Here is a 137,341-nt window from a genome sequence, read left to right as displayed (position 1 = left end):
CACCGGGGAGAAGCCCTACCGCTGCGGGGAGTGCGGCAAGCGCTTCAGCGTCTCCTCCAACCTCATCCGCCACCGGCGCACCCACACCGGCGAGAAGCCCCACGGCTGCCCCGACTGCGGCGAGGGGTTTCGCCACAAATCCCAGCTCCGCCGGCACCAGAAGCTCCACGCCGCCTGATGGGGACCCTGGCGCATGGGGACAAGGAGCGGTGGTGCTACCGGTCCCGCTGCCCGCCCGGGATGGGGACCACAAGGGATGGGATGGGGGTTGGGGACGCGTGGCACCCACGCGCCCAGCCCCGGTGCACCCAAAATCCCCGGGACTGGCCTCAAAAGCCAGGCTGGGGAGGCGCAGCGGGGCCGCGACCCGGATCAATAAAAGGTCCCGGTGCCGAATTGCTCGCCCACCGTTGTCCCCAGGCGCCCCGGGCAGCGCGGGCTGGGTTTTGGGGCCCCCACCGCTGCTACCCCACTTTGCACGGCCCCTGCCACCATAACGCTAAATAGGACCCTAAGAAACACGGGCATTGCCAGTTTCTCCCACCAAAATACTCCCAACAGAAGCCTTTGGGTACACCTGAACTCCCTTTGGGAGCCTTTACGCAACCCCACACACAACAGGACTCTGCGCTTTCTCTCTTTCCAAGCAATCCTAAACGTAACACTAAACCTTACCCTAATTAGGACCCTATAAACACTTATGTTTCCAGTTTCTCCCATCAAAAAGGGCTCCCAATGGAAGCCTTTGGGTACACCTGAACTCCCTTGGGGAGCCTTTATGCAACCGCACTCACAATAGGACTCTGCGCTTTGTCTCTTTCCAAACAACCCTAAACGTATCACTAAAACTAACCCTAACTGGGACCCTAAAAAAACACGTATGGCGCCAGTTTCTGCCATCAAAAAACGCTCCCAACAGAACTCTTTGGGTAGACCTGAACTCTTTGGGAGCCTTTACGCGACCCCACGCACGACAGGACTCTGCACTTTTTCCAAACAACCCTAAACGTAACACGTAACCTAACAGTAAACCTAACCCTAATTAGGACCCTAAAAATACGTCGCCAGTTTCTCCCAGTGAAGGGAGAAGGGCAGCGGCCCAGCCTGGCTGGGCGTTACGCACTGGGTTCCCCGGATCTTTCTCCTTGAGGCACTGATGGCCTTAGCTGAGGCCTTCCTGTCCTGTACGTGACGGTGTCTGCGTGCCACCGAAGCACGGCACGTGTGGGGTGGTTGTGTGCAGGCGTCTGTGGGGCTGCGCCAACCCTGTGCTGGGGATCAGGTGTCCACGCCTGCACGCACACCAGACCCGTGAGCAGACCACTAGAGCGTGTGTGCATCCCTGGGTGTCCCTGGGGGGGAGAGGGTCTTGTTCGTGCGCTGCAGGCTCCCAACCTCTTCAGCACCCCGTTACTATGCCCTGTATCTCAGCCTATCACAGAATCACAGAATTACAACATTTTAGGGGGTGGAAGGGACCTCGAGAGCTCATCGGGTCCAACCCCCCCCTGCCAAAGCAGGTTCCCTACAGCAGGGCCAGCAGGTGCCTTGGCCTTGGGCATTTTCTCATTTGCAGTTTGGGAACTAGGGCAGGAGAGGGCCAGGTACAGGCGCTGAGCTCCACCTGAGCCCACGGTCATTTTGGGGGGGGATTGTTCCAGGGGTGCTCCTTCCTGGTATGGGGGTGAGGGCAGGCAGGGGGAGCATTTGGGAGTTCAGACACTGGGAGGAGATATCAGAGGAGCCCAGGAGCTTCAGGTGCCGGGAATTCAAGGCGTCTATCCACCTCCACCACCGCTGCCTTTGACCACCTGTTTCCTTCTGCTGCAGCTCTGGCTCCTGACGGTGCCACCAAGGAGGTTGGACCGGGCCGGGTCGCAGCCCCCCAGCACCCTGAAATGCCTGGGGGATGCCCTGCTCCCAGCCCTGACACTTCTTGTGCATGGTGCAGGAAAAGCTTCAAATATCAGCACCACATGAAGCAGCAAGAGTACATCCACAGCGTCCCACTGCCTCCCTTACCCACCACCTATCACCCCCGTACCTCCTGCCAACACCCAGACCCCATCCATTGCATGAGCCTCCCAGCCCCCGATGACCCTCTGGATCTGCCCCCAAGGCAGGGGCTGGTGTCCCCCCAAGGTTCCTCCAGGAGCCAGCTGTGCCCCCTAGGGTCCTGTGCGCCGTGAGTGCTTCCCTTCTGCCCCATCTTACCTGAGCCCTTGGGACCCTGCCCACCCTCCAACCTCCTGCAGACCCTGGGCATACCAGATCCGGTGGGCACTGCCACGGGGAACTGGGAGCAGCTGGTACAACCAGTGAGTAAAGGGGCTGGGACACTGGGAGAACACTGGGAGGCCGTAGAGGCAGCAGGTGGCAGCACTGGGTGCTTGAGGGCACGCTGAAGGGTGCTGAGACCCTGGGGACCGAGGGCCTTGGCAGGGCACGGTGCCAGCCACTGTGCCCCCCGACCTGTGTCCTACAGGCAGGGGGCTTGGAGGTGCCGGTGGTGGCTGCAGTAGGGCACGGATGGGCGCTTCCTCTGTGAGCTCTGCCCCAAGGGTTTCTTTCTGCAAGGGCAGCTCCCTGCTGCAACGCTGCTACAAGCACAACCCGTAGCAGGACACGGGTGCACTGGCAGGGCTGGGGGCTGCAAGTGCAGGGAGGCAGCGGGGAGGCAGCGGGCAGTAGCAAGGAGTATGGGGGTCAGCCTGGGCTGAGGGAAGGGGGACAAAGCCACGGAGCTGGGGTTTCCCAGCAGCAGGGCAGAACCAGGAGGCTACCCAGGCACCAGCATGCTTCCCTCGCTCCCCAGCAGCAGGCCAGCACCCACGCTGCTGCCCGCTCTGTGCCAAAGCCTTCGATTCCGGAACAAGCAACACCTGGCCGAGTACCAACAGCTGTGCACCAGCAAGCAGCCCTTCTGCTGCAGGCACTGCTGGAAACGCTTCTCCCACTCTGGTACCTACCTGCAACGCAAGCACTGCCACTCGGCGTGCTGCAGGCCCCCCGGCCCCCCAGGCACCTCCCAGAGGAACACATCAGGCACAGCCCGATCCTGCCCTGGCGGTAACTGAGCCACCAGAGCCGGGGCACTCTCCCGGTGGGTCTGATGGTGACAGATACGTTTTTAATGAACGGTGGAAATAAATCAATGTTGGAACAACCTTGGGGAGGCATACGGGGCATGGCAGAGTGCGGCAGGAGGGGAAGTTTGGGGCTGCCATATTCCCTAGAGCATGAAGAGGGGGCTCCAGGAGTCTTCTCTGGGAAAGGAACGGGAAGAGGGTAGCTCCTGGTGCTGCAGGCCCCCAACCCCGATCAGAGCAGGAGGCCCTGGCAGTCCCAGGGAAGACGCCTGCTTACCGCAGAGTCCATGGTGCACAGGGCAGGAAGGGGCAATGGCAGCTGAGATACCCGTGCCCAGTATGGGGGGGGGGGATCAGGCTCAAGGAGGGGTGGGGAAGATGCGGTCAAAGTGTGCCAGCAGCAGCTCCACGGCCTGGTTCTGCTGGGACATGCCCACGGCCAGGCTGCCTGGCTCCCGCTCCGGACGCAGCAGCGTCGGCCCGAACACGATGCCGATGTTCTGGCATGTCATGCGGTTGACGTCTGCCTGCCCCATCACCCTGGGAATGCACAAGATTCAGGGGGAGGGGAGAGGTGTCTCATGCAACCCATCTAGCTCCCCCATTCTCCCTTTGTTGTCCCCGGGGGCTTGTACCCCAGGGCTCCATCGCTCTGACGGTGTGCCCTAACCCCTCATCCCACCCCATGTACCAGGACCACCCCATCCCTCCCCAGACAAGCAGGTCAGCCCCTCTCAAGGCTGATCCTCGTAATGCAAACCCCCAGCTACCCCATACCCTGAACCCCTGTGGGGCATCCCCAAGCCCACCCCCAGCCCGGCAGCAGGCCCCCTTACCGGCAGAGGTGAGCCACGAGGTAGCGCAGGGTGGCATAGTTGTGGGGGGGCATGCTCTGCACCAGCTCAGCCACCCGCTGCACCTGCTCCTGGGGGTCCGGCAGCTCTGGGGGAGCCACAGGGGTCAGACACCACGGCCCCCCAGCTCCCACAGCCTGGGGACCCTGTGGGGAGACACTTACTGACGGCTTCAATGAAGGGGTTGAAGAGCCCGTAAGGCACTAGGGGTTCGGGTAGCTCCCGGAGGAAGAGCTTGAGGGCACCGGTCACCACGTGGATGTCGCTCCACTCAGGGTCCGCCAGGCTGAGCCGCTCCTCTGGGGGAAACGGGGGGGCTCAGCCTGCACCTGGGCCACCACGGCCCCGGCACCACCAGGGCAACCTCTGCACAGCCACCCCAGCTCACCTTGGCACAGCTGCTCGGGGAAGACATAGCGCCCATCCGAGGTCACAGCTCGTTCTGCAGAGATGAAAGGGTATTTGGGGCGGGGGGGGGACAGGGGCGGACAGTCCCCTTCCCCCTGTCTCTGTGTATGTACCCCAGCACAGCCCCCTTGCCCATCTCCCCATCTGGTGCCCCCTCATCCCCTCACCCTGGTCCACGGCAAACCGCAGCTTCTGGATCACAGAGAGGTTCCCGTTGATCCGGTAAATCCCATCAACGTCAAGGCCTGGGGACAAGGACGGGGTGAGACACGGTAGGTGGCTCTGCGATGGGCGGGAGGGCCGTGCCCCCTGGGGTACCGACCTCTCTCCTCAACAGCCTCCACGCAGAGCCGGACGAAGCGGGGCACTGTGGCGTTCTCCCGCTGGCACAGGGCTTCCAGGCGGCACCCGAACACCTGGTCTGGGAGAAGGCAGTGCTGGGGCAAACTGGGAGCGGAGGGAATGGGACCTGGGGACTGGGGCCAGGAGGGGAAGCAGGGAACTGGGAGATGGGGGACTGCCAGCAAGGGCAGGGAGGGACGCCAGGAATGGGACAAGTCTCTGGGGCCAGAAAGTGGCACTGGGATGGGAGAGACTGAGTCCAATTGAGCAATGGGACTGATGGGGGCACAGGGACTTGGCGTGGGGATGGGGACACTGGGACCAACTGGGGACCAGCACCCAAATCTCACTCTTACGCTCAGGCACCCTCCTCTCCCGCTTTTGAGTGCAAGGGGAGTATGTGGAAGGGTATGGGGGGTCCCAAGGGTGCAGTGGGATTTAGGGGAGGTCCCAGAGTTGGAGAGCCCCACCTCGAATGAGCCCCTTCTCCTGCAGGCTCTGGAGAGGGGGCCGTTTGATGATGAAGCGCCTCAGCTTGCTCTTCACCCGTTTCTTCTCTGAGGTGTCAGGAGCGGGGGGGGCACCTGGAGGCAGAGCAGGCCCAGGGGGGTCACCGCAGCCCCGAGCCCCGAAGCCTGCCACTCTCAATCCCCAGCCCTACCTGGGGACCTAGTCCCCTCGGTGACCCACGGCGCCTCATCCTCGTCCCCACTGAGCTCCGCCAGGTCCCTGCTGGGTACATGGCGCAGCCACCCCAAAGGCACGTCCATGGGGTTCTCCAGGTCCTGGTGGTGATGGGAACGCTCAGCAGCGCAGGCAGAACTGTGGGCAACCACCGGGCGGCCCCTGTCCCCCAGGCACTCACCAGCCGGTGGATTACCTCCCGTATGGCCCGGGCCCACTCCTGGATCGTGGCCTCGTGGTCTGACTGCAGCAGGAACTCGTTACCTGTCACTGTGCGGAGCTGGGGGAGGCAGCAGGACATGGGAGGGGGGCAAGGAAGCCAGGGGAACCCAGACACTCCTCCCTCCCACCCTGCCCTTAATAGGGGCTCCTGAGGTGCCCCTAACCCAACTGGGGCTCTCCATGGCCCCTGGTGAAGTGGCAACCCAACCCGTGTCCCATTCTGGGGTCCGTGTATCTGCCGGGCTGCATCTTTTAGGGGTCCCCTTGTCCGCGGACCGACAGGGCATCGCTGCAACGCCTGCATGCTTTTGGAGAGCCTGCTGCTTTCAGGGTCCCGCTCCACTCACGTGGATGACGTTCTTCTTGCTGGAGAGGTGGCGGGCCCAGTCCAGCGCAGCCCCTCGCAAGTCCACGCTGCTCTCAGGGCGGCTGCTGGCAGGGCACTGCGGGGCGCTGGGTGTCAGCGGGTACCCTGCCCCCTGGTGTCTCCGTAGCCCCCCCCCCCCCGCTGTCCCCACTGTCCCCCCGTGCCTCCCATTGCCTTGGCAGCCCCCCATCTCCCAAGTCCCAGCTCCTCCGTGCCCCCAACTCACCCAGGTGGCGGGTGCCGGGCCCTTGGGCTCCTTGTAGAAGACGAGGCTGTTCCTGGCCAGCACCACCCAGGAGACCCCCCAGCTCTTCCTGGGGGCAGTGGGTGAGGGGCACCTCACCAGGGCTGGGGGCTGGCTTGGTGCCCCCTACCCCGGTAGAGGGTCTCTCCATGGGCCTCCGGCGCTCTTTGACCACTCTTGCCCCAGATTTCCCCCTCCCTCCCCCCCCCCCCCCCCCCCATCCTGGCACAGCCAAAACCACCTTTTTGTGCCCAGGACATCGCGTGTCTGAAGCTGTAGAGGCCAGACACAGCCCCCCCCTCCCCAGGTACAGCACAGCCCCTCCATAAACTCCCCACCCCAACTAGCGCAGTCCCTGTCTGTCCAAATGGGGATCCCCCTCTCCCCCCAAATCCGGCATGGACCCACAGACTGACATCGCCCCCTTGTCTTAATACGGACCTTTACAAGGCTGCACGGTCCCTTCTGCTTTCCTGGAGGACCCCTCTGCCCTGGAAAAGCCCCCCCAGTGCCCTGACACCTCCCCTTGAACAACGGGGACCCCCCCCTGCCCTGTGGCGAACCCCAGCTTAACGCAGCCCCCTGCACCATGAGCTCCCCCACCCGCCCCAGGCCCCCTGGGGACAGCCCCTTCCACCAGGACCCTCTGCCCCCATTCCTGGCACAGCCCCCCCGCACCAGGACCACCACCACCCGCCATCCTGGGGCAACATCCTGCCTACCCCAGCCCTCACCTGAGCTTCCTGCCCCCCTCGGCGATCTTGGTCCTGTTGAGCTGCCCAGCCTTCTGCACCTCCTGCGGGAACACGGTCAGCGCTGCCCCCGCTCCCCCCGCCCCTCCCGGTTACCCCAGGGTAACTCACGGTGGGTAAGTCAAGGCTGCGGGGCGGGGGCTTGGCGGGGGCCCGGGGGGGCAGCGAGGTGTCCGCGCAATCCTCCTGGCTGTGCTGGGAGAGGGGCTGGCCACGGATCACCTGCGGGGGAGATGGCGAGAGGGGCACGGTCCAGGACACCTGCCAGGCCCCCGGCGCCGCCCCTGTCACCCATGCACGCTGCCTCAACCCCCTCCCGCCCAGCCCAGTGCCCCCCATCCTCCTCCGTTCCCCTGCCACCCCCCCCTCCCCGTGGTGCCTCATCCCCGTGCCCCCTCCCCGTGGCTCACGGTGCCGCCGCCGTCCGGGGGGCTCTGGTGTGCCGGGCTCTTGGGGCGCTCCGCAGCAGGGCTCTGGTCCTGGGCACGACGGAGGGGACGCGAGTCAGCCTCGGGGAATGGCGTGGCTGGAGACCCGCGGCAATTAACGCTAGCGCTAATTGCCAGCGGCCCGGTGGGGCCGTGCCAGGGACACGGGTGGGCACGGAGAGGGACCGGGGAGGGCACCAGGAGAGGCGCGGGGGGCAGTGGTGGGGCCACACGGAAAGGGTGGGTGTGAAGGTATTTGTAGGATGATGGGCGAGCATCGGGGGGTCACAGGGACCACTGTGGGGGGGAGACGGAAGAGGACGGGTGGGCATCGGTGAGGGCACAGAGGGCACTGGGAAGGATGCTGGTGGGGAAATGGAGCACACAGGGGTGCACGGAGGGGTAGGGGCGCGTAGACCCAGCCAGCCGGGGTGCCGGCCCCCATGCCCACCGCCTCGCGGTGCCGCCGGGGGGGTTTCCAGGAGGTCATGCCCGTCTGGGGGTTGTAGAAGAAGCAGCGGCCAGTGCTGGGGTCCTGGTGACGCTCCCAGGCCCCCAAAACCTGGAGGGGGGGCCCGGCTGGCACGGGGGGCTCTCCCTGGCCCCCCGCCCGCTGCAGCTCCTCGAAGTTGCAGTAGATCGCGGGGGTCACCATGCCAGCTCCAGGTCGGGGGATCTGTGCGGGACAGACCCTCGCGTTGACGCCGCCCCGTGCCGTGCCTCAGCCCCCTGCCCCGGGGGCTCAACCCCTGCCCCCCGACCCCCTGCGGCACCCCCAGCCGCAGGCGGCACCCCCAGCGGCACCCCCTCCCGTTGCCCTTCCGCCGTGCCCCCAGCCCCGTGCCGTGCCCCCCAACCTGCGCCGTGCCCAGCGCAGATCAGGGTTGTGCAATCGCCTCCCCACAGACATTTATCCTGCCCCCCCCCCCGGCATCTGTGCCCTCTCCCCCCCCCCCACGATGTTCCCCCCCCCAGACCTGGTGCCTCACACCCACCTGTTGCCCGCAGCAGCGCAGCCCCGGCCCCCGAGCCCTGCTGCGGGCAGCACAGGGCCCCCCCCGACCCCCCCCACCCCCCCCCGCTGCACTTCCTCCGCTGCCCCCACCGAGATGAGGAAGCGGTGGCAGCGGGGGCGGGGTTGGAGGGTGCTGGGGTGCCGGGGGGGGGGGGTGCATAGGGTGCGGTCCAGGAGAGCGAGGTTCTGGGTGCAGGGAGGCGATGCAGGGGTGCAGGGTGTGGAAGGTGGGTGCACGGATTTTTTTTGGGGGGGGGGTTAGGAACAGGGGCACAGGCAGGGCCGTAGGTGCTCCGAGAGGGACAGGGCTGGGGGCTGCCCTCTGAGGGCCACCTCACCCCCACTTACCCCAGTGCCCTGGGCCAGCAGCTCCTGCTGGGACTGGGACTGTGGCAGGGGCGGGGGGGCAGGCAGGGGCCCCCCCGCCAGCTGGCTGGTGCTGACGCTGCGGCCCACGGGGCGCATGGGCACGCTGGCCTCCTGGGGAGGGGCGGGGGGGGGTCCACACAGGTTCTCCACTGAGTGGTACTGAGACAGCAGGCCTGGAGGAAGAGAGTGGGGTACCCACCAACCCGAAAGGATGCTCCAGTCGGGGGGGGGGCAGAGTCCCCAGCCCCACGGCCCTTGTTTCCCCCGGTGCTGTATCCCCCCGTCCTCTGCTCCCAGCGTCCCCTTATCTTATGCCCCTAATGCCCCCACTCCCCTTATCTTATGCCCCTAATTCCCCCAGCCCTTTGCTCCCAAACCCGGTGCTCCACGGCTCCGCTCTCCCAGCATCCTGCCCCCCCCCACCTCACTCACCTGCGTACGCAGGCAGGCTCGGGGGCTGCACGCTCCATCTCCCGATGTCGCCGGCGTCCAGCTCGGCCACGTAGGTGGCAGGGACGAAGAAGGGCCGAGCCCAGCGGGGCTCACTGGCCCGCCTCACCTGCCACCAGTCCTCGTTGGCCTTGCGGAGCAGCAGGAATTGCTCACCTGCAGCCATGGCCACGTGCCGCCCGTCCTCGGCACGGTACGTGTAGTCGTAGAGGGCGCGGAGCACCACGGCCGGCTCAGCGCGCCGCCACCGCCGCCCCTCCAGCCGCCACCTCCCTGCCAGCATCGTCGCCCCGCTCAGGACGCCGGAGCCCTGGCCATCTGCAGGGCACAACGCCGCGGGTCAGGGCAGGTGTCCCCCGTGGCCCCATAGCCGGCGCGGCTCCGGGCAGCGGCGCAACGGGGCTCAAGCAGCGCCGCGGGGCAGCAGCAGGGACCCCACCTGCAGGGCCTGGACTCTCCAGGCAACACCGTGCCCCAAGGCCGGGCCGTGCCCAGCCACCACGGCAATGGCACCCGTGCCTCCCGTTGAGGCTGTGCCCCACCGTCATGGGTTTCTCCCCCGGCCACAGCAGTGCCCCATGAGCAGCGCGGGGCCCGTGTTCTGCCCCGGTTCCTGATGCCAAGGGAGCCGGCGTCTGCCCTTGGGCTGTGGGGGGCTGAGGGGAAGCGAGGGGGCTGGGGGCGCGGGCTTGGCTGGCGCCCGGGGACCTGACGGAAACGCAGCAGTTTCTGTAGCAGGAAGCAGCGAGGCTGCGGCTTCCTTGCACCACACGCTATGGGGTTGGGGGGCAGTGCCGGGGGGGGGGGGGGGGGTTGGTCTCGGCCCCGGGTTCCCAAGTGCCCATCCCACGGTCCCACATCCCCGCAGCTCCCCGTCCCCCGCTCCTCATCCCGCAGCCCTGCGGCGTCACGGCCCCCGGCCCTCATCCCTCTCGCCGCACGCTTTCCCAGTTCCCCCGGCCCCCCCCATCCCGAGGACCCTCCAGCCCCACGGCCCGTGGTTCCGGACCCCCAGCGCCACGGCTCCGCGGCACCCAGCCCTGCTGGGGGGCACACTCACCATCTTCGGGGCGCTGCCACGGAGCCAGCGGGGGGGACCCGACGCCGGGGCAGAGAGGTGCTGGGGGCTGACGGGGGGGTGGGGGGGTGCAGGCAGAGGAGCCTGCGGGTGTCCTGCCAGCCGCTCCCCCAGCCTAACACCCGCGGCCCCGCTCGACCCCAAGCGCCTTTCGGCTCTGGCTACCCGTTAAAGGAGAGGGGGCGACACCCGTGGGGCCGAACCCCGGGGAAAGCAGCCCCGGGGTGCTCGCACCGCCCCGGCGGCAAAGCAGCCCTGTTCCGGGGGAGGACCCCAGCCCGATCCCCGCCGCCCGCCCCCGCTTCCCTTCGCCCTCTCCGCCCGCCGGTTGCTGCTGCGCGGGGGACGTCCCGGGGACCGGGAGCGGGCGGCGTGAAGCCGGGCTGCGTTTGCACCGAGCTCCCGGTGCGGCACGGAGGCGCCCCCGGTGCCTGCCCCCCCGGGACCTGCACCTGCCGGGGAGGCGGCGGCGATGACACGGGGCGTGCGGCAAGGCGGGGCGGGACGGGACGGGACGGGTGGGACGGGAGGGGACGGGGCTGAACGGGACGGGACGGGACGGGTGGGACGGGACGGGACTGGACGGGACGGGACCGGACGGGCTGGGACCGGACGGAACGGGACGGGACTGGATGGGACTGGACGGGACGGGACGGGACGGGGCGGGACCGGACGGGGCACTCGGACGCCTGCGGGACGTTCTCGGTCCGAGGGCAGGGCGCCGGCTGCGCTCCCGGGGACGCGCCCGGTGCTCGCGGCTGCCCCGAGCGGGGGGGGGGGAAGCGGCCCCCGGTCCCGCAGCGCCTCTCCGTGACGTCACCGCCCCGTGCCGCGGCGGCAGCGGAGCCGCAGCGGCCCCGCTCGGTTGCCATGGCAACGCCGGCCGGCCGGCCCCGCCGCCACCGCGAGGAGGAGGCTCTCGCGAGAGCTTGGGCCTCTCGGCGCGGGGCATTATGGGAGTTGTAGTTCCACGCGGACGCGACGCGCCATTCCGGCGGGACCCCCCCGCGCGGAGCATTGTGGGAGTTGTAGTTCTACGCGACCCGAAGGCCCCATTCCGAAAGCTCCCGCGCAGAGCATTGTGGGAGTCGTAGTTCCCCGCGAACCGGACGCCCCGCGCCGGAAGCCGTTGCTCGCGGCCCTCCCCGGTTGCATCAGCGGCGATGCGGCTGCAGGTGGCGGCGGGCGGCCCCGCGGCGCTGAAGGTGGTGGCGGCCGCTCAGTGCGCCGCCGCCCCGGTGCGGCTCTGCTGGAGCGCCCCGGCAGGTGAGGCCGCCGCTGGGGAGGGGGGGGGAACCCGCGGCACCGGGCGGGGGGGGGGGGGGGACCCGCGGCACCGGGAGGCCGCGCCGTGCCCCCCCCTCCGCCCCCCTGACGGGCCCGCCCGTCCCGCAGAGCAGCCCCTGTCGCCGCTGTGCTCCCCGTGGGTGCCCGCCCTGCAGCTGGACAGCGGCGCCGTGCTCTTCTCCCCCAACGCCATCTGCCAGTGAGTACCGGCGGGGTGCGGGGCTGCAGCGGGGCCGCGGGACGCCGAGCGGGGCCGGAGCTCTGCCCCTGCCCTGCCCTCCCCTCCCGCAGGTACTTCTTCCTGGCCGGCGGACAGGAGCCGACCGACCTCACCAACCAGTGGCTGGAGTGGGAGGCCACGGAGCTGCAGGTGGGCGTCCGAGGCGCTGCTGGGCCGCCGGGGCGGGGGTCTGGCTCGTGGCCTCGGCCTGCCTGACCCCCGTTCCGCCGTCCGCTCCCAGCCGGTGGTGGCGGCGGCCTTGTACGCGCAGCTGGTGCACGGCAAGAAGGGGCTGGAGGCGGCGGGGGCCCTGGGGAAGCTGCTGGCTTACATCGAGCAGAGCTTGTCCGGGAGAGGCACCGCTTACCTTGCCGGGGTAAGTGGGACCCCCCAGCATGGGAGAATCCTGCCCTCTGGGGGGGGGGGGATTCGGGGACAGCCCTTTTCCCTGGGGAGCTGTGCTCCCCTCCTGTCTTCCCTGAGGCAGAGCCCAGAGCCCGGGCTGGGGCTGTCTCAGGGCTTGACGCTGCTTTTCTGGGCCAGGATACCAAGTCGGTGGCTGACGTGGTTGTGTGGGGAGCCCTGTTCCCTGTGCTCCAGGATGAGGCCAGCTTGTCAAGTAAGAGGGAAACAAGTGTGTCAGGAGGGGCATATTTCCTGTGTCCCCACAACCGTGAGAACCACCTACTGTCTCCTCCCCAAGACGAGCTGCAGGCGCTGAGAACCTGGTTCCAGAGCATGACGCTCTCAGAGGCCTGCAGGAAAGCTGCTGACTCTGTGCTGATGCCCGAGAGGCTCCTGGAGTTCAAGTCCTACCTGCAGAAGCAGCCTCCGCCTTGCCTGGCCATGGAGAGAGCCACCAGTAATGAGCCTGAGGTACAGCCCTGGCCCCCTTGCTCAGCCACGGCACAGGAACACGTTTCCCCTCGGGCTGATGGCAATAGTCCCGCAGACCCCCCCCCGGGACCCGCTGCCCCCTCGCTCATCAGCTGTTTTCCCCCACAGGAGGAAGAAGCTTCTGAGCGGGCCCTGACGGAGGAGGAAATCACAGCTGCTGCAGATGCCTGGGCCCGTGGTGCTGCGGCACTGCCCAAGCCCTGGCATCCGCAGAAACCCGTGTGAGTCCCAAACCGACGCAAGGCTCGGGCTGTTGCGGACGTCTGGGCGATCTTGAAGGGGGTCGCAGGCTGGTGCCGCGTCGCTCTGAGGTGAGCTGGCCTCGTTGCCCTTTGTGTTTGCGTTAACTGCTCCTGCCCGTGCCAGGTTGCCTGTGGAGGGCATGAGAAACGTCCTGATCACCAGCGCCCTGCCCTACGTGAACAACGTGCCTCACCTCGGTAACATCATCGGCTGCGTCCTCAGCGCCGACACCTTCGCCAGGTGAGGTGCCGGCCGCTGGAAGCTCCCTGCTGCCAGAGGTTCCTCGGGGGCGGGGGAGGTGGAAGGGGGCAGCCGTGCCGCCCCCCAGCACCTGCACGGGTGTCAGGGGCCTCCGCCCGCAGGTACTGTCGCCTGCGGAACTGGAACACGCTGTACGTGTGCGGCACGGACGAGTACGGCACGGCCACTGAGACTAAGGCAGTGGAAGAGGGGCTGACTCCTCGGGAGATCTGTGACAAGTACAACGCCATCCACGCTGACATCTACCGCTGGTTCCACATCTCCTTCGACTACTTTGGCCGCACCACCACACCTCACCAGACCGCGTGAGCTGCTGCACCGCCCAGGGCTTCACAGGGGAGGGGTGGTGTTGGTGCTGTGGGTGGTGGGGGAACCCCGGCGTGGCCAGCTGAGGGTGTTCTAGGGCTCTCTGGTGTTTCCTGGCTGCTTGCAACTGCTCTGTTCCTTTTCCTCTGCTTTCCCAGGATTGCCCAGGACATCTTTCAGCGCCTGCTGGCCCGCGGTTTCCTGCTGCAAGACACCGTGGAGCAGCTGCAGTGTGAGGGCTGCCAGCGATTCCTGGCTGACCGCTTTGTGGAGGGCATCTGCCCCTTCTGCAGCTACGAGGAGGCCCGGGGGGACCAGTGTGATAAATGTGGCAAGCTCATCAATGCTGTGGAACTGAAGGTGGGATGGGATCCCTCTGGGAGGCCCGTTGCTTTGCCTGGGACCCCAGCCTTGTCCCGGGCTCTATCCAAGCTGTGTTTCTCTGTTTCTCTTCCCAACAGAAGCCCCAGTGCAAGCTTTGCAGGGGCGTCCCCGTGGTAAAGCCCACCCAGCACCTCTTCCTAGACCTTCCCAAGGTAGGCTTCCCTCACTGGGGGGACTGGGGAGGGGACAGAACACCCCCGGGCACCGCTTCCCATCCCGGTGTGCTGCCAACAGCTGGAGGAGCAGCTGGAACCGTGGCTGGAGCGCTCCTGGACCACCGGGGACTGGACAGCCAACGCTCGCTACATCACTCGCTCCTGGATCCGGGATGGGCTCAAGCCCCGCTGTATCACCCGTGACCTGAAGTGGGGCACGCCCGTGCCTCTCGATGGCTTCCGTGACAAGGTGGGTGGCTCCTGAGCAGCCGGTTAGCCAGCCTGGGCCTCAGCCTGCCCTGCCTTGGGCGTTCCTTGCTCAGGTATCGCTTCCCCCCCTCCCCGCCAGGTGTTCTACGTGTGGTTCGATGCTCCCATCGGCTACTTGTCCATCACGGCCAACTACACGGACCAGTGGGAGAGGTGGTGGAAGAACCCCCAGCAGGTAAAGAGCTGGGGCAGCCGCAGGGTCGGGGTCCACGGGGATCTGCTCACGTCCCCTTCCCCTGCTTCGCAGGTTGAGCTGTACAACTTCATGGCCAAGGACAACGTCCCCTTCCACAGCGTCATATTTCCGTGCTCGCTCCTGGGTGCTGACGACAACTACACCCTGGTGAACCACCTCATCGCTACAGGTACCGGGGGGGGGTTCTCCGGGGATTTGGGGGGGGGTCTCTGCTTTCCCTCAGCCCCGGGAACGGTCCGCTCAGCCCCACACGGGCACAAAACCGCATTTCCCTGCTTTGCCTTGGAAAACCCGCCCTGAGCAGAGCGTGGGGGCTACGACTACATTGCCGTGCCCTCTGTGTCGCGGGACTGTTCCCTGCCTGGGTCCCACGGTGGTGCCCCTCCTGCCCCCCCCCAGAGTACCTGAACTACGAGGACGGGAAGTTCTCCAAGAGCAGAGGCGTGGGGGTGTTCGGGGACATGGCCAAGGACACGGGCATCCCGGCGGACATCTGGCGCTTCTACCTGCTGTACCTGCGGCCTGAGGGGCAGGACAGCGCCTTCTCCTGGAGCGACCTCATGCTCAAGAACAACTCGGAGCTGCTGAACAACCTGGGGAACTTCATCAACAGGTGAGGCAGGGTGGGAAGGGGGGGGGGGAGCATCTCTGGCTCCAGCCTCTGCTCACGCCTGCCCCTCCCTCCCCAGAGCTGGAATGTTTGTGTGCAAGTTCTTCGGTGGCATTGTCCCCGACATGGTCCTGACAGCCGATGACAAGAGGCTCCTGGCTCGTGTCACCCTGGAGCTGCGCCAGTACCACCAGCTGCTGGAGAAAGTCCGGTGCGTAGCTGAAACCCCAGGGCTGGGGAGTTCAGGGACGTGGGGGTGAAGTTCTGACCTGGAGCAGCCGCTCGGCCCTTCTCTGCCCCCCCCCCCCAGCATTCGCGATGCCCTGCGATGCATCCTCAGCATCTCTCGCCACGGCAATCAGTACATCCAGGTGAACGAGCCCTGGAAGAGGATCAAGGGCAACGAGGAAGACAGGTAGGAAGAGTTCAGGAGCACGGGGGGGCCACGGCCTGGGAGCTGGCGCTGATGGAGGGGTTTTCTGCCCGGCAGGCAGCGCGCGGGCACGGTGACCGGTGTGGCGGTGAACATGGCCTCCCTGCTGGCTGTCATGGTGCAGCCCTACATGCCCAGCGTCAGCGTGGCCATCCAGGGGCAGCTCTGCATCCCCCCGGAGTGCTTCGTCCTGAGCCCCATCTTCACCTGCACCTTGCCCCCCGGGCACCGTGTGGGCACGGTAGGCGGAAGGCTGTGGGACAGGGGATGGGTGGGGTGGGGGTAAGCCAGAGCCCCGCAGGGCCTAAGCCCTCTTTTCCCCTGGTTCTAGGTGAGTCCCCTTTTCCAGAAGCTGGAGAACGACCAGATCGAAGCCCTCCGCAAGCGATTTGGGGGAGGGCAGGTGAGTGGGGGCCGTAACGCTCCTCCGACTCGGGCAGCTCCTAGTTGCTCCATCTCTCCTGTTTCTTTCCTCACTGTCTCTCCTTTCCCAGCCCGAAGACCTCAATGTAGTACGTCAGGTAACTCCCTGGTACTGCCACGGGGGTGCTGCTGGGACCCCCCTCCCCAGCATGCAGGGGGTGCATGGGATGCATAGCTCTGCTCCTGGACCCTACACCCCCCCCGTTCTGTCTTTCCACAGGCTAAGCCAACCCCTCCAGCCTCAGACCCTGTTCCAGCTCCAGCCTCTGGGAGTGTTGTGGCTCCAGCTGACCCCCAGCTGATCCAGGAGCTGACAGAGCAGGTAGCCAAGCAGGTGAGCGCGTGGGAGCTGCCCCCTCTCAACCCCTTCCCCTCTCCCTGGCCTCAGAACCTCACCCCTGGCCTTCCCCAGGGCAACCACGTGCGGCAGCTGAAGGCCAACAAGGCAGAGAAGGCACAGGTTGACAGTGAGGTGGCCAAACTGCTGGAACTGAAGAAACAGCTGGCACTAGCAGAGGGCAAAAGTCCCGAAATCCTCGTACCAAAGGGGAAACGGAAGAAATAGCACGTAGCTTCGCTGTGCCGTGGGACAGCTACAGCCCTGGAACTGCAAAGACCAGACTGAACTGTGCTGACGGTTACACGTGTGTAATAAAATGCAAAGAACTGTACAACGTCTGGAAGCTATGCATTCCCCCGTGGCATCAGTCTGTGCCAGTTGGGCAGCGCCCTTCCAGTTCATGGCTGCCCCCCAAGTCCGTTGGGGACAGCAGAGTCCTGCGCCTGGTGCCAACGAGGCCGTGTCAGCGTCTAAGTCCGGCGGAGATTCACTATGCGATTAATGAGCGCTGTCCGTGTGTTCTCCACCTCGGCACTGAGCCGCCGGATCTCTTCCCGGAGCTGCTCGTTGCGGGCTGTCAGCTCCAGCACCCGCTGCTCATTGCTCTGCTCCCGGTTCTTGGCCAGCGCCTTGTTTGCTGTTACGCCACTGCCCCTCTTCCTCTTCGCCTTGTGCCCCACCTGTTTGTCCTCGGTGCCCAGCTGGGTGGGGGAGCTGCTGCAGAAAGCATGGTCCGGCGGCTGCACTGCCTCCGTGCCTGCCGCGCTGTGTGGTCCCAGCAGCTCCTGCAGCTCTGCAGTCAGGGCAGCATCCAGCTCACAGCTCTCTGGAACGCTGCCAGTCCCCTCTGGGCCCCACAGCGGGGCCGTCTCTGATGGCCCTTCCTACAGGGAAGGAAAAAGGAGCCAGTCCAGGATGACAGACGCCCCCCGGCACACCTCTCCCTGCAGAGCATCCCCAGCCCCTCCGCTCACCTGTTCAGCCCCCCAAGGTGCTGGGAGGCCCGGGGGCTCCGCTGCTGCCAGCACCTCCTGCAGGTCCTGGTACCAGGCCTCGAGCTCCCAGCCGGGCAGGCCACCAGCGGACCCTGCCACAGGCAGCCCCTCAGCTGCCATCGTCACCTGCAGGCCACCCTGGGGCTGCGGGGAGAGGGGGATAAGTGCAGTCAGGACCCCCGGCTCCACGATACTGCTCCCGGGGGCGGCGCTGCTCTCCCAGCCCCCTGCGCGCAGGGGGAGGCCCCCCCTCCTTACCTGCTCTCAGGTGTGGTGATCCACCAGGATGCACTTTCTCCGTGACGCCTGAGGAGCGAGAGAGGCTGGATCAGACGCGCGTCGTGCCCCCCCCCCCCCCCCCCCCCAACTCCCACGGCTCCGCGGGCAAGCTCGGAGCCCCCCGCCCACCCCCGCTCCCCGGGGGACGGCACGGAGCCCTGCTGCGGGGAGGATCCCGGGGGCGGGCGGCCCCCACCCCCCGCGGGGCTCCCGTACCCGCAGCCGGGCCCCCTGACGAGCGGGCTCCCTCCCGCCGCCTCGGCCCGGGGGCAGGGCCTAGGCCTAGGCCCCGGCCCACCGCCCCCTCGCAGCCCCACGGCCGCCGGTGGCTCGGGACCGGACCGCACGGGACCGGGCCGCACCGCGGGGCTCCCCCGCACCTTCCCCCCCGCACCTTCCTGCGCGGCCCCGGCTCCCCGCGGCTCCGTCCCGCGCGCTGCCCCCGTCTCATCCTCATCCGCATCTTCCCCGCTCCAGCTGTGCCGCCGCCCGGCCCCCGCCGCTCCTTTTAAGCCCTCGCATGACGCAACGCTTGCGTCAGCCGCGCCCAATGGGCGCCCGCGGCGGCGGGACGGGCGGGAAGGGCGAGCCAATGGGAGCGGGAGGGGTGCAGGCGCGCGGCCCCGCCTCGCGGGCGGGAGCGGCCCCCTCGCCGCGTCACGCGCCCCGGGGTGGGTCACGTGGCTGGGTGATGCAAGGGCTGGAAACAGGGCCCGCTCTGCCCCGCCCCGCCTTAAAGGGCCCGCAGCGAGGCCGTGCCCGGCGCCGTGCGCATGCGCAGAGGCGGGGCCGGCGCTGCTCGGCCATTTCCTGAGGGGGCCGGGGTCGGGGCCCGCTCCGGTACCGGGCGGCAACGCCGGGACAGGGGGCGGGCGGCTCGGCCCGGGCTCCCTGCCGTCGCTGCTGGTGCAGGGGGTGGCTTATTCAGGGGGACGGGGAGCTCGGTGCGCCCAGCCTGTGATTTTGCCCCACGTCAGCCCTAAGCTGCAGCCAGGGGCTCGTTTTGTCCCGTGCCCCCGGCCTCGTTCCCTGCCTCCGGTGTCACAGGCGGCAGTGGTGCATCCCGAGAGGCCTCTGCCTGCTCCCACTGAGGCCAGGGATAGAAGGATGGGGGGCTGTTTAATCACGGTAATGATTTCTAAATAAAACGATCGTTATTATTGAAGCCAGGAAGGGAAGAACGGGGGCTCGCTTCATCGCATTAAAATAGGTGTTGCTGAGTGTCTTTGCTTACTGCTCTGCAAATGAACTGAAACGAGGAGCCTCAGGGCCCCCCACGGAGGATGTTTCCTGAAAAAAATGGGGAACATGTCTCAAAAAAACAACAAAAAACCTCCAAACCTGTCTCAAAAGACCGACCTTGCGGTTCGGACAAGAGCCATGGAGCAGCTGAGTCTGTACAAAGGCAGGGGGTCGGCTAGTGGTGATGAAGAAGAGCCACCAACCTTCATCCCCACGACCCCCCGACGACCACCACCAGAAGGCACTGCGCGCGGGGATAGGTTATGCATATGTATAGGCATATTGGGAAACTTCATGCCTATGTAACTCTTTACTGTCTATAACGCAAGCAAGTTGCCGCGTTGGGGTGCGCATGCCTTTGGGAGCTGTCCCGCATGTGCCTGGTGCTGAAATAAACCACATACCTACTTTATAATTCATTTGCTTTGAGTTGTGGAGTTCTTCCACGAATCAGTGTCATAAGCAGCAATTTTCTATCCAGAGAGGCCTCTGTCTGCTCTCACCTGCTCCAGATCATGCTTACTGCCTGCAGCACTTGCTTGGCACCAACACAGGCAGAGAGCTAGGAGCAGGGCTGAGCGTGAGGGAGAGGCCAAGCCCTGCAGCTGCTGCTTGCAGCTCATCTCTTACTCTCAGGAGCACCGGGAACGGATGGGAACACCTCACTAAGGTGGCCTTGTCCCACGCCAGCGCACACAGCCTGGTCAGAGACGTGACAGATGCAGGAGGGGTTCTGAGAGCAAGCCCATTCCCCAGTATCCCAAGCACGGGGAGAGGAGAGCCGCATGAAGGGAGAGCCAGTGTTGGGCTGGGGCATGAGCCCCCTGTCAGGCTCTTTCTCACCTGCATCTTGTCATAAGTCTTGGCAAAGACTTATGCAAGTCTTTGTCCGAGTCTTTTCAAAATGAGGGGGGTGTAGCTGCTTCTCCCTCAGGCGGTGGTGGCTTCTCCCATTCTCTTGCTTGTCAGAGGCATTCTGGGGTGATGTGGAGCTCCACAAGTGGAAGCGGCTCGGGCACCTGCTTCACAGAGTGCCTGTGGGATGGATGAGCTGTAACTGATGAGAACAGCCCCAAAGGCCTCCAGCCGTGGCCTGCTCCCCTGTACTGCGTCTGGCTGGGATAGAGTTAATATTCTTAATAGCAGCTTGTAAGGTGCTGTGTTTTAGAGCTGTGGCCAAAACGATGCTGGTAGTGCGCTGAAGTTGTTCGCTTTTGCTGACCAGTGTTTGCACAGCATCGAGGCCTTCTCTAGTTCTTTTACACCTATTTTTACACCTATTTACACTATATTTGTCTATTACACCCGCCCCTCGAGTGAATGGCCGTGGGGTGAGCCAGAGGTTGGGAGGAGACATAACCAGGCAGAGCAACCGTACTAACCAACAAGACGTTCCACGCCATGTAATGTCATGCTCAGCAATAAAAGGGTAAAAGAGGGGGTTTAGAGAGTTATGCAACACATCCTTTCCAGGATTGGTCCCATCACTGGGGATCGGTCATTTTAGAATAGAATGGAATAGAATAGCTCGAGTCGGAAGGGATCGTCAAAGATCATCCAGTCCAACAGCTGAACCACTCCAGAGTTAACTAAAAGTTAAAGCTTATTATTGAGGGCATCATCCAAATGCCTCTCGAACACTGACAGGCATGGGGAGTTACCACCTCACCAGGAAGCCTGTGCCAGTGTTTGACCACCCTCATGGTAAGGCAGTTTTTCCTCAGGTACCGTCTGAACCTCTCCTTGCGCAGCTTTGTGCCATTCCCGTGCATCCTTTCATCGGTTACCAGGGAGAAGAGATCGACACCTGCCTCTGCATTTCTCCTCCTCGGGAAGTTGTAGAAAGCAATGAGGTGGCCTCTTTGCCTTCTCTTCTCCAGCCTAGACAACCCAGGTGACCTCAGCCTGTCCTCACAGGACGTGGCTTCCAGCCCTTTTGCCAGCTTTGTTGCCCTGCTCCGGACACTTTCAAGGACGTCCACATCCCTTTTGTGTTGTGGAGCCCAGAAGTGCACACAATACTCAAGGTGAGGCTGCACACGTACTAAATACAGCAAGAAAATTAATTATTAATTAATTAATTAAGATAATTAAATGCAGCAAGACAATTAACGGCTGGCTTTACTGGGTTGAATGCACTCCAGAATGCATTTTGCCCTCGTGGCTGCCAGGACTTGGCTGCTGGCTCACGCTGAGCCTGCTGTGGAGCTGCACCTCCAGAGCCCTTTCTGCTGAGCTGCTCTCTCCAGCCACTCGTCTCCCAGCCTGTGCTTGCATCCAGCATTACGCTGTCCCAGGGGCAGCACCTGGCATCTTCCGTTGTTGAACTTCATGCCGTTACTAATCTCCCAGTGTGCCAATCTGTCTAGATCCTTCTGCAAAGCCTCTCAGCCCTCCACGGAGTCAACGGTGCCTCCCAGTTTAGTGTCATTGGCAAACTTGCTGAGGACCCATTCCTCTCCTGCACCTAGATCTTTGATAAACATGTTGAAGGTAATTGGCCCCAGAACTGAGCCCTGGGGAAGACCGCTAGAGACTGGCCACCAGCCAGATGTAGACGCACTCACTAAGAAACTTGAGGTTGCGCGCCAAGAAACGTTTCCCGCATCGGGACAAGAGGTTCCCAGCAGGCCCAACAGACCTCTCATTCGTACAGCAAGCCAGCGTGTATGAGTTGTGCGCTCAGTAGTGCCCAGATAATGATGGGGTGTGCCAGGCCCCTGTGTGCACTGCACCCTGTAAGGCTGGGCTGACTTGTGGTCACACTGAGGTCTGTTTGATGCCCTCTGCTAGCCCCACACACTGGTAAGCTGCCAAGCAGCCATTCAGCAGGCATATTTGGCTTTGCTCCATCACTGTTTTCAGCAATAAATCTATTGCTGCTTCTCTCTTAGGAGTGAAGCGCATCATTCCTTTTGCGACACATGGACGAGCACAGATTTCTGAGCTGGGATTCAGTGCTGCTGCCCACTGGGACATGGCTGTCACTGCTCTGGGGCTGGTGCCAGAAGTGAGTTGTGGAGGGACGCTTCCCAGCCCTCCATTAGCACCCAGGGGTGGGTCACTGCCCCCCATACCTGGATTTACCCCACTAAATGCCCTGGTTCAAAGCGCGAGGAGCTGTGAGGACCAGTTCAGTCCTGACTTGTTCCTACCATCTTCTTTAAACCCTTCCCTAGACCCTATGCCATGCTGGGAACAGCAGCCCCCGCTCAGGATTGGGGTGAGGGGCTGCTCACCCCATACATATCCACTGCTCGGGATAGCAGGCAGGTGAGGAAGCTGCCATCAGCGCACCCCAGGACCCTCCCGGATTGCTGATGTCTTGCGGTGTTATCCCTCCAGCAGACAGATGGTGCTTGAAGTCCCCTGGGAGGACGGGGCCCTGCAAACGTGAAGTTTCTCCTACCTATCTGTAGAGGGACTCAGTACTTGTTTTTTTCCTGGTCAGTTCCCTTTCTTGCACAGGCACAGAGGAACTGGGCAGAGCAGCCTCGGTTTTATTTAGAGGAGATGTCAGTGGGGCAGCACGCCCTCACTGACCAGAGACAGGGTCTCTTCAAGGAAGTGTGCCAGGTCAGTGAAGATGTCTTCTGGCAGCACATGAAGCAGCAGGTGGTAGAAGAACTCCCGGTCGTAATAGGAGGCGTAGAGCACCGCGACACCCAGCATGAAAGTGACGGCCAGCTCCACGCACAGGAAGATCAGGCAGAATGTCCTGTGGGGCAGAAAAAGAGCTGGAAAAAGGGCAGGCTGGACGCATCCCGCACCCATGCCAGAGGGGGCTGTTCTGGGAGCCCCACAGGCTGCCCCTCCAGGCATTTCTCATTGCTCATTCGGACAGGCTTGGACGTGAGCCTCCACAAGCCCAGGAAGACACCTCGGCATTGGGCAAACACGCCGCAGCAGGCGTCCTGGCCATCCCAGTCGCTGCAGGGGAACCTGGGTGGGCACAGGGCACCTGAGGGGACACTCACCACAGCCAGGAAAAGGCACCTCTTCTCCTCGCCAGTTCCTCCGTCTTCTGTAGGTCAACACAAGGTAGGGACACTTGTCAGGCCCCACCGCACAGTCCGGTTCAGTACCCCACAGTAAATGCCAGTAACACACAGTACCCCAGTAAATGCCCTGGTTCAAAGCGCGTCCGTGCTGGCATCTCCTTCGGGCTGCGGGACACGAGCAGGGCCCAGCTGGGCTGTTTGAAATGCATCTTTTACTGTGCCTACAAGCCCTCCAAGCACCCCCGGTGTAGCTCCAGCTCCGCCTGTTCCATTCAGTCCAGGGCCTTTGCTGGAGAGCTGCAACTGCAGGGGAAACATCTCCCCTTGGCCTCCCATGGGGCAGGCTGTAGCGTGAGTGTGGGGGGGATGAGGACGACCTGAATGCATGGGGACACCCCAGGCTGGCAGAGCTGATTTCTGCTTGTGCTGTTTATTATTACTGGGATGGAACAGAAGAGGTGTTTTTAGAAACAGAATCCTAGAAGGCTTTGGGTTGGAGGGGACCTTAATGACCACTGACCTTAAGGACACCCCCTCCCAGTGCCCCCCCCCAGCACGCCCCACAGCACAGAACCTTCCAGAGCGCCCCCCCCCACCCAGCCCGGCCCTGCCTCAGCTCTGCCTCCCGCCTGAGGGTGGTGAAGGCTCTGCACCCCCACAAAGGGAGGAAGGCTTGTAGCTCCCAGGTCTTCCATTTTCCCCTTTGTAGAATGGGGGCTATGTTTCCTCTCCTCCAGTCAGTGGGAACTACTTAAACAGACTTCCACAGCCTCTCCTGTATGATGGCCAGTGGCTTAGCAAGTCCACCGGTTCCCTCAGGCCCCGTGGACGTAGCTCACTGGGAAACTACTGGTGGGGACATGGGAGTTGAAATAGTGAGGGGAAAGGGGGACATATGGGAGTGGGGGCACAGGCGAGTGAAAATGGGGGGCACGCTGGGGGGCACGGGGGATTCTCAGGGAGCCTGTTGGTTGTGCTCCCAGATGGCTGCACGACGGCGGTGCTGTAGCGCAGGTTTGCGCTTTTGTTCCAAAGGGCAAAGTGACAGCGGAGCCCAGCAGAGCCTTCTCTTTGAGGCCCCTGAAGCTCTCCTGCAGGCAGCCAGGAGGGGACAGCTCACTCGAGGCCACACCTGAGGAGAAACAAGGTGCTTGTGGCAGAGCCGGGTGAACGATGGCGGCAGCAGGCACGGTGGGCCTGCAGCAGGCTTCCAGAAGCAGCAATGGTGTGAAATGCGTCACAGCTGGCACAGACCGCTGCCCCGAGCACACCTGGGCCGTTGGTCCAAAGGGGAAAGTGGGTTCTGAAAGAGCCGGGCCTTTCCAAGCAGCTCGTAGCAGGGAGCAGAAGCTTCACAAGTTACAGGCTGAGCAGCCTTTCCACAGCCCCCTGACGACTTTTTCAGTGGGGATCCAGCCACCCCTCTAGACCCTGCCTGGTCATACCATCCCCACCACGGTGGGTATGGTGTTCTGGGTCTGCCTGGGATGGACTCAACCTTCCCCACAGCAGCCCATGCAGCACTATGCTCTGTACTTCTGGCTAGAACTGACTTGATATTGCACCAATGTGTTTTGTCTACTGCTGAGCCGTGCTGGCACAGCATCAGGACTCCCACAGCGCCCTCCCTCTGCCACCCCCCAGCCCCAAATCCAGTCGGCTGGCTGTGGGCAAGAGGTGGGGAGGGGGCATTGCCAGGGCAGCTGACCCAAAAAGACCAAAGGGATAGTCCATACGGCAACGTCACGCTCAGCAATAAAAGCTGTGGAAGGGGAGGGAGAAGGGGGGGAGACACAGGGGACACAGATTCCTTGGTCAAGATCTTTATTTATTCCTCCGATTCCTCCGTTTCTTCCTTCCTCTCCTGCTGCAAGATCTCAGTTCATCATCGCTATCCTGCAGGAGATCACGTAGCTCTGGAGGCACAGTTGTCACCAGGTCATCATCTGAAACTTCTTCTACCAAATTAGAGGGGACAAATCCTCTCGTGCCATCCGTCAGCTCTCCCACAAACCAGCCGTCTTCATCCATGTCTCCATAGACATAGACGTATTCTCCCGCAGTCAGAGGAAGCTCTGCTTCGGGGTGCTCATTAGGACCCTCGAAAGGATCGTAGCTGTATCGAGCTAAAAATTTTCGAAGTTTTAGCGATTCTTCTTCCGAGGACTGCAGGATGAAGGACACATGCTCTGCTCCTGCTTCTTCGTTCCCATGCACAGGGCCCTGGTCTGAAAGAAGGCGGCACCCAGGACTGTTGTGTGCGGCATCTGATGTCGAGGTGCTTGTGTGGGATGCCGGGACCTTGGTTGCCTCCTCAGAAACATCAGAGCTGTCTTCGCGGTTGCAAAGGTCATGGGACTGCTCTGCATAGGCCTGTGCTGTGGGAGAAGATGTCACCTGTGGTAGTCCTGAACCGACACGGTTGGATTCTTTTCTTTTTTCTTGCTCAAGTTGCTGAGAGAGCAGCTCCCATTGTTGACTTTGGTGCTGATTCTGTTTCTCTAATTCTCTCAGCTGCGCTTGAGACGCTTGCGTGTCTTCCTCATGTGTCCTTCTTTGCTCTGCCCAAGCCCTCTGCAAATGCTCAACTTCCTCTTTCTTCTTCTGCAGCAGTCGCCTTGTTTCCTCGAGGTCGTTCTCCTGTTGTTGCCTTCGTCCTGCCAGTTGTCTCATGGCTTTCAGTTCACAACCCAGATCTTGCAGTCGTGTTTGAAGACGTTTGGCCTCTCCGATGGCAGAATTTCGCTGCTCTGTCACTTGCACGAGTTTCCCCTTCAGAGCAGCGTTGTCAGATCGAACCTCGTCTATCCGCTCCTTCTGCCCACGGAGCTGAGAATTTTCTTCTGCGCGCCTGGCATTTTCATTTGTCATCTCTCTCAGACGCACTTTCAGCTCCTCGTACCTTTGCTGCAGTCTTGAGCGTTCCTGATCCAGGTTCCTGTGAGGCCTAAGTTTTGTCCCAGCCTCGGTTTCCGATTCCCCTCTCTGCTGCTGGTCGACCTGCTCTGTCTTTGCAGCAGTCTTTCCAGATTTCAGGTCGGTCTCTTTCAGTTGCCTGGTGTTTTCTTTCAGGTGCTTGGTAAGGAGGCCTAGCATACTAGTCTTCTGCTGGAGCCTCTCCACCTCCTCCCCCAGTTCCAGAGCGCTTTCCTTCCCCAGAAGGCGGGTCTCCTCTTGAAGGACACCGCATTGCCTCTGCAGGTCCTCCAGGGCATGCTGCAGATGAGCTTTCTCCTGCAGCAGCTGGCTGTCTCCACTGCCAGGTGGGCAGGCCTCTTGTTGCGCTGCCACCTGAACACCCACGTCTGTGACCGCCCGCCCGCAGCTCTTCCCTTCTCCCTGGAGGTGAGCTTTTAAGCTGGAGTGGGTTGTCTGCTGCCCTCCTCCCCCAGCAGCACCAGATGCACCGGGGCTCTTCGAAGAGCAGGTCCCGGTGGTCCCTGCGCCCAGGCGAGTCTGCAGGCGGTGCCAGGCCGCAGCCCTGTCTTCGCTGTGGGAGGCAGACGGCCTCCCCTCAGCCTGCTCCAGGATGTACTGCTGGAAGAGCCTTCTCTGCAGTTCCAGTTCATTTTGGAGGCTTACGATGCGGGCGGTCTGCTTGCTGTCCTTCCGCCAGTGGAGCTGCCTGTGGACCTCCTGCAGCTTGCTGCGGGCCTCGCTGCTGCTGCTGCAGCCGTGCCTCACCAGCTCCTCGGCCAGCTCCTGCTGCAGGTCCCGCGCCTGGCGGACGGCGTCGTCCCGCTGCTCTTGGAGCAACTCCTGTGCCTGGCGCCACTCGGCCTCCTTCTCACGCAGCAGCTGACGGATCTCTGTTGCCCGCTGCTTCTGGCTCAGCTCCCACAGCCGCTGCAGCTCCCGTGCCCGTTGCTGCTCCCATCTGGAGCGTAGCTTCTCAGCCAGAAGCTGCCGCTCCTGCTCTGCCATCTTCTTTATCTGGCGGGTTTCATCAGCAAAGCGGCGGTGCAGCTCCTGCGAGTGGAGACGCTCGGCCTCCAGCTGGGCCCGCAGCGCCTCCAGCTCCTGCCTGTGCTCCTCCTGCTGCACAGGCCTGCTGGGGGGTCGCGCTGGGCCCCGACGGGATGAGGGGTGACTGTGCGCCACGGGCCCCTGGCCCACACCACCCCGGATCATGGCTTAAGGATTCAGAACGATGAACGTTCACCAAACGCTGCCAGCAATAGCCACCAGCGATCGCACGGCCTGGGCCTCTGAGGGACAGCAGCCTCTGAGCCCTCAGCAGACACCGGCTCCCAGCACCGCGCAGCAGCAGAGGTCGCCTCTGCCACTGGCCCGGCCTGGGCGAGCGCGGCCTTATATAGTGTCCGGGTGATGACGTCATAGAGGAGGGATGACGTCATATGACCTCGTTAACAACCCTTGTAGGGGTTGTTAACCCTCGTTAACAACCCATGCTAATGGCTGTGTAATGCTGTATGTCATCACTACCACGCTTCCCCCACTAAAGGACAGACGTGGCCCAGACCCGTAAGCTGTGCCCGTGCCTGAGGCCTCACAGACACATTCTCGTTGCGCACCTGCGCGGGGGCTCCGTCTGCACTCGTTAACAACCCTTCACCTCCCTCCTCTGCACCCCTTGCGCTGAGGCTGTCGGGGTGTGTCCGGGCGGGCACGCACCATATAAGGTCATATGACGTCATCCCTCCTCTATGACGCCATCACCCGGACACTATATAAGGCCGCGCTCGCCCAGGCCGGGCCAGTGGCAGAGGCGACCTCTGCTGCTGCGCGGTGCTGGGAGCCGGTGTCTGCTGAGGGCTCAGAGGCTGCTGTCCCTCAGAGGCCCAGGCCGCGCGATCGCTGGTGGCTATTGCTGGCAGCGTTTGGTGAACGTTCATCGTTCTGAATCCTTAAGCCATGATCCGGGGTGGTGTGGGCCAGGGGCCCGTGGCGCACAGTCACCCCTCATCCCGTCGGGGCCCAGCGCGACCCCCCAGCAGGCCTGTGCAGCAGGAGGAGCACAGGCAGGAGCTGGAGGCGCTGCGGGCCCAGCTGGAGGCCGAGCGTCTCCACTCGCAGGAGCTGCACCGCCGCTTTGCTGATGAAACCCGCCAGATAAAGAAGATGGCAGAGCAGGAGCGGCAGCTTCTGGCTGAGAAGCTACGCTCCAGATGGGAGCAGCAACGGGCACGGGAGCTGCAGCGGCTGTGGGAGCTGAGCCAGAAGCAGCGGGCAACAGAGATCCGTCAGCTGCTGCGTGAGAAGGAGGCCGAGTGGCGCCAGGCACAGGAGTTGCTCCAAGAGCAGCGGGACGACGCCGTCCGCCAGGCGCGGGACCTGCAGCAGGAGCTGGCCGAGGAGCTGGTGAGGCACGGCTGCAGCAGCAGCAGCGAGGCCCGCAGCAAGCTGCAGGAGGTCCACAGGCAGCTCCACTGGCGGAAGGACAGCAAGCAGACCGCCCGCATCGTAAGCCTCCAAAATGAACTGGAACTGCAGAGAAGGCTCTTCCAGCAGTACATCCTGGAGCAGGCTGAGGGGAGGCCGTCTGCCTCCCACAGCGAAGACAGGGCTGCGGCCTGGCACCGCCTGCAGACTCGCCTGGGCGCAGGGACCACCGGGACCTGCTCTTCGAAGAGCCCCGGTGCATCTGGTGCTGCTGGGGGAGGAGGGCAGCAGACAACCCACTCCAGCTTAAAAGCTCACCTCCAGGGAGAAGGGAAGAGCTGCGGGCGGGCGGTCACAGACGTGGGTGTTCAGGTGGCAGCGCAACAAGAGGCCTGCCCACCTGGCAGTGGAGACAGCCAGCTGCTGCAGGAGAAAGCTCATCTGCAGCATGCCCTGGAGGACCTGCAGAGGCAATGCGGTGTCCTTCAAGAGGAGACCCGCCTTCTGGGGAAGGAAAGCGCTCTGGAACTGGGGGAGGAGGTGGAGAGGCTCCAGCAGAAGACTAGTATGCTAGGCCTCCTTACCAAGCACCTGAAAGAAAACACCAGGCAACTGAAAGAGACCGACCTGAAATCTGGAAAGACTGCTGCAAAGACAGAGCAGGTCGACCAGCAGCAGAGAGGGGAATCGGAAACCGAGGCTGGGAAAAAACTTAGGCCTCACAGGAACCTGGATCAGGAACGCTCAAGACTGCAGCAAAGGTACGAGGAGCTGAAAGTGCGTCTGAGAGAGATGACAAATGAAAATGCCAGGCGCGCAGAAGAAAATTCTCAGCTCCGTGGGCAGAAGGAGCGGATAGACGAGGTTCGATCTGACAACGCTGCTCTGAAGGGGAAACTCGTGCAAGTGACAGAGCAGCGAAATTCTGCCATCGGAGAGGCCAAACGTCTTCAAACACGACTGCAAGATCTGGGTTGTGAACTGAAAGCCATGAGACAACTGGCAGGACGAAGGCAACAACAGGAGAACGACCTCGAGGAAACAAGGCGACTGCTGCAGAAGAAGAAAGAGGAAGTTGAGCATTTGCAGAGGGCTTGGGCAGAGCAAAGAAGGACACATGAGGAAGACACGCAAGCGTCTCAAGCGCAGCTGAGAGAATTAGAGAAACAGAATCAGCACCAAAGTCAACAATGGGAGCTGCTCTCTCAGCAACTTGAGCAAGAAAAAAGAAAAGAATCCAACCGTGTCGGTTCAGGACTACCACAGGTGACATCTTCTCCCACAGCACAGGCCTATGCAGAGCAGTCCCATGACCTTTGCAACCGCGAAGACAGCTCTGATGTTTCTGAGGAGGCAACCAAGGTCCCGGCATCCCACACAAGCACCTCGACATCAGATGCCGCACACAACAGTCCTGGGTGCCGCCTTCTTTCAGACCAGGGCCCTGTGCATGGGAACGAAGAAGCAGGAGCAGAGCATGTGTCCTTCATCCTGCAGTCCTCGGAAGAAGAATCGCTAAAACTTCGAAAATTTTTAGCTCGATACAGCTACGATCCTTTCGAGGGTCCTAATGAGCACCCCGAAGCAGAGCTTCCTCTGACTGCGGGAGAATACGTCTATGTCTATGGAGACATGGATGAAGACGGCTGGTTTGTGGGAGAGCTGACGGATGGCACGAGAGGATTTGTCCCCTCTAATTTGGTAGAAGAAGTTTCAGACGATGACCTGGTGACAACTGTGCCTCCAGAGCTACGTGATCTCCTGCAGGATAGCGATGATGAACTGAGATCTTGCAGCAGGAGAGGAAGGAAGAAACGGAGGAATCGGAGGAATAAATAAAGATCTTGACCAAGGAATCTGTGTCCCCTGTGTCTCCCCCCCTTCTCCCTCCCCTTCCACAGCTTTTATTGCTGAGCGTGACGTTGCCGTATGGACTATCCCTTTGGTCTTTTTGGGTCAGCTGCCCTGGCAATGCCCCCTCCCCACCTCTTGCCCACAGCCAGCCGACTGGATTTGGGGCTGGGGGGTGGCAGAGGGAGGGCGCTGTGGGAGTCCTGATGCTGTGCCAGCACGGCTCAGCAGTAGACAAAACACATTGGTGCAATATCAAGTCAGTTCTAGCCAGAAGTACAGAGCATAGTGCTGCATGGGCTGCTGTGGGGAAGGTTGAGTCCATCCCAGGCAGACCCAGAACACCATACCCACCGTGGTGGGGATGGTATGACCAGGCAGGGTCTAGAGGGGTGGCTGGATCCCCACTGAAAAAGTCGTCAGGGGGCTGTGGAAAGGCTGCTCAGCCTGTAACTTGTGAAGCTTCTGCTCCCTGCTACGAGCTGCTTGGAAAGGCCCGGCTCTTTCAGAACCCACTTTCCCCTTTGGACCAACGGCCCAGGTGTGCTCGGGGCAGCGGTCTGTGCCAGCTGTGACGCATTTCACACCATTGCTGCTTCTGGAAGCCTGCTGCAGGCCCACCGTGCCTGCTGCCGCCATCGTTCACCCGGCTCTGCCACAAGCACCTTGTTTCTCCTCAGGTGTGGCCTCGAGTGAGCTGTCCCCTCCTGGCTGCCTGCAGGAGAGCTTCAGGGGCCTCAAAGAGAAGGCTCTGCTGGGCTCCGCTGTCACTTTGCCCTTTGGAACAAAAGCGCAAACCTGCGCTACAGCACCGCCGTCGTGCAGCCATCTGGGAGCACAACCAACAGGCTCCCTGAGAATCCCCCGTGCCCCCCAGCGTGCCCCCCATTTTCACTCGCCTGTGCCCCCGCTCCCATATGTCCCCCTTTCCCCTCACTATTTCAACTCCCATGTCCCCACCAGTAGTTTCCCAGTGAGCTACGTCCACGGGGCCTGAGGGAACCGGTGGACTTGCTAAGCCACTGGCCATCATACAGGAGAGGCTGTGGAAGTCTGTTTAAGTAGTTCCCACTGACTGGAGGAGAGGAAACATAGCCCCCATTCTACAAAGGGGAAAATGGAAGACCTGGGAGCTACAAGCCTTCCTCCCTTTGTGGGGGTGCACAGCCTTCACCACCCTCAGGCGGGGGGCAGAGCTGAGGCAGGGCCGGGCTGGGTGGGGGGGGCGCTCGGAAAGGTTCTGTGCTGTGGGGCGTGCTGGGGGGGGGCACTGGGAGGGGGTGTCCTTAAGGTCAGTGGTCATTAAGGTCCCCTCCAACCCAAAGCATTCTAGGATTCTGTTTCTAAAAACACCTCTTCTGTTCCATCCCAGTAATAATAAACAGCACAAGCAGAAATCAGCTCTGCCAGCCTGGGGTGTCCCCATGCATTCAGGTCGTCCTCATCCCCCCCACACTCACGCTACAGCCTGCCCCATGGGAGGCCAAGGGGAGATGTTTCCCCTGCACTTGCAGCTCTCCAGCAAAGGCCCTGGACTGAATGGAACAGGCGGTGCTGGAGCTACACCGGGGGTGCTTGGAGGGCTTGTAGGCACAGTAAAAGATGCATTTCAAACAGCCCAGCTGGGCCCTGCTCGTGTCCCGCAGCCCGAAGGAGATGCCAGCACGGACGCGCTTTGAACCAGGGCATTTACTGGGGTACTGTGTGTTACTGGCATTTACTGTGGGGTACTGAACCGGACTGTGCGGTGGGGCCTGACAAGTGTCCCTACCTTGTGTTGACCTACAGAAGACGGAGGAACTGGCGAGGAGAAGAGGTGCCTTTTCCTGGCTGTGGTGAGTGTCCCCTCAGGTGCCCTGTGCCCACCCAGGTTCCCCTGCAGCGACTGGGATGGCCAGGACGCCTGCTGCGGCGTGTTTGCCCAATGCCGAGGTGTCTTCCTGGGCTTGTGGAGGCTCACGTCCAAGCCTGTCCGAATGAGCAATGAGAAATGCCTGGAGGGGCAGCCTGTGGGGCTCCCAGAACAGCCCCCTCTGGCATGGGTGCGGGATGCGTCCAGCCTGCCCTTTTTCCAGCTCTTTTTCTGCCCCACAGGACATTCTGCCTGATCTTCCTGTGCGTGGAGCTGGCCGTCACTTTCATGCTCGGTGTCGCGGTGCTCTACGCCTCCTATTACGACCGGGAGTTCTTCCACCTGCTGCTTCATGTGCTGCCAGAAGACATCTTCACTGACCTGGCACACTTCCTTGAAGAGACCCTGTCTCTGGTCAGTGAGGGCGTGCTGCCCCACTGACATCTCCTCTAAATAAAACCGAGGCTGCTCTGCTCAGTTCCTCTGTGCCTGTGCAAGAAAGGGAACTGACCAGGAAAAAAACAAGTACTGAGTCCCTCTACAGATAGGTAGGAGAAACTTCACGTTTGCAGGGCCCCGGGGGACTTCAAGCACCATCTGTCTGCTGGAGGGATAACACCGCAAGACATCAGCAATCCGGGAGGGTCCTGGGGTGCGCTGATGGCAGCTTCCTCACCTGCCTGCTATCCCGAGCAGTGGATATGTATGGGGTGAGCAGCCCCTCACCCCAATGCTGAGCGGGGGCTGCTGTTCCCAGCATGGCATAGAGTCTAGGGAAGGGTTTAAAGAAGATGGTAGGAACAAGTCAGGACTGAACTGGTCCTCACAGCTCCTCGCGTTTTGAACCAGGGCATTTACTGGGGTAAATCCAGGTATGGGGGGCCGTGACCCACCCCTGGGTGCTAATGGAGGGCTGGGAAGCGTCCCTCCACAACTCACTTCTGGCACCAGCCCCAGAGCAGTGACAGCCATGTCCCAGTGGGCAGCAGCACTGAATCCCAGCTCAGAAATCTGTGCTCGTCCATGTGTCGCAAAAGGAATGATGCGCTTCACTCCTAAGAGAGAAGCAGCAATAGATTTATTGCTGAAAACAGTGATGGAGCAAAGCCAAATATGCCTGCTGAATGGCTGCTTGGCAGCTTACCAGTGTGTGGGGCTAGCAGAGGGCATCAAACAGACCTCAGTGTGACCACAAGTCAGCCCAGCCTTACAGGGTGCAGTGCACACAGGGGCCTGGCACACCCCATCATTATCTGGGCACTACTGAGCGCACAACTCATACACGCTGGCCTGCTGTACGAATGAGAGGTCTGTTGGGCCTGCTGGGAACCTCTTGTCCCGATGCGGGAAACGTTTCTTGGCGTGCAACCTCAAGTTTCTTAGCGAGTGGGGCTACATCTGGCTGGTGGCCAGTCACTAGCGGTCTTCCCCAGGGCTCAGTTCTGGGGCCAATTACCTTCAACATGTTTATCAAAGATCTAGGTGCAGGAGAGGAATGGGTCCTCAGCAAGTTTGCCAATGACACTAAACTGGGAGGCACCGTTGACTCCGTGGAGGGCTGAGAGGCTTTGCAGAAGGATCTAGACAGATTGGCACACTGGGAGATTAGTAACGGCATGAAGTTCAACAACGGAAGATGCCAGGTGCTGCACCTGGGACAGCGTAATGCTGGATGCAAGCACAGGCTGGGAGACGAGTGGCTGGAGAGAGCAGCTCAGCAGAACGGGCTCTGGAGGTGCAGCTCCACAGCAGGCTCAGCGTGAGCCAGCAGCCAAGTCCTGGCAGCCACGAGGGCAAAATGCATTCTGGAGTGCATTCAACCCAGTAAAGCCAGCCGTTAATTGTCTTGCTGCATTTAATTATCTTAATTAATTAATTAATAATTAATTTTCTTGCTGTATTTAGTACGTGTGCAGCCTCACCTTGAGTATTGTGTGCACTTCTGGGCTCCACAACACAAAAGGGATGTGGACGTCCTTGAAAGTGTCCGGAGCAGGGCAACAAAGCTGGCAAAAGGGCTGGAAGCCACGTCCTGTGAGGACAGGCTGAGGTCACCTGGCTTGTCTAGGCTGGAGAAGAGAAGGCAAAGAGGCCACCTCATTGCTTTCTACAACTTCCCGAGGAGGAGAAATGCAGAGGCAGGTGTCGATCTCTTCTCCCTGGTAACCGATGAAAGGATGCACGGGAATGGCACAAAGCTGCGCAAGGAGAGGTTCAGACGGTACCTGAGGAAAAACTGCCTTACCATGAGGGTGGTCAAACACTGGCACAGGCTTCCTGGTGAGGTGGTAACTCCCCATGCCTGTCAGTGTTCGAGAGGCATTTGGATGATGCCCTCAATAATAAGCTTTAACTTTTAGTTAACTCTGGAGTGGTTCAGCTGTTGGACTGGATGATCTTTGACGATCCCTTCCGACTCGAGCTATTCTATTCCATTCTATTCTAAAATGACCGATCCCCAGTGATGGGACCAATCCTGGAAAGGATGTGTTGCATAACTCTCTAAACCCCCTCTTTTACCCTTTTATTGCTGAGCATGACATTACATGGCGTGGAACGTCTTGTTGGTTAGTACGGTTGCTCTGCCTGGTTATGTCTCCTCCCAACCTCTGGCTCACCCCACGGCCATTCACTCGAGGGGCGGGTGTAATAGACAAATATAGTGTAAATAGGTGTAAAAATAGGTGTAAAAGAACTAGAGAAGGCCTCGATGCTGTGCAAACACTGGTCAGCAAAAGCGAACAACTTCAGCGCACTACCAGCATCGTTTTGGCCACAGCTCTAAAACACAGCACCTTACAAGCTGCTATTAAGAATATTAACTCTATCCCAGCCAGACGCAGTACAGGGGAGCAGGCCACGGCTGGAGGCCTTTGGGGCTGTTCTCATCAGTTACAGCTCATCCATCCCACAGGCACTCTGTGAAGCAGGTGCCCGAGCCGCTTCCTCTTGTGGAGCTCCACATCACCCCAGAATGCCTCTGACAAGCAAGAGAATGGGAGAAGCCACCACCGCCTGAGGGAGAAGCAGCTACACCCCCCTCATTTTGAAAAGACTCGGACAAAGACTTGCATAAGTCTTTGCCAAGACTTATGACAAGATGCAGGTGAGAAAGAGCCTGACAGGGGGCTCATGCCCCAGCCCAACACTGGCTCTCCCTTCATGCGGCTCTCCTCTCCCCGTGCTTGGGATACTGGGGAATGGGCTTGCTCTCAGAACCCCTCCTGCATCTGTCACGTCTCTGACCAGGCTGTGTGCGCTGGCGTGGGACAAGGCCACCTTAGTGAGGTGTTCCCATCCGTTCCCGGTGCTCCTGAGAGTAAGAGATGAGCTGCAAGCAGCAGCTGCAGGGCTTGGCCTCTCCCTCACGCTCAGCCCTGCTCCTAGCTCTCTGCCTGTGTTGGTGCCAAGCAAGTGCTGCAGGCAGTAAGCATGATCTGGAGCAGGTGAGAGCAGACAGAGGCCTCTCTGGATAGAAAATTGCTGCTTATGACACTGATTCGTGGAAGAACTCCACAACTCAAAGCAAATGAATTATAAAGTAGGTATGTGGTTTATTTCAGCACCAGGCACATGCGGGACAGCTCCCAAAGGCATGCGCACCCCAACGCGGCAACTTGCTTGCGTTATAGACAGTAAAGAGTTACATAGGCATGAAGTTTCCCAATATGCCTATACATATGCATAACCTATCCCCGCGCGCAGTGCCTTCTGGTGGTGGTCGTCGGGGGGTCGTGGGGATGAAGGTTGGTGGCTCTTCTTCATCACCACTAGCCGACCCCCTGCCTTTGTACAGACTCAGCTGCTCCATGGCTCTTGTCCAAACCGCAAGGTCGGTCTTTTGAGACAGGTTTGGGTTTTTTTTGTTGTTTTTTTGAGACATGTTCACCTCATTGCTTTCTACAACTTCCCGAGGAGGACAAATGCAGAGGCAGGTGTCGATCTCTTCTCCACACTCACACACTACAGCCTGCCCTGGGGGGGCACACTACAGCCGGCACTGGGGGGGGGTGTCCTTAAGGTCAGTGGTCATTAAGGTCCCCTCCAACCCAAAGCATTCTAGGATTCTGTTTCTAAAAACACCTCTTCTGTTCCATCCCAGTAATAATAAACAGCACAAGCAGAAATCAGCTCTGCCAGCCTGGGGTGTCCCCATGCATTCAGGTCGTCCTCATCCCCCCGACACTCACGCTACAGCCTGCCCCATGGGAGGCCAAGGGGAGATGTTTCCCCTGCAGTTGCAGCTCTCCAGCAAAGGCCCTGGACTGAATGGAACAGGCGGTGCTGGAGCTACACCAGGGGTGCTTGGAGGGCTTGTAGGCACAGTAAAAGATGCATTTCAAACAGCCCAGCTGGGCCCTGCTCGTGTCCCGCAGCCCGAAGGAGATGCCAGCACGGACGCGCTTTGAACCAGGGCATTTACTGGGGTAAATCCAGGTATGGGGGGCAGTGACCCACCCCTGGGTGCTGTTGACCACTGGTCAATATGCAGATCCCTGAGGAATGCCACTCGTTACTGGTTTCTGCCTGGACACTGAGCCTCTGACCGCTACTCTTTGAGTGCAACCATCTCGCCAATTCCTTACCCACCGAGTTGTCCGTCCATCCGATCCATGTCTCTCCAGTTTAGAGATCATGGGGGACAGTGCAAGTGCTTTGCACGAGTCCAGGTAGATGATGTCCGTTGCTCTTTCCCTACCCACCAATGCTGCAACCCCATCATAGAAGGGCACCAGATTTGTCAGGCATGATCTGCCCCGAGTGAAGCCGTGTTGTCTGTCACCAATCGCCTCCTTATTTTCTATAGCCCTCAGCAACAACTTCTCAGGTACGACGGACAGTGGGTGGTGAAGGCTGTGCACCCCCACAAAGGGAGGAAGGCTTGTAGCTCCCAGGTCTTCCATTTTCCCCTTTTTAGAATGGGGGCTATGTTTCCTCTCCTCCAGTCAGTGGGAACTACTTAAACAGACTTCCACAGCCTCTCCTGTATGATGGCCAGTGGCTTAGCAAGTCCACCGGTTCCCTCAGGCCCCGTGGACGTAGCTCACTGGGAAACTACTGGTGGGGACATGGGAGTTGAAATAGTGAGGGGAAAGGGGGACATATGGGAGCGGGGGCACAGGCGAGTGAAAATGGGGGGCACGCTGGGGGGCACGGGGGATTCTCAGGGAGCCTGTTGGTTGTGCTCCCAGATGGCTGCACGACGGCGGTGCTGTAGCGCAGGTTTGCGCTTTTGTTCCAAAGGGCAAAGTGACAGCGGAGCCCAGCAGAGCCTTCTCTTTGAGGCCCCTGAAGCTCTCCTGCAGGCAGCCAGGAGGGGACAGCTCACTCGAGGCCACACCTGAGGAGAAACAAGGTGCTTGTGGCAGAGCCGGGTGAACGATGGCGGCAGCAGGCACGGTGGGCCTGCAGCAGGCTTCCAGAAGCAGCAATGGTGTGAAATGCGTCACAGCTGGCACAGACCGCTGCCCCGAGCACACCTGGGCCGTTGGTCCAAAGGGGAAAGTGGGTTCTGAAAGAGCCGGGCCTTTCCAAGCAGCTCGTAGCAGGGAGCAGAAGCTTCACAAGTTACAGGCTGAGCAGCCTTTCCACAGCCCCCTGACGACTTTTTCAGTGGGGATCCAGCCACCCCTCTAGACCCTGCCTGGTCATACCATCCCCACCACGGTGGGTATGGTGTTCTGGGTCTGCCTGGGATGGACTCAACCTTCCCCACAGCAGCCCATGCAGCACTATGCTCTGTACTTCTGGCTAGAACTGACTTGATATTGCACCAATGTGTTTTGTCTACTGCTGAGCCGTGCTGGCACAGCATCAGGACTCCCACAGCGCCCTCCCTCTGCCACCCCCCAGCCCCAAATCCAGTCGGCTGGCTGTGGGCAAGAGGTGGGGAGGGGGCATTGCCAGGGCAGCTGACCCAAAAAGACCAAAGGGATAGTCCATACGGCAACGTCACGCTCAGCAATAAAAGCTGTGGAAGGGGAGGGAGAAGGGGGGGAGACACAGGGGACACAGATTCCTTGGTCAAGATCTTTATTTATTCCTCCGATTCCTCCGTTTCTTCCTTCCTCTCCTGCTGCAAGATCTCAGTTCATCATCGCTATCCTGCAGGAGATCACGTAGCTCTGGAGGCACAGTTGTCACCAGGTCATCGTCTGAAACTTCTTCTACCAAATTAGAGGGGACAAATCCTCTCGTGCCATCCGTCAGCTCTCCCACAAACCAGCCGTCTTCATCCATGTCTCCATAGACATAGACGTATTCTCCCGCAGTCAGAGGAAGCTCTGCTTCGGGGTGCTCATTAGGACCCTCGAAAGGATCGTAGCTGTATCGAGCTAAAAATTTTCGAAGTTTTAGCGATTCTTCTCCCGAGGACTGCAGGATGAAGGACACATGCTCTGCTCCTGATTCTTCGTTCCCATGCACAGGGCCCTGGTCTGAAAGAAGGCGGCACCCAGGACTGTTGTGTGCGGCATCTGATGTCGAGGTGCTTGTGTGGGATGCCGGGACCTTGGTTGCCTCCTCAGAAACATCAGAGCTGTCTTCGCGGTTGCAAAGGTCATGGGACTGCTCTGCATAGGCCTGTGCTGTGGGAGAAGATGTCACCTGTGGTAGTCCTGAACCGACACGGTTGGATTCTTTTCTTTTTTCTTCCTCAAGTTGCTGAGAGAGCAGCTCCCATTGTTGACTTTGGTGCTGATTCTGTTTCTCTAATTCTCTCAGCTGCACTTGAGACGCTTGCGTGTCTTCCTCATGTGTCCTTCTTTGCTCTGCCCAAGCCCTCTGCAAATGCTCAACTTCCTCTTTCTTCTTCTGCAGCAGTCGCCTTGTTTCCTCGAGGTCGTTCTCCTGTTGTTGCCTTCGTCCTGCCAGTTGTCTCATGGCTTTCAGTTCACAACCCAGATCTTGCAGTCGTGTTTGAAGACGTTTGGCCTCTCCGATGGCAGAATTTCGCTGCTCTGTCACTTGCACGAGTTTCCCCTTCAGAGCAGCGTTGTCAGATCGAACCTCGTCTATCCGCTCCTTCTGCCCACGGAGCTGAGAATTTTCTTCTGCGCGCCTGGCATTTTCATTTGTCATCTCTCTCAGACGCACTTTCAGCTCCTCGTACCTTTGCTGCAGTCTTGAGCGTTCCTGATCCAGGTTCCTGTGAGGCCTAAGTTTTTTCCCAGCCTCGGTTTCCGATTCCCCTCTCTGCTGCTGGTCGACCTGCTCTGTCTTTGCAGCAGTCTTTCCAGATTTCAGGTCGGTCTCTTTCAGTTGCCTGGTGTTTTCTTTCAGGTGCTTGGTAAGGAGGCCTAGCATACTAGTCTTCTGCTGGAGCCTCTCCACCTCCTCCCCCAGTTCCAGAGCGCTTTCCTTCCCCAGAAGGCGGGTCTCCTCTTGAAGGACACCGCATTGCCTCTGCAGGTCCTCCAGGGCATGCTGCAGATGAGCTTTCTCCTGCAGCAGCTGGCTGTCTCCACTGCCAGGTGGGCAGGCCTCTTGTTGCGCTGCCACCTGAACACCCACGTCTGTGACCGCCCGCCCGCAGCTCTTCCCTTCTCCCTGGAGGTGAGCTTTTAAGCTGGAGTGGGTTGTCTGCTGCCCTCCTCCCCCAGCAGCACCAGATGCACCGGGGCTCTTCGAAGAGCAGGTCCCGGTGGTCCCTGCGCCCAGGCGAGTCTGCAGGCGGTGCCAGGCCGCAGCCCTGTCTTCGCTGTGGGAGGCAGACGGCCTCCCCTCAGCCTGCTCCAGGATGTACTGCTGGAAGAGCCTTCTCTGCAGTTCCAGTTCATTTTGGAGGCTTACGATGCGGGCGGTCTGCTTGCTGTCCTTCCGCCAGTGGAGCTGCCTGTGGACCTCCTGCAGCTTGCTGCGGGCCTCGCTGCTGCTGCTGCAGCCGTGCCTCACCAGCTCCTCGGCCAGCTCCTGCTGCAGGTCCCGCGCCTGGCGGACGGCGTCGTCCCGCTGCTCTTGGAGCAACTCCTGTGCCTGGCGCCACTCGGCCTCCTTCTCACGCAGCAGCTGACGGATCTCTGTTGCCCGCTGCTTCTGGCTCAGCTCCCACAGCCGCTGCAGCTCCCGTGCCCGTTGCTGCTCCCATCTGGAGCGTAGCTTCTCAGCCAGAAGCTGCCGCTCCTGCTCTGCCATCTTCTTTATCTGGCGGGTTTCATCAGCAAAGCGGCGGTGCAGCTCCTGCGAGTGGAGACGCTCGGCCTCCAGCTGGGCCCGCAGCGCCTCCAGCTCCTGCCTGTGCTCCTCCTGCTGCACAGGCCTGCTGGGGGGTCGCGCTGGGCCCCGACGGGATGAGGGGTGACTGTGCGCCACGGGCCCCTGGCCCACACCACCCCGGATCATGGCTTAAGGGATGAGAACGATGAACGTTCACCAAACGCTGCCAGCAATAGCCACCAGCGATCGCGCGGCCTGGGCCTCTGAGGGACAGCAGCCTCTGAGCCCTCAGCAGACACCGGCTCCCAGCACCGCGCAGCAGCAGAGGTCGCCTCTGCCACTGGCCCGGCCTGGGCGAGCGCGGCCTTATATAGTGTCCGGGTGATGACGTCATAGAGGAGGGATGACGTCATATGACCTCGTTAACAACCCTTCTAGGGGTTGTTAACCCTCGTTAACAACCCCATGCTAATGGCTGTGTAATGCTGTATGTCATCACTACCACGCTTCCCCCACTAAAGGACAGACGTGTGCCCAGACCCGTAAGCTGTGCCCGTGCCTGAGGCCTCACAGACACATTCTCGTTGCGCACCTGCGCGGGGGCTCCGTCTGCACTCGTTAACAACCCTTCACCTCCCTCCTCTGCACCCTTGCGCTGAGGCTGTCGGGGTGTGTCCGGGCGGGCACGCACCATATAAGGTCATATGACGTCATCCCTCCTCTATGACGCCATCACCCGGACACTATATAAGGCCGCGCTCGCCCAGGCCGGGCCAGTGGCAGAGGCGACCTCTGCTGCTGCGCGGTGCTGGGAGCCGGTGTCTGCTGAGGGCTCAGAGGCTGCTGTCCCTCAGAGGCCCAGGCCGTGCGATCGCTGGTGGCTATTGCTGGCAGCGTTTGGTGAACGTTCATCGTTCTCATCCCTTAAGCCATGATCCGGGGTGGTGTGGGCCAGGGGCCCGTGGCGCACAGTCACCCCTCATCCCGTCGGGGCCCCAGCGCGACCCCCCCAGCAGGCCTGTGCAGCAGGAGGAGCACAGGCAGGAGCTGGAGGCGCTGCGGGCCCAGCTGGAGGCCGAGCGTCTCCACTCGCAGGAGCTGCACCGCCGCTTTGCTGATGAAACCCGCCAGATAAAGAAGATGGCAGAGCAGGAGCGGCAGCTTCTGGCTGAGAAGCTACGCTCCAGATGGGAGCAGCAACGGGCACGGAGCTGCAGCGGCTGTGGGAGCTGAGCCAGAAGCAGCGGGCAACAGAGATCCGTCAGCTGCTGCGCGAGAAGGAGGCCGGAGTGGCGCCAGGCACAGGAGTTGCTCCAAGAGCAGCGGGACGACGCCGTCCGCCAGGCGCGGGACCTGCAGCAGGAGCTGGCCGAGGAGCTGGTGAGGCACGGCTGCAGCAGCAGCAGCGAGGCCCGCAGCAAGCTGCAGGAGGTCCACAGGCAGCTCCACTGGCGGAAGGACAGCAAGCAGACCGCCCGCATCGTAAGCCTCCAAAATGAACTGGAACTGCAGAGAAGGCTCTTCCAGCAGTACATCCTGGAGCAGGCTGAGGGGAGGCCGTCTGCCTCCCACAGCGAAGACAGGGCTGCGGCCTGGCACCGCCTGCAGACTCGCCTGGGCGCAGGACCACCGGGACCTGCTCTTCGAAGAGCCCGGTGCATCTGGTGCTGCTGGGGGAGGAGGGCAGCAGACAACCCACTCCAGCTTAAAAGCTCACCTCCAGGGAGAAGGGAAGAGCTGCGGGCGGGCGGTCACAGACGTGGGTGTTCAGGTGGCAGCGCAACAAGAGGCCTGCCCACCTGGCAGTGGAGACAGCCAGCTGCTGCAGGAGAAAGCTCATCTGCAGCATGCCCTGGAGGACCTGCAGAGGCAATGCGGTGTCCTTCAAGAGGAGACCCGCCTTCTGGGGAAGGAAAGCGCTCTGGAACTGGGGGAGGAGGTGGAGAGGCTCCAGCAGAAGACTAGTATGCTAGGCCTCCTTACCAAGCACCTGAAAGAAAACACCAGGCAACTGAAAGAGACCGACCTGAAATCTGGAAAGACTGCTGCAAAGACAGAGCAGGTCGACCAGCAGCAGAGAGGGGAATCGGAAACCGAGGCTGGGAAAAAACTTAGGCCTCACAGGAACCTGGATCAGGAACGCTCAAGACTGCAGCAAAGGTACGAGGAGCTGAAAGTGCGTCTGAGAGAGATGACAAATGAAAATGCCAGGCGCGCAGAAGAAAATTCTCAGCTCCGTGGGCAGAAGGAGCGGATAGACGAGGTTCGATCTGACAACGCTGCTCTGAAGGGGAAACTCGTGCAAGTGACAGAGCAGCGAAATTCTGCCATCGGAGAGGCCAAACGTCTTCAAACACGACTGCAAGATCTGGGTTGTGAACTGAAAGCCATGAGACAACTGGCAGGACGAAGGCAACAACAGGAGAACGACCTCGAGGAAACAAGGCGACTGCTGCAGAAGAAGAAAGAGGAAGTTGAGCATTTGCAGAGGGCTTGGGCAGAGCAAAGAAGGACACATGAGGAAGACACGCAAGCGTCTCAAGCGCAGCTGAGAGAATTAGAGAAACAGAATCAGCACCAAAGTCAACAATGGGAGCTGCTCTCTCAGCAACTTGAGCAAGAAAAAAGAAAAGAATCCAACCGTGTCGGTTCAGGACTACCACAGGTGACATCTTCTCCCACAGCACAGGCCTATGCAGAGCAGTCCCATGACCTTTGCAACCGCGAAGACAGCTCTGATGTTTCTGAGGAGGCAACCAAGGTCCCGGCATCCCACACAAGCACCTCGACATCAGATGCCGCACACAACAGTCCTGGGTGCCGCCTTCTTTCAGACCAGGGCCCTGTGCATGGGAACGAAGAATCAGGAGCAGAGCATGTGTCCTTCATCCTGCAGTCCTCGGAAGAAGAATCGCTAAAACTTCGAAAATTTTTAGCTCGATACAGCTACGATCCTTTCGAGGGTCCTAATGAGCACCCCGAAGCAGAGCTTCCTCTGACTGCGGGAGAATACGTTTATGTCTATGGAGACATGGATGAAGACGGCTGGTTTGTGGGAGAGCTGACGGATGGCACGAGAGGATTTGTCCCCTCTAATTTGGTAGAAGAAGTTTCAGACGATGACCTGGTGACAACTGTGCCTCCAGAGCTACGTGATCTCCTGCAGGATAGCGATGATGAACTGAGATCTTGCAGCAGGAGAGGAAGGAAGAAACGGAGGAATCGGAGGAATAAATAAAGATCTTGACCAAGGAATCTGTGTCCCCTGTGTCTCCCCCCCTTCTCCCTCCCCTTCCACAGCTTTTATTGCTGAGCGTGACGTTGCCGTATGGACTATCCCTTTGGTCTTTTTGGGTCAGCTGCCCTGGCAATGCCCCCTCCCCACCTCTTGCCCACAGCCAGCCGACTGGATTTGGGGCTGGGGGGTGGCAGAGGGAGGGCGCTGTGGGAGTCCTGATGCTGTGCCAGCACGGCTCAGCAGTAGACAAAACACATTGGTGCAATATCAAGTCAGTTCTAGCCAGAAGTACAGAGCATAGTGCTGCATGGGCTGCTGTGGGGAAGGTTGAGTCCATCCCAGGCAGACCCAGAACACCATACCCACCGTGGTGGGGATGGTATGACCAGGCAGGGTCTAGAGGGGTGGCTGGATCCCCACTGAAAAAGTCGTCGGGGGCTGGGAATGATGGGGAAGGGTCTGGATGGTGTGGTGGGAGCTCCTACGCTCACCCACCGAGGAGCTCAGAGGGACGGCAGCGTCAGGGGGAGCCCAGACAAGTCCCTGCCGGGCTCCTGCCGGGCCCATCGCAGGGGCCATCCGCCCAGCAAAGGCCCATCCACACAAGTCCAGTGGGGCACAGGAAGGCACCGTGGCGGCGGGAACCCAAAGCAAGGACTCCAGCAGAATGGGCACCTTGTCCCGGTCCCTCCTGGGGCTGTCCCGGCAGAGCCACCAGCCCCACTGCCCAGGCATGGAACCCATCGCCATGGGCCCTCGGGTCACCCTTCGGTCTGTGGGGGGAGCTGGCTGCCTGGCGGTGGGACGCCTCGCGGGACGCAATGGAAAAGCCCTGTGGGATCCTAAAGGGCTGACACAATGTTTAGGGGAGGAGCAGCTGTGGGGAAATTAAGGGGCAGCCGGCACCTTGAGCAGATGGGGGTTTGCCTGCGTGTGTGCGAGTGGTAATGAAGAGCAAGTCAAGTGAGCAAGCAGTATGAGTGTTCTCCAAGGGATGTCAGCTCTGCGCGTGCATGCGCCGGTCAATCTCTAGGGGTGAGAGCACAGCGTGGCCAGCTCCACAGCTCGCTTTGGAGCCTCCTTTTTCCTTCATTCTCGGTCACAATGGTGACCAAGACTCTGCTTTACGCGGCTTGTGGAAAGGCTGCTCAGCCTGTAACTTGTGAAGCTTCTGCTCCCTGCTACGAGCTGCTTGGAAAGGCCCGGCTCTTTCAGAACCCACTTTCCCCTTTGGACCAACGGCCCAGGTGTGCTCGGGGCAGCGGTCTGTGCCAGCTGTGACGCATTTCACACCATTGCTGCTTCTGGAAGCCTGCTGCAGGCCCACCGTGCCTGCTGCCGCCATCGTTCACCCGGCTCTGCCACAAGCACCTTGTTTCTCCTCAGGTGTGGCCTCGAGTGAGCTGTCCCCTCCTGGCTGCCTGCAGGAGAGCTTCAGGGGCCTCAAAGAGAAGGCTCTGCTGGGCTCCGCTGTCACTTTGCCCTTTGGAACAAAAGCGCAAACCTGCGCTACAGCACCGCCGTCGTGCAGCCATCTGGGAGCACAACCAACAGGCTCCCTGAGAATCCCCCGTGCCCCCCAGCGTGCCCCCCATTTTCACTCGCCTGTGCCCCCGCTCCCATATGTCCCCCTTTCCCCTCACTATTTCAACTCCCATGTCCCCACCAGTAGTTTCCCAGTGAGCTACGTCCACGGGGCCTGAGGGAACCGGTGGACTTGCTAAGCCACTGGCCATCATACAGGAGAGGCTGTGGAAGTCTGTTTAAGTAGTTCCCACTGACTGGAGGAGAGGAAACATAGCCCCCATTCTAAAAAGGGGAAAATGGAAGACCTGGGAGCTACAAGCCTTCCTCCCTTTGTGGGGGTGCACAGCCTTCACCACCCACTGTCCGTCGTACCTGAGAAGTTGTTGCTGAGGGCTATAGAAAATAAGGAGGCGATTGGTGACAGACAACACGGCTTCACTCGGGGCAGATCATGCCTGACAAATCTGGTGCCCTTCTATGATGGGGTTGCAGCATTGGTGGGTAGGGAAAGAGCAACGGACATCATCTATCTGGACTCGTGCAAAGCACTTGCACTGTCCCCCATGATCTCTAAACTGGAGAGACATGGATCGGATGGACGGACAACTCGGTGGGTAAGGAATTGGCGAGATGGTTGCACTCAAAGAGTAGCGGTCAGAGGCTCAGTGTCCAGGCAGAAACCAGTAACGAGTGGCATTCCTCAGGGATCTGCATATTGACCAGTGGTCAGTAGCACCCAGGGGTGGGTCACTGCCCCCCATACCTGGATTTACCCCAGTAAATGCCCTGGTTCAAAGCGCATCCGTGCTGGCATCTCCTTCGGGCTGCGGGACACGAGCAGGGCCCAGCTGGGCTGTTTGAAATGCATCTTTTACTGTGCCTACAAGCCCTCCAAGCACCCCCGGTGTAGCTCCAGCACCGCCTGTTCCATTCAGTCCAGGGCCTTTGCTGGAGAGCTGCAACTGCAGGGGAAACATCTCCCCTTGGCCTCCCATGGGGCAGGCTGTAGCGTGAGTGTGGGGGGGATGAGGACGACCTGAATGCATGGGGACACCCCAGGCTGGCAGAGCTGATTTCTGCTTGTGCTGTTTACTATTACTGGGATGGAACAGAAGAGGTGTTTTTAGAAACAGAATCCTAGAATGCTTTGGGTTGGAGGGGACCTTAATGACCACTGACCTTAAGGACACCCCCCCCCCAGTGCCGGCTGTAGTGTGCCCCCCCAGGGCAGGCTGTAGTGTGTGAGTGTGGAGAAGAGATCGACACCTGCCTCTGCATTTGTCCTCCTCGGGAAGTTGTAGAAAGCAATGAGGGGAACATGTCTCAAAAAAACAACAAAAAAAACCCAAACCTGTCTCAAAAGACCGACCTTGCGGTTTGGACAAGAGCCATGGAGCAGCTGAGTCTGTACAAAGGCAGGGGGTCGGCTAGTGGTGATGAAGAAGAGCCACCAACCTTCATCCCCACGACCCCCCGACGACCACCACCAGAAGGCACTGCGCGCGGGGATAGGTTATGCATATGTATAGGCATATTGGGAAACTTCATGCCTATGTAACTCTTTACTGTCTATAACGCAAGCAAGTTGCCGCGTTGGGGTGCGCATGCCTTTGGGAGCTGTCCCGCATGTGCCTGGTGCTGAAATAAACCACATACCTACTTTATAATTCATTTGCTTTGAGTTATCATAGAATCATAGAATATCCTGAGTTGGAAGGGACCCTTAAGGATCATCAAGTCCAACTCTTGATACCGCACAGGTCTACCCAAAAGTTCAGACCATGTGACTAAGTGCACAGTCCAATCTCTTCTTAAATTCAGACAGGCTCGGTGCAGTGACCACTTCCCTGGGGAGCCTGTTCCAGTGTGCAACCACCCTCTCTGTGAGGAACCCCCTCCTGATGTCGAGCCTAAATTTTCCCTGCCTCAGCTTAACCCCGTTCCCGCGGGTCCTGTCACTGGTGTTAATGGAGAAAAGGTCTCCTGCCTCTCGACACCCCCTTACGAGGAAGTTGTAGACTGTGATGAGGTCTCCCCTCAGCCTCGTCTTCTCCAGGCTGAACAGGCCCAGTGACCTCAGCCGTTCCTCGTACGTCTTCCCCTCCAGGCCTTTCACCATCTTCGTAGCCCTCCTCTGTACACTCTCCAACAGTTTCATGTCCTTTTTATACTGTGGTGCCCAGAACTGCACACAGTACTCGAGGTGAGGCCGCACCAGCGCAGAGTAGAGCGGGACAATCACCTCCCTTGACCTACTAGCGATGCCGTGCTTGATGCACCCCAGGACACGGTTGGCCCTCCTGGCCGCCAGGGCACACTGCTGGCTCATATTCAACTTGCTGTCTACCACGACCCCCAGATCCCTCTCTTCTAGGCTGCTCTCTAGCGTCTCATCGCCCAGTCTGTATGTGCAGCCAGGGTTTCCCAGTCCCAGGTGCAGGACCCGGCACTTGCTCTTATTGAACTTCATGCGGTTGGTGATCGCCCAGCTCTCCAACCTATCCAGATCCCTCTGCAAGGCCTTTCCACCCTCATTCGAGTCCACAACTCCTCCAAGTTTGGTGTCATCAGCAAACTTGCTCAAAATACCTTCTATTCCTACATCCAGATCGTTTATAAAAATATTGAAAAGTACCGGCCCTAATATGGAGCCTTGAGGGACCCCACTGGTGACCGCCCGCCAGCCTGACGCAGCCCCATTTACCATAACCCTTTGGGCCCTGCCCGTTAGCCAATTGCTCACCCATCGTATGATGTTTTTATTTAGCTGTATGGTGGACATTTTGTCCAGTAGGATCCTATGGGAAACCGTGTCAAAAGCCTTGCTGAAGTCCAAAAAAATCACATCAGCTGGTTTCCCTTGGTCCATCATACGGGTGATCTTATCATAGAAGGAAATCAGGTTAGTTAGGCAGGACCTGCCCTTCACAAACCCATGCTGGCTGGGACCAATGACTGCTTTGTCCCCCAGGTGAGCCTCAATAAGTTCGAGAACCATCTTCTCCATGATTTTACCAGGCACTGACGTGAGACTGACAGGCCTGTAATTGCTAGGGTCTTCTTTCTGACCCTTCTTGTAAATCGGCACAACATTTGCCAGCTTCCAGTCTACCGGGACCTCTCCAAATTCCCAGGATCGTTGAAAAATAATTGAGAGAGGTTCCGCGATGACGTCCGCCAGCTCTTTCAGCACCCGGGGATGAATCCCATCCGGACCCATGGACTTGTAGGGATCCAGGTGGAGTAGCAAATCCCGCACACGTTCAGGGTCGGTTGGGAGTTTGTCATCCCCACCATCCCGGTCCTCTAGCTCAGGGCACCCTGGGTCCCGAAGCCCATCATCGGCATTGAAGACAGAGGCAAAGAAGGCGTTAAGCGTCTCTGCTTTGCCTATGTCATTGTCTGTGAGGAGACCTTCCCTATCAAGGAGCGGTATTCTTTAGTTTAGCTATGTATTCTTTAGTTCTCCTTTTTCCATTCACATATCTGAAAAAGCCCTTTTTATTTTCTCTCACAGACACAGCCAGCTTCAACTCTAGGTGTGCTTTGGCCACACGAATTTTCTGCCTACAAACACGAACGGCATCCCTGTATTCTTTCCATGACACCTGGCCCTCCTTCCAGTAGCGAAACACTCTCTGTTTCCGCCTAATCTCCATTAGAATGTTCCTGGTCAGCCACGCCGGCCTCCTGCCCCGCCTGCCTGACTTGCGATATTTAGGAATTGCTTGATCTTGTGCTTCTAGGAGGCATCGTTTAAAGAATGACCAGCACTGGTGGACATCGAGGCCTTCAAGAGCAGTTTCCCAGGGGACCTTGCTGACTAGTTCCCTGAGCAGCCTGAAGTCCGCTTTCCCCATATCTAGGGAAGAGGTTTTGGTGGCACTTTTCCTTCTGTCACCGTAAATTTTGAACTCAACCACTTCATGGTCGCTTTGACCAAGGCGGCCACCAATCACCACATCTCCCACCAGACCCTCTCTGTTTTCTAGCAACAGGTCTAGGAGGGCACCTTTCCTAGTTGGCTCCGTTAGCATCTGCACCAAGAAGTTATCATCTAGGTGCTTCATGAACCTCCTGGACTTGCTCGTGTCAGCCGTGTGGCACTCCCAGTTAACGTCTGGCAAGTTGAAGTCCCCCATAAGGACAAGGGGAGTTAATCTCGAGGCCTCTCTTAGTTCTGTAAAGAATAATTTATCGGCGCTATCGTCCTGGCCAGGCGGTCTGTAATAGACTCCCACAACGACATCCCCTTTATTCGTTCGTCCCTTGATCCTTACCCAGAGGCTCTCAACTTTGCCATCGCCGACCTGAAGTTCCACACAGTCCAGCCCCTGCTTCACATATATCGCCACCCCACCACCTCGCCTACCCTGCCTGTCCCTCCTGAAGAGCCTGTAACCATCTATCGCAACACCCCAGTCACAGGACTCATCCCACCAGGTTTCGCTTATGCCGATGATATCGTAGTTGCAGTATCGAGTTGTGGAGTTCTTCCACGAATCAGTGTCATAAGCAGCAATTTTCTATCCAGAGAGGCCTCTGTCTGCTCTCACCTGCTCCAGATCATGCTTACTGCCTGCAGCACTTGCTTGGCACCAACACAGGCAGAGAGCTAGGAGCAGGGCTGAGCGTGAGGGAGAGGCCAAGCCCTGCAGCTGCTGCTTGCAGCTCATCTCTTACTCTCAGGAGCACCGGGAACGGATGGGAACACCTCACTAAGGTGGCCTTGTCCCACGCCAGCGCACACAGCCTGGCCAGAGACGTGACAGATGCAGAAGGGGTTCTGAGAGCAAGCCCATTCCCCAGTATCCCAAGCACGGGGAGAGGAGAGCCGCATGAAGGGAGAGCCAGTGTTGGGCTGGGGCATGAGCCCCCTGTCAGGCTCTTTCTCACCTGCATCTTGTCATAAGTCTTTGCAAAGACTTATGCAAGTCTTTGTCCGAGTCTTTTCAAAATGAGGGGGGTGTAGCTGCTTCTCCCTCAGGCGGTGGTGGCTTCTCCCATTCTCTTGCTTGTCAGAGGCATTCTGGGGTGATGTGGAGCTCCACAAGTGGAAGCGGCTCGGGCACCTGCTTCACAGAGTGCCTGTGGGATGGATGAGCTGTAACTGATGAGAACAGCCCCAAAGGCCTCCAGCCGTGGCCTGCTCCCCTGTACTGCGTCTGGCTGGGATAGAGTTAATATTCTTAATAGCAGCTTGTAAGGTGCTGTGTTTTAGAGCTGTGGCCAAAACGATGCTGGTAGTGCGCTGAAGTTGTTCGCTTTTGCTGACCAGTGTTTGCACAGCATCGAGGCCTTCTCTAGTTCTTTTACACCTATTTTTACACCTATTTACACTATATTTGTCTATTACACCCGCCCCTCGAGTGAATGGCCGTGGGGTGAGCCAGAGGTTGGGAGGAGACATAACCAGGCAGAGCAACCGTACTAACCAACAAGACGTTCCACGCCATGTAATGTCATGCTCAGCAATAAAAGGGTAAAAGAGGGGGTTTAGAGAGTTATGCAACACATCCTTTCCAGGATTGGTCCCATCACTGGGGATCGGTCATTTTAGAATAGAATGGAATAGAATAGCTCGAGTCGGAAGGGATCGTCAAAGATCATCCAGTCCAACAGCTGAACCACTCCAGAGTTAACTAAAAGTTAAAGCTTATTATTGAGGGCATCATCCAAATGCCTCTCGAACACTGACAGGCATGGGGAGTTACCACCTCACCAGGAAGCCTGTGCCAGTGTTTGACCACCCTCATGGTAAGGCAGTTTTTCCTCAGGTACAGTCTGAACCTCTCCTTGCGCAGCTTTGTGCCATTCCCGTGCATCCTTTCATCGGTTACCAGGGAGAAGAGATCGACACCTGCCTCTGCATTTCTCCTCCTCGGGAAGTTGTAGAAAGCAATGAGGTGGCCTCTTTGCCTTCTCTTCTCCAGCCTAGACAAGCCAGGTGACCTCAGCCTGTCCTCACAGGACGTGGCTTCCAGCCCTTTTGCCAGCTTTGTTGCCCTGCTCCGGACACTTTCAAGGACGTCCACATCCCTTTTGTGTTGTGGAGCCCAGAAGTGCACACAATACTCAAGGTGAGGCTGCACACGTACTAAATACAGCAAGAAAATTAATTATTAATTAATTAATTAAGATAATTAAATGCAGCAAGACAATTAACGGCTGGCTTTACTGGGTTGAATGCACTCCAGAATGCATTTTGCCCTCGTGGCTGCCAGGACTTGGCTGCTGGCTCACGCTGAGCCTGCTGTGGAGCTGCACCTCCAGAGCCCGTTCTGCTGAGCTGCTCTCTCCAGCCACTCGTCTCCCAGCCTGTGCTTGCATCCAGCATTACGCTGTCCCAGGTGCAGCACCTGGCATCTTCCGTTGTTGAACTTCATGCCGTTACTAATCTCCCAGTGTGCCAATCTGTCTAGATCCTTCTGCAAAGCCTCTCAGCCCTCCACGGAGTCAACGGTGCCTCCCAGTTTAGTGTCATTGGCAAACTTGCTGAGGACCCATTCCTCTCCTGCACCTAGATCTTTGTTAAACATGTTGAAGGTAATTGGCCCCAGAACTGAGCCCTGGGGAAGACCGCTAGTGACTGGCCACCAGCCAGATGTAGCCCCACTCGCTAAGAAACTTGAGGTTGCGCGCCAAGAAACGTTTCCCGCATCGGGACAAGAGGTTCCCAGCAGGCCCAACAGACCTCTCATTCGTACAGCAAGCCAGCGTGTATGAGTTGTGCGCTCAGTAGTGCCCAGATAATGATGGGGTGTGCCAGGCCCCTGTGTGCACTGCACCCTGTAAGGCTGGGCTGACTTGTGGTCACACTGAGGTCTGTTTGATGCCCTCTGCTAGCCCCACACACTGGTAAGCTGCCAAGCAGCCATTCAGCAGGCATATTTGGCTTTGCTCCATCACTGTTTTCAGCAATAAATCTATTGCTGCTTCTCTCTTAGGAGTGAAGCGCATCATTCCTTTTGCGACACATGGACGAGCACAGATTTCTGAGCTGGGATTCAGTGCTGCTGCCCACTGGGACATGGCTGTCACTGCTCTGGGGCTGGTGCCAGAAGTGAGTTGTGGAGGGACGCTTCCCAGCCCTCCATTAGCACCCAGGGGTGGGTCACTGCCCCCCATACCTGGATTTACCCCAGTAAATGCCCTGGTTCAAAGCGCGTCCGTGCTGGCATCTCCTTCGGGCTGCGGGACACGAGCAGGGCCCAGCTGGGCTGTTTGAAATGCATCTTTTACTGTGCCTACAAGCCCTCCAAGCACCCCCGGTGTAGCTCCAGCACCGCCTGTTCCATTCAGTCCAGGGCCTTTGCTGGAGAGCTGCAACTGCAGGGGAAACATCTCCCCTTGGCCTCCCATGGGGCAGGCTGTAGCGTGAGTGTGGGGGGGATGAGGACGACCTGAATGCATGGGGACACCCCAGGCTGGCAGAGCTGATTTCTGCTTGTGCTGTTTATTATTACTGGGATGGAACAGAAGAGGTGTTTTTAGAAACAGAATCCTAGAAGGCTTTGGGTTGGAGGGGACCTTAATGACCACTGACCTTAAGGACACCCCCTCCCAGTGCCCCCCCCCAGCACGCCCCACAGCACAGAACCTTCCAGAGCGCCCCCCCCCACCCAGCCCGGCCCTGCCTCAGCTCTGCCTCCCGCCTGAGGGTGGTGAAGGCTCTGCACCCCCACAAAGGGAGGAAGGCTTGTAGCTCCCAGGTCTTCCATTTTCCCCTTTGTAGAATGGGGGCTATGTTTCCTCTCCTCCAGTCAGTGGGAACTACTTAAACAGACTTCCACAGCCTCTCCTGTATGATGGCCAGTGGCTTAGCAAGTCCACCGGTTCCCTCAGGCCCCGTGGACGTAGCTCACTGGGAAACTACTGGTGGGGACATGGGAGTTGAAATAGTGAGGGGAAAGGGGGACATATGGGAGCGGGGGCACAGGCGAGTGAAAATGGGGGGCACGCTGGGGGGCACGGGGGATTCTCAGGGAGCCTGTTGGTTGTGCTCCCAGATGGCTGCACGACGGCGGTGCTGTAGCGCAGGTTTGCGCTTTTGTTCCAAAGGGCAAAGTGACAGCGGAGCCCAGCAGAGCCTTCTCTTTGAGGCCCCTGAAGCTCTCCTGCAGGCAGCCAGGAGGGGACAGCTCACTCGAGGCCACACCTGAGGAGAAACAAGGTGCTTGTGGCAGAGCCGGGTGAACGATGGCGGCAGCAGGCACGGTGGGCCTGCAGCAGGCTTCCAGAAGCAGCAATGGTGTGAAATGCGTCACAGCTGGCACAGACCGCTGCCCCGAGCACACCTGGGCCGTTGGTCCAAAGGGGAAAGTGGGTTCTGAAAGAGCCGGGCCTTTCCAAGCAGCTCGTAGCAGGGAGCAGAAGCTTCACAAGTTACAGGCTGAGCAGCCTTTCCACAGCCCCCTGACGACTTTTTCAGTGGGGATCCAGCCACCCCTCTAGACCCTGCCTGGTCATACCATCCCCACCACGGTGGGTATGGTGTTCTGGGTCTGCCTGGGATGGACTCAACCTTCCCCACAGCAGCCCATGCAGCACTATGCTCTGTACTTCTGGCTAGAACTGACTTGATATTGCACCAATGTGTTTTGTCTACTGCTGAGCCGTGCTGGCACAGCATCAGGACTCCCACAGCGCCCTCCCTCTGCCACCCCCCAGCCCCAAATCCAGTCGGCTGGCTGTGGGCAAGAGGTGGGGAGGGGGCATTGCCAGGGCAGCTGACCCAAAAAGACCAAAGGGATAGTCCATACGGCAACGTCACGCTCAGCAATAAAAGCTGTGGAAGGGGAGGGAGAAGGGGGGGAGACACAGGGGACACAGATTCCTTGGTCAAGATCTTTATTTATTCCTCCGATTCCTCCGTTTCTTCCTTCCTCTCCTGCTGCAAGATCTCAGTTCATCATCGCTATCCTGCAGGAGATCACGTAGCTCTGGAGGCACAGTTGTCACCAGGTCATCGTCTGAAACTTCTTCTACCAAATTAGAGGGGACAAATCCTCTCGTGCCATCCGTCAGCTCTCCCACAAACCAGCCGTCTTCATCCATGTCTCCATAGACATAGACGTATTCTCCCGCAGTCAGAGGAAGCTCTGCTTCGGGGTGCTCATTAGGACCCTCGAAAGGATCGTAGCTGTATCGAGCTAAAAATTTTCGAAGTTTTAGCGATTCTTCTTCCGAGGACTGCAGGATGAAGGACACATGCTCTGCTCCTGCTTCTTCGTTCCCATGCACAGGGCCCTGGTCTGAAAGAAGGCGGCACCCAGGACTGTTGTGTGCGGCATCTGATGTCGAGGTGCTTGTGTGGGATGCCGGGACCTTGGTTGCCTCCTCAGAAACATCAGAGCTGTCTTCGCGGTTGCAAAGGTCATGGGACTGCTCTGCATAGGCCTGTGCTGTGGGAGAAGATGTCACCTGTGGTAGTCCTGAACCGACACGGTTGGATTCTTTTCTTTTTTCTTGCTCAAGTTGCTGAGAGAGCAGCTCCCATTGTTGACTTTGGTGCTGATTCTGTTTCTCTAATTCTCTCAGCTGCGCTTGAGACGCTTGCGTGTCTTCCTCATGTGTCCTTCTTTGCTCTGCCCAAGCCCTCTGCAAATGCTCAACTTCCTCTTTCTTCTTCTGCAGCAGTCGCCTTGTTTCCTCGAGGTCGTTCTCCTGTTGTTGCCTTCGTCCTGCCAGTTGTCTCATGGCTTTCAGTTCACAACCCAGATCTTGCAGTCGTGTTTGAAGACGTTTGGCCTCTCCGATGGCAGAATTTCGCTGCTCTGTCACTTGCACGAGTTTCCCCTTCAGAGCAGCGTTGTCAGATCGAACCTCGTCTATCCGCTCCTTCTGCCCACGGAGCTGAGAATTTTCTTCTGCGCGCCTGGCATTTTCATTTGTCATCTCTCTCAGACGCACTTTCAGCTCCTCGTACCTTTGCTGCAGTCTTGAGCGTTCCTGATCCAGGTTCCTGTGAGGCCTAAGTTTTGTCCCAGCCTCGGTTTCCGATTCCCCTCTCTGCTGCTGGTCGACCTGCTCTGTCTTTGCAGCAGTCTTTCCAGATTTCAGGTCGGTCTCTTTCAGTTGCCTGGTGTTTTCTTTCAGGTGCTTGGTAAGGAGGCCTAGCATACTAGTCTTCTGCTGGAGCCTCTCCACCTCCTCCCCCAGTTCCAGAGCGCTTTCCTTCCCCAGAAGGCGGGTCTCCTCTTGAAGGACACCGCATTGCCTCTGCAGGTCCTCCAGGGCATGCTGCAGATGAGCTTTCTCCTGCAGCAGCTGGCTGTCTCCACTGCCAGGTGGGCAGGCCTCTTGTTGCGCTGCCACCTGAACACCCACGTCTGTGACCGCCCGCCCGCAGCTCTTCCCTTCTCCCTGGAGGTGAGCTTTTAAGCTGGAGTGGGTTGTCTGCTGCCCTCCTCCCCCAGCAGCACCAGATGCACCGGGGCTCTTCGAAGAGCAGGTCCCGGTGGTCCCTGCGCCCAGGCGAGTCTGCAGGCGGTGCCAGGCCGCAGCCCTGTCTTCGCTGTGGGAGGCAGACGGCCTCCCCTCAGCCTGCTCCAGGATGTACTGCTGGAAGAGCCTTCTCTGCAGTTCCAGTTCATTTTGGAGGCTTACGATGCGGGCGGTCTGCTTGCTGTCCTTCCGCCAGTGGAGCTGCCTGTGGACCTCCTGCAGCTTGCTGCGGGCCTCGCTGCTGCTGCTGCAGCCGTGCCTCACCAGCTCCTCGGCCAGCTCCTGCTGCAGGTCCCGCGCCTGGCGGACGGCGTCGTCCCGCTGCTCTTGGAGCAACTCCTGTGTCTGGCGCCACTCGGCCTCCTTCTCACGCAGCAGCTGACGGATCTCTGTTGCCCGCTGCTTCTGGCTCAGCTCCCACAGCCGCTGCAGCTCCCGTGCCCGTTGCTGCTCCCATCTGGAGCGTAGCTTCTCAGCCAGAAGCTGCCGCTCCTGCTCTGCCATCTTCTTTATCTGGCGGGTTTCATCAGCAAAGCGGCGGTGCAGCTCCTGCGAGTGGAGACGCTCGGCCTCCAGCTGGGCCCGCAGCGCCTCCAGCTCCTGCCTGTGCTCCTCCTGCTGCACAGGCCCGCTGGGGGGTCGCGCTGGGCCCCGACGGGATGAGGGGTGACTGTGCGCCACGGGCCCCTGGCCCACACCACCCCGGATCATGGCTTAAGGGATGAGAACGATGAACGTTCACCAAACGCTGCCAGCAATAGCCACCAGCGATCGCACGGCCTGGACCTCTGAGGGACAGCAGCCTCTGAGCCCTCAGCAGACACCGGCTCCCAGCACCGCGCAGCAGCAGAGGTCGCCTCTGCCACTGGCCCGGCCTGGGCGAGCGTGGCCTTATATAGTGTCCGGGTGATGGCGTCATAGAGGAGGGATGACGTCAAATGACCTCGTTAACAACCCTTCTAGGGGTTGTTAACCCTCGTTAACAGCCCATGCTAATGGCTGTGTAATGCTGTATGTCATCACTACCACGCTTCCCCCACTAAAGGACAGACGTGGCCCAGACCCGTAAGCTGTGCCCGTGCCTGAGGCCTCACAGACACATTCTCGTTGCGCACCTGCGCGGGGGCTCCGTCTGCACTCGTTAACAACCCTTCACCTCCCTCCTCTGCACCCCTTGCGCTGAGGCTGTCGGGGTGTGTCCGGGCGGGCACGCACCATATAAGGTCATATGACGTCATCCCTCCTCTATGACGCCATCACCCGGACACTATATAAGGCCGCGCTCGCCCAGGCCGGGCCAGTGGCAGAGGCGACCTCTGCTGCTGCGCGGTGCTGGGAGCCGGTGTCTGCTGAGGGCTCAGAGGCTGCTGTCCCTCAGAGGCCCAGGCCGCGCGATCGCTGGTGGCTATTGCTGGCAGCGTTTGGTGAACGTTCATCGTTCTCATCCCTTAAGCCATGATCCGGGGTGGTGTGGGCCAGGGGCCCGTGGCGCACAGTCACCCCTCATCCCGTCGGGGCCCAGCGCGACCCCCCAGCAGGCCTGTGCAGCAGGAGGAGCACAGGCAGGAGCTGGAGGCGCTGCGGGCCCAGCTGGAGGCCGAGCGTCTCCACTCGCAGGAGCTGCACCGCCGCTTTGCTGATGAAACCCGCCAGATAAAGAAGATGGCAGAGCAGGAGCGGCAGCTTCTGGCTGAGAAGCTACGCTCCAGATGGGAGCAGCAACGGGCACGGGAGCTGCAGCGGCTGTGGGAGCTGAGCCAGAAGCAGCGGGCAACAGAGATCCGTCAGCTGCTGCGTGAGAAGGAGGCCGAGTGGCGCCAGGCACAGGAGTTGCTCCAAGAGCAGCGGGACGACGCCGTCCGCCAGGCGCGGGACCTGCAGCAGGAGCTGGCCGAGGAGCTGGTGAGGCACGGCTGCAGCAGCAGCAGCGAGGCCCGCAGCAAGCTGCAGGAGGTCCACAGGCAGCTCCACTGGCGGAAGGACAGCAAGCAGACCGCCCGCATCGTAAGCCTCCAAAATGAACTGGAACTGCAGAGAAGGCTCTTCCAGCAGTACATCCTGGAGCAGGCTGAGGGGAGGCCGTCTGCCTCCCACAGCGAAGACAGGGCTGCGGCCTGGCACCGCCTGCAGACTCGCCTGGGCGCAGGGACCACCGGGACCTGCTCTTCGAAGAGCCCCGGTGCATCTGGTGCTGCTGGGGGAGGAGGGCAGCAGACAACCCACTCCAGCTTAAAAGCTCACCTCCAGGGAGAAGGGAAGAGCTGCGGGCGGGCGGTCACAGACGTGGGTGTTCAGGTGGCAGCGCAACAAGAGGCCTGCCCACCTGGCAGTGGAGACAGCCAGCTGCTGCAGGAGAAAGCTCATCTGCAGCATGCCCTGGAGGACCTGCAGAGGCAATGCGGTGTCCTTCAAGAGGAGACCCGCCTTCTGGGGAAGGAAAGCGCTCTGGAACTGGGGGAGGAGGTGGAGAGGCTCCAGCAGAAGACTAGTATGCTAGGCCTCCTTACCAAGCACCTGAAAGAAAACACCAGGCAACTGAAAGAGACCGACCTGAAATCTGGAAAGACTGCTGCAAAGACAGAGCAGGTCGACCAGCAGCAGAGAGGGGAATCGGAAACCGAGGCTGGGAAAAAACTTAGGCCTCACAGGAACCTGGATCAGGAACGCTCAAGACTGCAGCAAAGGTACGAGGAGCTGAAAGTGCGTCTGAGAGAGATGACAAATGAAAATGCCAGGCGCGCAGAAGAAAATTCTCAGCTCCGTGGGCAGAAGGAGCGGATAGACGAGGTTCGATCTGACAACGCTGCTCTGAAGGGGAAACTCGTGCAAGTGACAGAGCAGCGAAATTCTGCCATCGGAGAGGCCAAACGTCTTCAAACACGACTGCAAGATCTGGGTTGTGAACTGAAAGCCATGAGACAACTGGCAGGACGAAGGCAACAACAGGAGAACGACCTCGAGGAAACAAGGCGACTGCTGCAGAAGAAGAAAGAGGAAGTTGAGCATTTGCAGAGGGCTTGGGCAGAGCAAAGAAGGACACATGAGGAAGACACGCAAGCGTCTCAAGCGCAGCTGAGAGAATTAGAGAAACAGAATCAGCACCAAAGTCAACAATGGGAGCTGCTCTCTCAGCAACTTGAGCAAGAAAAAAGAAAAGAATCCAACCGTATCGGTTCAGGACTACCACAGGTGACATCTTCTCCCACAGCACAGGCCTATGCAGAACAGTCCCATGACCTTTGCAACCGCGAAGACAGCTCTGATGTTTCTGAGGAGGCAACCAAGGTCCCGGCATCCCACACAAGCACCTCGACATCAGATGCCGCACACAACAGTCCTGGGTGCCGCCTTCTTTCAGACCAGGGCCCTGTGCATGGGAACGAAGAAGCAGGAGCAGAGCATGTGTCCTTCATCCTGCAGTCCTCGGAAGAAGAATCGCTAAAACTTCGAAAATTTTTAGCTCGATACAGCTACGATCCTTTCGAGGGTCCTAATGAGCACCCCGAAGCAGAGCTTCCTCTGACTGCGGGAGAATACGTCTATGTCTATGGAGACATGGATGAAGACGGCTGGTTTGTGGGAGAGCTGACGGATGGCACGAGAGGATTTGTCCCCTCTAATTTGGTAGAAGAAGTTTCAGACGATGACCTGGTGACAACTGTGCCTCCAGAGCTACGTGATCTCCTGCAGGATAGCGATGATGAACTGAGATCTTGCAGCAGGAGAGGAAGGAAGAAACGGAGGAATCGGAGGAATAAATAAAGATCTTGACCAAGGAATCTGTGTCCCCTGTGTCTCCCCCCCTTCTCCCTCCCCTTCCACAGCTTTTATTGCTGAGCGTGACGTTGCCGTATGGACTATCCCTTTGGTCTTTTTGGGTCAGCTGCCCTGGCAATGCCCCCTCCCCACCTCTTGCCCACAGCCAGCCGACTGGATTTGGGGCTGGGGGGTGGCAGAGGGAGGGCGCTGTGGGAGTCCTGATGCTGTGCCAGCACGGCTCAGCAGTAGACAAAACACATTGGTGCAATATCAAGTCAGTTCTAGCCAGAAGTACAGAGCATAGTGCTGCATGGGCTGCTGTGGGGAAGGTTGAGTCCATCCCAGGCAGACCCAGAACACCATACCCACCGTGGTGGGGATGGTATGACCAGGCAGGGTCTAGAGGGGTGGCTGGATCCCCACTGAAAAAGTCGTCAGGGGGCTGTGGAAAGGCTGCTCAGCCTGTAACTTGTGAAGCTTCTGCTCCCTGCTACGAGCTGCTTGGAAAGGCCCGGCTCTTTCAGAACCCACTTTCCCCTTTGGACCAACGGCCCAGGTGTGCTCGGGGCAGCGGTCTGTGCCAGCTGTGACGCATTTCACACCATTGCTGCTTCTGGAAGCCTGCTGCAGGCCCACCGTGCCTGCTGCCGCCATCGTTCACCCGGCTCTGCCACAAGCACCTTGTTTCTCCTCAGGTGTGGCCTCGAGTGAGCTGTCCCCTCCTGGCTGCCTGCAGGAGAGCTTCAGGGGCCTCAAAGAGAAGGCTCTGCTGGGCTCCGCTGTCACTTTGCCCTTTGGAACAAAAGCGCAAACCTGCGCTACAGCACCGCCGTCGTGCAGCCATCTGGGAGCACAACCAACAGGCTCCCTGAGAATCCCCCGTGCCCCCCAGCGTGCCCCCCATTTTCACTCGCCTGTGCCCCCGCTCCCATATGTCCCCCTTTCCCCTCACTATTTCAACTCCCATGTCCCCACCAGTAGTTTCCCAGTGAGCTACGTCCACAGGGCCTGAGGGAACCGGTGGACTTGCTAAGCCACTGGCCATCATACAGGAGAGGCTGTGGAAGTCTGTTTAAGTAGTTCCCACTGACTGGAGGAGAGGAAACATAGCCCCCATTCTACAAAGGGGAAAATGGAAGACCTGGGAGCTACAAGCCTTCCTCCCTTTGTGGGGGTGCACAGCCTTCACCACCCACTGTCCGTCGTACCTGAGAAGTTGTTGCTGAGGGCTATAGAAAATAAGGAGGCGATTGGTGACAGACAACACGGCTTCACTCGGGGCAGATCATGCCTGACAAATCTGGTGCCCTTCTATGATGGGGTTGCAGCATTGGTGGGTAGGGAAAGAGCAACGGACATCATCTACCTGGACTCGTGCAAAGCACTTGCACTGTCCCCCATGATCTCTAAACTGGAGAGACATGGATCGGATGGACGGACAACTCGGTGGGTAAGGAATTGGCGAGATGGTTGCACTCAAAGAGTAGCGGTCAGAGGCTCAGTGTCCAGGCAGAAACCAGTAACGAGTGGCATTCCTCAGGGATCTGCATATTGACCAGTGGTCAGTAGCACCCAGGGGTGGGTCACTGCCCCCCATACCTGGATTTACCCCAGTAAATGCCCTGGTTCAAAGCGCGTCCGTGCTGGCATCTCCTTCGGGCTGCGGGACACGAGCAGGGCCCAGCTGGGCTGTTTGAAATGCATCTTTTACTGTGCCTACAAGCCCTCCAAGCACCCCCGGTGTAGCTCCAGCACCGCCTGTTCCATTCAGTCCAGGGCCTTTGCTGGAGAGCTGCAACTGCAGGGGAAACATCTCCCCTTGGCCTCCCATGGGGCAGGCTGTAGCGTGAGTGTGGGGGGGATGAGGACGACCTGAATGCATGGGGACACCCCAGGCTGGCAGAGCTGATTTCTGCTTGTGCTGTTTATTATTACTGGGATGGAACAGAAGAGGTGTTTTTAGAAACAGAATCCTAGAATGCTTTGGGTTGGAGGGGACCTTAATGACCACTGACCTTAAGGACACCCCCCCCCAGTGCCGGCTGTAGTGTGCCCCCCCAGGGCAGGCTGTAGTGTGTGAGTGTGGAGAAGAGATCGACACCTGCCTCTGCATTTGTCCTCCTCGGGAAGTTGTAGAAAGCAACGAGGTGAACATGTCTCAAAAAAACAACAAAAAAAACCCAAACCTGTCTCAAAAGACCGACCTTGCGGTTTGGACAAGAGCCATGGAGCAGCTGAGTCTGTACAAAGGCAGGGGGTCGGCTAGTGGTGATGAAGAAGAGCCACCAACCTTCATCCCCACGACCCCCCGACGACCACCACCAGAAGGCACTGCGCGCGGGGATAGGTTATGCATATGTATAGGCATATTGGGAAACTTCATGCCTATGTAACTCTTTACTGTCTATAACGCAAGCAAGTTGCCGCGTTGGGGTGCGCATGCCTTTGGGAGCTGTCCCGCATGTGCCTGGTGCTGAAATAAACCACATACCTACTTTATAATTCATTTGCTTTGAGTTGTGGAGTTCTTCCACGAATCAGTGTCATAAGCAGCAATTTTCTATCCAGAGAGGCCTCTGTCTGCTCTCACCTGCTCCAGATCATGCTTACTGCCTGCAGCACTTGCTTGGCACCAACACAGGCAGAGAGCTAGGAGCAGGGCTGAGCGTGAGGGAGAGGCCAAGCCCTGCAGCTGCTGCTTGCAGCTCATCTCTTACTCTCAGGAGCACCGGGAACGGATGGGAACACCTCACTAAGGTGGCCTTGTCCCACGCCAGCGCACACAGCCTGGTCAGAGACGTGACAGATGCAGGAGGGGTTCTGAGAGCAAGCCCATTCCCCAGTATCCCAAGCACGGGGAGAGGAGAGCCGCATGAAGGGAGAGCCAGTGTTGGGCTGGGGCATGAGCCCCCTGTCAGGCTCTTTCTCACCTGCATCTTGTCATAAGTCTTGGCAAAGACTTATGCAAGTCTTTGTCCGAGTCTTTTCAAAATGAGGGGGGTGTAGCTGCTTCTCCCTCAGGCGGTGGTGGCTTCTCCCATTCTCTTGCTTGTCAGAGGCATTCTGGGGTGATGTGGAGCTCCACAAGTGGAAGCGGCTCGGGCACCTGCTTCACAGAGTGCCTGTGGGATGGATGAGCTGTAACTGATGAGAACAGCCCCAAAGGCCTCCAGCCGTGGCCTGCTCCCCTGTACTGCGTCTGGCTGGGATAGAGTTAATATTCTTAATAGCAGCTTGTAAGGTGCTGTGTTTTAGAGCTGTGGCCAAAACGATGCTGGTAGTGCGCTGAAGTTGTTCGCTTTTGCTGACCAGTGTTTGCACAGCATCGAGGCCTTCTCTAGTTCTTTTACACCTATTTTTACACCTATTTACACTATATTTGTCTATTACACCCGCCCCTCGAGTGAATGGCCGTGGGGTGAGCCAGAGGTTGGGAGGAGACATAACCAGGCAGAGCAACCGTACTAACCAACAAGACGTTCCACGCCATGTAATGTCATGCTCAGCAATAAAAGGGTAAAAGAGGGGGTTTAGAGAGTTATGCAACACATCCTTTCCAGGATTGGTCCCATCACTGGGGATCGGTCATTTTAGAATAGAATGGAATAGAATAGCTCGAGTCGGAAGGGATCGTCAAAGATCATCCAGTCCAACAGCTGAACCACTCCAGAGTTAACTAAAAGTTAAAGCTTATTATTGAGGGCATCATCCAAATGCCTCTCGAACACTGACAGGCATGGGGAGTTACCACCTCACCAGGAAGCCTGTGCCAGTGTTTGACCACCCTCATGGTAAGGCAGTTTTTCCTCAGGTACCGTCTGAACCTCTCCTTGCGCAGCTTTGTGCCATTCCCGTGCATCCTTTCATCGGTTACCAGGGAGAAGAGATCGACACCTGCCTCTGCATTTCTCCTCCTCGGGAAGTTGTAGAAAGCAATGAGGTGGCCTCTTTGCCTTCTCTTCTCCAGCCTAGACAACCCAGGTGACCTCAGCCTGTCCTCACAGGACGTGGCTTCCAGCCCTTTTGCCAGCTTTGTTGCCCTGCTCCGGACACTTTCAAGGACGTCCACATCCCTTTTGTGTTGTGGAGCCCAGAAGTGCACACAATACTCAAGGTGAGGCTGCACACGTACTAAATACAGCAAGAAAATTAATTATTAATTAATTAATTAAGATAATTAAATGCAGCAAGACAATTAACGGCTGGCTTTACTGGGTTGAATGCACTCCAGAATGCATTTTGCCCTCGTGGCTGCCAGGACTTGGCTGCTGGCTCACGCTGAGCCTGCTGTGGAGCTGCACCTCCAGAGCCCTTTCTGCTGAGCTGCTCTCTCCAGCCACTCGTCTCCCAGCCTGTGCTTGCATCCAGCATTACGCTGTCCCAGGGGCAGCACCTGGCATCTTCCGTTGTTGAACTTCATGCCGTTACTAATCTCCCAGTGTGCCAATCTGTCTAGATCCTTCTGCAAAGCCTCTCAGCCCTCCACGGAGTCAACGGTGCCTCCCAGTTTAGTGTCATTGGCAAACTTGCTGAGGACCCATTCCTCTCCTGCACCTAGATCTTTGATAAACATGTTGAAGGTAATTGGCCCCAGAACTGAGCCCTGGGGAAGACCGCTAGTGACTGGCCACCAGCCAGATGTAGCCCCACTCACTAAGAAACTTGAGGTTGCGCGCCAAGAAACGTTTCCCGCATCGGGACAAGAGGTTCCCAGCAGGCCCAACAGACCTCTCATTCGTACAGCAGGCCAGCGTGTATGAGTTGTGCGCTCAGTAGTGCCCAGATAATGATGGGGTGTGCCAGGCCCCTGTGTGCACTGCACCCTGTAAGGCTGGGCTGACTTGTGGTCACACTGAGGTCTGTTTGATGCCCTCTGCTAGCCCCACACACTGGTAAGCTGCCAAGCAGCCATTCAGCAGGCATATTTGGCTTTGCTCCATCACTGTTTTCAGCAATAAATCTATTGCTGCTTCTCTCTTAGAAGTGAAGCGCATCATTCCTTTTGCGACACATGGACGAGCACAGATTTCTGAGCTGGGATTCAGTGCTGCTGCCCACTGGGACATGGCTGTCACTGCTCTGGGGCTGGTGCCAGAAGTGAGTTGTGGAGGGACGCTTCCCAGCCCTCCATTAGCACCCAGGGGTGGGTCACTGCCCCCCATACCTGGATTTACCCCAGTAAATGCCCTGGTTCAAAGCGCAAGGAGCTGTGAGGACCAGTTCAGTCCTGACTTGTTCCTACCATCTTCTTTAAACCCTTCCCTAGACTCTATGCCATGCTGGGAACAGCAGCCCCCGCTCAGCATTGGGGTGAGGGGCTGCTCACCCCATACATATCCACTGCTCGGGATAGCAGGCAGGTGAGGAAGCTGCCATCAGCGCACCCCAGGACCCTCCCGGATTGCTGATGTCTTGCGGTGTTATCCCTCCAGCAGACAGATGGTGCTTGAAGTCCCCCGGGGCCCTGCAAACGTGAAGTTTCTCCTACCTATCTGTAGAGGGACTCAGTACTTGTTTTTTTCCTGGTCAGTTCCCTTTCTTGCACAGGCACAGAGGAACTGGGTAGAGCAGCCTCGGTTTTATTTAGAGGAGATGTCAGTGGGGCAGCACGCCCTCACTGACCAGAGACGGGGTCTCTTCAAGGAAGTGTGCCAGGTCAGTGAAGATGTCTTCTGGCAGCACATGAAGCAGCAGGTGGAAGAACTCCCGGTCGTAATAGGAGGCGTAGAGCACCGCGACACCGAGCATGAAAGTGACGGCCAGCTCCACGCACAGGAAGATCAGGCAGAATGTCCTGTGGGGCAGAAAAAGAGCTGGAAAAAGGGCAGGCTGGACGCATCCCGCACCCATGCCAGAGGGGGCTGTTCTGGGAGCCCCACAGGCTGCCCCTCCAGGCATTTCTCATTGCTCATTCGGACAGGCTTGGACGTGAGCCTCCACAAGCCAGGGAAGACACCTCGGCATTGGGCAAACACGCCGCAGCAGGCGTCCTGGCCATCCCAGTCGCTGCAGGGGAACCTGGGTGGGCACAGGGCACCTGAGGGGACACTCACCACAGCCAGGAAAAGGCACCTCTTCTCCTCGCCAGTTCCTCCGTCTTCTGTAGGTCAACACAAGGTAGGGACACTTGTCAGGCCCCACCGCACAGTCCGGTTCAGTACCCCACAGTAAATGCCAGTAACACACAGTACCCCAGTAAATGCCCTGGTTCAAAGCGCGTCCGTGCTGGCATCTCCTTCGGGCTGCGGGACACGAGCAGGGCCCAGCTGGGCTGTTTGAAATGCATCTTTTACTGTGCCTACAAGCCCTCCAAGCACCCCCGGTGTAGCTCCAGCACCGCCTGTTCCATTCAGTCCAGGGCCTTTGCTGGAGAGCTGCAACTGCAGGGGAAACATCTCCCCTTGGCCTCCCATGGGGCAGGCTGTAGCGTGAGTGTGGGGGGGATGAGGACGACCTGAATGCATGGGGACACCCCAGGCTGGCAGAGCTGATTTCTGCTTGTGCTGTTTATTATTACTGGGATGGAACAGAAGAGGTGTTTTTAGAAACAGAATCCTAGAATGCTTTGGGTTGGAGGGGACCTTAATGACCACTGACCTTAAGGACACCCCCTCCCAGTGCCCCCCCCCAGCACGCCCCACAGCACAGAAGCTTTCCGAGCGCCCCCCCCACCCAGCCCGGCCCTGCCTCAGCTCTGCCTCCCGCCTGAGGGTGGTGAAGGCTCTGCACCCCCACAAAGGGAGGAAGGCTTGTAGCTCCCAGGTCTTCCATTTTCCCCTTTGTAGAATGGGGGCTATGTTTCCTCTCCTCCAGTCAGTGGGAACTACTTAAACAGACTTCCACAGCCTCTCCTGTATGATGGCCAGTGGCTTAGCAAGTCCACCGGTTCCCTCAGGCCCCGTGGACGTAGCTCACTGGGAAACTACTGGTGGGGACATGGGAGTTGAAATAGTGAGGGGAAAGGGGGACATATGGGAGCGGGGGCACAGGCGAGTGAAAATGGGGGGCACGCTGGGGGGCACGGGGGATTCTCAGGGAGCCTGTTGGTTGTGCTCCCAGATGGCTGCACGACGGCGGTGCTGTAGCGCAGGTTTGCGCTTTTGTTCCAAAGGGCAAAGTGACAGCGGAGCCCAGCAGAGCCTTCTCTTTGAGGCCCCTGAAGCTCTCCTGCAGGCAGCCAGGAGGGGACAGCTCACTCGAGGCCACACCTGAGGAGAAACAAGGTGCTTGTGGCAGAGCCGGGTGAACGATGGCGGCAGCAGGCACGGTGGGCCTGCAGCAGGCTTCCAGAAGCAGCAATGGTGTGAAATGCGTCACAGCTGGCACAGACCGCTGCCCCGAGCACACCTGGGCCGTTGGTCCAAAGGGGAAAGTGGGTTCTGAAAGAGCCGGGCCTTTCCAAGCAGCTCGTAGCAGGGAGCAGAAGCTTCACAAGTTACAGGCTGAGCAGCCTTTCCACAGCCCCCTGACGACTTTTTCAGTGGGGATCCAGCCACCCCTCTAGACCCTGCCTGGTCATACCATCCCCACCACGGTGGGTATGGTGTTCTGGGTCTGCCTGGGATGGACTCAACCTTCCCCACAGCAGCCCATGCAGCACTATGCTCTGTACTTCTGGCTAGAACTGACTTGATATTGCACCAATGTGTTTTGTCTACTGCTGAGCCGTGCTGGCACAGCATCAGGACTCCCACAGCGCCCTCCCTCTGCCACCCCCCAGCCCCAAATCCAGTCGGCTGGCTGTGGGCAAGAGGTGGGGAGGGGGCATTGCCAGGGCAGCTGACCCAAAAAGACCAAAGGGATAGTCCATACGGCAACGTCACGCTCAGCAATAAAAGCTGTGGAAGGGGAGGGAGAAGGGGGGGAGACACAGGGGACACAGATTCCTTGGTCAAGATCTTTATTTATTCCTCCGATTCCTCCGTTTCTTCCTTCCTCTCCTGCTGCAAGATCTCAGTTCATCATCGCTATCCTGCAGGAGATCACGTAGCTCTGGAGGCACAGTTGTCACCAGGTCATCGTCTGAAACTTCTTCTACCAAATTAGAGGGGACAAATCCTCTCGTGCCATCCGTCAGCTCTCCCACAAACCAGCCGTCTTCATCCATGTCTCCATAGACATAGACGTATTCTCCCGCAGTCAGAGGAAGCTCTGCTTCGGGGTGCTCATTAGGACCCTCGAAAGGATCGTAGCTGTATCGAGCTAAAAATTTTCGAAGTTTTAGCGATTCTTCTTCCGAGGACTGCAGGATGAAGGACACATGCTCTGCTCCTGCTTCTTCGTTCCCATGCACAGGGCCCTGGTCTGAAAGAAGGCGGCACCCAGGACTGTTGTGTGCGGCATCTGATGTCGAGGTGCTTGTGTGGGATGCCGGGACCTTGGTTGCCTCCTCAGAAACATCAGAGCTGTCTTCGCGGTTGCAAAGGTCATGGGACTGCTCTGCATAGGCCTGTGCTGTGGGAGAAGATGTCACCTGTGGTAGTCCTGAACCGACACGGTTGGATTCTTTTCTTTTTTCTTGCTCAAGTTGCTGAGAGAGCAGCTCCCATTGTTGACTTTGGTGCTGATTCTGTTTCTCTAATTCTCTCAGCTGCGCTTGAGACGCTTGCGTGTCTTCCTCATGTGTCCTTCTTTGCTCTGCCCAAGCCCTCTGCAAATGCTCAACTTCCTCTTTCTTCTTCTGCAGCAGTCGCCTTGTTTCCTCGAGGTCGTTCTCCTGTTGTTGCCTTCGTCCTGCCAGTTGTTTCATGGCTTTCAGTTCACAACCCAGATCTTGCAGTCGTGTTTGAAGACGTTTGGCCTCTCCGATGGCAGAATTTCGCTGCTCTGTCACTTGCACGAGTTTCCCCTTCAGAGCAGCGTTGTCAGATCGAACCTCGTCTATCCGCTCCTTCTGCCCACGGAGCTGAGAATTTTCTTCTGCGCGCCTGGCATTTTCATTTGTCATCTCTCTCAGACGCACTTTCAGCTCCTCGTACCTTTGCTGCAGTCTTGAGCGTTCCTGATCCAGGTTCCTGTGAGGCCTAAGTTTTTTCCCAGCCTCGGTTTCCGATTCCCCTCTCTGCTGCTGGTCGACCTGCTCTGTCTTTGCAGCAGTCTTTCCAGATTTCAGGTCGGTCTCTTTCAGTTGCCTGGTGTTTTCTTTCAGGTGCTTGGTAAGGAGGCCTAGCATACTAGTCTTCTGCTGGAGCCTCTCCACCTCCTCCCCCAGTTCCAGAGCGCTTTCCTTCCCCAGAAGGCGGGTCTCCTCTTGAAGGACACCGCATTGCCTCTGCAGGTCCTCCAGGGCATGCTGCAGATGAGCTTTCTCCTGCAGCAGCTGGCTGTCTCCACTGCCAGGTGGGCAGGCCTCTTGTTGCGCTGCCACCTGAACACCCACGTCTGTGACCGCCCGCCCGCAGCTCTTCCCTTCTCCCTGGAGGTGAGCTTTTAAGCTGGAGTGGGTTGTCTGCTGCCCTCCTCCCCCAGCAGCACCAGATGCACCGGGGCTCTTCGAAGAGCAGGTCCCGGTGGTCCCTGCGCCCAGGCGAGTCTGCAGGCGGTGCCAGGCCGCAGCCCTGTCTTCGCTGTGGGAGGCAGACGGCCTCCCCTCAGCCTGCTCCAGGATGTACTGCTGGAAGAGCCTTCTCTGCAGTTCCAGTTCATTTTGGAGGCTTACGATGCGGGCGGTCTGCTTGCTGTCCTTCCGCCAGTGGAGCTGCCTGTGGACCTCCTGCAGCTTGCTGCGGGCCTCGCTGCTGCTGCTGCAGCCGTGCCTCACCAGCTCCTCGGCCAGCTCCTGCTGCAGGTCCCGCGCCTGGCGGACGGCGTCGTCCCGCTGCTCTTGGAGCAACTCCTGTGCCTGGCGCCACTCGGCCTCCTTCTCACGCAGCAGCTGACGGATCTCTGTTGCCCGCTGCTTCTGGCTCAGCTCCCACAGCCGCTGCAGCTCCCGTGCCCGTTGCTGCTCCCATCTGGAGCGTAGCTTCTCAGCCAGAAGCTGCCGCTCCTGCTCTGCCATCTTCTTTATCTGGCGGGTTTCATCAGCAAAGCGGCGGTGCAGCTCCTGCGAGTGGAGACGCTCGGCCTCCAGCTGGGCCCGCAGCGCCTCCAGCTCCTGCCTGTGCTCCTCCTGCTGCACAGGCCCGCTGGGGGGTCGCGCTGGGCCCCGACGGGATGAGGGGTGACTGTGCGCCACGGGCCCCTGGCCCACACCACCCCGGATCATGGCTTAAGGGATGAGAACGATGAACGTTCACCAAACGCTGCCAGCAATAGCCACCAGCGATCGCACGGCCTGGACCTCTGAGGGACAGCAGCCTCTGAGCCCTCAGCAGACACCGGCTCCCAGCACCGCGCAGCAGCAGAGGTCGCCTCTGCCACTGGCCCGGCCTGGGCGAGCGCGGCCTTATATAGTGTCCGGGTGATGGCGTCATAGAGGAGGGATGACGTCATATGACCTCGTTAACAACCCTTCTAGGGGTTGTTAACCCTCGTTAACAGCCCATGCTAATGGCTGTGTAATGCTGTATGTCATCACTACCACGCTTCCCCCACTAAAGGACAGACGTGGTCCAGACCCGTAAGCTGTGCCCGTGCCTGAGGCCTCACAGACACATTCTCGTTGCGCACCTGCGCGGGGGCTCCGTCTGCACTCGTTAACAACCCTTCACCTCCCTCCTCTGCACCCCTTGCGCTGAGGCTGTCGGGGTGTGTCCGGGCGGGCACGCACCATATAAGGTCATATGACGTCATCCCTCCTCTATGACGCCATCACCCGGACACTATATAAGGCCGCGCTCGCCCAGGCCGGGCCAGTGGCAGAGGCGACCTCTGCTGCTGCGCGGTGCTGGGAGCCGGTGTCTGCTGAGGGCTCAGAGGCTGCTGTCCCTCAGAGGCCCAGGCCGTGCGATCGCTGGTGGCTATTGCTGGCAGCGTTTGGTGAACGTTCATCGTTCTCATCCCTTAAGCCATGATCCGGGGTGGTGTGGGCCAGGGGCCCGTGGCGCACAGTCACCCCTCATCCCGTCGGGGCCCAGCGCGACCCCCCAGCGGGCCTGTGCAGCAGGAGGAGCACAGGCAGGAGCTGGAGGCGCTGCGGGCCCAGCTGGAGGCCGAGCGTCTCCACTCGCAGGAGCTGCACCGCCGCTTTGCTGATGAAACCCGCGAGATAAAGAAGATGGCAAAGCAGGAGCGGCAGCTTCTGGCTGAGAAGCTACGCTCCAGATGGGAGCAGCAACGGGCACGGGAGCTGCAGCGGCTGTGGGAGCTGAGCCAGAAGCAGCGGGCAACAGAGATCCGTCAGCTGCTGCGTGAGAAGGAGGCCGAGTGGCGCCAGGCACAGGAGTTGCTCCAAGAGCAGCGGGACGACGCCGTCCGCCAGGCGCGGGACCTGCAGCAGGAGCTGGCCGAGGAGCTGGTGAGGCACGGCTGCAGCAGCAGCAGCGAGGCCCGCAGCAAGCTGCAGGAGGTCCACAGGCAGCTCCACTGGCGGAAGGACAGCAAGCAGACCGCCCGCATCGTAAGCCTCCAAAATGAACTGGAACTGCAGAGAAGGCTCTTCCAGCAGTACATCCTGGAGCAGGCTGAGGGGAGGCCGTCTGCCTCCCACAGCGAAGACAGGGCTGCGGCCTGGCACCGCCTGCAGACTCGCCTGGGCGCAGGGACCACCGGGACCTGCTCTTCGAAGAGCCCCGGTGCATCTGGTGCTGCTGGGGGAGGAGGGCAGCAGACAACCCACTCCAGCTTAAAAGCTCACCTCCAGGGAGAAGGGAAGAGCTGCGGGCGGGCGGTCACAGACGTGGGTGTTCAGGTGGCAGCGCAACAAGAGGCCTGCCCACCTGGCAGTGGAGACAGCCAGCTGCTGCAGGAGAAAGCTCATCTGCAGCATGCCCTGGAGGACCTGCAGAGGCAATGCGGTGTCCTTCAAGAGGAGACCCGCCTTCTGGGGAAGGAAAGCGCTCTGGAACTGGGGGAGGAGGTGGAGAGGCTCCAGCAGAAGACTAGTATGCTAGGCCTCCTTACCAAGCACCTGAAAGAAAACACCAGGCAACTGAAAGAGACCGACCTGAAATCTGGAAAGACTGCTGCAAAGACAGAGCAGGTCGACCAGCAGCAGAGAGGGGAATCGGAAACCGAGGCTGGGACAAAACTTAGGCCTCACAGGAACCTGGATCAGGAACGCTCAAGACTGCAGCAAAGGTACGAGGAGCTGAAAGTGCGTCTGAGAGAGATGACAAATGAAAATGCCAGGCGCGCAGAAGAAAATTCTCAGCTCCGTGGGCAGAAGGAGCGGATAGACGAGGTTCGATCTGACAACGCTGCTCTGAAGGGGAAACTCGTGCAAGTGACAGAGCAGCGAAATTCTGCCATCGGAGAGGCCAAACGTCTTCAAACACGACTGCAAGATCTGGGTTGTGAACTGAAAGCCATGAGACAACTGGCAGGACGAAGGCAACAACAGGAGAACGACCTCGAGGAAACAAGGCGACTGCTGCAGAAGAAGAAAGAGGAAGTTGAGCATTTGCAGAGGGCTTGGGCAGAGCAAAGAAGGACACATGAGGAAGACACGCAAGCGTCTCAAGCGCAGCTGAGAGAATTAGAGAAACAGAATCAGCACCAAAGTCAACAATGGGAGCTGCTCTCTCAGCAACTTGAGCAAGAAAAAAGAAAAGAATCCAACCGTGTCGGTTCAGGACTACCACAGGTGACATCTTCTCCCACAGCACAGGCCTATGCAGAGCAGTCCCATGACCTTTGCAACCGCGAAGACAGCTCTGATGTTTCTGAGGAGGCAACCAAGGTCCCGGCATCCCACACAAGCACCTCGACATCAGATGCCGCACACAACAGTCCTGGGTGCCGCCTTCTTTCAGACCAGGGCCCTGTGCATGGGAACGAAGAAGCAGGAGCAGAGCATGTGTCCTTCATCCTGCAGTCCTCGGAAGAAGAATCGCTAAAACTTCGAAAATTTTTAGCTCGATACAGCTACGATCCTTTCGAGGGTCCTAATGAGCACCCCGAAGCAGAGCTTCCTCTGACTGCGGGAGAATACGTCTATGTCTATGGAGACATGGATGAAGACGGCTGGTTTGTGGGAGAGCTGACGGATGGCACGAGAGGATTTGTCCCCTCTAATTTGGTAGAAGAAGTTTCAGACGATGACCTGGTGACAACTGTGCCTCCAGAGCTACGTGATCTCCTGCAGGATAGCGATGATGAACTGAGATCTTGCAGCAGGAGAGGAAGGAAGAAACGGAGGAATCGGAGGAATAAATAAAGATCTTGACCAAGGAATCTGTGTCCCCTGTGTCTCCCCCCCTTCTCCCTCCCCTTCCACAGCTTTTATTGCTGAGCGTGACGTTGCCGTATGGACTATCCCTTTGGTCTTTTTGGGTCAGCTGCCCTGGCAATGCCCCCTCCCCACCTCTTGCCCACAGCCAGCCGACTGGATTTGGGGCTGGGGGGTGGCAGAGGGAGGGCGCTGTGGGAGTCCTGATGCTGTGCCAGCACGGCTCAGCAGTAGACAAAACACATTGGTGCAATATCAAGTCAGTTCTAGCCAGAAGTACAGAGCATAGTGCTGCATGGGCTGCTGTGGGGAAGGTTGAGTCCATCCCAGGCAGACCCAGAACACCATACCCACCGTGGTGGGGATGGTATGACCAGGCAGGGTCTAGAGGGGTGGCTGGATCCCCACTGAAAAAGTCGTCAGGGGGCTGTGGAAAGGCTGCTCAGCCTGTAACTTGTGAAGCTTCTGCTCCCTGCTACGAGCTGCTTGGAAAGGCCCGGCTCTTTCAGAACCCACTTTCCCCTTTGGACCAACGGCCCAGGTGTGCTCGGGGCAGCGGTCTGTGCCAGCTGTGACGCATTTCACACCATTGCTGCTTCTGGAAGCCTGCTGCAGGCCCACCGTGCCTGCTGCCGCCATCGTTCACCCGGCTCTGCCACAAGCACCTTGTTTCTCCTCAGGTGTGGCCTCGAGTGAGCTGTCCCCTCCTGGCTGCCTGCAGGAGAGCTTCAGGGGCCTCAAAGAGAAGGCTCTGCTGGGCTCCGCTGTCACTTTGCCCTTTGGAACAAAAGCGCAAACCTGCGCTACAGCACCGCCGTCGTGCAGCCATCTGGGAGCACAACCAACAGGCTCCCTGAGAATCCCCCGTGCCCCCCAGCGTGCCCCCCATTTTCACTCGCCTGTGCCCCCGCTCCCATATGTCCCCCTTTCCCCTCACTATTTCAACTCCCATGTCCCCACCAGTAGTTTCCCAGTGAGCTACGTCCACGGGGCCTGAGGGAACCGGTGGACTTGCTAAGCCACTGGCCATCATACAGGAGAGGCTGTGGAAGTCTGTTTAAGTAGTTCCCACTGACTGGAGGAGAGGAAACATAGCCCCCATTCTAAAAAGGGGAAAATGGAAGACCTGGGAGCTACAAGCCTTCCTCCCTTTGTGGGGGTGCACAGCCTTCACCACCCACTGTCCGTCGTACCTGAGAAGTTGTTGCTGAGGGCTATAGAAAATAAGGAGGCGATTGGTGACAGACAACACGGCTTCACTCGGGGCAGATCATGCCTGACAAATCTGGTGCCCTTCTATGATGGGGTTGCAGCATTGGTGGGTAGGGAAAGAGCAACGGACATCATCTACCTGGACTCGTGCAAAGCACTTGCACTGTCCCCCATGATCTCTAAACTGGAGAGACATGGATCGGATGGACGGACAACTCGGTGGGTAAGGAATTGGCGAGATGGTTGCACTCAAAGAGTAGCGGTCAGAGGCTCAGTGTCCAGGCAGAAACCAGTAACGAGTGGCATTCCTCAGGGATCTGCATATTGACCAGTGGTCAGTAGCACCCAGGGGTGGGTCACTGCCCCCCATACCTGGATTTACCCCAGTAAATGCCCTGGTTCAAAGCGCGTCCGTGCTGGCATCTCCTTCGGGCTGCGGGACACGAGCAGGGCCCAGCTGGGCTGTTTGAAATGCATCTTTTACTGTGCCTACAAGCCCTCCAAGCACCCCCGGTGTAGCTCCAGCACCGCCTGTTCCATTCAGTCCAGGGCCTTTGCTGGAGAGCTGCAACTGCAGGGGAAACATCTCCCCTTGGCCTCCCATGGGGCAGGCTGTAGCGTGAGTGTGGGGGGGATGAGGACGACCTGAATGCATGGGGACACCCCAGGCTGGCAGAGCTGATTTCTGCTTGTGCTGTTTATTATTACTGGGATGGAACAGAAGAGGTGTTTTTAGAAACAGAATCCTAGAATGCTTTGGGTTGGAGGGGACCTTAATGACCACTGACCTTAAGGACAGCCCCTCCCAGTGCCCCCCCCCAGCACGCCCCACAGCACAGAACCTTCCAGAGCGCCCCCCCCCACCCAGCCCGGCCCTGCCTCAGCTCTGCCTCCCGCCTGAGGGTGGTGAAGGCTCTGCACCCCCACAAAGGGAGGAAGGCTTGTAGCTCCCAGGTCTTCCATTTTCCCCTTTGTAGAATGGGGGCTATGTTTCCTCTCCTCCAGTCAGTGGGAACTACTTAAACAGACTTCCACAGCCTCTCCTGTATGATGGCCAGTGGCTTAGCAAGTCCACCGGTTCCCTCAGGCCCCGTGGACGTAGCTCACTGGGAAACTACTGGTGGGGACATGGGAGTTGAAATAGTGAGGGGAAAGGGGGACATATGGGAGCGGGGGCACAGGCGAGTGAAAATGGGGGGCACGCTGGGGGGCACGGGGGATTCTCAGGGAGCCTGTTGGTTGTGCTCCCAGATGGCTGCACGACGGCGGTGCTGTAGCGCAGGTTTGCGCTTTTGTTCCAAAGGGCAAAGTGACAGCGGAGCCCAGCAGAGCCTTCTCTTTGAGGCCCCTGAAGCTCTCCTGCAGGCAGCCAGGAGGGGACAGCTCACTCGAGGCCACACCTGAGGAGAAACAAGGTGCTTGTGGCAGAGCCGGGTGAACGATGGCGGCAGCAGGCACGGTGGGCCTGCAGCAGGCTTCCAGAAGCAGCAATGGTGTGAAATGCGTCACAGCTGGCACAGACCGCTGCCCCGAGCACACCTGGGCCGTTGGTCCAAAGGGGAAAGTGGGTTCTGAAAGAGCCGGGCCTTTCCAAGCAGCTCGTAGCAGGGAGCAGAAGCTTCACAAGTTACAGGCTGAGCAGCCTTTCCACAGCCCCCTGACGACTTTTTCAGTGGGGATCCAGCCACCCCTCTAGACCCTGCCTGGTCATACCATCCCCACCACGGTGGGTATGGTGTTCTGGGTCTGCCTGGGATGGACTCAACCTTCCCCACAGCAGCCCATGCAGCACTATGCTCTGTACTTCTGGCTAGAACTGACTTGATATTGCACCAATGTGTTTTGTCTACTGCTGAGCCGTGCTGGCACAGCATCAGGACTCCCACAGCGCCCTCCCTCTGCCACCCCCCAGCCCCAAATCCAGTCGGCTGGCTGTGGGCAAGAGGTGGGGAGGGGGCATTGCCAGGGCAGCTGACCCAAAAAGACCAAAGGGATAGTCCATACGGCAACGTCACGCTCAGCAATAAAAGCTGTGGAAGGGGAGGGAGAAGGGGGGGAGACACAGGGGACACAGATTCCTTGGTCAAGATCTTTATTTATTCCTCCGATTCCTCCGTTTCTTCCTTCCTCTCCTGCTGCAAGATCTCAGTTCATCATCGCTATCCTGCAGGAGATCACGTAGCTCTGGAGGCACAGTTGTCACCAGGTCATCGTCTGAAACTTCTTCTACCAAATTAGAGGGGACAAATCCTCTCGTGCCATCCGTCAGCTCTCCCACAAACCAGCCGTCTTCATCCATGTCTCCATAGACATAGACGTATTCTCCCGCAGTCAGAGGAAGCTCTGCTTCGGGGTGCTCATTAGGACCCTCGAAAGGATCGTAGCTGTATCGAGCTAAAAATTTTCGAAGTTTTAGCGATTCTTCTTCCGAGGACTGCAGGATGAAGGACACATGCTCTGCTCCTGCTTCTTCGTTCCCATGCACAGGGCCCTGGTCTGAAAGAAGGCGGCACCCAGGACTGTTGTGTGCGGCATCTGATGTCGAGGTGCTTGTGTGGGATGCCGGGACCTTGGTTGCCTCCTCAGAAACATCAGAGCTGTCTTCGCGGTTGCAAAGGTCATGGGACTGCTCTGCATAGGCCTGTGCTGTGGGAGAAGATGTCACCTGTGGTAGTCCTGAACCGACACGGTTGGATTCTTTTCTTTTTTCTTGCTCAAGTTGCTGAGAGAGCAGCTCCCATTGTTGACTTTGGTGCTGATTCTGTTTCTCTAATTCTCTCAGCTGCGCTTGAGACGCTTGCGTGTCTTCCTCATGTGTCCTTCTTTGCTCTGCCCAAGCCCTCTGCAAATGCTCAACTTCCTCTTTCTTCTTCTGCAGCAGTCGCCTTGTTTCCTCGAGGTCGTTCTCCTGTTGTTGCCTTCGTCCTGCCAGTTGTCTCATGGCTTTCAGTTCACAACCCAGATCTTGCAGTCGTGTTTGAAGACGTTTGGCCTCTCCGATGGCAGAATTTCGCTGCTCTGTCACTTGCACGAGTTTCCCCTTCAGAGCAGCGTTGTCAGATCGAACCTCGTCTATCCGCTCCTTCTGCCCACGGAGCTGAGAATTTTCTTCTGCGCGCCTGGCATTTTCATTTGTCATCTCTCTCAGACGCACTTTCAGCTCCTCGTACCTTTGCTGCAGTCTTGAGCGTTCCTGATCCAGGTTCCTGTGAGGCCTAAGTTTTGTCCCAGCCTCGGTTTCCGATTCCCCTCTCTGCTGCTGGTCGACCTGCTCTGTCTTTGCAGCAGTCTTTCCAGATTTCAGGTCGGTCTCTTTCAGTTGCCTGGTGTTTTCTTTCAGGTGCTTGGTAAGGAGGCCTAGCATACTAGTCTTCTGCTGGAGCCTCTCCACCTCCTCCCCCAGTTCCAGAGCGCTTTCCTTCCCCAGAAGGCGGGTCTCCTCTTGAAGGACACCGCATTGCCTCTGCAGGTCCTCCAGGGCATGCTGCAGATGAGCTTTCTCCTGCAGCAGCTGGCTGTCTCCACTGCCAGGTGGGCAGGCCTCTTGTTGCGCTGCCACCTGAACACCCACGTCTGTGACCGCCCGCCCGCAGCTCTTCCCTTCTCCCTGGAGGTGAGCTTTTAAGCTGGAGTGGGTTGTCTGCTGCCCTCCTCCCCCAGCAGCACCAGATGCACCGGGGCTCTTCGAAGAGCAGGTCCCGGTGGTCCCTGCGCCCAGGCGAGTCTGCAGGCGGTGCCAGGCCGCAGCCCTGTCTTCGCTGTGGGAGGCAGACGGCCTCCCCTCAGCCTGCTCCAGGATGTACTGCTGGAAGAGCCTTCTCTGCAGTTCCAGTTCATTTTGGAGGCTTACGATGCGGGCGGTCTGCTTGCTGTCCTTCCGCCAGTGGAGCTGCCTGTGGACCTCCTGCAGCTTGCTGCGGGCCTCGCTGCTGCTGCTGCAGCCGTGCCTCACCAGCTCCTCGGCCAGCTCCTGCTGCAGGTCCCGCGCCTGGCGGACGGCGTCGTCCCGCTGCTCTTGGAGCAACTCCTGTGTCTGGCGCCACTCGGCCTCCTTCTCACGCAGCAGCTGACGGATCTCTGTTGCCCGCTGCTTCTGGCTCAGCTCCCACAGCCGCTGCAGCTCCCGTGCCCGTTGCTGCTCCCATCTGGAGCGTAGCTTCTCAGCCAGAAGCTGCCGCTCCTGCTCTGCCATCTTCTTTATCTGGCGGGTTTCATCAGCAAAGCGGCGGTGCAGCTCCTGCGAGTGGAGACGCTCGGCCTCCAGCTGGGCCCGCAGCGCCTCCAGCTCCTGCCTGTGCTCCTCCTGCTGCACAGGCCTGCTGGGGGGTCGCGCTGGGCCCCGACGGGATGAGGGGTGACTGTGCGCCACGGGCCCCTGGCCCACACCACCCCGGATCATGGCTTAAGGGATGAGAACGATGAACGTTCACCAAACGCTGCCAGCAATAGCCACCAGCGATCGCACGGCCTGGACCTCTGAGGGACAGCAGCCTCTGAGCCCTCAGCAGACACCGGCTCCCAGCACCGCGCAGCAGCAGAGGTCGCCTCTGCCACTGGCCCGGCCTGGGCGAGCGCGGCCTTATATAGTGTCCGGGTGATGGCGTCATAGAGGAGGGATGACGTCATATGACCTTATATGGTGCGTGCCCGCCCGGACACACCCCGACAGCCTCAGCGCAAGGGGTGCAGAGGAGGGAGGTGAAGGGTTGTTAACGAGTGCAGACGGAGCCCCCGCGCAGGTGCGCAACGAGAATGTGTCTGTGAGGCCTCAGGCACGGGCACAGCTTACGGGTCTGGGCCACGTCTGTCCTTTAGTGGGGGAAGCGTGGTAGTGATGACATACAGCATTACACAGCCATTAGCATGGGCTGTTAACGAGGGTTAACAACCCCTAGAAGGGTTGTTAACGAGGTCATATGACGTCATCCCTCCTCTATGACGTCATCACCCGGACACTATATAAGGCCGCGCTCGCCCAGGCCGGGCCAGTGGCAGAGGCGACCTCTGCTGCTGCGCGGTGCTGGGAGCCGGTGTCTGCTGAGGGCTCAGAGGCTGCTGTCCCTCAGAGGCCCAGGCCGTGCGATCGCTGGTGGCTATTGCTGGCAGCGTTTGGTGAACGTTCATCGTTCTCATCCCTTAAGCCATGATCCGGGGTGGTGTGGGCCAGGGGCCCGTGGCGCACAGTCACCCCTCATCCCGTCGGGGCCCAGCGCGACCCCCCAGCGGGCCTGTGCAGCAGGAGGAGCACAGGCAGGAGCTGGAGGCGCTGCGGGCCCAGCTGGAGGCCGAGCGTCTCCACTCGCAGGAGCTGCACCGCCGCTTTGCTGATGAAACCCGCCAGATAAAGAAGATGGCAGAGCAGGAGCGGCAGCTTCTGGCTGAGAAGCTACGCTCCAGATGGGAGCAGCAACGGGCACGGGAGCTGCAGCGGCTGTGGGAGCTGAGCCAGAAGCAGCGGGCAACAGAGATCCGTCAGCTGCTGCGTGAGAAGGAGGCCGAGTGGCGCCAGGCACAGGAGTTGCTCCAAGAGCAGCGGGACGACGCCGTCCGCCAGGCGCGGGACCTGCAGCAGGAGCTGGCCGAGGAGCTGGTGAGGCACGGCTGCAGCAGCAGCAGCGAGGCCCGCAGCAAGCTGCAGGAGGTCCACAGGCAGCTCCACTGGCGGAAGGACAGCAAGCAGACCGCCCGCATCGTAAGCCTCCAAAATGAACTGGAACTGCAGAGAAGGCTCTTCCAGCAGTACATCCTGGAGCAGGCTGAGGGGAGGCCGTCTGCCTCCCACAGCGAAGACAGGGCTGCGGCCTGGCACCGCCTGCAGACTCGCCTGGGCGCAGGGACCACCGGGACCTGCTCTTCGAAGAGCCCCGGTGCATCTGGTGCTGCTGGGGGAGGAGGGCAGCAGACAACCCACTCCAGCTTAAAAGCTCACCTCCAGGGAGAAGGGAAGAGCTGCGGGCGGGCGGTCACAGACGTGGGTGTTCAGGTGGCAGCGCAACAAGAGGCCTGCCCACCTGGCAGTGGAGACAGCCAGCTGCTGCAGGAGAAAGCTCATCTGCAGCATGCCCTGGAGGACCTGCAGAGGCAATGCGGTGTCCTTCAAGAGGAGACCCGCCTTCTGGGGAAGGAAAGCGCTCTGGAACTGGGGGAGGAGGTGGAGAGGCTCCAGCAGAAGACTAGTATGCTAGGCCTCCTTACCAAGCACCTGAAAGAAAACACCAGGCAACTGAAAGAGACCGACCTGAAATCTGGAAAGACTGCTGCAAAGACAGAGCAGGTCGACCAGCAGCAGAGAGGGGAATCGGAAACCGAGGCTGGGAAAAAACTTAGGCCTCACAGGAACCTGGATCAGGAACGCTCAAGACTGCAGCAAAGGTACGAGGAGCTGAAAGTGCGTCTGAGAGAGATGACAAATGAAAATGCCAGGCGCGCAGAAGAAAATTCTCAGCTCCGTGGGCAGAAGGAGCGGATAGACGAGGTTCGATCTGACAACGCTGCTCTGAAGGGGAAACTCGTGCAAGTGACAGAGCAGCGAAATTCTGCCATCGGAGAGGCCAAACGTCTTCAAACACGACTGCAAGATCTGGGTTGTGAACTGAAAGCCATGAGACAACTGGCAGGACGAAGGCAACAACAGGAGAACGACCTCGAGGAAACAAGGCGACTGCTGCAGAAGAAGAAAGAGGAAGTTGAGCATTTGCAGAGGGCTTGGGCAGAGCAAAGAAGGACACATGAGGAAGACACGCAAGCGTCTCAAGCGCAGCTGAGAGAATTAGAGAAACAGAATCAGCACCAAAGTCAACAATGGGAGCTGCTCTCTCAGCAACTTGAGCAAGAAAAAAGAAAAGAATCCAACCGTGTCGGTTCAGGACTACCACAGGTGACATCTTCTCCCACAGCACAGGCCTATGCAGAGCAGTCCCATGACCTTTGCAACCGCGAAGACAGCTCTGATGTTTCTGAGGAGGCAACCAAGGTCCCGGCATCCCACACAAGCACCTCGACATCAGATGCCGCACACAACAGTCCTGGGTGCCGCCTTCTTTCAGACCAGGGCCCTGTGCATGGGAACGAAGAAGCAGGAGCAGAGCATGTGTCCTTCATCCTGCAGTCCTCGGGAGAAGAATCGCTAAAACTTCGAAAATTTTTAGCTCGATATAGCTACGATCCTTTCGAGGGTCCTAATGAGCACCCCGAAGCAGAGCTTCCTCTGACTGCGGGAGAATACGTCTATGTCTATGGAGACATGGATGAAGACGGCTGGTTTGTGGGAGAGCTGACGGATGGCACGAGAGGATTTGTCCCCTCTAATTTGGTAGAAGAAGTTTCAGACGATGACCTGGTGACAACTGTGCCTCCAGAGCTACGTGATCTCCTGCAGGATAGCGATGATGAACTGAGATCTTGCAGCAGGAGAGGAAGGAAGAAACGGAGGAATCGGAGGAATAAATAAAGATCTTGACCAAGGAATCTGTGTCCCCTGTGTCTCCCCCCCTTCTCCCTCCCCTTCCACAGCTTTTATTGCTGAGCGTGACGTTGCCGTATGGACTATCCCTTTGGTCTTTTTGGGTCAGCTGCCCTGGCAATGCCCCCTCCCCACCTCTTGCCCACAGCCAGCCGACTGGATTTGGGGCTGGGGGGTGGCAGAGGGAGGGCGCTGTGGGAGTCCTGATGCTGTGCCAGCACGGCTCAGCAGTAGACAAAACACATTGGTGCAATATCAAGTCAGTTCTAGCCAGAAGTACAGAGCATAGTGCTGCATGGGCTGCTGTGGGGAAGGTTGAGTCCATCCCAGGCAGACCCAGAACACCATACCCACCGTGGTGGGGATGGTATGACCAGGCAGGGTCTAGAGGGGTGGCTGGATCCCCACTGAAAAAGTCGTCAGGGGGCTGTGGAAAGGCTGCTCAGCCTGTAACTTGTGAAGCTTCTGCTCCCTGCTACGAGCTGCTTGGAAAGGCCCGGCTCTTTCAGAACCCACTTTCCCCTTTGGACCAACGGCCCAGGTGTGCTCGGGGCAGCGGTCTGTGCCAGCTGTGACGCATTTCACACCATTGCTGCTTCTGGAAGCCTGCTGCAGGCCCACCGTGCCTGCTGCCGCCATCGTTCACCCGGCTCTGCCACAAGCACCTTGTTTCTCCTCAGGTGTGGCCTCGAGTGAGCTGTCCCCTCCTGGCTGCCTGCAGGAGAGCTTCAGGGGCCTCAAAGAGAAGGCTCTGCTGGGCTCCGCTGTCACTTTGCCCTTTGGAACAAAAGCGCAAACCTGCGCTACAGCACCGCCGTCGTGCAGCCATCTGGGAGCACAACCAACAGGCTCCCTGAGAATCCCCCGTGCCCCCCCAGCGTGCCCCCCATTTTCACTCGCCTGTGCCCCCGCTCCCATATGTCCCCAGTAGTTTCCCAGTGAGCTACGTCCACGGGGCCTGAGGGAACCGGTGGACTTGCTAAGCCACTGGCCATCATACAGGAGAGGCTGTGGAAGTCTGTTTAAGTAGTTCCCACTGACTGGAGGAGAGGAAACATAGCCCCCATTCTACAAAGGGGAAAATGGAAGACCTGGGAGCTACAAGCCTTCCTCCCTTTGTGGGGGTGCAGAGCCTTCACCACCCTCAGGCGGGAGGCAGAGCTGAGGCAGGGCCGGGCCGGGGGGGGGGGGCGCTCTGGAAGGTTCTGTGCTGTGGGGCGTGCTGGGGGGGGGCACTGGGAGGGGCTGTCCTTAAGGTCAGTGGTCATTAAGGTCCCCTCCAACCCAAAGCATTCTAGGATTCTGTTTCTAAAAACACCTCTTCTGTTCCATCCCAGTAATAATAAACAGCACAAGCAGAAATCAGCTCTGCCAGCCTGGGGTGTCCCCATGCATTCAGGTCGTCCTCATCCCCCCCACACTCACGCTACAGCCTGCCCCATGGGAGGCCAAGGGGAGATGTTTCCCCTGCAGTTGCAGCTCTCCAGCAAAGGCCCTGGACTGAATGGAACAGGCGGTGCTGGAGCTACACCGGGGGTGCTTGGAGGGCTTGTAGGCACAGTAAAAGATGCATTTCAAACAGCCCAGCTGGGCCCTGCTTGTGTCCCGCAGCCCGAAGGAGATGCCAGCACGGACGCGCTTTGAACCAGGGCATTTACTGGGGTACTGTGTGTTACTGGCATTTACTGTGGGGTACTGAACCGGACTGTGCGGTGGGGCCTGACAAGTGTCCCTACCTTGTGTTGACCTACAGAAGACGGAGGAACTGGCGAGGAGAAGCGGTGCCTTTTCCTGGCTGTGGTGAGTGTCCCCTCAGATGCCCTGTGCCCACCCAGGTTCCCCTGCAGCGACTGGGATGGCCAGGACGCCTGCTGCGGCGTGTTTGCCCAATGCCGAGGTGTCTTCCTGGGCTTGTGGAGGCTCACGTCCAAGCCTGTCCGAATGAGCAATGAGAAATGCCTGGAGGGGCAGCCTGTGGGGCTCCCAGAACAGCCCCCTCTGGCATGGGTGCGGGATGCGTCCAGCCTGCCCTTTTTCCAGCTCTTTTTCTGCCCCACAGGACATTCTGCCTGATCTTCCTGTGCGTGGAGCTGGCCGTCACTTTCATGCTGGGTGTCACGGTGCTCTACGCCTCCTATTACGACCGGGAGTTCTTCCACCTGCTGCTTCATGTGCTGCCAGAAGACATCTTCACTGACCTGGCACACTTCCTTGAAGAGACCCCGTCTCTGGTCAGTGAGGGCGTGCTGCCCCACTGACATCCCCTCTAAATAAAACCGAGGCTGCTCTACCCAGTTCCTCTGTGCCTGTGCAAGAAAGGGAACTGACCAGGAAAAAAACAAGTACTGAGTCCCTCTACAGATAGGTAGGAGAAACTTCACGTTTGCAGGGCCCCGTCCTCCCAGGGGACTTCAAGCACCATCTGTCTGCTGGAGGGATAACACCGCAAGACATCAGCAATCCGGGAGGGTCCTGGGGTGCGCTGATGGCAGCTTCCTCACCTGCCTGCTATCCCGAGTAGTGGATATGTATGGGGTGAGCAGCCCCTCACCCCAATGCTGAGCGGGGGCTGCTGTTCCCAGCATGGCATAGAGTCTAGGGAAGGGTTTAAAGAAGATGGTAGGAACAAGTCAGGACTGAACTGGTCCTCACAGCTCCTCGCGTTTTGAACCAGGGCATTTACTGGGGTAAATCCAGGTATGGGGTGCAGTGACCCACCCCTGGGTGCTAATGGAGGGCTGGGAAGCGTCCCTCCACAACTCACTTCTGGCACCAGCCCCAGAGCAGTGACAGCCATGTCCCAGTGGGCAGCAGCACTGAATCCCAGCTCAGAAATCTGTGCTCGTCCATGTGTCGCAAAAGGAATGATGCGCTTCACTCCTAAGAGAGAAGCAGCAATAGATTTATTGCTGAAAACAGTGATGGAGCAAAGCCAAATATGCCTGCTGAATGGCTGCTTGGCAGCTTACCAGTGTGTGGGGCTAGCAGAGGGCATCAAACAGACCTCAGTGTGACCACAAGTCAGCCCAGCCTTACAGGGTGCAGTGCACACAGGGGCCTGGCACACCCCATCATTATCTGGGCACTACTGAGCGCACAACTCATACACGCTGGCTTGCTGTACGAATGAGAGGTCTGTTGGGCCTGCTGGGAACCTCTTGTCCCGATGCGGGAAACGTTTCTTGGCGCGCAACCTCAAGTTTCTTAGTGAGTGGGGCTACATCTGGCTGGTGGCCAGTCACTAGCGGTCTTCCCCAGGGCTCAGTTCTGGGGCCAATTACCTTCAACATGTTTATCAAAGATCTAGGTGCAGGAGAGGAATGGGTCCTCAGCAGGTTTGCCAATGACACTAAACTGGGAGGCACCGTTGACTCCGTGGAGGGCTGAGAGGCTTTGCAGAAGGATCTAGACAGATTGGCACACTGGGAGATTAGTAACGGCATGAAGTTCAACAACGGAAGATGCCAGGTGCTGCACCTGGGACAGCGTAATGCTGGATGCAAGCACAGGCTGGGAGACGAGTGGCTGGAGAGAGCAGCTCAGCAGAACGGGCTCTGGAGGTGCAGCTCCACAGCAGGCTCAGCGTGAGCCAGCAGCCAAGTCCTGGCAGCCACGAGGGCAAAATGCATTCTGGAGTGCATTCAACCCAGTAAAGCCAGCCGTTAATTGTCTTGCTGCATTTAATTATCTTAATTAATTAATTAATAATTAATTTTCTTGCTGTATTTAGTACGTGTGCAGCCTCACCTTGAGTATTGTGTGCACTTCTGGGCTCCACAACACAAAAGGGATGTGGACGTCCTTGAAAGTGTCCGGAGCAGGGCAACAAAGCTGGCAAAAGGGCTGGAAGCCACGTCCTGTGAGGACAGGCTGAGGTCACCTGGCTTGTCTAGGCTGGAGAAGAGAAGGCAAAGAGGCCACCTCATTGCTTTCTACAACTTCCCGAGGAGGAGAAATGCAGAGGCAGGTGTCGATCTCTTCTCCCTGGTAACCGATGAAAGGATGCACGGGAATGGCACAAAGCTGCGCAAGGAGAGGTTCAGACGGTACCTGAGGAAAAACTGCCTTACCATGAGGGTGGTCAAACACTGGCACAGGCTTCCTGGTGAGGTGGTAACTCCCCATGCCTGTCAGTGTTCGAGAGGCATTTGGATGATGCCCTCAATAATAAGCTTTAACTTTTAGTTAACTCTGGAGTGGTTCAGCTGTTGGACTGGATGATCTTTGACGATCCCTTCCGACTCGAGCTATTCTATTCCATTCTATTCTAAAATGACCGATCCCCAGTGATGGGACCAATCCTGGAAAGGATGTGTTGCATAACTCTCTAAACCCCCTCTTTTACCCTTTTATTGCTGAGCATGACATTACATGGCGTGGAACGTCTTGTTGGTTAGTACGGTTGCTCTGCCTGGTTATGTCTCCTCCCAACCTCTGGCTCACCCCACGGCCATTCACTCGAGGGGCGGGTGTAATAGACAAATATAGTGTAAATAGGTGTAAAAATAGGTGTAAAAGAACTAGAGAAGGCCTCGATGCTGTGCAAACACTGGTCAGCAAAAGCGAACAACTTCAGCGCACTACCAGCATCGTTTTGGCCACAGCTCTAAAACACAGCACCTTACAAGCTGCTATTAAGAATATTAACTCTATCCCAGCCAGACGCAGTACAGGGGAGCAGGCCACGGCTGGAGGCCTTTGGGGCTGTTCTCATCAGTTACAGCTCATCCATCCCACAGGCACTCTGTGAAGCAGGTGCCCGAGCCGCTTCCACTTGTGGAGCTCCACATCACCCCAGAATGCCTCTGACAAGCAAGAGAATGGGAGAAGCCACCACCGCCTGAGGGAGAAGCAGCTACACCCCCCTCATTTTGAAAAGACTCGGACAAAGACTTGCATAAGTCTTTGCCAAGACTTATGACAAGATGCAGGTGAGAAAGAGCCTGACAGGGGGCTCATGCCCCAGCCCAACACTGGCTCTCCCTTCATGCGGCTCTCCTCTCCCCGTGCTTGGGATACTGGGGAATGGGCTTGCTCTCAGAACCCCTCCTGCATCTGTCACGTCTCTGACCAGGCTGTGTGCGCTGGCGTGGGACAAGGCCACCTTAGTGAGGTGTTCCCATCCGTTCCCGGTGCTCCTGAGAGTAAGAGATGAGCTGCAAGCAGCAGCTGCAGGGCTTGGCCTCTCCCTCACGCTCAGCCCTGCTCCTAGCTCTCTGCCTGTGTTGGTGCCAAGCAAGTGCTGCAGGCAGTAAGCATGATCTGGAGCAGGTGAGAGCAGACAGAGGCCTCTCTGGATAGAAAATTGCTGCTTATGACACTGATTCGTGGAAGAACTCCACAACTCAAAGCAAATGAATTATAAAGTAGGTATGTGGTTTATTTCAGCACCAGGCACATGCGGGACAGCTCCCAAAGGCATGCGCACCCCAACGCGGCAACTTGCTTGCGTTATAGACAGTAAAGAGTTACATAGGCATGAAGTTTCCCAATATGCCTATACATATGCATAACCTATCCCCGCGCGCAGTGCCTTCTGGTGGTGGTCGTCGGGGGGTCGTGGGGATGAAGGTTGGTGGCTCTTCTTCATCACCACTAGCCGACCCCCTGCCTTTGTACAGACTCAGCTGCTCCATGGCTCTTGTCCAAACCGCAAGGTCGGTCTTTTGAGACAGGTTTGGGTTTTTTTTGTTGTTTTTTTGAGACATGTTCACTTCGTTGCTTTCTACAACTTCCCGAGGAGGACAAATGCAGAGGCAGGTGTCGATCTCTTCTCCACACTCACACACTACAGCCTGCCCTGGGGGGGCACACTACAGCCGGCACTGGGGGGGGGTGTCCTTAAGGTCAGTGGTCATTAAGGTCCCCTCCAACCCAAAGCATTCTAGGATTCTGTTTCTAAAAACACCTCTTCTGTTCCATCCCAGTAATAATAAACAGCACAAGCAGAAATCAGCTCTGCCAGCCTGGGGTGTCCCCATGCATTCAGGTCGTCCTCATCCCCCCCACACTCACGCTACAGCCTGCCCCATGGGAGGCCAAGGGGAGATGTTTCCCCTGCAGTTGCAGCTCTCCAGCAAAGGCCCTGGACTGAATGGAACAGGCGGTGCTGGAGCTACACCGGGGGTGCTTGGAGGGCTTGTAGGCACAGTAAAAGATGCATTTCAAACAGCCCAGCTGGGCCCTGCTCGTGTCCCGCAGCCCGAAGGAGATGCCAGCACGGACGCGCTTTGAACCAGGGCATTTACTGGGGTAAATCCAGGTATGGGGGGCAGTGACCCACCCCTGGGTGCTACTGACCACTGGTCAATATGCAGATCCCTGAGGAATGCCACTCGTTACTGGTTTCTGCCTGGACACTGAGCCTCTGACCGCTACTCTTTGAGTGCAACCATCTCGCCAATTCCTTACCCACCGAGTTGTCCGTCCATCCGATCCATGTCTCTCCAGTTTAGAGATCATGGGGGACAGTGCAAGTGCTTTGCACGAGTCCAGGTAGATGATGTCCGTTGCTCTTTCCCTACCCACCAATGCTGCAACCCCATCATAGAAGGGCACCAGATTTGTCAGGCATGATCTGCCCCGAGTGAAGCCGTGTTGTCTGTCACCAATCGCCTCCTTATTTTCTATAGCCCTCAGCAACAACTTCTCAGGTACGACGGACAGTGGGTGGTGAAGGCTGTGCACCCCCACAAAGGGAGGAAGGCTTGTAGCTCCCAGGTCTTCCATTTTCCCCTTTTTAGAATGGGGGCTATGTTTCCTCTCCTCCAGTCAGTGGGAACTACTTAAACAGACTTCCACAGCCTCTCCTGTATGATGGCCAGTGGCTTAGCAAGTCCACCGGTTCCCTCAGGCCCCGTGGACGTAGCTCACTGGGAAACTACTGGTGGGGACATGGGAGTTGAAATAGTGAGGGGAAAGGGGGACATATGGGAGCGGGGGCACAGGCGAGTGAAAATGGGGGGCACGCTGGGGGGCACGGGGGATTCTCAGGGAGCCTGTTGGTTGTGCTCCCAGATGGCTGCACGACGGCGGTGCTGTAGCGCAGGTTTGCGCTTTTGTTCCAAAGGGCAAAGTGACAGCGGAGCCCAGCAGAGCCTTCTCTTTGAGGCCCCTGAAGCTCTCCTGCAGGCAGCCAGGAGGGGACAGCTCACTCGAGGCCACACCTGAGGAGAAACAAGGTGCTTGTGGCAGAGCCGGGTGAACGATGGCGGCAGCAGGCACGGTGGGCCTGCAGCAGGCTTCCAGAAGCAGCAATGGTGTGAAATGCGTCACAGCTGGCACAGACCGCTGCCCCGAGCACACCTGGGCCGTTGGTCCAAAGGGGAAAGTGGGTTCTGAAAGAGCCGGGCCTTTCCAAGCAGCTCGTAGCAGGGAGCAGAAGCTTCACAAGTTACAGGCTGAGCAGCCTTTCCACAGCCCCCTGACGACTTTTTCAGTGGGGATCCAGCCACCCCTCTAGACCCTGCCTGGTCATACCATCCCCACCACGGTGGGTATGGTGTTCTGGGTCTGCCTGGGATGGACTCAACCTTCCCCACAGCAGCCCATGCAGCACTATGCTCTGTACTTCTGGCTAGAACTGACTTGATATTGCACCAATGTGTTTTGTCTACTGCTGAGCCGTGCTGGCACAGCATCAGGACTCCCACAGCGCCCTCCCTCTGCCACCCCCCAGCCCCAAATCCAGTCGGCTGGCTGTGGGCAAGAGGTGGGGAGGGGGCATTGCCAGGGCAGCTGACCCAAAAAGACCAAAGGGATAGTCCATACGGCAACGTCACGCTCAGCAATAAAAGCTGTGGAAGGGGAGGGAGAAGGGGGGGAGACACAGGGGACACAGATTCCTTGGTCAAGATCTTTATTTATTCCTCCGATTCCTCCGTTTCTTCCTTCCTCTCCTGCTGCAAGATCTCAGTTCATCATCGCTATCCTGCAGGAGATCACGTAGCTCTGGAGGCACAGTTGTCACCAGGTCATCGTCTGAAACTTCTTCTACCAAATTAGAGGGGACAAATCCTCTCGTGCCATCCGTCAGCTCTCCCACAAACCAGCCGTCTTCATCCATGTCTCCATAGACATAGACGTATTCTCCCGCAGTCAGAGGAAGCTCTGCTTCGGGGTGCTCATTAGGACCCTCGAAAGGATCGTAGCTGTATCGAGCTAAAAATTTTCGAAGTTTTAGCGATTCTTCTTCCGAGGACTGCAGGATGAAGGACACATGCTCTGCTCCTGCTTCTTCGTTCCCATGCACAGGGCCCTGGTCTGAAAGAAGGCGGCACCCAGGACTGTTGTGTGCGGCATCTGATGTCGAGGTGCTTGTGTGGGATGCCGGGACCTTGGTTGCCTCCTCAGAAACATCAGAGCTGTCTTCGCGGTTGCAAAGGTCATGGGACTGCTCTGCATAGGCCTGTGCTGTGGGAGAAGATGTCACCTGTGGTAGTCCTGAACCGACACGGTTGGATTCTTTTCTTTTTTCTTGCTCAAGTTGCTGAGAGAGCAGCTCCCATTGTTGACTTTGGTGCTGATTCTGTTTCTCTAATTCTCTCAGCTGCGCTTGAGACGCTTGCGTGTCTTCCTCATGTGTCCTTCTTTGCTCTGCCCAAGCCCTCTGCAAATGCTCAACTTCCTCTTTCTTCTTCTGCAGCAGTCGCCTTGTTTCCTCGAGGTCGTTCTCCTGTTGTTGCCTTCGTCCTGCCAGTTGTCTCATGGCTTTCAGTTCACAACCCAGATCTTGCAGTCGTGTTTGAAGACGTTTGGCCTCTCCGATGGCAGAATTTCGCTGCTCTGTCACTTGCACGAGTTTCCCCTTCAGAGCAGCGTTGTCAGATCGAACCTCGTCTATCCGCTCCTTCTGCCCACGGAGCTGAGAATTTTCTTCTGCGCGCCTGGCATTTTCATTTGTCATCTCTCTCAGACGCACTTTCAGCTCCTCGTACCTTTGCTGCAGTCTTGAGCGTTCCTGATCCAGGTTCCTGTGAGGCCTAAGTTTTTTCCCAGCCTCGGTTTCCGATTCCCCTCTCTGCTGCTGGTCGACCTGCTCTGTCTTTGCAGCAGTCTTTCCAGATTTCAGGTCGGTCTCTTTCAGTTGCCTGGTGTTTTCTTTCAGGTGCTTGGTAAGGAGGCCTAGCATACTAGTCTTCTGCTGGAGCCTCTCCACCTCCTCCCCCAGTTCCAGAGCGCTTTCCTTCCCCAGAAGGCGGGTCTCCTCTTGAAGGACACCGCATTGCCTCTGCAGGTCCTCCAGGGCATGCTGCAGATGAGCTTTCTCCTGCAGCAGCTGGCTGTCTCCACTGCCAGGTGGGCAGGCCTCTTGTTGCGCTGCCACCTGAACACCCACGTCTGTGACCGCCCGCCCGCAGCTCTTCCCTTCTCCCTGGAGGTGAGCTTTTAAGCTGGAGTGGGTTGTCTGCTGCCCTCCTCCCCCAGCAGCACCAGATGCACCGGGGCTCTTCGAAGAGCAGGTCCCGGTGGTCCCTGCGCCCAGGCGAGTCTGCAGGCGGTGCCAGGCCGCAGCCCTGTCTTCGCTGTGGGAGGCAGACGGCCTCCCCTCAGCCTGCTCCAGGATGTACTGCTGGAAGAGCCTTCTCTGCAGTTCCAGTTCATTTTGGAGGCTTACGATGCGGGCGGTCTGCTTGCTGTCCTTCCGCCAGTGGAGCTGCCTGTGGACCTCCTGCAGCTTGCTGCGGGCCTCGCTGCTGCTGCTGCAGCCGTGCCTCACCAGCTCCTCGGCCAGCTCCTGCTGCAGGTCCCGCGCCTGGCGGACGGCGTCGTCCCGCTGCTCTTGGAGCAACTCCTGTGCCTGGCGCCACTCGGCCTCCTTCTCACGCAGCAGCTGACGGATCTCTGTTGCCCGCTGCTTCTGGCTCAGCTCCCACAGCCGCTGCAGCTCCCGTGCCCGTTGCTGCTCCCATCTGGAGCGTAGCTTCTCAGCCAGAAGCTGCCGCTCCTGCTCTGCCATCTTCTTTATCTGGCGGGTTTCATCAGCAAAGCGGCGGTGCAGCTCCTGCGAGTGGAGACGCTCGGCCTCCAGCTGGGCCCGCAGCGCCTCCAGCTCCTGCCTGTGCTCCTCCTGCTGCACAGGCCTGCTGGGGGGTCGCGCTGGGCCCCGACGGGATGAGGGGTGACTGTGCGCCACGGGCCCCTGGCCCACACCACCCCGGATCATGGCTTAAGGATTCAGAACGATGAACGTTCACCAAACGCTGCCAGCAATAGCCACCAGCGATCGCACGGCCTGGGCCTCTGAGGGACAGCAGCCTCTGAGCCCTCAGCAGACACCGGCTCCCAGCACCGCGCAGCAGCAGAGGTCGCCTCTGCCACTGGCCCGGCCTGGGCGAGCGCGGCCTTATATAGTGTCCGGGTGATGGCGTCATAGAGGAGGGATGACGTCATATGACCTTATATGGTGCGTGCCCGCCCGGACACACCCCGACAGCCTCAGCGCAAGGGGTGCAGAGGAGGGAGGTGAAGGGTTGTTAACGAGTGCAGACGGAGCCCCCGCGCAGGTGCGCAACGAGAATGTGTCTGTGAGGCCTCAGGCACGGGCACAGCTTACGGGTCTGGGCCACGTCTGTCCTTTAGTGGGGGAAGCGTGGTAGTGATGACATACAGCATTACACAGCCATTAGCATGGGCTGTTAACGAGGGTTAACAACCCCTAGAAGGGTTGTTAACGAGGTCATTTGACGTCATCCCTCCTCTATGACGCCATCACCCGGACACTATATAAGGCCGCGCTCGCCCAGGCCGGGCCAGTGGCAGAGGCGACCTCTGCTGCTGCGCGGTGCTGGGAGCCGGTGTCTGCTGAGGGCTCAGAGGCTGCTGTCCCTCAGAGGTCCAGGCCGTGCGATCGCTGGTGGCTATTGCTGGCAGCGTTTGGTGAACGTTCATCGTTCTCATTCCTTAAGCCATGATCCGGGGTGGTGTGGGCCAGGGGCCCGTGGCGCACAGTCACCCCTCATCCCGTCGGGGCCCAGCGCGACCCCCCAGCGGGCCTGTGCAGCAGGAGGAGCACAGGCAGGAGCTGGAGGCGCTGCGGGCCCAGCTGGAGGCCGAGCGTCTCCACTCGCAGGAGCTGCACCGCCGCTTTGCTGATGAAACCCGCCAGATAAAGAAGATGGCAGAGCAGGAGCGGCAGCTTCTGGCTGAGAAGCTACGCTCCAGATGGGAGCAGCAACGGGCACGGGAGCTGCAGCGGCTGTGGGAGCTGAGCCAGAAGCAGCGGGCAACAGAGATCCGTCAGCTGCTGCGTGAGAAGGAGGCCGAGTGGCGCCAGGCACAGGAGTTGCTCCAAGAGCAGCGGGACGACGCCGTCCGCCAGGCGCGGGACCTGCAGCAGGAGCTGGCCGAGGAGCTGGTGAGGCACGGCTGCAGCAGCAGCAGCGAGGCCCGCAGCAAGCTGCAGGAGGTCCACAGGCAGCTCCACTGGCGGAAGGACAGCAAGCAGACCGCCCGCATCGTAAGCCTCCAAAATGAACTGGAACTGCAGAGAAGGCTCTTCCAGCAGTACATCCTGGAGCAGGCTGAGGGGAGGCCGTCTGCCTCCCACAGCGAAGACAGGGCTGCGGCCTGGCACCGCCTGCAGACTCGCCTGGGCGCAGGGACCACCGGGACCTGCTCTTCGAAGAGCCCCGGTGCATCTGGTGCTGCTGGGGGAGGAGGGCAGCAGACAACCCACTCCAGCTTAAAAGCTCACCTCCAGGGAGAAGGGAAGAGCTGCGGGCGGGCGGTCACAGACGTGGGTGTTCAGGTGGCAGCGCAACAAGAGGCCTGCCCACCTGGCAGTGGAGACAGCCAGCTGCTGCAGGAGAAAGCTCATCTGCAGCATGCCCTGGAGGACCTGCAGAGGCAATGCGGTGTCCTTCAAGAGGAGACCCGCCTTCTGGGGAAGGAAAGCGCTCTGGAACTGGGGGAGGAGGTGGAGAGGCTCCAGCAGAAGACTAGTATGCTAGGCCTCCTTACCAAGCACCTGAAAGAAAACACCAGGCAACTGAAAGAGACCGACCTGAAATCTGGAAAGACTGCTGCAAAGACAGAGCAGGTCGACCAGCAGCAGAGAGGGGAATCGGAAACCGAGGCTGGGACAAAACTTAGGCCTCACAGGAACCTGGATCAGGAACGCTCAAGACTGCAGCAAAGGTACGAGGAGCTGAAAGTGCGTCTGAGAGAGATGACAAATGAAAATGCCAGGCGCGCAGAAGAAAATTCTCAGCTCCGTGGGCAGAAGGAGCGGATAGACGAGGTTCGATCTGACAACGCTGCTCTGAAGGGGAAACTCGTGCAAGTGACAGAGCAGCGAAATTCTGCCATCGGAGAGGCCAAACGTCTTCAAACACGACTGCAAGATCTGGGTTGTGAACTGAAAGCCATGAGACAACTGGCAGGACGAAGGCAACAACAGGAGAACGACCTCGAGGAAACAAGGCGACTGCTGCAGAAGAAGAAAGAGGAAGTTGAGCATTTGCAGAGGGCTTGGGCAGAGCAAAGAAGGACACATGAGGAAGACACGCAAGCGTCTCAAGCGCAGCTGAGAGAATTAGAGAAACAGAATCAGCACCAAAGTCAACAATGGGAGCTGCTCTCTCAGCAACTTGAGCAAGAAAAAAGAAAAGAATCCAACCGTGTCGGTTCAGGACTACCACAGGTGACATCTTCTCCCACAGCACAGGCCTATGCAGAGCAGTCCCATGACCTTTGCAACCGCGAAGACAGCTCTGATGTTTCTGAGGAGGCAACCAAGGTCCCGGCATCCCACACAAGCACCTCGACATCAGATGCCGCACACAACAGTCCTGGGTGCCGCCTTCTTTCAGACCAGGGCCCTGTGCATGGGAACGAAGAAGCAGGAGCAGAGCATGTGTCCTTCATCCTGCAGTCCTCGGAAGAAGAATCGCTAAAACTTCGAAAATTTTTAGCTCGATACAGCTACGATCCTTTCGAGGGTCCTAATGAGCACCCCGAAGCAGAGCTTCCTCTGACTGCGGGAGAATACGTCTATGTCTATGGAGACATGGATGAAGACGGCTGGTTTGTGGGAGAGCTGACGGATGGCACGAGAGGATTTGTCCCCTCTAATTTGGTAGAAGAAGTTTCAGACGATGACCTGGTGACAACTGTGCCTCCAGAGCTACGTGATCTCCTGCAGGATAGCGATGATGAACTGAGATCTTGCAGCAGGAGAGGAAGGAAGAAACGGAGGAATCGGAGGAATAAATAAAGATCTTGACCAAGGAATCTGTGTCCCCTGTGTCTCCCCCCCTTCTCCCTCCCCTTCCACAGCTTTTATTGCTGAGCGTGACGTTGCCGTATGGACTATCCCTTTGGTCTTTTTGGGTCAGCTGCCCTGGCAATGCCCCCTCCCCACCTCTTGCCCACAGCCAGCCGACTGGATTTGGGGCTGGGGGGTGGCAGAGGGAGGGCGCTGTGGGAGTCCTGATGCTGTGCCAGCACGGCTCAGCAGTAGACAAAACACATTGGTGCAATATCAAGTCAGTTCTAGCCAGAAGTACAGAGCATAGTGCTGCATGGGCTGCTGTGGGGAAGGTTGAGTCCATCCCAGGCAGACCCAGAACACCATACCCACCGTGGTGGGGATGGTATGACCAGGCAGGGTCTAGAGGGGTGGCTGGATCCCCACTGAAAAAGTCGTCAGGGGGCTGTGGAAAGGCTGCTCAGCCTGTAACTTGTGAAGCTTCTGCTCCCTGCTACGAGCTGCTTGGAAAGGCCCGGCTCTTTCAGAACCCACTTTCCCCTTTGGACCAACGGCCCAGGTGTGCTCGGGGCAGCGGTCTGTGCCAGCTGTGACGCATTTCACACCATTGCTGCTTCTGGAAGCCTGCTGCAGGCCCACCGTGCCTGCTGCCGCCATCGTTCACCCGGCTCTGCCACAAGCACCTTGTTTCTCCTCAGGTGTGGCCTCGAGTGAGCTGTCCCCTCCTGGCTGCCTGCAGGAGAGCTTCAGGGGCCTCAAAGAGAAGGCTCTGCTGGGCTCCGCTGTCACTTTGCCCTTTGGAACAAAAGCGCAAACCTGCGCTACAGCACCGCCGTCGTGCAGCCATCTGGGAGCACAACCAACAGGCTCCCTGAGAATCCCCCGTGCCCCCCAGCGTGCCCCCCATTTTCACTCGCCTGTGCCCCCGCTCCCATATGTCCCCCTTTCCCCTCACTATTTCAACTCCCATGTCCCCACCAGTAGTTTCCCAGTGAGCTACGTCCACGGGGCCTGAGGGAACCGGTGGACTTGCTAAGCCACTGGCCATCATACAGGAGAGGCTGTGGAAGTCTGTTTAAGTAGTTCCCACTGACTGGAGGAGAGGAAACATAGCCCCCATTCTACAAAGGGGAAAATGGAAGACCTGGGAGCTACAAGCCTTCCTCCCTTTGTGGGGGTGCAGAGCCTTCACCACCCTCAGGCGGGAGGCAGAGCTGAGGCAGGGCCGGGCTGGGTGGGGGGGGCGCTCGGAAAGCTTCTGTGCTGTGGGGCGTGCTGGGGGGGGGCACTGGGAGGGGGTGTCCTTAAGGTCAGTGGTCATTAAGGTCCCCTCCAACCCAAAGCCTTCTAGGATTCTGTTTCTAAAAACACCTCTTCTGTTCCATCCCAGTAATAATAAACAGCACAAGCAGAAATCAGCTCTGCCAGCCTGGGGTGTCCCCATGCATTCAGGTCGTCCTCATCCCCCCCACACTCACGCTACAGCCTGCCCCATGGGAGGCCAAGGGGAGATGTTTCCCCTGCAGTTGCAGCTCTCCAGCAAAGGCCCTGGACTGAATGGAACAGGCGGTGCTGGAGCTACACCGGGGGTGCTTGGAGGGCTTGTAGGCACAGTAAAAGATGCATTTCAAACAGCCCAGCTGGGCCCTGCTTGTGTCCCGCAGCCCGAAGGAGATGCCAGCACGGACGCGCTTTGAACCAGGGCATTTACTGGGGTACTGTGTGTTACTGGCATTTACTGTGGGGTACTGAACCGGACTGTGCGGTGGGGCCTGACAAGTGTCCCTACCTTGTGTTGACCTACAGAAGACGGAGGAACTGGCGAGGAGAAGAGGTGCCTTTTCCTGGCTGTGGTGAGTGTCCCCTCAGGTGCCCTGTGCCCACCCAGGTTCCCCTGCAGCGACTGGGATGGCCAGGACGCCTGCTGCGGCGTGTTTGCCCAATGCCGAGGTGTCTTCCTGGGCTTGTGGAGGCTCACGTCCAAGCCTGTCCGAATGAGCAATGAGAAATGCCTGGAGGGGCAGCCTGTGGGGCTCCCAGAACAGCCCCCTCTGGCATGGGTGCGGGATGCGTCCAGCCTGCCCTTTTTCCAGCTCTTTTTCTGCCCCACAGGACATTCTGCCTGATCTTCCTGTGCGTGGAGCTGGCCGTCACTTTCATGCTGGGTGTCGCGGTGCTCTACGCCTCCTATTACGACCGGGAGTTCTTCTACCACCTGCTGCTTCATGTGCTGCCAGAAGACATCTTCACTGACCTGGCACACTTCCTTGAAGAGACCCTGTCTCTGGTCAGTGAGGGCGTGCTGCCCCACTGACATCTCCTCTAAATAAAACCGAGGCTGCTCTGCCCAGTTCCTCTGTGCCTGTGCAAGAAAGGGAACTGACCAGGAAAAAAACAAGTACTGAGTCCCTCTACAGATAGGTAGGAGAAACTTCACGTTTGCAGGGCCCCGGGGGACTTCAAGCACCATCTGTCTGCTGGAGGGATAACACCGCAAGACATCAGCAATCCGGGAGGGTCCTGGGGTGCGCTGATGGCAGCTTCCTCACCTGCCTGCTATCCCGAGCAGTGGATATGTATGGGGTGAGCAGCCCCTCACCCCAATGCTGAGCGGGGGCTGCTGTTCCCAGCATGGCATAGAGTCTAGGGAAGGGTTTAAAGAAGATGGTAGGAACAAGTCAGGACTGAACTGGTCCTCACAGCTCCTCGCGTTTTGAACCAGGGCATTTACTGGGGTAAATCCAGGTATGGGGGGCCGTGACCCACCCCTGGGTGCTAATGGAGGGCTGGGAAGCGTCCCTCCACAACTCACTTCTGGCACCAGCCCCAGAGCAGTGACAGCCATGTCCCAGTGGGCAGCAGCACTGAATCCCAGCTCAGAAATCTGTGCTCGTCCATGTGTCGCAAAAGGAATGATGCGCTTCACTCCTAAGAGAGAAGCAGCAATAGATTTATTGCTGAAAACAGTGATGGAGCAAAGCCAAATATGCCTGCTGAATGGCTGCTTGGCAGCTTACCAGTGTGTGGGGCTAGCAGAGGGCATCAAACAGACCTCAGTGTGACCACAAGTCAGCCCAGCCTTACAGGGTGCAGTGCACACAGGGGCCTGGCACACCCCATCATTATCTGGGCACTACTGAGCGCACAACTCATACACGCTGGCTTGCTGTACGAATGAGAGGTCTGTTGGGCCTGCTGGGAACCTCTTGTCCCGATGCGGGAAACGTTTCTTGGCGCGCAACCTCAAGTTTCTTAGTGAGTGGGGCTACATCTGGCTGGTGGCCAGTCACTAGCGGTCTTCCCCAGGGCTCAGTTCTGGGGCCAATTACCTTCAACATGTTTATCAAAGATCTAGGTGCAGGAGAGGAATGGGTCCTCAGCAGGTTTGCCAATGACACTAAACTGGGAGGCACCGTTGACTCCGTGGAGGGCTGAGAGGCTTTGCAGAAGGATCTAGACAGATTGGCACACTGGGAGATTAGTAACGGCATGAAGTTCAACAACGGAAGATGCCAGGTGCTGCACCTGGGACAGCGTAATGCTGGATGCAAGCACAGGCTGGGAGACGAGTGGCTGGAGAGAGCAGCTCAGCAGAACGGGCTCTGGAGGTGCAGCTCCACAGCAGGCTCAGCGTGAGCCAGCAGCCAAGTCCTGGCAGCCACGAGGGCAAAATGCATTCTGGAGTGCATTCAACCCAGTAAAGCCAGCCGTTAATTGTCTTGCTGCATTTAATTATCTTAATTAATTAATTAATAATTAATTTTCTTGCTGTATTTAGTACGTGTGCAGCCTCACCTTGAGTATTGTGTGCACTTCTGGGCTCCACAACACAAAAGGGATGTGGACGTCCTTGAAAGTGTCCGGAGCAGGGCAACAAAGCTGGCAAAAGGGCTGGAAGCCACGTCCTGTGAGGACAGGCTGAGGTCACCTGGGTTGTCTAGGCTGGAGAAGAGAAGGCAAAGAGGCCACCTCATTGCTTTCTACAACTTCCCGAGGAGGAGAAATGCAGAGGCAGGTGTCGATCTCTTCTCCCTGGTAACCGATGAAAGGATGCACGGGAATGGCACAAAGCTGCGCAAGGAGAGGTTCAGACGGTACCTGAGGAAAAACTGCCTTACCATGAGGGTGGTCAAACACTGGCACAGGCTTCCTGGTGAGGTGGTAACTCCCCATGCCTGTCAGTGTTCGAGAGGCATTTGGATGATGCCCTCAATAATAAGCTTTAACTTTTAGTTAACTCTGGAGTGGTTCAGCTGTTGGACTGGATGATCTTTGACGATCCCTTCCGACTCGAGCTATTCTATTCCATTCTATTCTAAAATGACCGATCCCCAGTGATGGGACCAATCCTGGAAAGGATGTGTTGCATAACTCTCTAAACCCCCTCTTTTACCCTTTTATTGCTGAGCATGACATTACATGGCGTGGAACGTCTTGTTGGTTAGTACGGTTGCTCTGCCTGGTTATGTCTCCTCCCAACCTCTGGCTCACCCCACGGCCATTCACTCGAGGGGCGGGTGTAATAGACAAATATAGTGTAAATAGGTGTAAAAATAGGTGTAAAAGAACTAGAGAAGGCCTCGATGCTGTGCAAACACTGGTCAGCAAAAGCGAACAACTTCAGCGCACTACCAGCATCGTTTTGGCCACAGCTCTAAAACACAGCACCTTACAAGCTGCTATTAAGAATATTAACTCTATCCCAGCCAGACGCAGTACAGGGGAGCAGGCCACGGCTGGAGGCCTTTGGGGCTGTTCTCATCAGTTACAGCTCATCCATCCCACAGGCACTCTGTGAAGCAGGTGCCCGAGCCGCTTCCTCTTGTGGAGCTCCACATCACCCCAGAATGCCTCTGACAAGCAAGAGAATGGGAGAAGCCACCACCGCCTGAGGGAGAAGCAGCTACACCCCCCTCATTTTGAAAAGACTCGGACAAAGACTTGCATAAGTCTTTGCCAAGACTTATGACAAGATGCAGGTGAGAAAGAGCCTGACAGGGGGCTCATGCCCCAGCCCAACACTGGCTCTCCCTTCATGCGGCTCTCCTCTCCCCGTGCTTGGGATACTGGGGAATGGGCTTGCTCTCAGAACCCCTCCTGCATCTGTCACGTCTCTGACCAGGCTGTGTGCGCTGGCGTGGGACAAGGCCACCTTAGTGAGGTGTTCCCATCCGTTCCCGGTGCTCCTGAGAGTAAGAGATGAGCTGCAAGCAGCAGCTGCAGGGCTTGGCCTCTCCCTCACGCTCAGCCCTGCTCCTAGCTCTCTGCCTGTGTTGGTGCCAAGCAAGTGCTGCAGGCAGTAAGCATGATCTGGAGCAGGTGAGAGCAGACAGAGGCCTCTCTGGATAGAAAATTGCTGCTTATGACACTGATTCGTGGAAGAACTCCACAACTCAAAGCAAATGAATTATAAAGTAGGTATGTGGTTTATTTCAGCACCAGGCACATGCGGGACAGCTCCCAAAGGCATGCGCACCCCAACGCGGCAACTTGCTTGCGTTATAGACAGTAAAGAGTTACATAGGCATGAAGTTTCCCAATATGCCTATACATATGCATAACCTATCCCCGCGCGCAGTGCCTTCTGGTGGTGGTCGTCGGGGGGTCGTGGGGATGAAGGTTGGTGGCTCTTCTTCATCACCACTAGCCGACCCCCTGCCTTTGTACAGACTCAGCTGCTCCATGGCTCTTGTCCAAACCGCAAGGTCGGTCTTTTGAGACAGGTTTGGGTTTTTTTTGTTGTTTTTTTGAGACATGTTCACTTCGTTGCTTTCTACAACTTCCCGAGGAGGACAAATGCAGAGGCAGGTGTCGATCTCTTCTCCACACTCACACACTACAGCCTGCCCTGGGGGGGCACACTACAGCCGGCACTGGGGGGGGGTGTCCTTAAGGTCAGTGGTCATTAAGGTCCCCTCCAACCCAAAGCATTCTAGGATTCTGTTTCTAAAAACACCTCTTCTGTTCCATCCCAGTAATAATAAACAGCACAAGCAGAAATCAGCTCTGCCAGCCTGGGGTGTCCCCATGCATTCAGGTCGTCCTCATCCGCCCCACACTCACGCTACAGCCTGCCCCATGGGAGGCCAAGGGGAGATGTTTCCCCTGCAGTTGCAGCTCTCCAGCAAAGGCCCTGGACTGAATGGAACAGGCGGTGCTGGAGCTACACCGGGGGTGCTTGGAGGGCTTGTAGGCACAGTAAAAGATGCATTTCAAACAGCCCAGCTGGGCCCTGCTCGTGTCCCGCAGCCCGAAGGAGATGCCAGCACGGACGCGCTTTGAACCAGGGCATTTACTGGGGTAAATCCAGGTATGGGGGGCAGTGACCCACCCCTGGGTGCTACTGACCACTGGTCAATATGCAGATCCCTGAGGAATGCCACTCGTTACTGGTTTCTGCCTGGACACTGAGCCTCTGACCGCTACTCTTTGAGTGCAACCATCTCGCCAATTCCTTACCCACCGAGTTGTCCGTCCATCCGATCCATGTCTCTCCAGTTTAGAGATCATGGGGGACAGTGCAAGTGCTTTGCACGAGTCCAGGTAGATGATGTCCGTTGCTCTTTCCCTACCCACCAATGCTGCAACCCCATCATAGAAGGGCACCAGATTTGTCAGGCATGATCTGCCCCGAGTGAAGCCGTGTTGTCTGTCACCAATCGCCTCCGTATTTTCTATAGCCCTCAGCAACAACTTCTCAGGTACGACGGACAGTGGGTGGTGAAGGCTGTGCACCCCCACAAAGGGAGGAAGGCCATGGGGGGAGCTTTGCTCCCCTTTAACAGGGAGGAGGAGAACTCCATTTTCACTTGCGTGTGCCCCCACTCCTATATGACCCCCTTTCCCCTCACCAGTTCAACTCCTACTCTAGGGCATCCCCCCCACAGTTACCCCCAACTACGTGCCCCGGGTGCCCCCCAGCACCGTGTGTTCCCTCCCCTAGTGCCCCCCCCCAGCACGCCCCACAGCACAGAACCTTCCAGAGCGCCCCCCCCACCCAGCCCGGCCCTGCCTCAGCTCTGCTCATTCGGACAGGCTTGGACCTGTTCAGTACCGGTTCAGTACCCCACAGTAAATGCCAGTAACACACAGTACCCCAGTAAATGCCCTGGTTCAAAGCGCGTCCGTGCTGGCATCTCCTTCGGGCTGCGGGACACGAGCAGGGCCCAGCTGGGCTGTTTGAAATGCATCTTTTACTGTGCCTACAAGCCCTCCAAGCACCCCCGGTGTAGCTCCAGCACCGCCTGTTCCATTCAGTCCAGGGCCTTTGCTGGAGAGCTGCAAGTGCAGGGGAAACATCTCCCCTTGGCCTCCCATGGGGCAGGCTGTAGCGTGAGTGTGGGGGGGATGAGGACGACCTGAATGCATGGGGACACCCCAGGCTGGCAGAGCTGATTTCTGCTTGTGCTGTTTATTATTACTGGGATGGAACAGAAGAGGTGTTTTTAGAAACAGAATCCTAGAAGGCTTTGGGTTGGAGGGGACCTTAATGACCACTGACCTTAAGGACACCCCCTCCCAGTGCCCCCCCCCAGCACGCCCCACAGCACAGAACCTTCCAGAGCGCCCCCCCCCACCCAGCCCGGCCCTGCCTCAGCTCTGCCTCCCGCCTGAGGGTGGTGAAGGCTCTGCACCCCCACAAAGGGAGGAAGGCTTGTAGCTCCCAGGTCTTCCATTTTCCCCTTTGTAGAATGGGGGCTATGTTTCCTCTCCTCCAGTCAGTGGGAACTACTTAAACAGACTTCCACAGCCTCTCCTGTATGATGGCCAGTGGCTTAGCAAGTCCACCGGTTCCCTCAGGCCCCGTGGACGTAGCTCACTGGGAAACTACTGGTGGGGACATGGGAGTTGAAATAGTGAGGGGAAAGGGGGACATATGGGAGCGGGGGCACAGGCGAGTGAAAATGGGGGGCACGCTGGGGGGCACGGGGGATTCTCAGGGAGCCTGTTGGTTGTGCTCCCAGATGGCTGCACGACGGCGGTGCTGTAGCGCAGGTTTGCGCTTTTGTTCCAAAGGGCAAAGTGACAGCGGAGCCCAGCAGAGCCTTCTCTTTGAGGCCCCTGAAGCTCTCCTGCAGGCAGCCAGGAGGGGACAGCTCACTCGAGGCCACACCTGAGGAGAAACAAGGTGCTTGTGGCAGAGCCGGGTGAACGATGGCGGCAGCAGGCACGGTGGGCCTGCAGCAGGCTTCCAGAAGCAGCAATGGTGTGAAATGCGTCACAGCTGGCACAGACCGCTGCCCCGAGCACACCTGGGCCGTTGGTCCAAAGGGGAAAGTGGGTTCTGAAAGAGCCGGGCCTTTCCAAGCAGCTCGTAGCAGGGAGCAGAAGCTTCACAAGTTACAGGCTGAGCAGCCTTTCCACAGCCCCCTGACGACTTTTTCAGTGGGGATCCAGCCACCCCTCTAGACCCTGCCTGGTCATACCATCCCCACCACGGTGGGTATGGTGTTCTGGGTCTGCCTGGGATGGACTCAACCTTCCCCACAGCAGCCCATGCAGCACTATGCTCTGTACTTCTGGCTAGAACTGACTTGATATTGCACCAATGTGTTTTGTCTACTGCTGAGCCGTGCTGGCACAGCATCAGGACTCCCACAGCGCCCTCCCTCTGCCACCCCCCAGCCCCAAATCCAGTCGGCTGGCTGTGGGCAAGAGGTGGGGAGGGGGCATTGCCAGGGCAGCTGACCCAAAAAGACCAAAGGGATAGTCCATACGGCAACGTCACGCTCAGCAATAAAAGCTGTGGAAGGGGAGGGAGAAGGGGGGGAGACACAGGGGACACAGATTCCTTGGTCAAGATCTTTATTTATTCCTCCGATTCCTCCGTTTCTTCCTTCCTCTCCTGCTGCAAGATCTCAGTTCATCATCGCTATCCTGCAGGAGATCACGTAGCTCTGGAGGCACAGTTGTCACCAGGTCATCGTCTGAAACTTCTTCTACCAAATTAGAGGGGACAAATCCTCTCGTGCCATCCGTCAGCTCTCCCACAAACCAGCCGTCTTCATCCATGTCTCCATAGACATAGACGTATTCTCCCGCAGTCAGAGGAAGCTCTGCTTCGGGGTGCTCATTAGGACCCTCGAAAGGATCGTAGCTGTATCGAGCTAAAAATTTTCGAAGTTTTAGCGATTCTTCTTCCGAGGACTGCAGGATGAAGGACACATGCTCTGCTCCTGCTTCTTCGTTCCCATTCACAGGGCCCTGGTCTGAAAGAAGGCGGCACCCAGGACTGTTGTGTGCGGCATCTGATGTCGAGGTGCTTGTGTGGGATGCCGGGACCTTGGTTGCCTCCTCAGAAACATCAGAGCTGTCTTCGCGGTTGCAAAGGTCATGGGACTGCTCTGCATAGGCCTGTGCTGTGGGAGAAGATGTCACCTGTGGTAGTCCTGAACCGACACGGTTGGATTCTTTTCTTTTTTCTTGCTCAAGTTGCTGAGAGAGCAGCTCCCATTGTTGACTTTGGTGCTGATTCTGTTTCTCTAATTCTCTCAGCTGCGCTTGAGACGCTTGCGTGTCTTCCTCATGTGTCCTTCTTTGCTCTGCCCAAGCCCTCTGCAAATGCTCAACTTCCTCTTTCTTCTTCTGCAGCAGTCGCCTTGTTTCCTCGAGGTCGTTCTCCTGTTGTTGCCTTCGTCCTGCCAGTTGTCTCATGGCTTTCAGTTCACAACCCAGATCTTGCAGTCGTGTTTGAAGACGTTTGGCCTCTCCGATGGCAGAATTTCGCTGCTCTGTCACTTGCACGAGTTTCCCCTTCAGAGCAGCGTTGTCAGATCGAACCTCGTCTATCCGCTCCTTCTGCCCACGGAGCTGAGAATTTTCTTCTGCGCGCCTGGCATTTTCATTTGTCATCTCTCTCAGACGCACTTTCAGCTCCTCGTACCTTTGCTGCAGTCTTGAGCGTTCCTGATCCAGGTTCCTGTGAGGCCTAAGTTTTTTCCCAGCCTCGGTTTCCGATTCCCCTCTCTGCTGCTGGTCGACCTGCTCTGTCTTTGCAGCAGTCTTTCCAGATTTCAGGTCGGTCTCTTTCAGTTGCCTGGTGTTTTCTTTCAGGTGCTTGGTAAGGAGGCCTAGCATACTAGTCTTCTGCTGGAGCCTCTCCACCTCCTCCCCCAGTTCCAGAGCGCTTTCCTTCCCCAGAAGGCGGGTCTCCTCTTGAAGGACACCGCATTGCCTCTGCAGGTCCTCCAGGGCATGCTGCAGATGAGCTTTCTCCTGCAGCAGCTGGCTGTCTCCACTGCCAGGTGGGCAGGCCTCTTGTTGCGCTGCCACCTGAACACCCACGTCTGTGACCGCCCGCCCGCAGCTCTTCCCTTCTCCCTGGAGGTGAGCTTTTAAGCTGGAGTGGGTTGTCTGCTGCCCTCCTCCCCCAGCAGCACCAGATGCACCGGGGCTCTTCGAAGAGCAGGTCCCGGTGGTCCCTGCGCCCAGGCGAGTCTGCAGGCGGTGCCAGGCCGCAGCCCTGTCTTCGCTGTGGGAGGCAGACGGCCTCCCCTCAGCCTGCTCCAGGATGTACTGCTGGAAGAGCCTTCTCTGCAGTTCCAGTTCATTTTGGAGGCTTACGATGCGGGCGGTCTGCTTGCTGTCCTTCCGCCAGTGGAGCTGCCTGTGGACCTCCTGCAGCTTGCTGCGGGCCTCGCTGCTGCTGCTGCAGCCGTGCCTCACCAGCTCCTCGGCCAGCTCCTGCTGCAGGTCCCGCGCCTGGCGGACGGCGTCGTCCCGCTGCTCTTGGAGCAACTCCTGTGCCTGGCGCCACTCGGCCTCCTTCTCACGCAGCAGCTGACGGATCTCTGTTGCCCGCTGCTTCTGGCTCAGCTCCCACAGCCGCTGCAGCTCCCGTGCCCGTTGCTGCTCCCATCTGGAGCGTAGCTTCTCAGCCAGAAGCTGCCGCTCCTGCTCTGCCATCTTCTTTATCTCGCGGGTTTCATCAGCAAAGCGGCGGTGCAGCTCCTGCGAGTGGAGACGCTCGGCCTCCAGCTGGGCCCGCAGCGCCTCCAGCTCCTGCCTGTGCTCCTCCTGCTGCACAGGCCTGCTGGGGGGTCGCGCTGGGCCCCGACGGGATGAGGGGTGACTGTGCGCCACGGGCCCCTGGCCCACACCACCCCGGATCATGGCTTAAGGAATGAGAACGATGAACGGTCACCAAACGCTGCCAGCAATAGCCACCAGCGATCGCACGGCCTGGGCCTCTGAGGGACAGCAGCCTCTGAGCCCTCAGCAGACACCGGCTCCCAGCACCGCGCAGCAGCAGAGGTCGCCTCTGCCACTGGCCCGGCCTGGGCGAGCGCGGCCTTATATAGTGTCCGGGTGATGGCGTCATAGAGGAGGGATGACGTCATATGACCTTATATGGTGCGTGCCCGCCCGGACACACCCCGACAGCCTCAGCGCAAGGGGTGCAGAGGAGGGAGGTGAAGGGTTGTTAACGAGTGCAGACGGAGCCCCCGCGCAGGTGCGCAACGAGAATGTGTCTGTGAGGCCTCAGGCACGGGCACAGCTTACGGGTCTGGGCCACGTCTGTCCTTTAGTGGGGGAAGCGTGGTAGTGATGACATACAGCATTACACAGCCATTAGCATGGGTTGTTAACGAGGGTTAACAACACCTAGAAGGGTTGTTAACGAGGTCATTTGACGTCATCCCTCCTCTATGACGCCATCACCCGGACACTAACAAGTCCTCCACTAAACCACGTCACCGAGCTCTACATCTAAACGTCTTTTAAAGGCCTCCAGGGACGGCGACTCAACCACCTCCCTGGGCAGCCCATTCCGATGCCCAACAACCCTTTCGGTAAATAAGTTCTTCTTAATACCCAACCGAAACCTGCCCTGGCGCAACTTTAGTCCGTTCCCCCTTGTCCCGTCCCCAGGCACGTGGGAGAATAGACCAACCCCCGCCTCGCTACAGCCTCCTTTAAGGTACTTATAGAGCGCGATACGGTCGCCCCTGAGCCTCCTCTTTTCCAGGCTGAACAATGCCAGCTCCCTCAGCCGCTCCTCGTAAGACTTGTTCTCCAGACCCCTCACCAGCTTCGTTGCCCTTCTCTGGACGTTTATTCGGAACTGGGCAGCACGGGGGGTTGTCTCACCAAAGCCGTGAGTCGTGCTCTCACGACGCGGCAACTTGCCGTGGTTATATGCAACAAAGCGTTACATGTGCCTGAAGTTTCACAATAAGCCTCTCCATATGCATAACCTGTCCCCGCTTTATATTAAAATTAGATCCAAGAAGTCATTTCCACAAGCTCCTACCATCTGTGCTTGCGCAGTGTCTCCTGGTAGTGGTCGCCAGGGGTTGTGGGGATGAAGGTTGGTGACTCTTCCTCACCACCGCTAGCTGACCTCTTGTCTTTGCGCAGACTCAGTTGCTGCTTGGCTCTTGTCCAAACTGCAGGACCAATTTCTGCCACTTTCTTAAGATTACTTCACGTTCTTATGAGGAACTAAACATGGTAAGGGGCCCAAGGCTTCTTGCTTCAGTTAATTTGCACGATGCAAAATGGTTAGCAAAGACATTCAGCAGCATCCACTAGTTTAATACTGTCAGCGCTCTATCTCTATTTGCTAAGATTCTCTGAACTCCCTCTCTCAGCGGCCACGTCCTCCCGCGCCTCCGAGAACTCCCCCTCCTCCATGCCCTCGCCCACGTACCAGTGCACAAAGGCACGCTTGGCGTACATCAGGTCGAACTTGTGGTCCAGGCGGGCCCAGGCCTCGGCGATGGCCGTGGTGTTGCTCAGCATGCAGACGGCGCGCTGCACCTTGGCCAGGTCCCCCCCGGGCACCACCGTGGGAGGCAGGCAGTTGATGCCCACCTTGAAACCACTCGGGCACCAGTCCGCAAACTGGATGCTGCGCTTGGTCTTGATGGTGGCGATGGCGGCGTTGATGTGCTAGGGCACCACGTCCCCGCGGTACAGCAGGCAGCACGCCATGTACTTGCCGTGCCGCGGGTCGCACTTCACCATCTGGTTGGCCGGCTCGAAGCAGGCGTTGGTGATCTCGGCCACCGAGAGCTGCTCGTGGTAAGCCTTCTCGGCCGAGATGACGGGGGCATAGGTGGCCAGGGGGAAGTGGATGCGCGGGTACGGCACCAGGTTGGTCTGGAACTCGGTCAGGTCAACATTCAGGGCCCCGTCGAAGCGCAGGGAGGCCGTGATGGAGGACACGATCTGGCCTATCAACCTGTTGAGGTTGGTGTAGGTGGGCCTCTCGATGTCCAGGTTCCTGCGGCAGATGTCGTAGATGGCCTCGTTGTCCACCATGAAGGCGCAGTCAGAGTGCTCCAGCGTGGTGTGGGTGGTGAGGATGGAGTTGTAGGGCTCCACCACGGCCGTGGAGACCTGCGGGGCCGGGTAGATGGAGAACTCCAGCTTGGACTTCTTGCCGTAGTCGACCGAGAGGCATAGGTGGCCAGGGGGAAGTGGATGTAGGGGTATGGGTGCAGTGACCCACCCCTGGGTGCTAATGGAGGGCTGGGAAGCGTCCCTCCACAGCTCACTTCTGGCACCAGCCCCAGAGCAGTGGCAGCCATGTCCCAGTGGGCAGCCGTGGCCATGTCACCATGGTGTCACCATGGTTGTCATTGTGACACGGCCGCCTCGAAGGGTACAAAGAGGGCTGCTCCCCCAGGTGCAGGTGCAGGTGAAGCCATGGAGGCAGAGGGTGCGAAGGGGTCCCTGGAGCATGCACAGGAGTCCCTGGAGAACATGGCGGAGGTCTTGGCGCAGGTCGCTCAGGCAAGGGCTGGTGTGGAAGCGGCGCTGGAGGAGTTCCTAAAGGTCTGTAACCCAGAGGCAGAAGTCCAACAGGGGCAGGGCAGAGCTGCTGGGGAGTGGTGCGATCCCCAGAATGCCTTAGTGCTTGCTGCCCTGGTTCTGGCCTGGCCTTGCAGAGCCCTGGGGATAGACTGGGGATGCCCTTTCCCACCCTGACTCCGTGCAATCTGTCCCGGTTGCTTTGCAGTGCAAACGGAGACGTGCAGAGCTGGAAGAGGCTGTTGCTGAAAGAGCCAGTATCAACAAGGTCCTGAGGGCAGGAGGGAGGGGAGATCAACATGTTTGGGGGGGGGGGGGAAGCCCCATCCAAGCATGTGTGGGTAGTCTCAGAACCTGATCCTTTGCTTCTCCAGGCTCTGAGGGAGGAGATTAAGAACCTCCAGGAGAGAAGGGAGGTTTTCAAAACGCAAACTGCCAGGTGAGTGGGGACAGGGCCCTGACCCCGACCAGGGGTAGACGGCGGGGAGGAGCTGTACAGCTTCCAGGCACCCGTGTCACAGACAGTTTGGGGGCTCCTTTCAGCTCCTCATGGCTGCTCTGGAGAGCCCTTTGCCTTCTCCTAAGCAGCTCCAAGCTTCTCTGAGCAACTCTTGACTCCTTTTAGCAATGCTGCACGACTGTGAGCAGCTCCCAGCCTCTTGTCAGAGCCCCCAAGGCCTGGGGCACGGAGAAGGCAGAGGGTGCAGGGGGTGAGTGTGGGTTTGTGCGGTGCTGGGACAATGAGATGCCTCATCCCTGCTCCAGCAGAGGCTGGGCAGCACCCTGAGCTCCTCCTGGCCACCTCAGTCAAGGGGGAGGTCCTGGCCGAGGTCTCTTCTCACAGCCCAGAAACTCTGTGGTGTCTGTAGCAGGGGGAAGAGGATGCAGGCGGCCGAGGCGCCCAAGACCTGGATGCAGGAGATGGTGGCTGCGCAGCTGGTAGGAGCTATACCCCTGCTGTGGGCCTGCGGGGGGAGGGTCTGGACTTGGCCCCAGAGGACATGGGGCCATTCACCTCAGTGGGAACGAGGGAGGGGGTCTGAGCGCCCCCAACGCCTTCCCTGGCTCACGTGCCCTAACACGTGGCCCTGCTTTGCCTTGTCCTGTAGGATGAAGAGTTGGCGTCAAGGAGGCACAGAATCAGTACTTGGCTGCGGTGAGTTGCTCTCGCAGGTCGTGGCTCCCAAGGCATTAGGCAGCTTTTGACCTCTCCAGGATAAACTGCCTCAGCATTTCTTTGTTTCCTGGGTTGGGGAAGCAGGTGGGGGGTGGCCCTCAAAGTACAGCAGAGCCAAGGGGGATAGGCAGGTTCCTCACCCCAATCCTGAGCGGCACATGTTGCTCCCAGCATGGCACGGGGTCCCATGGCAGGGTTTAAAGAGGATGAATTTATCCCTGGCTCTGTCTGAACCTTCTTCTGTTCTGCAGGAGATTAGTGCTGTCCTTTGCCGGCCTGCAGCTCGCCTTCCTCATCCTGGTCCTGCTGAAGAGGGACATCCTCCACTGGATCCTTCCTCCAGGGCTGGCATCTGCCCTTGGAAGCCATCCACCAGATGAACTGTGAAAAGAAAAGGGAACCTTGAAGAAAAGGGAAGACCCTTTCTCTTCTAACCCTGCCAATAAACTGTGGCCCTTTATCAATAACCCTACCAATAAACTGTGGTCTTTTATTAGTGGGGAAGGGCCTGCGCAGACATTCTGCACGGCTGGTGCTGACTGCATGATGCTGCTGGGCAGTTGGTGGCCTGCTGGGTATTTGATGCACCCCATTCTGAGCGATACAAAACAACAAGAATCCCAGCTCAGAAATCTGTGCTCGTCCATGTGTCGCAAAAGGAATGATGCGCTTCACTCCTAAGAGAGAAGCAGCAATAGATTTATTGCTGAAAACAGTGATGGAGCAAAGCCAAATATGCCTGCTGAATGGCTGCTTGGCAGCTTACCAGTGTGTGGGGCTAGCAGAGGGCATCAAACAGACCTCAGTGTGACCACAAGTCAGCCCAGCCTTACAGGGTGCAGTGCACACAGGGGCCTGGCACACCCCATCATTATCTGGGCACTACTGAGCGCACAACTCATACATGCTGGCCTGCTGTACGAATGAGAGGTCTGTTGGGCCTGCTGGGAACCTCTTGTCCCGATGCGGGAAACGTTTCTTGGCGCGCAACCTCAAGTTTCTTAGTGAGTGGGGCTACATCTGGCTGGTGGCCAGTCACTAGCGGTCTTCCCCAGGGCTCAGTTCTGGGGCCAATTACCTTCAACATGTTTAACAAAGATCTAGGTGCAGGAGAGGAATGGGTCCTCAGCAAGTTTGCCAATGACACTAAACTGGGAGGCACCGTTGGCTCCGTGGAAGGCTGAGAGGCTTTGCAGAAGGATCTAGACAGATTGGCACACTGGGAGATTAGTAACGGCATGAAGTTCAACAACGGAAGATGCCAGGTGCTGCACCTGGGACAGCGTAATGCTGGATGCAAGCACAGGCTGGGAGACGAGTGGCTGGAGAGAGCAGCTCAGCAGAACGGGCTCTGGAGGTGCAGCTCCACAGCAGGCTCAGCGTGAGCCAGCAGCCAAGTCCTGGCAGCCACGAGGGCAAAATGCATTCTGGAGTGCATTCAACCCAGTAAAGCCAGCCGTTAATTGTCTTGCTGCATTTAATTATCTTAATTAATTAATTAATAATTAATTTTCTTGCTGTATTTAGTACGTGTGCAGCCTCACCTTGAGTATTGTGTGCACTTCTGGGCTCCACAACACAAAAGGGATGTGGACGTCCTTGAAAGTGTCTGGAGCAGGGCAACAAAGCTGGCAAAAGGGCTGGAAGCCACGTCCTGTGAGGACAGGCTGAGGTCACCTGGGTTGTCTAGGCTGGAGAAGAGAAGGCAAAGAGGCCACCTCATTGCTTTCTACAACTTCCCGAGGAGGAGAAATGCAGAGGCAGGTGTCGATCTCTTCTCCCTGGTAACCGATGAAAGGATGCACGGGAATGGCACAAAGCTGCGCAAGGAGAGGTTCAGACTGTACCTGAGGAAAAACTGCCTTACCATGAGGGTGGTCAAACACTGGCACAGGCTTCCTGGTGAGGTGGTAACTCCCCATGCCTGTCAGTGTTCGAGAGGCATTTGGATGATGCCCTCAATAATAAGCTTTAACTTTTAGTTAACTCTGGAGTGGTTCAGCTGTTGGACTGGATGATCTTTGACGATCCCTTCCGACTCGAGCTATTCTATTCCATTCTATTCTAAAATGACCGATCCCCAGTGATGGGACCAATCCTGGAAAGGATGTGTTGCATAACTCTCTAAACCCCCTCTTTTACCCTTTTATTGCTGAGCATGACATTACATGGCGTGGAACGTCTTGTTGGTTAGTACGGTTGCTCTGCCTGGTTATGTCTCCTCCCAACCTCTGGCTCACCCCACGGCCATTCACTCGAGGGGCGGGTGTAATAGACAAATATAGTGTAAATAGGTGTAAAAATAGGTGTAAAAGAACTAGAGAAGGCCTCGATGCTGTGCAAACACTGGTCAGCAAAAGCGAACAACTTCAGCGCACTACCAGCATCGTTTTGGCCACAGCTCTAAAACACAGCACCTTACAAGCTGCTATTAAGAATATTAACTCTATCCCAGCCAGACGCAGTACAGGGGAGCAGGCCACGGCTGGAGGCCTTTGGGGCTGTTCTCATCAGTTACAGCTCATCCATCCCACAGGCACTCTGTGAAGTAGGTGCCCGAGCCGCTTCCACTTGTGGAGCTCCACATCACCCCAGAATGCCTCTGACAAGCAAGAGAATGGGAGAAGCCACCACCGCCTGAGGGAGAAGCAGCTACACCCCCCTCATTTTGAAAAGACTCGGACAAAGACTTGCATAAGTCTTTGCAAAGACTTATGACAAGATGCAGGTGAGAAAGAGCCTGACAGGGGGCTCATGCCCCAGCCCAACACTGGCTCTCCCTTCATGCGGCTCTCCTCTCCCCGTGCTTGGGATACTGGGGAATGGGCTTGCTCTCAGAACCCCTTCTGCATCTGTCACGTCTCTGGCCAGGCTGTGTGCGCTGGCGTGGGACAAGGCCACCTTAGTGAGGTGTTCCCATCCGTTCCCGGTGCTCCTGAGAGTAAGAGATGAGCTGCAAGCAGCAGCTGCAGGGCTTGGCCTCTCCCTCACGCTCAGCCCTGCTCCTAGCTCTCTGCCTGTGTTGGTGCCAAGCAAGTGCTGCAGGCAGTAAGCATGATCTGGAGCAGGTGAGAGCAGACAGAGGCCTCTCTGGATAGAAAATTGCTGCTTATGACACTGATTCGTGGAAGAACTCCACAACTCGATACTGCAACTACGATATCATCGGCATAAGCGAAACCTGGTGGGATGAGTCCTGTGACTGGGGTGTTGCGATAGATGGTTACAGGCTCTTCAGGAGGGACAGGCAGGGTAGGCGAGGTGGTGGGGTGGCGATATATGTGAAGCAGGGGCTGGACTGTGTGGAACTTCAGGTCGGCGATGGCAAAGTTGAGAGCCTCTGGGTAAGGATCAAGGGACGAACGAATAAAGGGGATGTCGTTGTGGGAGTCTATTACAGACCGCCTGGCCAGGACGATAGTGCCGATAAATTATTCTTTACAGAACTAAGAGAGGCCTCGAGATTAACTCCCCTTGTCCTTATGGGGGACTTCAACTTGCCAGACGTTAACTGGGAGTGCCACACGGCTGACACGAGCAAGTCCAGGAGGTTCATGAAGCACCTAGATGATAACTTCTTGGTGCAGATGCTAACGGAGCCAACTAGGAAAGGTGCCCTCCTAGACCTGTTGCTAGAAAACAGAGAGGGTCTGGTGGGAGATGTGGTGATTGGTGGCCGCCTTGGTCAAAGCGACCATGAAGTGGTTGAGTTCAAAATTTACGGTGACAGAAGGAAAAGTGCCACCAAAACCTCTTCCCTAGATATGGGGAAAGCGGACTTCAGGCTGCTCAGGGAACTAGTCAGCAAGGTCCCCTGGGAAACTGCTCTTGAAGGCCTCGATGTCCACCAGTGCTGGTCATTCTTTAAACGATGCCTCCTAGAAGCACAAGATCAAGCAATTCCTAAATATCGCAAGTCAGGCAGGCGGGGCAGGAGGCCGGCGTGGCTGACCAGGAACATTCTAATGGAGATTAGGCGGAAACAGAGAGTGTTTCGCTACTGGAAGGAGGGCCAGGTGTCATGGAAAGAATACAGGGATGCCGTTCGTGTTTGTAGGCAGAAAATTCGTGTGGCCAAAGCACACCTAGAGTTGAAGCTGGCTGTGTCTGTGAGAGAAAATAAAAAGGGCTTTTTCAGATATGTGAATGGAAAAAGGAGAACTAAAGAATACATAGCTAAACTAAAGAATACCGCTCCTTGATAGGGAAGGTCTCCTCACAGACAATGACATAGGCAAAGCAGAGACGCTTAACGCCTTCTTTGCCTCTGTCTTCAATGCCGATGATGGGCTTCGGGACCCAGGGTGCCCTGAGCTAGAGGACCGGGATGGTGGGGATGACAAACTCCCAACCGACCTTGAACGTGTGCGGGATTTGCTACTCCACCTGGATCCCTACAAGTCCATGGGTCCGGATGGGATTCATCCCCGGGTGCTGAAAGAGCTGGCGGACGTCATCGCGGAACCTCTCTCAATTATTTTTCAACGATCCTGGGAATTTGGAGAGGTCCCGGTAGACTGGAAGCTGGCAAATGTTGTGCCGATTTACAAGAAGGGTCAGAAAGAAGACCCTAGCAATTACAGGCCTGTCAGTCTCACGTCAGTGCCTGGTAAAATCATGGAGAAGATGGTTCTCGAACTTATTGAGGCTCACCTGGGGGACAAAGCAGTCATTGGTCCCAGCCAGCATGGGTTTGTGAAGGGCAGGTCCTGCCTAACTAACCTGATTTCCTTCTATGATAAGATCACCCGTATGATGGACCAAGGGAAACCAGCTGATGTGATTTTTTTGGACTTCAGCAAGGCTTTTGACACGGTTTCCCATAGGATCCTACTGGACAAAATGTCCACCATACAGCTAAATAAAAACATCATACGATGGGTGAGCAATTGGCTAACGGGCAGGGCCCAAAGGGTTATGGTAAATGGGGCTGCGTCAGGCTGGCGGGCGGTCACCAGTGGGGTCCCTCAAGGCTCCATATTAGGGCCGGTACTTTTCAATATTTTTATAAACGATCTGGATGTAGGAATAGAAGGTATTTTGAGCAAGTTTGCTGATGACACCAAACTTGGAGGAGTTGTGGACTCGAATGAGGGTGGAAAGGCCTTGCAGAGGGATCTGGATAGGTTGGAGAGCTGGGCGATCACCAACCGCATGAAGTTCAATAAGAGCAAGTGCCGGGTCCTGCACCTGGGACTGGGAAACCCTGGCTGCACATACAGACTGGGCGATGAGACGCTAGAGAGCAGCCTAGAAGAGAGGGATCTGGGGGTCGTGGTAGACAGCAAGTTGAATATGAGCCAGCAGTGTGCCCTGGCGGCCAGGAGGGCCAACCGTGTCCTGGGGTGCATCAAGCACGGCATCGCTAGTAGGTCAAGGGAGGTGATTGTCCCGCTCTACTCTGCGCTGGTGCGGCCTCACCTCGAGTACTGTGTGCAGTTCTGGGCACCACAGTATAAAAAGGACATGAAACTGTTGGAGAGTGTACAGAGGAGGGCTACGAAGATGGTGAAAGGCCTGGAGGGGAAGACGTACGAGGAACGGCTGAGGTCACTGGGCCTGTTCAGCCTGGAGAAGACGAGGCTGAGGGGAGACCTCATCACAGTCTACAGCTTCCTCGTAAGGGGGTGTCGAGAGGCAGGAGACCTTTTCTCCATTAACACCAGTGACAGGACCCGCGGGAACGGGGTTAAGCTGAGGCAGGGAAAATTTAGGCTCGACATCAGGAGGGGGTTCCTCACAGAGAGGGTGGTTGCACACTGGAACAGGCTCCCCAGGGAAGTGGTCACTGCACCGAGCCTGTCTGAATTTAAGAAGAGATTGGACTGTGCACTTAGTCACATGGTCTGAACTTTTGGGTAGACCTGTGCGGTATCAAGAGTTGGACTTGATGATCCTTAAGGGTCCCTTCCAACTCAGGATATTCTATGATTCTATGATAACTCAAAGCAAATGAATTATAAAGTAGGTATGTGGTTTATTTCAGCACCAGGCACATGCGGGACAGCTCCCAAAGGCATGCGCACCCCAACGCGGCAACTTGCTTGCGTTATAGACAGTAAAGAGTTACATAGGCATGAAGTTTCCCAATATGCCTATACATATGCATAACCTATCCCCGCGCGCAGTGCCTTCTGGTGGTGGTCGTCGGGGGGTCGTGGGGATGAAGGTTGGTGGCTCTTCTTCATCACCACTAGCCGACCCCCTGCCTTTGTACAGACTCAGCTGCTCCATGGCTCTTGTCCAAACCGCAAGGTCGGTCTTTTGAGACAGGTTTGGGTTTTTTTTGTTGTTTTTTTGAGACATGTTCCCCTCATTGCTTTCTACAACTTCCCGAGGAGGACAAATGCAGAGGCAGGTGTCGATCTCTTCTCCACACTCACACACTACAGCCTGCCCTGGGGGGGCACACTACAGCCGGCACTGGGGGGGGGGTGTCCTTAAGGTCAGTGGTCATTAAGGTCCCCTCCAACCCAAAGCATTCTAGGATTCTGTTTCTAAAAACACCTCTTCTGTTCCATCCCAGTAATAGTAAACAGCACAAGCAGAAATCAGCTCTGCCAGCCTGGGGTGTCCCCATGCATTCAGGTCGTCCTCATCCCCCCCGACACTCACGCTACAGCCTGCCCCATGGGTGGCCAAGGGGAGATGTTTCCCCTGCAGTTGCAGCTCTCCAGCAAAGGCCCTGGACTGAATGGAACAGGCGGTGCTGGAGCTACACCGGGGGTGCTTGGAGGGCTTGTAGGCACAGTAAAAGATGCATTTCAAACAGCCCAGCTGGGCCCTGCTCGTGTCCCGCAGCCCGAAGGAGATGCCAGCACGGATGCGCTTTGAACCAGGCCATTTACTGGGGTACTGTGTGTTACTGGCATTTACTGTGGGGTACTGAACCGGACTGTGCGGTGGGGCCTGACAAGTGTCCCTACCTTGTGTTGACCTACAGAAGACGGAGGAACTGGCGAGGAGAAGAGGTGCCTTTTCCTGGCTGTGGTGAGTGTCCCCTCAGGTGCCCTGTGCCCACCCAGGTTCCCCTGCAGCGACTGGGATGGCCAGGACGCCTGCTGCGGCGTGTTTGCCCAATGCCGAGGTGTCTTCCTGGGCTTGTGGAGGCTCACGTCCAAGCCTGTCCGAATGAGCAATGAGAAATGCCTGGAGGGGCAGCCTGTGGGGCTCCCAGAACAGCCCCCTCTGGCATGGGTGCGGGATGCGTCCAGCCTGCCCTTTTTCCAGCTCTTTTTCTGCCCCACAGGACGTTCTGCCTGATCTTTGTGTGCGTGGAGCTGGCCGTCACTTTCATGCTCGGTGTCGCGGTGCTCTACGCCTCCTATTACGACCGGGAGTTCTTCTACCACCTGCTGCTTCATGTGCTGCCAGAAGACATCTTCACTGACCTGGCACACTTCCTTGAAGAGACCCTGTCTCTGGTCAGTGAGGGCGTGCTGTCCCACTGACATCTCCTCTAAATAAAACCGAGGCTGCTCTGCCCAGTTCCTCTGTGCCTGTGCAAGAAAGGGAACTGACCAGGAAAAAAACAAGTACTGAGTCCCTCTACAGATAGGTAGGAGAAACTTCACGTTTGCAGGGCCCCGGGGGACTTCAAGCACCATCTGTCTGCTGGAGGGATAACACCGCAAGACATCAGCAATCCGGGAGGGTCCTGGGGTGCGCTGATGGCAGCTTCCTCACCTGCCTGCTATCCCGAGCAGTGGATATGTATGGGGTGAGCAGCCCCTCACCCCAATCCTGAGCGGGGGCTGCTGTTCCCAGCATGGCATAGAGTCTAGGGAAGGGTTTAAAGAAGATGGTAGGAACAAGTCAGGACTGAACTGGTCCTCACAGCTCCTCGCGCTTTGAACCAGGGCATTTAGTGGGGTAAATCCAGGTATGGGGGGCAGTGACCCACCCCTGGGTGCTGTTGACCACTGGTCAATATGCAGATCCCTGAGGAATGCCACTCGTTACTGGTTTCTGGCTGGACACTGAGCCTCTGACCGCTACTCTTTGAGTGCAACCATCTCGCCAATTCCTTACCCACCGAGTTGTCCGTCCATCCGATCCATGTCTCTCCAGTTTAGAGATCATGGGGGACAGTGCAAGTGCTTTGCACGAGTCCAGGTAGATGATGTCCGTTGCTCTTTCCCTACCCACCAATGCTGCAACCCCATCATAGAAGGGCACCAGATTTGTCAGGCATGATCTGCCCCGAGTGAAGCCGTGTTGTCTGTCACCAATCGCCTCCTTATTTTCTATAGCCCTCAGCAACAACTTCTCAGGTACGACGGACAGTGGGTGGTGAAGGCTGTGCACCCCCACAAAGGGAGGAAGGCCATGGGGGGAGCTTTGCTCCCCTTTAACAGGGAGGAGGAGAACTCCATTTTCACTTGCGTGTGCCCCCACTCCTATATGACCCCCTTTCCCCTCACCAGTTCAACTCCTACTCTAGGGCATCCCCCCCACAGTTACCCCCAACTACGTGCCCCGGGTGCCCCCAGCACCGTGTGTTCCCTCCCCTAGTGCCCCCCCCCAGCACGCCCCACAGCACAGAACCTTCCAGAGCGCCCCCCCCCACCCAGCCCGGCCCTGCCTCAGCTCTGCTCATTCGGACAGGCTTGGACCTGTTCAGTACCGGTTCAGTACCCCACAGTAAATGCCAGTAACACACAGTACCCCAGTAAATGCCCTGGTTCAAAGCGCGTCCGTGCTGGCATCTCCTTCGGGCTGCGGGACACGAGCAGGGCCCAGCTGGGCTGTTTGAAATGCATCTTTTACTGTGCCTACAAGCCCTCCAAGCACCCCCGGTGTAGCTCCAGCACCGCCTGTTCCATTCAGTCCAGGGCCTTTGCTGGAGAGCTGCAACTGCAGGGGAAACATCTCCCCTTGGCCTCCCATGGGGCAGGCTGTAGCGTGAGTGTGGGGGGGATGAGGACGACCTGAATGCATGGGGACACCCCAGGCTGGCAGAGCTGATTTCTGCTTGTGCTGTTTATTATTACTGGGATGGAACAGAAGAGGTGTTTTTAGAAACAGAATCCTAGAAGGCTTTGGGTTGGAGGGGACCTTAATGACCACTGACCTTAAGGACACCCCCTCCCAGTGCCCCCCCCCAGCACGCCCCACAGCACAGAACCTTCCAGAGCGCCCCCCCCCACCCAGCCCGGCCCTGCCTCAGCTCTGCCTCCCGCCTGAGGGTGGTGAAGGCTCTGCACCCCCACAAAGGGAGGAAGGCTTGTAGCTCCCAGGTCTTCCATTTTCCCCTTTGTAGAATGGGGGCTATGTTTCCTCTCCTCCAGTCAGTGGGAACTACTTAAACAGACTTCCACAGCCTCTCCTGTATGATGGCCAGTGGCTTAGCAAGTCCACCGGTTCCCTCAGGCCCCGTGGACGTAGCTCACTGGGAAACTACTGGTGGGGACATGGGAGTTGAAATAGTGAGGGGAAAGGGGGACATATGGGAGTGGGGGCACAGGCGAGTGAAAATGGGGGGCACGCTGGGGGGCACGGGGGATTCTCAGGGAGCCTGTTGGTTGTGCTCCCAGATGGCTGCACGACGGCGGTGCTGTAGCGCAGGTTTGCGCTTTTGTTCCAAAGGGCAAAGTGACAGCGGAGCCCAGCAGAGCCTTCTCTTTGAGGCCCCTGAAGCTCTCCTGCAGGCAGCCAGGAGGGGACAGCTCACTCGAGGCCACACCTGAGGAGAAACAAGGTGCTTGTGGCAGAGCCGGGTGAACGATGGCGGCAGCAGGCACGGTGGGCCTGCAGCAGGCTTCCAGAAGCAGCAATGGTGTGAAATGCGTCACAGCTGGCACAGACCGCTGCCCCGAGCACACCTGGGCCGTTGGTCCAAAGGGGAAAGTGGGTTCTGAAAGAGCCGGGCCTTTCCAAGCAGCTCGTAGCAGGGAGCAGAAGCTTCACAAGTTACAGGCTGAGCAGCCTTTCCACAGCCCCCTGACGACTTTTTCAGTGGGGATCCAGCCACCCCTCTAGACCCTGCCTGGTCATACCATCCCCACCACGGTGGGTATGGTGTTCTGGGTCTGCCTGGGATGGACTCAACCTTCCCCACAGCAGCCCATGCAGCACTATGCTCTGTACTTCTGGCTAGAACTGACTTGATATTGCACCAATGTGTTTTGTCTACTGCTGAGCCGTGCTGGCACAGCATCAGGACTCCCACAGCGCCCTCCCTCTGCCACCCCCCAGCCCCAAATCCAGTCGGCTGGCTGTGGGCAAGAGGTGGGGAGGGGGCATTGCCAGGGCAGCTGACCCAAAAAGACCAAAGGGATAGTCCATACGGCAACGTCACGCTCAGCAATAAAAGCTGTGGAAGGGGAGGGAGAAGGGGGGGAGACACAGGGGACACAGATTCCTTGGTCAAGATCTTTATTTATTCCTCCGATTCCTCCGTTTCTTCCTTCCTCTCCTGCTGCAAGATCTCAGCTCATCATCGCTATCCTGCAGGAGATCACGTAGCTCTGGAGGCACAGTTGTCACCAGGTCATCGTCTGAAACTTCTTCTACCAAATTAGAGGGGACAAATCCTCTCGTGCCATCCGTCAGCTCTCCCACAAACCAGCCGTCTTCATCCATGTCTCCATAGACATAGACGTATTCTCCCGCAGTCAGAGGAAGCTCTGCTTCGGGGTGCTCATTAGGACCCTCGAAAGGATCGTAGCTGTATCGAGCTAAAAATTTTCGAAGTTTTAGCGATTCTTCTTCCGAGGACTGCAGGATGAAGGACACATGCTCTGCTCCTGCTTCTTCGTTCCCATGCACAGGGCCCTGGTCTGAAAGAAGGCGGCACCCAGGACTGTTGTGTGCGGCATCTGATGTCGAGGTGCTTGTGTGGGATGCCGGGACCTTGGTTGCCTCCTCAGAAACATCAGAGCTGTCTTCGCGGTTGCAAAGGTCATGGGACTGCTCTGCATAGGCCTGTGCTGTGGGAGAAGATGTCACCTGTGGTAGTCCTGAACCGACACGGTTGGATTCTTTTCTTTTTTCTTGCTCAAGTTGCTGAGAGAGCATCTCCCATTGTTGACTTTGGTGCTGATTCTGTTTCTCTAATTCTCTCAGCTGCGCTTGAGACGCTTGCGTGTCTTCCTCATGTGTCCTTCTTTGCTCTGCCCAAGCCCTCTGCAAATGCTCAACTTCCTCTTTCTTCTTCTGCAGCAGTCGCCTTGTTTCCTCGAGGTCGTTCTCCTGTTGTTGCCTTCGTCCTGCCAGTTGTTTCATGGCTTTCAGTTCACAACCCAGATCTTGCAGTCGTGTTTGAAGACGTTTGGCCTCTCCGATGGCAGAATTTCGCTGCTCTGTCACTTGCACGAGTTTCCCCTTCAGAGCAGCGTTGTCAGATCGAACCTCGTCTATCCGCTCCTTCTGCCCACGGAGCTGAGAATTTTCTTCTGCGCGCCTGGCATTTTCATTTGTCATCTCTCTCAGACGCACTTTCAGCTCCTCGTACCTTTGCTGCAGTCTTGAGCGTTCCTGATCCAGGTTCCTGTGAGGCCTAAGTTTTGTCCCAGCCTCGGTTTCCGATTCCCCTCTCTGCTGCTGGTCGACCTGCTCTGTCTTTGCAGCAGTCTTTCCAGATTTCAGGTCGGTCTCTTTCAGTTGCCTGGTGTTTTCTTTCAGGTGCTTGGTAAGGAGGCCTAGCATACTAGTCTTCTGCTGGAGCCTCTCCACCTCCTCCCCCAGTTCCAGAGCGCTTTCCTTCCCCAGAAGGCGGGTCTCCTCTTGAAGGACACCGCATTGCCTCTGCAGGTCCTCCAGGGCATGCTGCAGATGAGCTTTCTCCTGCAGCAGCTGGCTGTCTCCACTGCCAGGTGGGCAGGCCTCTTGTTGCGCTGCCACCTGAACACCCACGTCTGTGACCGCCCGCCCGCAGCTCTTCCCTTCTCCCTGGAGGTGAGCTTTTAAGCTGGAGTGGGTTGTCTGCTGCCCTCCTCCCCCAGCAGCACCAGATGCACCGGGGCTCTTCGAAGAGCAGGTCCCGGTGGTCCCTGCGCCCAGGCGAGTCTGCAGGCGGTGCCAGGCCGCAGCCCTGTCTTCGCTGTGGGAGGCAGACGGCCTCCCCTCAGCCTGCTCCAGGATGTACTGCTGGAAGAGCCTTCTCTGCAGTTCCAGTTCATTTTGGAGGCTTACGATGCGGGCGGTCTGCTTGCTGTCCTTCCGCCAGTGGAGCTGCCTGTGGACCTCCTGCAGCTTGCTGCGGGCCTCGCTGCTGCTGCTGCAGCCGTGCCTCACCAGCTCCTCGGCCAGCTCCTGCTGCAGGTCCCGCGCCTGGCGGACGGCGTCGTCCCGCTGCTCTTGGAGCAACTCCTGTGCCTGGCGCCACTCGGCCTCCTTCTCACGCAGCAGCTGACGGATCTCTGTTGCCCGCTGCTTCTGGCTCAGCTCCCACAGCCGCTGCAGCTCCCGTGCCCGTTGCTGCTCCCATCTGGAGCGTAGCTTCTCAGCCAGAAGCTGCCGCTCCTGCTCTGCCATCTTCTTTATCTGGCGGGTTTCATCAGCAAAGCGGCGGTGCAGCTCCTGCGAGTGGAGACGCTCGGCCTCCAGCTGGGCCCGCAGCGCCTCCAGCTCCTGCCTGTGCTCCTCCTGCTGCACAGGCCTGCTGGGGGGTCGCGCTGGGCCCCGACGGGATGAGGGGTGACTGTGCGCCACGGGCCCCTGGCCCACACCACCCCGGATCATGGCTTAAGGAATGAGAACAATGAACGTTCACCAAACGCTGCCAGCAATAGCCACCAGCAATCGCACGGCCTGGGCCTCTGAGGGACAGCAGCCTCTGAGCCCTCAGCAGACACCGGCTCCCAGCACCGCGCAGCAGCAGAGGTCGCCTCTGCCACTGGCCCGGCCTGGGCGAGCGCGGCCTTATATAGTGTCCAGGTGATGGCATCATAGAGGAGGGATGACGTCATATGACCTCGTTAACAACCCTTCTAGGGGTTGTTAACCCTCGTTAACAGCCCATGCTAATGGCTGTGTAATGCTGTATGTCATCACTACCACGCTTCCCCCACTAAAGGACAGACGTGGCCCAGACCCGTAAGCTGTGCCCGTGCCTGAGGCCTCACAGACACATTCTCGTTGCGCACCTGCGCGGGGGCTGCGTCTGCACTCGTTAACAACCCTTCACCTCCCTCCTCTGCACCCCTTGCGCTGAGGCTGTCGGGGTGTGTCCGGGCGGGCACGCACCATATAAGGTCATATGACGTCATCCCTCCTCTATGACGCCATCACCCGGACACTATATAAGGCCGCGCTCGCCCAGGCCGGGCCAGTGGCAGAGGCGACCTCTGCTGCTGCGCGGTGCTGGGAGCCGGTGTCTGCTGAGGGCTCAGAGGCTGCTGTCCCTCAGAGGCCCAGGCCGTGCGATCGCTGGTGGCTATTGCTGGCAGCGTTTGGTGAACGTTCATCGTTCTGAATCCTTAAGCCATGATCCGGGGTGGTGTGGGCCAGGGGCCCGTGGCGCACAGTCACCCCTCATCCCGTCGGGGCCCAGCGCGACCCCCCAGCAGGCCTGTGCAGCAGGAGGAGCACAGGCAGGAGCTGGAGGCGCTGCGGGCCCAGCTGGAGGCCGAGCGTCTCCACTCGCAGGAGCTGCACCGCCGCTTTGCTGATGAAACCCGCCAGATAAAGAAGATGGCAGAGCAGGAGCGGCAGCTTCTGGCTGAGAAGCTACGCTCCAGATGGGAGCAGCAACGGGCATGGGAGCTGCAGCGGCTGTGGGAGCTGAGCCAGAAGCAGCGGGCAACAGAGATCCGTCAGCTGCTGCGTGAGAAGGAGGCCGAGTGGCGCCAGACACAGGAGTTGCTCCAAGAGCAGCGGGACGACGCCGTCCGCCAGGCGCGGGACCTGCAGCAGGAGCTGGCCGAGGAGCTGGTGAGGCACGGCTGCAGCAGCAGCAGCGAGGCCCGCAGCAAGCTGCAGGAGGTCCACAGGCAGCTCCACTGGCGGAAGGACAGCAAGCAGACCGCCCGCATCGTAAGCCTCCAAAATGAACTGGAACTGCAGAGAAGGCTCTTCCAGCAGTACATCCTGGAGCAGGCTGAGGGGAGGCCGTCTGCCTCCCACAGCGAAGACAGGGCTGCGGCCTGGCACCGCCTGCAGACTCGCCTGGGCGCAGGGACCACCGGGACCTGCTCTTCGAAGAGCCCCGGTGCATCTGGTGCTGCTGGGGGAGGAGGGCAGCAGACAACCCACTCCAGCTTAAAAGCTCACCTCCAGGGAGAAGGGAAGAGCTGCGGGCGGGCGGTCACAGACGTGGGTGTTCAGGTGGCAGCGCAACAAGAGGCCTGCCCACCTGGCAGTGGAGACAGCCAGCTGCTGCAGGAGAAAGCTCATCTGCAGCATGCCCTGGAGGACCTGCAGAGGCAATGCGGTGTCCTTCAAGAGGAGACCCGCCTTCTGGGGAAGGAAAGCGCTCTGGAACTGGGGGAGGAGGTGGAGAGGCTCCAGCAGAAGACTAGTATGCTAGGCCTCCTTACCAAGCACCTGAAAGAAAACACCAGGCAACTGAAAGAGACCGACCTGAAATCTGGAAAGACTGCTGCAAAGACAGAGCAGGTCGACCAGCAGCAGAGAGGGGAATCGGAAACCGAGGCTGGGAAAAAACTTAGGCCTCACAGGAACCTGGATCAGGAACGCTCAAGACTGCAGCAAAGGTACGAGGAGCTGAAAGTGCGTCTGAGAGAGATGACAAATGAAAATGCCAGGCGCGCAGAAGAAAATTCTCAGCTCCGTGGGCAGAAGGAGCGGATAGACGAGGTTCGATCTGACAACGCTGCTCTGAAGGGGAAACTCGTGCAAGTGACAGAGCAGCGAAATTCTGCCATCGGAGAGGCCAAACGTCTTCAAACACGACTGCAAGATCTGGGTTGTGAACTGAAAGCCATGAGACAACTGGCAGGACGAAGGCAACAACAGGAGAACGACCTCGAGGAAACAAGGCGACTGCTGCAGAAGAAGAAAGAGGAAGTTGAGCATTTGCAGAGGGCTTGGGCAGAGCAAAGAAGGACACATGAGGAAGACACGCAAGCGTCTCAAGCGCAGCTGAGAGAATTAGAGAAACAGAATCAGCACCAAAGTCAACAATGGGAGCTGCTCTCTCAGCAACTTGAGCAAGAAAAAAGAAAAGAATCCAACCGTGTCGGTTCAGGACTACCACAGGTGACATCTTCTCCCACAGCACAGGCCTATGCAGAGCAGTCCCATGACCTTTGCAACCGCGAAGACAGCTCTGATGTTTCTGAGGAGGCAACCAAGGTCCCGGCATCCCACACAAGCACCTCGACATCAGATGCCGCACACAACAGTCCTGGGTGCCGCCTTCTTTCAGACCAGGGCCCTGTGCATGGGAACGAAGAAGCAGGAGCAGAGCATGTGTCCTTCATCCTGCAGTCCTCGGGAGAAGAATCGCTAAAACTTCGAAAATTTTTAGCTCGATACAGCTACGATCCTTTCGAGGGTCCTAATGAGCACCCCGAAGCAGAGCTTCCTCTGACTGCGGGAGAATACGTCTATGTCTATGGAGACATGGATGAAGACGGCTGGTTTGTGGGAGAGCTGACGGATGGCACGAGAGGATTTGTCCCCTCTAATTTGGTAGAAGAAGTTTCAGACGATGACCTGGTGACAACTGTGCCTCCAGAGCTACGTGATCTCCTGCAGGATAGCGATGATGAACTGAGATCTTGCAGCAGGAGAGGAAGGAAGAAACGGAGGAATCGGAGGAATAAATAAAGATCTTGACCAAGGAATCTGTGTCCCCTGTGTCTCCCCCCCTTCTCCCTCCCCTTCCACAGCTTTTATTGCTGAGCGTGACGTTGCCGTATGGACTATCCCTTTGGTCTTTTTGGGTCAGCTGCCCTGGCAATGCCCCCTCCCCACCTCTTGCCCACAGCCAGCCGACTGGATTTGGGGCTGGGGGGTGGCAGAGGGAGGGCGCTGTGGGAGTCCTGATGCTGTGCCAGCACGGCTCAGCAGTAGACAAAACACATTGGTGCAATATCAAGTCAGTTCTAGCCAGAAGTACAGAGCATAGTGCTGCATGGGCTGCTGTGGGGAAGGTTGAGTCCATCCCAGGCAGACCCAGAACACCATACCCACCGTGGTGGGGATGGTATGACCAGGCAGGGTCTAGAGGGGTGGCTGGATCCCCACTGAAAAAGTCGTCAGGGGGCTGTGGAAAGGCTGCTCAGCCTGTAACTTGTGAAGCTTCTGCTCCCTGCTACGAGCTGCTTGGAAAGGCCCGGCTCTTTCAGAACCCACTTTCCCCTTTGGACCAACGGCCCAGGTGTGCTCGGGGCAGCGGTCTGTGCCAGCTGTGACGCATTTCACACCATTGCTGCTTCTGGAAGCCTGCTGCAGGCCCACCGTGCCTGCTGCCGCCATCGTTCACCCGGCTCTGCCACAAGCACCTTGTTTCTCCTCAGGTGTGGCCTCGAGTGAGCTGTCCCCTCCTGGCTGCCTGCAGGAGAGCTTCAGGGGCCTCAAAGAGAAGGCTCTGCTGGGCTCCGCTGTCACTTTGCCCTTTGGAACAAAAGCGCAAACCTGCGCTACAGCACCGCCGTCGTGCAGCCATCTGGGAGCACAACCAACAGGCTCCCTGAGAATCCCCCGTGCCCCCCAGCGTGCCCCCCATTTTCACTCGCCTGTGCCCCCACTCCCATATGTCCCCCTTTCCCCTCACTATTTCAACTCCCATGTCCCCACCAGTAGTTTCCCAGTGAGCTACGTCCACGGGGCCTGAGGGAACCGGTGGACTTGCTAAGCCACTGGCCATCATACAGGAGAGGCTGTGGAAGTCTGTTTAAGTAGTTCCCACTGACTGGAGGAGAGGAAACATAGCCCCCATTCTAAAAAGGGGAAAATGGAAGACCTGGGAGCTACAAGCCTTCCTCCCTTTGTGGGGGTGCACAGCCTTCACCACCCACTGTCCGTCGTACCTGAGAAGTTGTTGCTGAGGGCTATAGAAAATAAGGAGGCGATTGGTGACAGACAACACGGCTTCACTCGGGGCAGATCATGCCTGACAAATCTGGTGCCCTTCTATGATGGGGTTGCAGCATTGGTGGGTATGGAAAGAGCAACGGACATCATCTACCTGGACTCGTGCAAAGCACTTGCACTGTCCCCCATGATCTCTAAACTGGAGAGACATGGATCGGATGGACGGACAACTCGGTGGGTAAGGAATTGGCGAGATGGTTGCACTCAAAGAGTAGCGGTCAGAGGCTCAGTGTCCAGGCAGAAACCAGTAACGAGTGGCATTCCTCAGGGATCTGCATATTGACCAGTGGTCAGTAGCACCCAGGGGTGGGTCACTGCCCCCCATACCTGGATTTACCCCAGTAAATGCCCTGGTTCAAAGCGCGTCCGTGCTGGCATCTCCTTCGGGCTGCGGGACACGAGCAGGGCCCAGCTGGGCTGTTTGAAATGCATCTTTTACTGTGCCTACAAGCCCTCCAAGCACCCCTGGTGTAGCTCCAGCACCGCCTGTTCCATTCAGTCCAGGGCCTTTGCTGGAGAGCTGCAACTGCAGGGGAAACATCTCCCCTTGGCCTCCCATGGGGCAGGCTGTAGCGTGAGTGTCGGGGGGATGAGGACGACCTGAATGCATGGGGACACCCCAGGCTGGCAGAGCTGATTTCTGCTTGTGCTGTTTATTATTACTGGGATGGAACAGAAGAGGTGTTTTTAGAAACAGAATCCTAGAATGCTTTGGGTTGGAGGGGACCTTAATGACCACTGACCTTAAGGACACCCCCCCCCAGTGCCGGCTGTAGTGTGCCCCCCCAGGGCAGGCTGTAGTGTGTGAGTGTGGAGAAGAGATCGACACCTGCCTCTGCATTTGTCCTCCTCGGGAAGTTGTAGAAAGCAACGAAGTGAACATGTCTCAAAAAAACAACAAAAAAAACCCAAACCTGTCTCAAAAGACCGACCTTGCGGTTTGGACAAGAGCCATGGAGCAGCTGAGTCTGTACAAAGGCAGGGGGTCGGCTAGTGGTGATGAAGAAGAGCCACCAACCTTCATCCCCACGACCCCCCGACGACCACCACCAGAAGGCACTGCGCGCGGGGATAGGTTATGCATATGTATAGGCATATTGGGAAACTTCATGCCTATGTAACTCTTTACTGTCTATAACGCAAGCAAGTTGCCGCGTTGGGGTGCGCATGCCTTTGGGAGCTATCCCGCATGTGCCTGGTGCTGAAATAAACCACATACCTACTTTATAATTCATTTGCTTTGAGTTGTGGAGTTCTTCCACGAATCAGTGTCATAAGCAGCAATTTTCTATCCAGAGAGGCCTCTGTCTGCTCTCACCTGCTCCAGATCATGCTTACTGCCTGCAGCACTTGCTTGGCACCAACACAGGCAGAGAGCTAGGAGCAGGGCTGAGCGTGAGGGAGAGGCCAAGCCCTGCAGCTGCTGCTTGCAGCTCATCTCTTACTCTCAGGAGCACCGGGAACGGATGGGAACACCTCACTAAGGTGGCCTTGTCCCACGCCAGCGCACACAGCCTGGTCAGAGACGTGACAGATGCAGGAGGGGTTCTGAGAGCAAGCCCATTCCCCAGTATCCCAAGCACGGGGAGAGGAGAGCCGCATGAAGGGAGAGCCAGTGTTGGGCTGGGGCATGAGCCCCCTGTCAGGCTCTTTCTCACCTGCATCTTGTCATAAGTCTTGGCAAAGACTTATGCAAGTCTTTGTCCGAGTCTTTTCAAAATGAGGGGGGTGTAGCTGCTTCTCCCTCAGGCGGTGGTGGCTTCTCCCATTCTCTTGCTTGTCAGAGGCATTCTGGGGTGATGTGGAGCTCCACAAGAGGAAGCGGCTCGGGCACCTGCTTCACAGAGTGCCTGTGGGATGGATGAGCTGTAACTGATGAGAACAGCCCCAAAGGCCTCCAGCCGTGGCCTGCTCCCCTGTACTGCGTCTGGCTGGGATAGAGTTAATATTCTTAATAGCAGCTTGTAAGGTGCTGTGTTTTAGAGCTGTGGCCAAAACGATGCTGGTAGTGCGCTGAAGTTGTTCGCTTTTGCTGACCAGTGTTTGCACAGCATCGAGGCCTTCTCTAGTTCTTTTACACCTATTTTTACACCTATTTACACTATATTTGTCTATTACACCCGCCCCTCGAGTGAATGGCCGTGGGGTGAGCCAGAGGTTGGGAGGAGACATAACCAGGCAGAGCAACCGTACTAACCAACAAGACGTTCCACGCCATGTAATGTCATGCTCAGCAATAAAAGGGTAAAAGAGGGGGTTTAGAGAGTTATGCAACACATCCTTTCCAGGATTGGTCCCATCACTGGGGATCGGTCATTTTAGAATAGAATGGAATAGAATAGCTCGAGTCGGAAGGGATCGTCAAAGATCATCCAGTCCAACAGCTGAACCACTCCAGAGTTAACTAAAAGTTAAAGCTTATTATTGAGGGCATCATCCAAATGCCTCTCGAACACTGACAGGCATGGGGAGTTACCACCTCACCAGGAAGCCTGTGCCAGTGTTTGACCACCCTCATGGTAAGGCAGTTTTTCCTCAGGTACAGTCTGAACCTCTCCTTGCGCAGCTTTGTGCCATTCCCGTGCATCCTTTCATCGGTTACCAGGGAGAAGAGATCGACACCTGCCTCTGCATTTCTCCTCCTCGGGAAGTTGTAGAAAGCAATGAGGTGGCCTCTTTGCCTTCTCTTCTCCAGCCTAGACAACCCAGGTGACCTCAGCCTGTCCTCACAGGACGTGGCTTCCAGCCCTTTTGCCAGCTTTGTTGCCCTGCTCCGGACACTTTCAAGGACGTCCACATCCCTTTTGTGTTGTGGAGCCCAGAAGTGCACACAATACTCAAGGTGAGGCTGCACACGTACTAAATACAGCAAGAAAATTAATTATTAATTAATTAATTAAGATAATTAAATGCAGCAAGACAATTAACGGCTGGCTTTACTGGGTTGAATGCACTCCAGAATGCATTTTGCCCTCGTGGCTGCCAGGACTTGGCTGCTGGCTCACGCTGAGCCTGCTGTGGAGCTGCACCTCCAGAGCCCGTTCTGCTGAGCTGCTCTCTCCAGCCACTCGTCTCCCAGCCTGTGCTTGCATCCAGCATTACGCTGTCCCAGGTGCAGCACCTGGCATCTTCCGTTGTTGAACTTCATGCCGTTACTAATCTCCCAGTGTGCCAATCTGTCTAGATCCTTCTGCAAAGCCTCTCAGCCCTCCACGGAGTCAACGGTGCCTCCCAGTTTAGTGTCATTGGCAAACTTGCTGAGGACCCATTCCTCTCCTGCACCTAGATCTTTGTTAAACATGTTGAAGGTAATTGGCCCCAGAACTGAGCCCTGGGGAAGACCGCTAGTGACTGGCCACCAGCCAGATGTAGCCCCACTCGCTAAGAAACTTGAGGTTGCACGCCAAGAAACGTTTCCCGCATCGGGACAAGAGGTTCCCAGCAGGCCCAACAGACCTCTCATTCGTACAGCAGGCCAGCGTGTATGAGTTGTGCGCTCAGTAGTGCCCAGATAATGATGGGGTGTGCCAGGCCCCTGTGTGCACTGCACCCTGTAAGGCTGGGCTGACTTGTGGTCACACTGAGGTCTGTTTGATGCCCTCTGCTAGCCCCACACACTGGTAAGCTGCCAAGCAGCCATTCAGCAGGCATATTTGGCTTTGCTCCATCACTGTTTTCAGCAATAAATCTATTGCTGCTTCTCTCTTAGGAGTGAAGCGCATCATTCCTTTTGCGACACATGGACGAGCACAGATTTCTGAGCTGGGATTCAGTGCTGCTGCCCACTGGGACATGGCTGTCACTGCTCTGGGGCTGGTGCCAGAAGTGAGTTGTGGAGGGACGCTTCCCAGCCCTCCATTAGCACCCAGGGGTGGGTCACTGCCCCCCATACCTGGATTTACCCCAGTAAATGCCCTGGTTCAAAGCGCAAGGAGCTGTGAGGACCAGTTCAGTCCTGACTTGTTCCTACCATCTTCTTTAAACCCTTCCCTAGACTCTATGCCATGCTGGGAACAGCAGCCCCCGCTCAGGATTGGGGTGAGGGGCTGCTCACCCCATACATATCCACTGCTCGGGATAGCAGGCAGGTGAGGAAGCTGCCATCAGCGCACCCCAGGACCCTCCCGGATTGCTGATGTCTTGCGGTGTTATCCCTCCAGCAGACAGATGGTGCTTGAAGTCCCCCGGGGCCCTGCAAACGTGAAGTTTCTCCTACCTATCTGTAGAGGGACTCAGTACTTGTTTTTTTCCTGGTCAGTTCCCTTTCTTGCACAGGCACAGAGGAACTGGGTAGAGCAGCCTCGGTTTTATTTAGAGGAGATGTCAGTGGGGCAGCACGCCCTCACTGACCAGAGACGGGGTCTCTTCAAGGAAGTGTGCCAGGTCAGTGAAGATGTCTTCTGGCAGCACATGAAGCAGCAGGTGGAAGAACTCCCGGTCGTAATAGGAGGCGTAGAGCACCGCGACACCGAGCATGAAAGTGACGGCCAGCTCCACGCACAGGAAGATCAGGCAGAATGTCCTGTGGGGCAGAAAAAGAGCTGGAAAAAGGGCAGGCTGGACGCATCCCGCACCCATGCCAGAGGGGGCTGTTCTGGGAGCCCCACAGGCTGCCCCTCCAGGCATTTCTCATTGCTCATTCGGACAGGCTTGGACGTGAGCCTCCACAAGCCCAGGAAGACACCTCGGCATTGGGCAAACACGCCGCAGCAGGCGTCCTGGCCATCCCAGTCGCTGCAGGGGAACCTGGGTGGGCACAGGGCACCTGAGGGGACACTCACCACAGCCAGGAAAAGGCACCTCTTCTCCTCGCCAGTTCCTCCGTCTTCTGTAGGTCAACACAAGGTAGGGACACTTGTCAGGCCCCACCGCACAGTCCGGTTCAGTACCCCACAGTAAATGCCAGTAACACACAGTACCCCAGTAAATGCCCTGGTTCAAAGCGTGTCCGTGCTGGCATCTCCTTCGGGCTGCGGGACACGAGCAGGGCCCAGCTGGGCTGTTTGAAATGCATCTTTTACTGTGCCTACAAGCCCTCCAAGCACCCCCGGTGTAGCTCCAGCACCGCCTGTTCCATTCAGTCCAGGGCCTTTGCTGGAGAGCTGCAACTGCAGGGGAAACATCTCCCCTTGGCCTCCCATGGGGCAGGCTGTAGCGTGAGTGTGGGGCGGATGAGGACGACCTGAATGCATGGGGACACCCCAGGCTGGCAGAGCTGATTTCTGCTTGTGCTGTTTATTATTACTGGGATGGAACAGAAGAGGTGTTTTTAGAAACAGAATCCTAGAATGCTTTGGGTTGGAGGGGACCTTAATGACCACTGACCTTAAGGACACCCCCTCCCAGTGCCCCCCCCCAGCACGCCCCACAGCACAGAACCTTTCCGAGCGCCCCCCCCACCCAGCCCGGCCCTGCCTCAGCTCTGCCTCCCGCCTGAGGGTGGTGAAGGCTCTGCACCCCCACAAAGGGAGGAAGGCTTGTAGCTCCCAGGTCTTCCATTTTCCCCTTTGTAGAATGGGGGCTATGTTTCCTCTCCTCCAGTCAGTGGGAACTACTTAAACAGACTTCCACAGCCTCTCCTGTATGATGGCCAGTGGCTTAGCAAGTCCACCGGTTCCCTCAGGCCCCGTGGACGTAGCTCACTGGGAAACTACTGGTGGGGACATGGGAGTTGAAATAGTGAGGGGAAAGGGGGACATATGGGAGCGGGGGCACAGGCGAGTGAAAATGGGGGGCACGCTGGGGGGCACGGGGGATTCTCAGGGAGCCTGTTGGTTGTGCTCCCAGATGGCTGCACGACGGCGGTGCTGTAGCGCAGGTTTGCGCTTTTGTTCCAAAGGGCAAAGTGACAGCGGAGCCCAGCAGAGCCTTCTCTTTGAGGCCCCTGAAGCTCTCCTGCAGGCAGCCAGGAGGGGACAGCTCACTCGAGGCCACACCTGAGGAGAAACAAGGTGCTTGTGGCAGAGCCGGGTGAACGATGGCGGCAGCAGGCACGGTGGGCCTGCAGCAGGCTTCCAGAAGCAGCAATGGTGTGAAATGCGTCACAGCTGGCACAGACCGCTGCCCCGAGCACACCTGGGCCGTTGGTCCAAAGGGGAAAGTGGGTTCTGAAAGAGCCGGGCCTTTCCAAGCAGCTCGTAGCAGGGAGCAGAAGCTTCACAAGTTACAGGCTGAGCAGCCTTTCCACAAGCCGCGTAAAGCAGAGTCTTGGTCACCATTGTGACCGAGAATGAAGGAAAAAGGAGGCTCCAAAGCGAGCTGTGGAGCTGGCCACGCTGTGCTCTCACCCCTAGAGATTGACCGGCGCATGCACGCGCAGAGCTGACATCCCTTGGAGAACACTCATACTGCTTGCTCACTTGGGTGAGCGTAGGAGCTCCCACCACACCATCCAGACCCTTCCCCATCATTCCCAGCCCCCCGACGACTTTTTCAGTGGGGATCCAGCCACCCCTCTAGACCCTGCCTGGTCATACCATCCCCACCACGGTGGGTATGGTGTTCTGGGTCTGCCTGGGATGGACTCAACCTTCCCCACAGCAGCCCATGCAGCACTATGCTCTGTACTTCTGGCTAGAACTGACTTGATATTGCACCAATGTGTTTTGTCTACTGCTGAGCCGTGCTGGCACAGCATCAGGACTCCCACAGCGCCCTCCCTCTGCCACCCCCCAGCCCCAAATCCAGTCGGCTGGCTGTGGGCAAGAGGTGGGGAGGGGGCATTGCCAGGGCAGCTGACCCAAAAAGACCAAAGGGATAGTCCATACGGCAACGTCACGCTCAGCAATAAAAGCTGTGGAAGGGGAGGGAGAAGGGGGAGAGACACAGGGGACACAGATTCCTTGGTCAAGATCTTTATTTATTCCTCCGATTCCTCCGTTTCTTCCTTCCTCTCCTGCTGCAAGATCTCAGTTCATCATCGCTATCCTGCAGGAGATCACGTAGCTCTGGAGGCACAGTTGTCACCAGGTCATCGTCTGAAACTTCTTCTACCAAATTAGAGGGGACAAATCCTCTCGTGCCATCCGTCAGCTCTCCCACAAACCAGCCGTCTTCATCCATGTCTCCATAGACATAGACGTATTCTCCCGCAGTCAGAGGAAGCTCTGCTTCGGGGTGCTCATTAGGACCCTCGAAAGGATCGTAGCTGTATCGAGCTAAAAATTTTCGAAGTTTTAGCGATTCTTCTTCCGAGGACTGCAGGATGAAGGACACATGCTCTGCTCCTGCTTCTTCGTTCCCATGCACAGGGCCCTGGTCTGAAAGAAGGCGGCACCCAGGACTGTTGTGTGCGGCATCTGATGTCGAGGTGCTTGTGTGGGATGCCGGGACCTTGGTTGCCTCCTCAGAAACATCAGAGCTGTCTTCGCGGTTGCAAAGGTCATGGGACTGTTCTGCATAGGCCTGTGCTGTGGGAGAAGATGTCACCTGTGGTAGTCCTGAACCGATACGGTTGGATTCTTTTCTTTTTTCTTGCTCAAGTTGCTGAGAGAGCAGCTCCCATTGTTGACTTTGGTGCTGATTCTGTTTCTCTAATTCTCTCAGCTGCGCTTGAGACGCTTGCGTGTCTTCCTCATGTGTCCTTCTTTGCTCTGCCCAAGCCCTCTGCAAATGCTCAACTTCCTCTTTCTTCTTCTGCAGCAGTCGCCTTGTTTCCTCGAGGTCGTTCTCCTGTTGTTGCCTTCGTCCTGCCAGTTGTCTCATGGCTTTCAGTTCACAACCCAGATCTTGCAGTCGTGTTTGAAGACGTTTGGCCTCTCCGATGGCAGAATTTCGCTGCTCTGTCACTTGCACGAGTTTCCCCTTCAGAGCAGCGTTGTCAGATCGAACCTCGTCTATCCGCTCCTTCTGCCCACGGAGCTGAGAATTTTCTTCTGCGCGCCTGGCATTTTCATTTGTCATCTCTCTCAGACGCACTTTCAGCTCCTCGTACCTTTGCTGCAGTCTTGAGCGTTCCTGATCCAGGTTCCTGTGAGGCCTAAGTTTTTTCCCAGCCTCGGTTTCCGATTCCCCTCTCTGCTGCTGGTCGACCTGCTCTGTCTTTGCAGCAGTCTTTCCAGATTTCAGGTCGGTCTCTTTCAGTTGCCTGGTGTTTTCTTTCAGGTGCTTGGTAAGGAGGCCTAGCATACTAGTCTTCTGCTGGAGCCTCTCCACCTCCTCCCCCAGTTCCAGAGCGCTTTCCTTCCCCAGAAGGCGGGTCTCCTCTTGAAGGACACCGCATTGCCTCTGCAGGTCCTCCAGGGCATGCTGCAGATGAGCTTTCTCCTGCAGCAGCTGGCTGTCTCCACTGCCAGGTGGGCAGGCCTCTTGTTGCGCTGCCACCTGAACACCCACGTCTGTGACCGCCCGCCCGCAGCTCTTCCCTTCTCCCTGGAGGTGAGCTTTTAAGCTGGAGTGGGTTGTCTGCTGCCCTCCTCCCCCAGCAGCACCAGATGCACCGGGGCTCTTCGAAGAGCAGGTCCCGGTGGTCCCTGCGCCCAGGCGAGTCTGCAGGCGGTGCCAGGCCGCAGCCCTGTCTTCGCTGTGGGAGGCAGACGGCCTCCCCTCAGCCTGCTCCAGGATGTACTGCTGGAAGAGCCTTCTCTGCAGTTCCAGTTCATTTTGGAGGCTTACGATGCGGGCGGTCTGCTTGCTGTCCTTCCGCCAGTGGAGCTGCCTGTGGACCTCCTGCAGCTTGCTGCGGGCCTCGCTGCTGCTGCTGCAGCCGTGCCTCACCAGCTCCTCGGCCAGCTCCTGCTGCAGGTCCCGCGCCTGGCGGACGGCGTCGTCCCGCTGCTCTTGGAGCAACTCCTGTGCCTGGCGCCACTCGGCCTCCTTCTCACGCAGCAGCTGACGGATCTCTGTTGCCCGCTGCTTCTGGCTCAGCTCCCACAGCCGCTGCAGCTCCCGTGCCCGTTGCTGCTCCCATCTGGAGCGTAGCTTCTCAGCCAGAAGCTGCCGCTCCTGCTCTGCCATCTTCTTTATCTGGCGGGTTTCATCAGCAAAGCGGCGGTGCAGCTCCTGCGAGTGGAGACGCTCGGCCTCCAGCTGGGCCCGCAGCGCCTCCAGCTCCTGCCTGTGCTCCTCCTGCTGCACAGGCCTGCTGGGGGGTCGCGCTGGGCCCCGACGGGATGAGGGGTGACTGTGCGCCACGGGCCCCTGGCCCACACCACCCCGGATCATGGCTTAAGGAATGAGAACAATGAACGTTCACCAAACGCTGCCAGCAATAGCCACCAGCGATCGCACGGCCTGGGCCTCTGAGGGACAGCAGCCTCTGAGCCCTCAGCAGACACCGGCTCCCAGCACCGCGCAGCAGCAGAGGTCGCCTCTGCCACTGGCCCGGCCTGGGCGAGCGCGGCCTTATATAGTGTCCGGGTGATGGCGTCATAGAGGAGGGATGACGTCATATGACCTCGTTAACAACCCTTCTAGGGGTTGTTAACCCTCGTTAACAACCCATGCTAATGGCTGTGTAATGCTGTATGTCATCACTACCACGCTTCCCCCACTAAAGGACAGACGTGGCCCAGACCCGTAAGCTGTGCCCGTGCCTGAGGCCTCACAGACACATTCTCGTTGCGCACCTGCGCGGGGGCTGCGTCTGCACTCGTTAACAACCCTTCACCTCCCTCCTCTGCACCCCTTGCGCTGAGGCTGTCGGGGTGTGTCCGGGCGGGCACGCACCATATAAGGTCATATGACGTCATCCCTCCTCTATGACGCCATCACCCGGACACTATATAAGGCCGCGCTCGCCCAGGCCGGGCCAGTGGCAGAGGCGACCTCTGCTGCTGCGCGGTGCTGGGAGCCGGTGTCTGCTGAGGGCTCAGAGGCTGCTGTCCCTCAGAGGCCCAGGCCGTGCGATCGCTGGTGGCTATTGCTGGCAGCGTTTGGTGAACGTTCATCGTTCGCATTCCTTAAGCCATGATCCGGGGTGGTGTGGGCCAGGGGCCCGTGGCGCACAGTCACCCCTCATCCCGTCGGGGCCCAGCGCGACCCCCCAGCAGGCCTGTGCAGCAGGAGGAGCACAGGCAGGAGCTGGAGGCGCTGCGGGCCCAGCTGGAGGCCGAGCGTCTCCACTCGCAGGAGCTGCACCGCCGCTTTGCTGATGAAACCCGCCAGATAAAGAAGATGGCAGAGCAGGAGCGGCAGCTTCTGGCTGAGAAGCTACGCTCCAGATGGGAGCAGCAACGGGCACGGGAGCTGCAGCGGCTGTGGGAGCTGAGCCAGAAGCAGCGGGCAACAGAGATCCGTCAGCTGCTGCGTGAGAAGGAGGCCGAGTGGCGCCAGGCACAGGAGTTGCTCCAAGAGCAGCGGGACGACGCCGTCCGCCAGGCGCGGGACCTGCAGCAGGAGCTGGCCGAGGAGCTGGTGAGGCACGGCTGCAGCAGCAGCAGCGAGGCCCGCAGCAAGCTGCAGGAGGTCCACAGGCAGCTCCACTGGCGGAAGGACAGCAAGCAGACCGCCCGCATCGTAAGCCTCCAAAATGAACTGGAACTGCAGAGAAGGCTCTTCCAGCAGTACATCCTGGAGCAGGCTGAGGGGAGGCCGTCTGCCTCCCACAGCGAAGACAGGGCTGCGGCCTGGCACCGCCTGCAGACTCGCCTGGGCGCAGGGACCACCGGGACCTGCTCTTCGAAGAGCCCCGGTGCATCTGGTGCTGCTGGGGGAGGAGGGCAGCAGACAACCCACTCCAGCTTAAAAGCTCACCTCCAGGGAGAAGGGAAGAGCTGCGGGCGGGCGGTCACAGACGTGGGTGTTCAGGTGGCAGCGCAACAAGAGGCCTGCCCACCTGGCAGTGGAGACAGCCAGCTGCTGCAGGAGAAAGCTCATCTGCAGCATGCCCTGGAGGACCTGCAGAGGCAATGCGGTGTCCTTCAAGAGGAGACCCGCCTTCTGGGGAAGGAAAGCGCTCTGGAACTGGGGGAGGAGGTGGAGAGGCTCCAGCAGAAGACTAGTATGCTAGGCCTCCTTACCAAGCACCTGAAAGAAAACACCAGGCAACTGAAAGAGACCGACCTGAAATCTGGAAAGACTGCTGCAAAGACAGAGCAGGTCGACCAGCAGCAGAGAGGGGAATCGGAAACCGAGGCTGGGACAAAACTTAGGCCTCACAGGAACCTGGATCAGGAACGCTCAAGACTGCAGCAAAGGTACGAGGAGCTGAAAGTGCGTCTGAGAGAGATGACAAATGAAAATGCCAGGCGCGCAGAAGAAAATTCTCAGCTCCGTGGGCAGAAGGAGCGGATAGA

At 58.2% G+C, this 137,341-nt stretch overlaps 5 protein-coding genes and 1 pseudogene across 9 annotated transcripts in view; 2 read left to right on the top strand and 4 right to left on the bottom strand.

Annotated features, from left to right (window-relative positions):
* Nucleotides 1-396, top strand: part of LOC308184173 (uncharacterized protein) — a 3,729-nt gene extending 3,333 nt beyond the window's left edge. The window contains exon 3 of the mRNA XM_080571004.1: nt 1-396. This exon is cut by the window's left edge and continues 385 nt beyond it. Coding sequence (XP_080427130.1) covers nt 1-178 — 178 coding nt within the window. The 3' untranslated portion in view covers nt 179-396.
* A 2,714-nt stretch (nt 397-3,110) lies between these two features.
* On the bottom strand, nt 3,111-10,559 carry ARHGAP9 (Rho GTPase activating protein 9). Of its 3 annotated transcripts, none has more exons than XM_080571002.1 (18): nt 10,285-10,559; nt 9,207-9,542; nt 8,754-8,947; nt 7,842-8,066; nt 7,373-7,441; nt 7,074-7,184; nt 6,945-7,006; nt 6,193-6,280; nt 5,947-6,042; nt 5,559-5,657; nt 5,355-5,478; nt 5,164-5,277; nt 4,674-4,772; nt 4,519-4,596; nt 4,332-4,385; nt 4,108-4,242; nt 3,926-4,031; nt 3,111-3,629 (listed from the first exon to the last, which is right to left on the bottom strand). In XM_080571002.1, exons 2-18 carry the CDS (start codon nt 9,505-9,507, stop codon nt 3,449-3,451), a joined length of 2,136 nt encoding a protein of 711 aa, XP_080427128.1. In that variant the 5' UTR covers nt 9,508-9,542; nt 10,285-10,559; the 3' UTR covers nt 3,111-3,448. The 3 variants fall into 3 exon arrangements, with proteins under 3 accessions (XP_080427128.1, XP_080427127.1, XP_080427129.1); XM_080571001.1 differs by lacking the exon at nt 10,285-10,559 and adding an exon at nt 9,664-9,915; XM_080571003.1 differs by lacking the exons at nt 8,754-8,947; nt 9,207-9,542; nt 10,285-10,559 and adding an exon at nt 8,386-8,532.
* Nucleotides 10,560-11,389: 830 nt separating this feature from the next.
* MARS1 (methionyl-tRNA synthetase 1) lies at nt 11,390-16,658 on the top strand. Of its 2 annotated transcripts, XM_080570998.1 has the most exons (22): nt 11,390-11,568; nt 11,698-11,788; nt 11,881-11,959; nt 12,051-12,185; nt 12,353-12,428; nt 12,513-12,685; nt 12,815-12,927; nt 13,073-13,189; nt 13,312-13,515; nt 13,675-13,876; nt 13,978-14,052; nt 14,135-14,305; nt 14,405-14,500; nt 14,573-14,690; nt 14,921-15,134; nt 15,211-15,342; nt 15,442-15,546; nt 15,622-15,805; nt 15,896-15,967; nt 16,059-16,085; nt 16,208-16,321; nt 16,400-16,658. In XM_080570998.1, the coding sequence occupies exons 1-22, from the start codon at nt 11,466-11,468 to the stop codon at nt 16,550-16,552; spliced, it is 2,754 nt and encodes a 917-aa protein (XP_080427124.1). In that variant the 5' UTR covers nt 11,390-11,465; the 3' UTR covers nt 16,553-16,658. The 2 variants fall into 2 exon arrangements, with proteins under 2 accessions (XP_080427124.1, XP_080427125.1); XM_080570999.1 differs by lacking the exon at nt 16,059-16,085 and having other exon boundaries at nt 11,391-11,568.
* DDIT3 (DNA damage inducible transcript 3) lies at nt 16,620-18,109 on the bottom strand. The gene is made up of 4 exons (XM_080571005.1): nt 17,996-18,109; nt 17,581-17,628; nt 17,302-17,466; nt 16,620-17,211 (listed from the first exon to the last, which is right to left on the bottom strand). The coding sequence occupies exons 3-4, from the start codon at nt 17,440-17,442 to the stop codon at nt 16,798-16,800; spliced, it is 555 nt and encodes a 184-aa protein (XP_080427131.1). The 5' UTR covers nt 17,443-17,466; nt 17,581-17,628; nt 17,996-18,109; the 3' UTR covers nt 16,620-16,797.
* Nucleotides 18,110-32,476: 14,367 nt separating this feature from the next.
* On the bottom strand, nt 32,477-103,695 carry LOC308183974 (RIMS-binding protein 2-like; the record flags this gene model as incomplete). Its single annotated transcript, XM_080570580.1, has 14 exons — nt 32,477-32,494; nt 32,830-32,945; nt 38,010-38,327; nt 53,746-54,063; nt 64,633-64,808; nt 67,105-67,318; nt 75,675-75,992; nt 83,060-83,264; nt 83,723-83,838; nt 88,903-89,220; nt 96,323-96,530; nt 96,981-97,096; nt 103,060-103,377; nt 103,683-103,695. The coding sequence occupies 14 exons, from the start codon at nt 103,693-103,695 to the stop codon at nt 32,477-32,479; spliced, it is 2,772 nt and encodes a 923-aa protein (XP_080426706.1).
* Nucleotides 103,696-106,693: 2,998 nt separating this feature from the next.
* On the bottom strand, nt 106,694-107,713 carry LOC308183973 (tubulin alpha-1A chain-like; annotated as a pseudogene). Its single transcript has one exon. The product of its transcript is annotated as a tubulin alpha-1A chain-like (transcript).
* Between the last annotated feature and the right edge of the window lie 29,628 nt (nt 107,714-137,341).

Source organism: Anser brachyrhynchus (assembly GCF_964034855.1).
Source record: "Anser brachyrhynchus genome assembly, chromosome: 29".
Lineage (NCBI taxonomy): Eukaryota > Metazoa > Chordata > Aves > Anseriformes > Anatidae > Anser > Anser brachyrhynchus.
The sequence above is the reverse complement of the archived record's forward strand: the minus strand, read 5'-3'. Positions and strand labels throughout refer to the sequence as shown.

Coding starts and splice junctions, on each gene's coding strand:
- ARHGAP9 (XM_080571001.1), bottom strand. CDS start 9,772: ATGACGGTGGGGCACAGCCTCAACGGGAGGCACGGGTGCCATTGCCGT. Junction 4,243..4,331: donor CCCCGAGCAGCTGTGCCAAG/GTGAGCTGGGGT, acceptor CGTTTCCCCCAG/AGGAGCGGCTCAGCCTGGCG. Junction 4,032..4,107: donor CCCCTTCATTGAAGCCGTCA/GTAAGTGTCTCC, acceptor TGGCTCCCCCAG/AGCTGCCGGACCCCCAGGAG.
- DDIT3 (XM_080571005.1), bottom strand. CDS start 17,442: ATGGCAGCTGAGGGGCTGCCTGTGGCAGGGTCCGCTGGTGGCCTGCCC. Junction 17,212..17,301: donor CACCTTGGGGGGCTGAACAG/GTGAGCGGAGGG, acceptor CCTTCCCTGTAG/GAAGGGCCATCAGAGACGGC.
- MARS1 (XM_080570998.1), top strand. CDS start 11,466: ATGCGGCTGCAGGTGGCGGCGGGCGGCCCCGCGGCGCTGAAGGTGGTG. Junction 11,789..11,880: donor TCCCCCAACGCCATCTGCCA/GTGAGTACCGGC, acceptor CCCCTCCCGCAG/GTACTTCTTCCTGGCCGGCG. Junction 11,960..12,050: donor GGGAGGCCACGGAGCTGCAG/GTGGGCGTCCGA, acceptor GTCCGCTCCCAG/CCGGTGGTGGCGGCGGCCTT.